General features: G+C 38.5%; 4 protein-coding genes across 5 annotated transcripts in view; 2 read left to right on the top strand and 2 right to left on the bottom strand.

Moving 5' to 3' along the window:
* The window catches only part of ITM2B (integral membrane protein 2B), a 27,297-nt gene extending 9,579 nt beyond the window's left edge, over positions 1–17,718 (top strand). Inside the window, exons 2-6 of one of the 2 annotated variants that reach the window (XM_059818702.1) lie at positions 7,265–7,393; positions 9,483–9,686; positions 11,704–11,814; positions 15,570–15,720; positions 17,003–17,718. In XM_059818702.1, coding sequence (XP_059674685.1) covers positions 7,265–7,393; positions 9,483–9,686; positions 11,704–11,814; positions 15,570–15,720; positions 17,003–17,091 — 684 coding nt within the window. In that variant the 3' untranslated portion in view covers positions 17,092–17,718. Of the gene's footprint in view, positions 1–7,264; positions 7,394–9,479; positions 9,687–11,703; positions 11,815–15,569; positions 15,721–17,002 lie in introns of both variants that reach the window. The other variant, XM_059818693.1, reaches the window with a different exon arrangement.
* A 7,228-nt stretch (positions 17,719–24,946) lies between these two features.
* Positions 24,947–104,960, top strand: RB1 (RB transcriptional corepressor 1). The gene is made up of 27 exons (XM_059836296.1): positions 24,947–25,041; positions 25,348–25,465; positions 34,753–34,865; positions 36,884–37,018; positions 38,888–38,926; positions 39,582–39,649; positions 41,156–41,266; positions 43,600–43,748; positions 44,479–44,556; positions 47,188–47,297; positions 48,325–48,402; positions 52,006–52,093; positions 52,725–52,841; positions 53,535–53,591; positions 53,680–53,711; positions 53,793–53,869; positions 54,080–54,282; positions 96,961–97,079; positions 97,507–97,652; positions 98,363–98,508; positions 99,267–99,371; positions 100,449–100,562; positions 100,654–100,820; positions 101,750–101,780; positions 102,136–102,278; positions 102,691–102,740; positions 103,990–104,960. The coding sequence occupies exons 1-27, from the start codon at positions 24,947–24,949 to the stop codon at positions 104,061–104,063; spliced, it is 2,763 nt and encodes a 920-aa protein (XP_059692279.1). The 3' UTR covers positions 104,064–104,960.
* On the bottom strand, positions 70,753–71,976 carry LPAR6 (lysophosphatidic acid receptor 6). Its single transcript, XM_009810027.2, has one exon. The coding sequence runs from the start codon at positions 71,945–71,947 to the stop codon at positions 70,925–70,927; it is 1,023 nt and encodes a 340-aa protein (XP_009808329.1). The 5' UTR covers positions 71,948–71,976; the 3' UTR covers positions 70,753–70,924.
* Positions 104,961–111,296: 6,336 nt separating the features above from the next.
* On the bottom strand, positions 111,297–135,901 carry RCBTB2 (RCC1 and BTB domain containing protein 2). The gene is made up of 12 exons (XM_059829404.1): positions 135,857–135,901; positions 132,895–133,053; positions 132,259–132,409; positions 129,847–130,013; positions 128,987–129,145; positions 127,316–127,423; positions 125,215–125,357; positions 123,269–123,459; positions 119,012–119,138; positions 115,812–115,948; positions 115,056–115,186; positions 111,297–111,471 (listed from the first exon to the last, which is right to left on the bottom strand). Exons 1-12 carry the CDS (start codon positions 135,896–135,898, stop codon positions 111,331–111,333), a joined length of 1,656 nt encoding a protein of 551 aa, XP_059685387.1. The 5' UTR covers positions 135,899–135,901; the 3' UTR covers positions 111,297–111,330.
* Positions 135,902–144,179: the final 8,278 nt, after the last annotated feature.

Here is a 144,179-nt window from a genome sequence, read left to right as displayed (position 1 = left end):
CCTTAATCCTCTCCTTGCATAGTGTTACTTAAAAACTGTAGATGTGTATCACAGAAGGGTTGAGGTTGGAAGGGACCTCTGGAGGTCATCTGGTCCAAACCCCCTGCTCGAGCAGGGCCACCTAGAGCCTGTTGCCAGGACTGTGTCCAGACGGCTTTTGAGTATCTCCAAGGATGGAGATGCTACAACCTCCCTGGACAACCTGTGCCAGTGCTCGATCACCCTCAGTAAAAAAGTATTTCCTGATGCTCAAAAGTAATATAAGATGGTATTAAGATCCTGTTGTGCTAATTGCTGTACAGAAAAAGAAAGGAGGGTAGTCCTTGGCTCTGAGTGTTTGTGAAAGTGCAGGACAAGAAGCACAGCAGTGCTGGTTGGTGGGGCAGGCTAAAGGTATAGCGCTTCTGTGGCCTTAGCCCAGCTCCTTTTCCCGAGCGTAGCACACTGATGCAGTGAATGGTTTATCTTGTAGCAGTAACGAAGGGAGGAAATGAAAATAAGGTGTGCCCGGTACTCTGCATGTGGCAGAGACTGGAAAACTCTGCTTTGGGATGGGGAAAGATACAGGTGGCATAGACACAGGATAAGAAGGAAATTATAGGAAGACTTGAAACCACGGGGTTGGTGATGAGAGATGAGAGTTGATGGGTCTTGGAACTGGACAGAGAAAAGAGGAACGATTTGGGGAACACAGTTTGAAGAAAACAGTAAAATATAGTGTGTGATTAGTTGTACAATTGCTGTAGACAGCCTGTAAAAGCTGTGCATGTGAATCACCTGAAGAAAGTCCTTGCGTGGTCTACAAAGACAGATCTTTTAGGCCATCTAAATAGGTGTGTTTGGTTTGGTGTCCCCCCCCCCACTTTCTAGTCCATGTAAGACCAAAGCTAGCAATAAAAATAATCACTCTTAACAATACTGCTCCCAAATTTAACCGAAGCAGCAGACTGAATAGTTAGAGGCTTCTTCCTTCTTTACCCATCCTCTTTAATTGTTGGCTGCTATCAAGTTTTGTAATCTCTTATCTCAGAAGTTGAAGGCAGTGTTTAGGTAAATCAGGATTACTCACATCAGTTAAGAGTTGCAGGATTACTTTTCCAAGACATGCTTTTTTTATTGTCCCTCAATCATGTAGCTGTGGGTGAACTGCTGATTCACATCCTTTACATTCACTTTACAGTTGTATTTTTCCTTGACTTCCTGCAGAGAGATTGAACTCTTCATGTTCCACCATGTTTCTCTCTAGTTTTATTTTCTGCCCCTCTTTTCTTGCCTGTTTTCTGATTTGTTTCTTTTCTCCCTTCACCTCCATCTTTCCCAATACATGCAGCTACCTTCCTACCCACCAGCACTGATTCCCTTTTTAAGACGATCTTGAGCTGGCTGCTTATATTAATGTTTTTATTCCATGATCTTTATGATGTTTGAACCATGAAATGAGTCATTTGGCAGACACCTCATTTTTTAGTAAAACACACCCATTATTTGGTGAAAGGTGGCATTCAACTAATGTCAAAATGACCTTGGACTTTGAACTTTGGAAAGCTCTTGGAATGTATTTTCTTCTTGCTGCTGGATTTTCTAGTGCTGTACAACATATTTTGTATTTACAATAGTATTTTATAGAATATATACAGATACTAGAAATACAGGAAGAGGTTAATAGTACCAACTGCCTAATAGATAATTGTAAGTAACTAATCTGCTTGGTTATCCAGGCTACATGACTACAGCAAGCAACACCAGAACTAAGGTTTGGTTTTCATGCTATTCTTTAGTCAGAGAGCCTTTGGACAGATGGACAACTCCCTGTCCATCTTGAAAGAAGAGGAACTGGCAGTGCTGCCACAGAAGGGTTGCAGTGTTCAGATATCAACTGCACATAAACAACCAAAGCTTGTTTTCAGGCTTCATCATCTGAGTAGAAAGAATGCAATGCTCCTTGTGGTAAGCAAGAGATCTCTGAAGCATCTATTGTATATAGAGTCTGTTTTTCCAACTAGCAAGTTAAAAGATCATCGTACTTAAAATGTAAATGAAATTTTATTAGGAAGCGTAAAATTGCTGCTTGAGAGGCAGATCGATATGATGGCCTTCCAGATTTGCAGCATCTGCCAAGTGAGGAGCCTTGCAAAAGCATGCCTTAATTTCCCATCTGCAACAAGTAATAAATAGAATACCAGGCTTGGAGCAGTTTTCAGGCAGGAATACCATGGGAGGAATGCAGAGGTCTTTCTAAATTAAGTTAATATTAAATTGGCTGTCTTTTGGGAGGACTTCTTACACGTGTCAGATTTACAAGTCAGAGCAGGCAAGCCTGACCAACAGAATTCAGTTTATACAGCTGTTGGTCAGTATTTTATTTAAAGACTTTTTAGCCACCCTCATTAAAAAACACTTTTAGGGAGTCATCATTAACTTCTCTTCTCCCCATTCCACTAATTAAAGCTGCAGTTGGTCGATATTTGCCTTTAGGAAGCTTAGTCTGCCCCACTGCATTCTGTCCACCCATGTGAGCTAACTGGCACGCAAAGGACCTCAGAAGAAAACTGTTCTGAACAGCTTCCAGCCAGTCCTACCCACATTAATTGTAAGCTTTTATGTGTGTAAATACATATATATTAGATGTTATTCCTAGATGCATAATTATGGACGGTTTGTATATTATGCTGCAGACATTTTTAGTAATATTTTTAATGCTCAGTAATACTCTGCATCTGTTTTCTCTGTGGATCAAAGACTGCGTGTTGATTCTGAAAGACATTTCCCCCTCCCAAAATTATTTTTATTGCTATCGTATCTGTTTTGAAATTTGGGCCATTATCTTTTGCATAGGTGCACAATGGTCATACGATATTCTGGACTCCCCACAGCATATCTATCGTATCTGGTTTAGGTGGATTCTTACCTAGTTGATTCATAGGAAATTTTTTTAATCATGTAATTGATGTGTCCTTAATTTCTGCAAAGGAACAAGGTCTGATAATCTTCTCACCCATTTCAATATGAACTAGACATACGCCTTGTAAGTTTTTAGACTGCTTTACTTTTATAATGTTAAAGCAATTATATTCCACTGTGTACAAAAAGCCACAAGGGGAAAATCTAAGTAATTACCAAGTCTAATTATACACATTTGTGGCTCAGTATTGGAGTTTCATAGAAGAATTTTGTGATGTTACCCTGAACATGAATTTGGTCCTTCTGAAATTAAGCATTTATTTAAAGAAAAAAAAGTAGCATTAAAATTGAACTGAAAAGAGCAAGACAATATATGGCCAGTAGCCATTAATAACTGCTAATGTTGGCAGGTTTAGGGGGTATTAACTTTTTTTTCTTTTAATCCACTCCAAAACAGTTAATGCTAATTGTCATAAATACGTTCTTGTAAAGACCTCTCTGTAGTTGAGAGGTGCTTTGGTAAATAATTTGTGGTATCATTTGTCCATCTCCAAAGTGTTTCATGGTTCCAGTAACAAGACATAGTGCAGCTTTACATTAGCTGTTGGGGTCACTGATGAAGGGATCTTTACTGAAAACTGCAGTCATCTTGTAACTTCTTTGTGAGGAGACGGCAGACTTGAGTCTTGCCAATCTCAAATAATGGAGAATTTAATACTTCTCGTTTTCTGTCTACAGGAAAATTGTTCCTGCAGTGCTTGAAGCTATTCAGGTTGGGAAGTTCTGAACCATTTAATTTTAACACTGTAGGATTTAGTGTACAAGTGGCAGAGAGGTGCTTCTGTTTCATGTCTTGTCCATGGGAAATAGGCTAATCAAATGTTTTCCAATTAGAACAATCAGCTCATCAAGGGAAACAAGCCAGTATTGGGCTTGCATCCAATTCCTCTTAAGGCATTTTGCATCAGAGAAGATGAGTTCTGTGGCATCATCTTAAGGTTGAGGATTCACCGGGGAATTGGAAGTACATGGGGCAGGGATGAAACAGAAGAGAGGAAAGAAAAGGACCGGAACAGCGATGATTAATTATTACTGCTCACAAAAGTAGAGAGGCATATTTTTAGAGGTCAATCTTCACCTCAAGTACATGATACTTTCTTTTGTCAGGTATCTCTGGCAGTGGAAAGCTGACCTAGAGAAAAATCAGTCAGTGACGCTGCAATCTCATGTTGTGCTCTGGCTTCAGAAGCTGGTGCTGCTATCTGGGAACAAAGTGCGGTCGTAACTGTGTGGGGAAAGGTGCCAATTCAGCACTGTCCCTCTTAGCGGGGATCCGCTTTCACTTAATGTTTTTTCCTTCCGAACATGAGTCACCTGGCAGGAGGGTGAGCATCCGTTGCACTTTCTTCTCTTGCAGTGCAGAGGGTCAGATTTATATAGCAAGGGATAAATTATTCTTTTGGGTCAATTCAGCCCAAACTAAGCTGTCAAGGCAACAATACAAAAGCTTAGCCAGCTTAGCCACAGGACAGCTACTAATATGAGTATAATTTAGCTTCAGTAGGTTATTTATAATATTTTAATTTAAGGTGGTTTTAAACTGCTTGACGATGTACTTAGTTTTCAAATTCAGAAGAGGAAATCAATTCTGTGTTCTCCTTCAACAGCATGAAATGTTTTCAGCGTTACTTAATGCTTGTGGTTCCTCTGTATTGAGATGCAGTACTTTCATGCACTCTCCTAAGCAAGAGGTTAAAGTGGGCTTGAACTCTTGCTCTAAATTTGGTGTGCTGTTTTCCGTAGGCTGTGGACAAATCAATGCAATAGGCAACTACAAATACAAAACAGCTTAGTGTGCCACCATTAGGGATGCCCTCAGAAATAATAATGATACAATTTAGCTGCTGGTAGAGGATAGGAGAGTTGTATTAAACCTGTTGTTTACATCTGTCATCTCATATATCAAAGCAAAATTATTTAGGGTGGAATACTGATAAACTTGTCCTTCAGGTTCCACCTAGCATGGTAAAAGTATAAAAGTTACTTTACTTTTTCTGATTATTTTTGTGGCCTATGCAAAATTAATTTGATATTAATCCCCATTTCCAGGTAGGTGTTCACACTGTGTATGCCTTCTGCAGCCTTTCCCAGATGCGTATTTTATTAGTCTTTCTGAACTTGCAAAATGATGTAAAAATGGAAGAGGCAGTTACTCCACTAATGGATAATTCTGCTTGGAGTTAAAAAAGGCAGGGGGGATAAAAGCAGCACTGGGAAAGAATAAAGATACTCTTTATATTCTTCACTAGGGAGTATTTTGGCATTGTATCCCAGAGCCAGTTTGCTATCCGTTTTTCTGACATTAACTTAGAACAGTTTAAATGACAACTATTTAAAGAAGTTTCAGTTGGGTGTCCTTTATGCTTTGAAATATCTAGGGAAATAGTTACCTAATGATATGGGGCAACATAAAAATAAAAATCCTTGTTTTACCTGGTTTAGATTTATAATTGAGATGATTTATAGAAGAATCCACAGTGAATCTTAACCTGACCTGAAAGTTAATTAGCTTTCCATGGGTATTATGTCCTATTCTCAGTCTTTGCAAACAGCCAGGTTAAAAACCACGCAGCTAGTAATTCTGTAATTCTTTATGCAGAATTCCTTAAATAATTAGTGATGTAAAAACTTTTAAAAGTTGTTACTTCATCTTTTCATTCTGCTTTTCCAGTCCACGGCAACTGTTTTCTAGCTGCTCTCACTTTGCCTTGTAAAGTATCCCAGAAATGTTGGTTGGAAGGGGCCTCTGGAAGTCATCTGGTCCAACCTCCCTTTAGAAACAGGATGGTTGCCAAAGCAAGATCAGCCATGGTTTTGTCTAGTTGAGTCTTGAAAACCTCCAAAGATGGAGATTTCACAATCTGATTTACTGCGGTAGTTTGCAAGGTAATGTAAAACAAAATCTGTGAAATATCTTCAGTTTGACTCTAAATATTTCTGAATCAGATTTTGGCAGCTGTTGCCTGGCAAAGAAGCTGCATTGCCACTTCTGTACGAAAGATAATTGCAGTGTACTGTAAAGGTGGGTTTCACATCACCTAATTTTAGCTACATATGAATTAGGTACCTAGTTTGTTAACCAAGGCATTTCCCTCTATAATCAGTGAAAAGAAGTCAGTCCCTCCAAAAGACTACTACTTCTCCCTCTCAGGGGTGGTTGGGCTGAGTCATTCTCAGGAAGCGCCTCTTTCTCCCCACCATTTACAGGGAGGGTTGCCTTTGCATTTGGTTCAGACCTGCTTAGATGGCTTCGGTCAGATGAGGGGAATTCCTTCCCAACTGGTTTGGGGTTTTTTGTTTATTTGGCTGTAATGATTTTGCCTGGTCATCATTCTACCCTGTTGGTTTTTTTGGTTGCAAAGGGGTAATGAATTGGTTTGTATTTATTTGAATTCTGTTTTTTTCACAGTATTATGATGGCTTGGAAGAGGGTTACTCAAAGATGGGGTTTTTTCTTTTTTCTTTTTTCTTTTTTTTTTTTTTTTTTGATGTGAGTTATGCAACACTTGGGGGAGGAAAGAGCATTGTGATGTGGCTGATAGAGGAAAGATTTTGCAAGCAGTAGTTTATTGCTTAGGATGCCTGTGGGGACTGCATGGTTATGCAAACTAGTGCCCCAAAGGGGAAACATCCTGTCATTCCTTTAGCATAACACAAACAGCAGATAGAGGCATGGCCAACACTGTCTTAGAGCAGAAAGCTTCCTTAACAACAACTTACAAAGCATGGTTTTTTTTTTTTCATTCCCACTCTTATTATTCTGCCAGCAAAAGAGGTGGTAAAGTCTCTTTCGTCCTGATGGAACAACATAGGAAAGGATCTATTTTGCTCTTCTTACTACCTTTGATCTTTTGTTGGTTCTTCAGGTTCACTTAAATTGCATATACCAAGATTAAAAAGAATCTGACCTTTCTGAATTTACTTCCTTGCTCTGCTGTTGTTGCATGGAGGTTGCCTAAGAATGGATATTTTTCTGTCTGCAATTTGTAAAGTTGCTCACTGTGTGTTATTAGGTATCTCAGGAGATTTTGTTCTATTTTTCTCTTCCTTAAGACTTCAGTCTGCTGATTTAGTCAGTGACAGTGGCATTAAAAGTAACTGTTACTACAGGTTTTCCTAAACCCCAACTTAAATGCATCTGTTTTAAACTTTACCAAATAAAATATGTTTCCAAACAATTGTGATCAAGTGCGTATAGCCTTTTCTGATGGGCGCAATGATTGCACTTGCTGGGCTTGAAGTATCTGCTATCATATGTGTCTTGGGAGCAGTGTGTTGAAGGTCTCTCTCTGATGCATTGCAGGACCCTGAGGATGCTGTGCCTGTTGGGCAGAGGAGGGCCTGGTGCTGGTGCATGTGCTTCGGATTGGCCTTTATGCTGGCTGGTGTGATCCTCGGTGGTGCCTATCTGTACAAATATTTTGCATTCCAGGTAAGTCAAATACATTTTGTTATGGGAGAGTTGTGTTTTTCTCTGTCATGCCTTACACTTAGAAGAGGGGAGAGGAGCAACAGACTAAACCAAATAGCTTTTCTACTTTTTTTTCTTTCCAAAACTTTGGAGCAGGCCATACACTTTGCCTTTAGAAAAGCTGAAGTTACCTATCAGGAGAGGAGGGCAGGAGCGAAGCTGGCAAGTGAAAGGGAGCAGCACTTCCGAAAACCGTACTTTGCAGAGAAAGGATTGTATCTAAATAGGACTTGGGTCCTATTGGGTCGCATCCCAGATTTTCACCTGTGCTCTCTCCTGTTTCGCAGTGCCGAATACTGGAGGTGGATTAACCCCTTGATAAGCCTTCTTGTTTGACCCCAGATTTCCTAGACGCGTGTGGTACTGCTCATGCCTAGGAAAGGGACTGCTTGTCAAAGCACTGCAGTGACTCTTCTCCTTCCTAGCCTCCACAGGGATAAGAAATACAGGCTCTGCAGGGAACCTGGGAGAAGCACGGTCAATGTGGTTAAACATGCTCTGTCAAGTTTAATCCACGCTGACAAGATTAGACCTCTGACAAAATGTATTTTCTGTCTTTAACAAATGGCACGGCTGCAAGAGGAGCCCTGTGAAGGCAGTGGTGCCAGGGAAGTGAGTGGAGCGTTTACCTGAAATATGGGAGATCTTCCTCGGGGGGAACTGTCACTGGGCAGCGCTGGATGTTCTGGGCTGTTGCTCAAGTGGTGTGAGCACACCCTCCCTCCTTCAGAAACTGCCGGGGTTGCAAGATTCACAGGGTCAGAAAGGGAGAGTATAAGCAAAAGATGAATTCCTCTAGCCCACTGGTTAGTGCACATAATTATAAGGTAGAAATTCCGTGTTCTTAGCCCTGCTACCAGGATTATTTTTTTTTGCCCCATTTTAGTAGCTGCTAATGTGGAAGGCACAGTGATTAAACATGAGAAATTCTAGCTGAACTTGCAGTTTATAGTCTCGTTGGCTATCACATTAACCTAATTTACAGGGGAGCAGTAGTGTTGCAAACGATGCTTAAACAGCATAGCATATCTTGGTGGATTAACAAGCTCAGAGTAGCTGAAGGCCTGCTGTGTTAATAACGCATGTTTCATCTGTGCTTAGCACCGCAGTGCTCCACCTTTCGCATGCCAGCTAGCTGGAATTGAAAGTGCCGTTTAATTCAAACCTGTGGTACTTGTTTATGAGTCAGATCTGGGTTGAAGGAAACATTCAGGAATTGAGCTAACATTGCACTGAAGACATGTTTTCAATGTAAAACTTCAAATTGATGGCATGTGCATATGCATAAGTTGTATGTTTCTAAAACTCTCTGGCCTATTAATTTGGTATATGACTTCCTCTGACTCAGGACTTTATTTTACACTTCACTTAGGTAACCTGCCTTGTGTACTGTGACAGAAGGACACGAATTGGTTGTTTTAAATTCTTTTAATTACCTTTTTGTCTTTTAAAATTGTTCAAAACAAAAAATAATTTATTTTAGAAACTGACTTTCAAAACTTCTCAAGCCTTGCAAAACTAAGCAACTTCAAGAATTTCCTTCCAACCTCAATTATTCTGTGAAGTCATCTGGTCCAACCCCCTGCTGCAAGCAGGACCAAATTCAGAGTTAGACTTGCTTTTTAAAGGTGATTTGAATGATCAATGTCTTAAATTGTAATTAGTGACTGAAGTTAAATAATAATTTAATAATAATATGCATGCATATAGATGTAGGAACTTCATTGTCTTTCTAAAAATAAGATGCAATATGCCACAGATAATGAATGCAAAATAGAAGACTGGATTTTAAGAACCTGCTTTTGGGATCCTGTTTTCCTTGAATTCAAGGGAAGGACTCCCTCTGGGTTCAGTACAATCAAGGTTTTACCCGTGGTTCTGTTGTAGACAGCATCTGGCTCCTACTTTGGTGTATGAATCAAATTAAAGGGAAAACATTTCATCTAGTCTGACAAGTTTTTCTTCTCCACAGTGCTTTGAGAATATTAGTTTTAAACTTCTAACAAGGCTACTGATGTGTTTGTTGCTGGGTTGTTTACTGTTTTAGCAGGGTGGTGTGTATTTCTGTGGAATAAAGTACATTGAAGATGGCTTAAGTTTACCTGAGCCTGGGGCAGAGGCTCAGAGTGCTCGCTACCACACAATTGAGCAAAATATTCAGATACTGGAGGAGGAAGATGTTGAGTTTATCAGTGTGCCAGTCCCTGAGTTTGCTGATAGCGATCCTGCTGATATCGTCCATGACTTCCACCGGGTAAGAAATATTTCTGACGAAGTTGAAAGCATTTAAAACTTGAAAAATGTTCCCCCTCAGTCATCCTGATAAATGTACTCCCTAATTATTGTGGTGGGGGTAAGTGGAGGGTGGAGGAGGCAGCAGAAACGTTTTGATCAGCAGCAGGCTGCAAGCAGTTATTAACCGGGCATACAAAGTACAGCGTTATACAGTCATCATAAGGTAGTTTGTAAACCACCATTTGCAAATACGGTTCTGTTTTTAGAAAGGGAAAAATCTTAGAACTATTTCTTTTCCTTAGTATGAGGAAGTAAAGAGAATATAGTTCTTGCCGCGCTAAGTCCACTGAGCCAGAATTTGACCAACTGCTGTGGTGCTGAGGGGAATTTAGAAAGGGCTGTCATAGCTTTGACCTCAGCTTGCAGGGGCTGTTTGTGTCTGATGTCACTAGGTATGTTCAAGCACCCCCAGAGGCTGCTGTTGTAGCATAGCTCAAAAACCCCAAAGCAGCAGCAGAAAGGGAAGGAAGTGACCAGTTGACCGGCCATGGAGGAGAGCTTGTTTTCCAGATGCTGAAGGAAGCCAAGCTGAAGCTTCCTTGTGCACCACAGGCTACTGTGATTCCTAAAGGCACTGAACCAGGGTATCACGGCATTTTTAGCTGTTTCTTCCTTTTTTTGTAGCAACAACTTTGATAGGAATCGTGGTAATAAATTTTTGGTAAGGCAGTTGACAGGCCTGCAGCTCTTGGTATTAACAACAGAGCTGTAAAACAATTAGAAGCCCTTCTTTTCCATATCAGCCTGATGGAAGCTGTCTGACAACACTGAAATGTTCTACAGCTGGTTTTCAGGAAGCTAAATTTCTGTGAACATTTGAAGACTTCGCTGAACAGCTTTTTTAAGCAAGGCCAACAAAGAAGAATAGGGAAGCGTCCTATTTTTTTATGCAAACTTCGAAGTTTCAAGTTTTCCAGGCAAAATGAGTGCTATCTATCAAATATTCATAACCAGATTTGGAGGAAAACATTGCTTGCTTGAGCTATGTAATTTAAAAATATTCCTGAATATATTTAGGGAGCTTCTGTTAAGAGTTAGAGCGAAGCCTCTAAAGAGGGAAAACCAGAAAAAAAAAGCGGTATGTAAGAAGTGAATAGGACAATATCACATTAGAGATATACTTTTTGATTTAATGGGTTAAAGGCTTTACTGTAAAGGTCAGTGCAAGGATCATTTGTCACAGGCACAGCACTTATTCCCATGTAATGAGATTAGTTGCACTGACGATTGCTGTCCTGGTACTATTTTGACTGTTAGACTCTTGGTGCTTGGTATTTTATATACGTTCATAGCCTAGGAGCTTTCAGCAGCTTGAGATAATGTCTTCCATAGCAAGAACAGATGCAGTAAAACACAGCTCAGTGAACAGAGCCATAGGATTCATCAGGATAATTCCCTGGGCTTTTATATCTCTGTTTATATCAAATAATGGCAAATACTGCAGTTCAGGTACTATAAAGATAATAATTCAGCTGTGAATAATCATTAACACTTAAAGTCAGTAGTATTTTTGAAAATAATTTTTGTTGCGTTATGTGTAACAGTATTTTTTTCCTTCTATATTTTGTTCTTACCAGCAGCTTTTCCCCTTTACACGGTAACAAAATATAAAAGTGTGGAGATTAGAGCAAGGTTTTTGCCCTGTTGTTTCAAAATGCAGGCACTAGGAATAAATGAATACTGTACTTGATTCCCTAACAGCTGAGATACACCTTTGTAATTTATTATTGTAGTCCATTTGAGCTACTTATCGCTTGCCGCCTTACACAAATCCCTGTCATAGATTTAAACTCTCATCAAGGCTGCCTTTTATTTCTGCATTTACCTACCCTCAAATTGGAGTTTGTTGGACAGACTTCATAGTGAACAATACATAATTTGAAGAACAGCACAAGGCAAGAGCAGTTTAGCAAAGTCGGTATGTGAATTTTCTGATGTTCTTGTTATTTTGATTAAAATAAATATTTCCTCAACAGAGACTCACTGCCTATCTTGACCTTAGCCTGGATAAGTGCTATGTGATTCCTCTGAACACTTCAGTTGTTATGCCGCCAAAAAATTTCCTGGAGCTGCTCATCAACATCAAGGTATGGTTAAATCATAAGTAATTTGTTCTTAAAATAGGGAAAAAGGAGATTTTTTGTTGTTGTTGTTGTTGTTGTTGTTGCCAGAACTCTGACTTTCATACAAGGCACATGTGTTGAAAGTTAACTGAACACTAGAGATCTTTGCAAAGAGAGAAGAAAGTCTATAACCTTCTTAGTTAATTAACTACAATCATGAAGGAATTATTAATTCAGAGGAAGGCAAACCTGATTTTATTCTTCGATGCTACAAATTTGGCTGACAAAATTGTGTATATGTGGTGTACCTGGATTCTTTGATAGTAGTCTGTGTGTTTTTTAATTTATAATCCATTGTGACTGAAGTTTCCATAAAGCATGTACATGCTGGAGTAAGACTGGTTAGCTGAGAGGCTTGAAGCAGGTATACTGGGAAATCCTTTTAACATGGGCGCTGTTTAAAGCATAGGTCTCTAGGGTTGGCCCCTGCTTTGAAGTGATCCAGTGGCTTGAGGGTGATGTACGTGAGGTGTATTGGACCCGCTATGCATGCTCAGGGGAATTAGGTGTGGCACTACGTGTGATGGACTAGCTCTGCATGCGAGTTCCTGAGGCTTCCAGCAGCCTTAAGATGGATCTTCCTGGTTCCAGGGAGGTTTTGTAGGAGTGATCAGGATCTGGATTGTATGTGTAGCAAAGCCCATTTAAGCAAGAGGGTTTTTAGTATAGCCAGATTCCTGGTTCTGCAAAGCACCAGACCTTCAGGACAAGATTCATTGTCCTTAAAAACAAGGACTGTGGAAAGGACTGAGATACCGCAACCGCTGAACAACCGAACATGAGTTTTCAGTATAATGTTGTGGGACCTCCTAATCGCTTCCTAGCAGGGTTTGATAATTGAACACTACTGCCGGGCTTGTGGTGCTGGCGCTGGCTGGCTTGTTGCCACCACAGGGACACGCTGTTCTGTTAGTAGTAGTAACTGGGTGAAACGTAATGGCCTGTGAAATTGAGGAGGCCAAAGTAGATAATCTAATGGTATCTCTTACTAATTTAATATGAATCATCTGTATATTTTTTTTTTAACTCTTACATATGTGTGCTTTTAATGCAGATTTAAGTAGCATTTACCTTGGTTTTCAGCCTTCTGGCTTATTTACAGAACAGCAAAACACTCTGGGTGGGGAAGAGTGTCTAAGATTTGTGGAGACTGTTTTAAATTTTATTTTCCTGGGCTTTTGTAACTTTAGAATTCTTAATATCATATTTGGGTTTGCATCTTTCAAACAAGGCTTTGGAATTAGGACTCCAGGAACCATTTTAGCCATTTCTGAGTGGTTCGTGTATATAAATAAATTCCATGTGAAAAATGACTTCAAAAGTCAGTCCTCTGCTGCTGTTTTGCTGCCTATTTTGAGACTGGCTATTTAACCACACTTCCATTTCCTGTACGTAAGGATGAGGTGGTGTCTGTAAAACTCGGTGACCCCATATTTTTTTATTTTGCGTATACTGTTTTGTTTCCATTTTTAGTTCACACAAATTCCACTATTAAAATCTGTTAATTTCCTAGTTTGTCATTAGTACTAAATCAAATATGCTTGGTTTACAAGTAAGAGGATAACCAGGCATCATGCATTTAATTGAAAATCTGTGCAAAAGCAAACTGTTTTGATCATTGTCCCCAACAGTGAGTGCCCTAATTTTATGAGACATCTGTTTAATTCTCATTGTATTAACAAAAAGCTCTGGGCATTTGATGTCTCAGAAAATCAGGCTCAATGTTTTGTAACTGAAATTTGGGAAACTATTCTACAGATGCACAAAGTGAGTAAATTTCTGTTCGCTGTCCTGCAGTCCCACTGGTTGCACAAGGAAAAAAATGGATGAAATTAAAGTGCTCATTTCATTAAAATGAGCTCTGAATACATGCAGAGAGCATTTTATGAAGATGGAGGTGCTCTGAGCTGGGTTTCGTTTTTTCTAAAAAAGCCGTAATTTTAGTCTAAAGAACCACATTTCTGTATATTGATACGGTTTGCTTGAATATGCAGACAGTGAAAGGCCTCCTTTCCTTGGGAAACAAGGCTGAAACCCAGGTATATTCGTTCATACACCTCGTTCCTGTTGTTGCACCAACTGGCCAATTTTAACCATATATGATGTGTAGGACATCTCAAAGATGACGATATTTGCAGCTGTGCTGGATCCCAGTGCTGGGTAATTGCTCCTGCAGCAGCTGGGCAGAGGAGATTCCTGCACTGAGCTCCCCGTCCTCTTGTGCCCCCCAGGAGGGCCGAGAAGGCTGGGTCCGGGGGGAGGTCCGGGGGGAGGTCCGGGAGGTCCTGCGGCTTGGAGGGCAGGAGCCCAGGAGTGTCCTCGTAGGCTGCCCCAAGTCCTCAGCACTGCTGCCCACCCTGCCGGTGCCCTGCACTGCTGCTTTGCTCTGGGGCTCCCTCAGGGCTCTCTCCCGAAATTCGAGAGACCAGGGGTTAAGATGCAGTAATTTACAGTGATTTAATTACCAAATAATGAGTGGGATAATTTGGGAGTGTGAAGTCTTCCAAGCTCTTATTTAAAGAAAAAAAAATTGCTGTTGTTTTCCTCATAGTACGTGCTGAAGAAAATTTTCATAATTTAAAGTGAATTTTATGCAGTCCGCTCTTTCTTTACTGAAAAGAATAGCATTTAATCAGCTTCTTCTCAACATGTCACTTGGGCTGAAAAGACAGTCTTGTTTTGCCATGGAAATTTCAAGTTGTTTATTGTCAATAAAAAATACAGTGATCTTTCCCCACAGAAGCTGAATTTGTTTCCATAAGTGATAATTTTATTTTTAGAAAGCAAGCAACACCTTCTTTACTGCCATAAATTAGAATCACACTAACAGGATTTCTTAAATGAAGTAGTATTTCAAAAAAGTTGATGATTATTTACCAGTGGCAGTATTAGGAACCTGGCTGATAGCTAAGGGCGTGTATCTTTAGCTGTGTACAGCAAGATGTGCACAGAGCCAGATTCCTCCATCATTTCAGCTGTGGCAAAATAACACTGAAGGGACTAGAAGAGGCTTGGGAAGCCTTTGCATGTCGTCATGGCTCTTCCCTTTTTCAGGGTTTTGCTTTAAAACACCTGATACACCACCATGGCTTTCTAATACCTTTCCATATAAACAATTGTGGGAGTCGCCATAATAACTTACGGGGCTAGATGGTCTTGTCTTGCATTTGGCTTGAGAGTTGTGACCCATGCTGTGAATATGTTCAAGGCTTCCCAAACCCCATAGACTGCAGCTGGAGCATACCACAGCTGGCGTGCTTCATCAGCAAGAGTATCTCTGTGTAGAACATGCTTCTGCCAACTCCTATTTGGGAGTAGTTCTCACTGAGGTCTGTTGAGCTGTTTTTAATTAAGTGAAGACTTTGGATGATAAGTGCAGGACTGATCTGTGACAGTGGGTGCTCCAGGAAGGGAAACATTTCTTCTCTGCTGAAGACTGATGTTACTGTAGCAGGAGGGTGGTAGATGTATGCATCAGTGGAAGTTTTGTGACCTTTTTGAATATAATTGTTACGTATTTCTGTAGTGCAGTACAGTCATGTTTGCATATTTAGAATAAAATTCTGTGGGTAATAGATATTTTGAAAGAATTCAAAGAGGATATGTCACAGCCGTGTTAAAGAAACACATTGCAAAGTGTTTCTTGTGAACCACAAAGTGTTTCTTGTGAACCACGAAGAGATGGCTTTTGACAGAGCTGTTATATTTTTGTTCAACAGGCTGGAACATACTTGCCTCAGTCCTATTTGATTCATGAACAGATGATTGTTACTGATCGCATTGAAAATGTGGATCAGCTGGGATTCTTTATTTACCGCCTCTGCCGTGGCAAGGAAACCTATAAACTACAGCGCAAAGAAGCCATGAAAGGTAAATGTTCCTCCTGCGATCTTTTGTGTTGGCAGAAAGTTCAATGCTGCTTGAGTTCAATAAATATGCTTGATTGTGTTGAAAGGAATGACTCTTATTAAAGCAAGGGTTGCTTATTGCAGTAACCGGCTCTGTGGGCTTAAGTACTCCTGGTATTTTCTGTGTAGGTATGGAAATAAGTCATTTTACTGTGCAAAAGTGCTCAAGGGCTCGGTGAGCTAGGAGCTGCTAAAATGTGTTTGTATACATGGGTATGTTTTCTGGGGTTCAGGCTTTCATTGATGCTTTTCTTTTAAGCTTGTTTCTTGACACACACACACCCTAACCCCAAAAAAAACTTTAATATATTAGAAGCCATAGCCTTGTAGTCCAAGTACAGAATTGCAGGTGGTTCTTGTCATTAAAGCCACCTATAAATTAGTCCATGACTCCGTATTTGCATCAGTGAAATATGAATAAGAGTTGTCTTCACAGGAGAACTGAGTGCTTGGTACTCCTTCATGGAAAATGTTTGAAAAACATCGTTTGCAAGAGTCTTGACAAGCTATTAAATACTGCTTTAAAATTTTCACTCAGATTTTACTCAGACTTGCTTCATTTTTTTTTTTTTAACTGTATGTGATGTGCAAGTGCACACTGAAGCAGTTTAATTGCTTTAGTTATAGTGTTGGACCTGACTGCTTGGGAAAACAAGGAAAAGGAATACATTTTATAAAAATAATTTAGAACAATGTTTAAAAATGAAAAGAACTTAATAGAAAAACCCAATTCAAAATTCAGTATGTTGATCCTGTGGTAATAAATGATGAGCTTAGGTTGGCAGTGAGCATTAGTTTGGCTAAAATCTGGCTAAATTCTGTCTTTCTCTGATTTCAAGATGATGTTGTTTAAATACTACTAGTCCACTCTTTTTTGCCTATAGCAGTTTATTCATTTGCTGTTCTGTCTGTCATGTCCTCACAAGTGTTTTTGCAGATGCACAGAGAGGGAGATTGGGAATTGATCTGGGTTAAAACTAGCCAGTGAGGGGTTTTGGCAGGTTGGTTTTAACTAAACCAGTACTGCGATTTTGTTCACCACACCTTCAGGGTCGTTGCCTGCTTACTGATTTTTCTAAGTATGAACGTGTGCCTATGTGTGTTTCTTCTGAGAGGGGGTTTGAAGAGGGGTAGTTCTGATTTCTGGTGACATCTTACTATAGCAAATGTGGAACTATTACGTCTTTGATGTACCTCATCCCCTCTTCTCCTTACCCTCCGTTGTTCTTTACTAATACAAACAGGAATTCAGAAGCGTGAAGCCGTCAACTGCCGAAAGATTCGACACTTTGAAAACAGGTTTGCTATGGAAACACTCATCTGTGAACAGTAATGAGGAATATTACTGTTACAGGAGACTTAAAAACTACAGTATGACCCCACCCTTGTATTGTGTGCAGTGATTATTTTTTAAAATCTTCTTTTATGTAAGTAGTGGACAGGGCTTTATTGCTGAACACCTTCCATATTTTTCATCTCATGATACATGTAAAATCAGTATGGTTTAGTTTTTTCCTTATTTTCAGGTGTGGTGTTCTTCTTATATTTGAATAGCAATTGTATAAAGACTTAGTTGCTAGTGCATTTCATGTGATGAATCTTGAATACTAGGAAGAAGAGAAGGTCTTCAAAATATCCACCAGTTTTTAATTAAGTAAAATTGAAAAGAATTATTAATGTACAAATGGACTGCAAGAGCTACTTCTAACTGTAATATTACCTGCTATATAGTTTGTTACAGCATATAGACAAACCTGTATTTGACTCTCCCTAACAAAGTGCAATTTGTTTAGTTTTTAAAATATTGTCATATTTACCTTTTTAGATTGATTTCTGACTTGATGTTTTAAAATGGCAAGTGTTTGCTGTAACGATCTTTTAGAAAATTAAGAAGTAACTTATGTTACTAACTTGTATATAATCCATGTATGTGCAATGGAAAATAAACCTTATAAACATGTTTGTCTAAAAGTCTTGTGTTTTCTTTTGCTATTAGAGGAGGGGACTACAGGTAAAGTGAAAATTAACGCCTTTTATTTGCAGTGCTACTTTTAAAAGTGAGAAGATAAAATGAAATAGGTAGTGGCTGAGAAATTAAATATGAACAAAGCAGCATGTTTTTCTGTTTCTTTTTCATTTAAAAGCAATACTGTGCCACTTGCTTAAATTCTGGGTTGGTATTTCCACAATACATACAATCAGAGTGGAGATCCAAAGCTAACATGTTGTTAATGTCTGAAATCCCTGTCCTGAGTATTTATCAAATGATGTACATAATCTACAGCGCACCATGAGTTAGGCTGACCCAGCGGAGAGCCAGGAGTGTTCACTGCATGCAGGACTTTGCATGTCCCTTTGTTCAACTTCATGGCATTCCTAGCAGCCTGTGCCATTGTGCTCTGCCAGTTAATCTGGAGCTAGCTCAAATATCGCTAATACTGTTCTGTATCGTGCCATTTACATTTAAGACTGCTATTCTTAAAGCAAGTTTGAATTTTTTTTATATGATTGGGATCTTTGTAATGGCAGCTCTTGTAGGGGAGAGTGCAGGATAAGATGTATCATAGTGCCCGCTGTTTTGAAGCTGGCTGCAAGAAAAATTATGGGAGAGGAAAAAAGGGATTAACACTCAAAAACAAGGCTGGAAAACGTCTCCCAAAATCCACTTCTAAGCTTCCATAATACAGGAACTGACTTGTCTTTCTGACCAAATTATGAGCATTGATTTATCAGGAAAGTAGGAATGTTTAATATAATATTTGCATATTTGTTTGCATAAAAATACTGCTTAAACTGATTTTTAAATAATATGCACCATAGGTGTCCAAATCTTTCGTTTTAGGTTAATTAAGTCAAGAGCCTTTGGACTAATCTTATTTTTCATCTTTTAAAGGATCTTTTCTTAATATAGTGGGAGGATGCTTTACTGATTTTGGAGCTATTACACAATTGTAAACAGCTATCATCCAGCTTCCTGCTATTGTGAATGTCTGGATCGAGATAAAATAATTTGTTTTAAAGGAAGTTACTTAAATACGCAATACATTATTTTTTTCTTTCATCTGCATTTGGCTTAATTTACAGTTTAGTCTTAGTGTAGGTGCATTCTATATAAAATGAAAAAGTATATTTGTTACTGGCCAAAAGCTGGACTTTTTGAATCTATTCTTGATGGTGCATGGCAGTCATGAACATCAAATAAAGCCTCATGTAGATAAAGGTTCAATGCTCGTGTATAAATTATATTGACATAGCTACACTTTGGTATAGATCTAAGCAAGCTGGAAAATCCGCTGGGAAAACTAGCTACAAACATTCAGGATGTTGCAATTGCATGCTTGCAATAAAGGTCAAATATATGTCAGGAAAGGGTTACTGGTGCATTCTTTGGAACCCTGTATGATGCGGGATTCATGCTGAAGTACTTGTAAGCACGTTTCCTACCTTTTCATGAGGTTCTTATTTTCCGTAAGTTAATAAGAAACTTGCTAATTTTTAAGTAAGCCTCGCATCATCTTTAACTTGTTTTCAAAATAAAACTCGGTAAGAAACTTTGTGATCCGTGGTGTGTCCTTTAATGGAGATACCAGCAAATGAGGCTGCTGAAGGGGTGGCGGAGGGGGGGAGAAATCGATTTGTTCTTACAGACAGGAGGTTTATATGATCATGATGCATGCCTGCATCCCTAATAACTTTTGAGCCCGTTGGATAGCAGAAGGAAATTTATTTGTATCAGTAGCATGAAAGTAAGCGTGGGGAAGGAGGGAGAAACTTGTGTGCGCTGAGGGAAAGCTCCCAGCACGTGCTTGCATCTTACTAAATGCCAGGCAGTTTGTATGGGAAAAGACCTATAACACCCTGAGTGCAGGAAAAGCTCCCCTAGGAACTTCTGCCTCTGATGTTCAGTAGGTCTTTGCACGTGTAACGCTATTGTCACCGCTCAATGTCTATGATCTGGACTTGCAAAGCGTGATAAAAGCTCCAAGTTTTCCCTCCTCTAATTGAAGTCTTGCAGCTTTAGTAAAGAGCCCCTCGGCAAGCTTTGGCATGAAGAAGATATTGAAGGCCTGCAAGACAGAAAATCCAAGAGTTTGGTTATCTGGCACAAGAAGAAGCTGTGGGGTTACCTGAAGCAACGCACACAGATGTGTTGCATTTGCAGAGACGGCGTAGGGGCTGGATTCATTTGTTTGAAGAAGATTGTTTGCAGCTGAACCAGTACTGTGGAAGCCAACAGAAGTTTATCAAAGCCATCAACTGAGAGTAGCGTTGTCCTCTGGAAAGGTGGGCACATGCTTTTGTTGGTGTGAGTTGGGTGGGAGGATGGAAGTCTGCGACAGCTGTGTTAGCAGCAGCCTGTGGTTTAGAAATACTAGCAGAGCTGTATTTTCTTACTGGCATTGTTCTAGTTGTAGGAGGATATTTTACTGTTACGGGGGAAGCAACAGAAGAGCCTATAGTGCTGTTGTCATGCTATGAGTTTTGCTAGGATACTATACGCAAATGTTTTCACCTACTTAGGGTATTTCACTGCTATGTCTTGGTAAAGAATGTCAGCATCTTAGGCTCTTAAAAAAAAAAAAAAGATCATGGGTTGGTTTAAATCGGAGAAATGCCTATGTCTGTTCACTATAGGCTACGGTCGCAAATTTTCAATTGGTTTTCAGCTTGCCCATTAAAATGAATTTGATTACTGGGAACTACTTCCAATAGAGCGTATTCTGCTTCTTGTGGGCTTAGGAAATCTTGGAAGAGGAGGCATGGAAAACATCCTCACTGGGGAGACCGCCAGCAGCAGGATGGGGTGTTGCCTGTGCCGAAGCACGCTTTCTCACATGGAGAGAGGAAGCAGAACCTGGGACTGAGCAGGACAGGAAGGGAGGGATCGCAACGGTGTCATTAATGTGGCCATATAATTGCAAGCAACAAGAGGGTTGTGGTTTGGTTGGTTGGTTGGTTGCTGACCTTTATTTCATGATCAGTTGGCAGTACCAACCAAAATGAACTGCCCTGCAGAGGGGGCGTAGGATGCCCTGCGCACCCCAGGGGCAGAATGTGTCTGGTGTTAGAAGCCCTTTGCCTGCTGGGGTCACACAGGATGGTACCTGCGTGACAAAGCAGATGGTGTGATGCAGCTGTGCCAGCAAAGGCATGCTTTATACTGATGTCTGGAAACCTTCCACAAGCAAGGAAAGCTGTACCAGGAATGATTAGTTTTTTCTGATGTAATTGCACTTGCACTAAGGCTGCCTTTGATAAATTGCATCAGTCAGGGATTTTCTTTTTTAGTACCCTGGTCCTCATTGCTAGCACAAATCTGGGGGCTTGCATGTAGGCATCTTATACACGCAGACATTTCTCCATCTAGCAACAATAGTCATAGGGTCCTTTCAGATCCCACTAGCAATTTGGTCGAACACTTTATTGATAGAGATTCCTGCCTTAAACTCATCGCTGCAGTATCTGAGATTCCAGCAGTGCGCTACGTAATGCTCTGAGAAGAACAAGTCTATAAATGTGGAGTGAAAATACCCTTTTTTTATTAATGTGTATATATAGAGAGAGAGGCTTTGAACTGTTAGAGGAGGCAACATCTAACAAATACCTCTCTGTTCAGAAAGAAATGGGTTGAGGTTTGTCATGGTCCCTATGGATTTTACATCACTGTAGAAATACTAACTTTTAGAAATGTTTTTTATCATTCATATTTTGAAGTGAGTCTTTATGTAGGATACCATGATATTAGGGGCCAGGCTCACCAACAAGGGGTACAACCAGCCAGTTTCACCCCATCACACCCGTAAACCATTTCCAGCTTCAAAGGCAGAGCTGATGCCAGTGCAATTACAAGGCAGCGTTACCAGGAAAGATCATGTTGGGGAGCAGAAAACGCCTGGTTCAAACCATGGCCTTAGTGTCCCTGAGGCATTCCAGAAGTATGACTGTCGCTTAAGTCCCTCTGTTGCTCCAATTGGTGCTCCAGAGAAGTCCTTCTTAAGGCCTGGAACCTGTAGGGCAGCAGCTGGAGAAGAGCTGGCCCACAGGGAGGCAGGGCAGGTGCATCACCTCCTTGCTCCTGTTAGCACTTGTGCTGGGGCTTTGAAAGGGACAGCTGGGCTCCAGGCAGACATTTTTATAATCCGTGAATTTTACAGCCAATGTGCTTTATTCAAGCAAAAATTCTGCTAATATTTAGTACTTGGACTAGTATCCAGAAGCTCCCAATTTAGTGGGTTTAGTACATACATTTCTGCCACGCATCTCCAGAAGAACTGATTTTAATTGTAACTTAAGTGGTAGAGGTCTGTCATAATGTAGAAATAAGCAGGTATACCATGAGGTGCACTTAAATCAAGTTTCCCCATCACAAATATTTCATTTTTATGAAAAAGTAGCAAGTTTCTACCATATCTGAGCAGTAAGAGTCAAAATAAAAAGGCTTGGTTTCATTTGCAATGAAAGCGTGACTTCTATTCTCACTGGCAATTACCATGAAACTATAGCAACAGTTTTAAGTGAAAAATTTAAGGTAATAAAATTACTTAAGATTGTTTAGCAGCTGGAAACGAGTAAGGACTGCCTGACTGGGCAATGTTTCACAGACTGCTATCTGTCTATGACCTACACTTTAAAAGTTGTTGTAGCAAGATGTTTAGAATAAAGGTATTGTCAGGCCAGATGAGAAATTATCATTAATACTTTATTTGATATTGCAGTGTTTCCTTTTCTTTTCTTTTGTTTTCTTCCCAGTAAGAGCTGCTTTTCTTCTTTCCTTTGTCATTTTATTCCAAAAGCCCAAAGGCTCCATTTAAAAGAAAACATTTTAAAATACAGGATTAAAACATTCATATCAATATATCTAACAATGGGGAAAAAAAGGCGCAGCAACTTACACATGGTTTTAAACATGCATGTGCCTTTCTTTGGAAGTACGTACATACACATTAAGTCGTCTTACTGCAGTTTAGATGTAGTTACTACATCTGAGGCTCTGCGATGGAGGATTAAAGGTTATTGTAGCTCAATTCATCTGCTGCCTCCCTTCTCCCTCCAGTTGTAACTTGAAGCATTTTGAGATTATTTTTTGGTTCTACCTGCTTATGGAGGGGAGATCTAAGTGCCTTGCTTGATGAAAATGTGCATAAAATTTGACTTGACAAGGTACTTGGCACACTTAACAATTTTAGAAAATTATTATTCACCCTGAAGCCGGTTGTCAACTCTTTAAAAGGATATGATGTTCCCTAAGCACTAATGCACAGGGCGTTAGGAAAGCAACACAAATTCTTTGCCTATCATTTGAATGATCTAGGGCCTGGCTCTAAAAGCATGTTAAAGCAGCTGTGAGGGAAGCTACCCAGGAGGGTGTGTTTCCTTCTTGCTGACAGCTGGGAAGGTCTCCATGGGATCTGAGCAAGTTTTCTGAGATGCTTTGCTCTCGTTTTAAATTATTCTGTGCTCTTACAGCCAGTTGTGAGGGAAGGGCAATGGACTCATCTGTGGCTTAGGGTCTTAGCTTACTTTTCCAAGCTGGTAGATCTGCCTAGTTGTCTGTGGTTCAACTGTAGGTGACGTGCAGTCCTAGACTCCGAACCTTCCACAGCATCTGGTATAATCTGATTAGAAGTATTATTTTAAATGTGCTTAGAAGCAGGGTAAAGTTACTGTTACAGTTTTACTAGAATCATAATGAGGAATGTCTAAATCCCACTACAGTCTACAACTCTAACATTTCATTTGGCATTTATGTACCTTGCTTTGCTTGAGAAATCCTATTTGTTTGGTATTCACTTTACTGTAATTGGTTTAATTCTAATTATGACCCAGAAAAATAGACTGTTCTGTTTTTAAGTAAGTTAATGAATATAAAGAAAGAGCTCGGACAAATTAGTGTGTGTGTGAATCTTAAAAATAGTGGTGAATTTTTATTATATACCACAGCTGTACTCATGTTTTTTTCTTTAAATCCAGAAGTTTGACAGCAATCTCGCTAAAACTAGTTGCTTTACAGATGAATGATAAATATTTGCATGTATTAAGAGTCCTTACGTACAAAGATTTTGCTTTTTCTAACAAGTTGTCATAAAAATCTGAAAGGAAATGTGCTGATTTGCAGCAGTGATCTGCCTTCTAAACGTGGATATACGATTGCAGGCAACAGAGATTTTTAAGATCTGTGAACTGGGACACTGGGAATTTGAGTCTCATTAATCCGGAAGATTAATCCAGAAGATCCCTGAAGACTGGAGAATTTCTTACATTAGGCGTAATCGTAATGCACAGTGTTAAAAGTAATACTTTAGCTAGGACTTGGACAAATGTCAGATCGCGAGACAGCCACAAAGGATTTGTAACTTCCACATCTGTATAGTTAGCTATTTTTGTATATAGGTCTACGGTTCTTCCCATGTCATAGAGAAGATCTATCAACTGCCTCCAGCTTGTTGGGTACCTGAAGTATCAGAAACAGCTGGGCAATAGTCTCCGGAGTGACCGAAGGACCCTGGAGGATCTCTAACGCCCAGGCCGCAAGCGCTCATTTCGTGAGGAAGTGGCGCTGACCCCCTCGCCAAGAGGTCCCTTCTCCCTCCGTCACCTGCCGTCTACGGCTGAGACGGTCGGACGCCATCGCTCCCTCCCTTGCTGCGTCCTCAGCTTTGGCTCACTTCAGCTGTAAAACCGAGCCTGGGACGGCGAGAGACGCCGCCGGGGACGGGGCGGCCCCCCCCGCTACCTGCCGGCGGCGAGGCCCTGCCGCCCTCCCGTCGCTACCTCAGGGAGCTGAGCCCCGCCCCGCCCGCGAACCACCGCCCTCGCGCCGCGGGGCTCGCCCTCGCCCCAGATGCCGGGACGCACGAAGCGGAGCCAGCTCCTATTGGCTACCGGGGAGAAAGGAGCGCGCTCATTGGCTGAGCGGCTGGCGCGGGCAGATTCTCCTTCCGGGTTCCGAAACGCGCCGAGCCGGTCTGGGTTTCAGGGGCGCGGTCGCCGCTGCTCGCCGGCGGGTGGGGTGGGGGAGCGGCAGCCGGCCCGGAAGTGACGGCAGAGCGGCTGGCGGTGACGCAGTTTTCCCGCGGTTTGGGCGGCAGGGCAGGGGAGGGGAGCTGTAGCCGGCGGCCCGTCGTTACTGCCGCCCGCGGCGGGCGCTTGAACGGCGGAGCCCAACGGCCGCCCGCGCGCGGGCCGCCATGCCGCCCAAGCCCCCCCGCAGGGCGGGCGCCGCCGCCGCCAGGAGCCAGCGCGCCAGCCCCGACAGCGGCTCCGCGCCGCCCGCCGCCCCCCGGTAAGCGCCGCCGGGACCGGGACCGGGACCGGGACCGTCCTGCGCGGGCCGGGAGCCGCCGCGGCGGGGCGGGCTGGGGAAGCGGTTGGGCTGCCCCGCGGCTGGAGGTGGCGGGCCCGGGGGGCTGCCGGGGCTCTCTGCGCCCGGGGGTCCGGGTTGTGCCGCTTCCCGGGCTCTTTTGCGGGGTGGGGCGGTGTTACCCGGGGCGCCCGGCGGCAGCTGGTGTGCCCTCCTAGCTCTGTGGTCTGGCGCGTAGCCGGTGTGCTGCGCGGAGCCTCCGCTAGCGATGTCTTTTGCTCTTCCTAGGCTCGAAATCGGCGAAGCTGACTTCGTTGTGCTCTGCGATGCTCTGAAAGTGTCGGAGAGCGTGAGGGAGAAAGCGTGGAAGACGTACGAGAGCTTATCATCTGTGGATGGAGCTCTAGTGAGTACCTGCTGCTTGTAACTCATCCATCTGTTGTGGTGTCTGTCCTGTGCCCGAGTTGAAATACTCAACTGTAACTTTGCTGGACGGGGGGGCAAGTGTCTTGCAACCATGGCTTGTGTGGTATGACTTTGTTTTTTCCAAGTGCGGTTAGACTGAAGTTGGATGTTGCCATGTGCATGTCTATATAAACTGGTTTCTATCTATCTCCCTTTTTTTGTTAATGTTTTCCAATAAAGGTACGGAGTCAAGGATTCTTTTAGATTACTAATAAATGACAGTAGAAAACAACACCATGTGATCAGCTAATTCTTCAAACCGCAAGTTCTTTCAAATATGATTTGAGTCAGCTTTATAAGGGTCATTTCATCGTGTGCCTCTGTGTATTTCTTTCTGCTGCATCCCTCTTCATGAGGCTGCAGAAAGGGTCTGAAGAATACTGTGGCAGAGAAAGGGATGTTTGTGTGTTAAACTTCTTTTCCACTGCAAAATGTTAATCTGTATGTACTTATCGTTGAGGTATTTCTGTTCAAAGTTAGTCACTGGGCATGTGTAAACAGATTAAAATGTTATGCCCTTTCCTGGTGGTTTTTTTTCCCTTCTTAGTCTATTACTGCTGTCTCAACAAGCTGACTCAGACAACAGCTACAATACAATTAAATCATGACCGAAGCTTTGTTATACAGACCTGAATTAGATTTAAAATACCTAGCTGGGGTATTGTTTCCACTGTGTGGGCTTGTATCCATGTATTCGTTGCAACTTCTGCTTATTCTTCTGAAGCTAGAGCTGACCTGCTGTAGCTATGCTGTCACTAGTAATACCTTGGCATCTGTGGTTTTTAAACCCCAGTATGGGTATACCAGCTCTTGATGCATGAGTTTCACAACACAATACAGTAACAGCATGGGAGGGAGACTGTGTACAGCTCTTTCAGTAACAGATACAATTTCTGGCCATGGATGTTCCCAGGGAACATTTACTTAAAAGCATAGTCGAGCTTCTCTATATGAACTGAAACAGAAGTCGTCAGTTCTATAGAGTGAAAAAAACAAGGGAGGGTTGAGTATAATTCTGCAAATTTCACTTACGGGTGAAATTTTCTTTTCACTGATCATTACGTAGCAGTGGCCAGATAAGACACAGGGAGTTTGCAACCCTTCTTTTCAGCATCTGAAGATGACCTCCTTTACCTGTTCAGAAGAGGGCAATGACTAGATCTTCATTATGACATATAGCTAATATTTATTGTCTTGCAATTAAAGCCTATGCTAAGAGCCTTTCAATGTGTAGGAAAAAGTCTACATTACATTGTGGTTCAATCCAAGGCCTTTTCCTCAAACTTTCTGATGTATCAGCAAGGTGCTGAAATGAGGAAGCTGGCAAGCATGTGCCTCCATGGGGACCTGGCAGGCACGGGAGTTGCTACTTCTAGCCGAGGCCACTGAGGGCTTCATTTGAGTGTGAAGTCAAGCACATTAACAGCCTGGCTAAATTGCTGCTTCTCTTTCTAAGTCAAGCTGTTATCAAGGGGAGCAGGGCTTCTCAGGGTGACTCTCTGGTTCAGGTTGCAGGGTCTCGGGAGGAGGCTGTATTTAAATGCCCACTCCTTTCTCCCCTGTGGAAAAGGTAATGTGTTGGAGAGGCTGTCCCAGGGTTTGTCCTGCAAGCACCAGTTGTGTCTGTTTTAATCAATGTGGTTCAGTGCTAACTGATTCAGTTGTGAACTGGAACAGAAGCTGCTTGTGTAGCAGGTTTCTGTTCTCAAGCAATAAAGGGAAATAGCATGACACCATTTGAGACAAAATACCTACCAGAACACTTCTGTTTAACCTTGTAGTTGGTTTCACTTGAGGAAGGTTAAATCATCAGACCACTGATGGAAATAGAATCTAATGATCCCACTCTCAAGCCATTTACAGAGCATAAAGACCTGAAACCTTACTTTCCTTGGCACACTGGCCTTGTTCTTTGTGGTTGATCTCGGAATTGTGCCTGCCAAGCCTCTGAGGATGTGGAGGGGAGTTGTGCTAACTAGGAAGCGGCGTGGCCCAGATGTAAGGTACTGTGGTAACTGGCAGAGATTCAGGGTGCAATTGTGGGCTTGGACCTAGTCTGAACACCTGTATCCTTGCTTGATGAATATTTAATGGCTTAAAGTTAAAACATCTATTAGTACTGTCCTTTTTGGCTCACTTAGGGTACGTGTAATCATGTGTAAAGAGACTCTGCAAACAAGGTATATGCAGCTTAAAAGTATAAAGCAATTATTTTCGGCATATGCACACAAAAGATTGCTAGGATGTAGTGACCTATCAGCCTAACTGTGCCTGCACTTCAGCCAGACACCTAAAGAGTCTTTGCTGGCCAGGCAGGCATCAGTCAGGAGGAGAAAGGTTTGTATTAGCTGTGCCCTGGAATGAATCCTCTGGGCCAGTACCAGCTGAAGCCACCGGTACCACCAAAACTGGCTCATTCGCTGCTTTTTTCCTTCAGGATGTCACACCTTTCCGCACTGATATTTTTTGTTTTGAATCTTTGAGCTACTAATGATCCTACTTTTCTCTGAAATTTCACCTTTCTTATCTTGCATAGCTCTGCACTGCAGCTTTTCTTACAGTGCTCTCAACTTGTTTCTGCAGCAATTTGAGTCAAGGATATACAGCTGCACCCTATCCCAGCTGGGCCTTGAATCCTTGAAACAGCTGAACCCTTGTGAGAGGTGTGGAGGAGGAGGAGGAAGGTGACAGGAGAGAGATGGTTACATGATTTTTCTGGAAAATTGAGGTGGACTTGCATTTAGAAAAACTAGGTCTGCGGAGACAGATTGTTCAAACCGCTAAAACAGTCTGTTAAATATGGTGGTAAAGTTTTCCTCTATGACAGCCAGAGTTTAATTACAGTCTTCTACAATAAAATAATAACTTGAAATCTCTGAAACAAAATCCCGGATGCTGGTTTCAGAAATGTCGTACGGAATCAGCACTGTTGGTATATGGTGTGAAGGAGGGTACCTGATGCATGACAAGAAAGATGTTTTATTTTTAAATTGCTTTTATATCCAGTGAACTCCCAGACAAGTTTGTGAACATGGAAGTGTATACATAAATAAGAGATTTTGCATTAGTGTCATACAAAGACTTTTGTTGTTTCTATAATTTCTCTTGTTTACCAAACCAAGCTACCTAGGTAAACAAAATATTTGTTTTAGAGCTGTAGTTTTTACTGTGTTAATTTCAAAACCCTTACACACTGACAGGTGTTGGCTTAAAAGTTGGCTGTGGTGCTTGCTTCTCTTGTACTCTTAATTTGTTGTAACTGTCCTGAAATCTATATTATGAATCAATAGTGCCTGTAAACTCTAGATGGAGCAAATAGTGGAATTACTAATGTACTTTGGTGAGCAGCATGTGATTGTTGGTGTAAGAAAAACTAGAAGAGGTCCAGGAAGCCATACTAATACTGCTAGGAAAAAGTTCAGGGTATCTGTTATGTTCTGCTACTGTTTCTTTTGGTAAAGAACAACAAAATGAAAATCTCAAGTAGAATATTGGGTGATGTCAGCAGGAAAAAGAAACTTGAGAGTGAATTGTTGTTTAATATATTGGAAAGAACCAGTGTGAGGAACAGATGACACGGTGACTAAATTGGAAACAAAATTCTGCAAAGAAAATTGAAATGGTTTAGGAAATTGATAGAAATTGGAGTCGGCCAAGGACCTTGAGGCATAGCATCTGGCATGCTTCAGCCTCATCAGCCCAGCTTGCTGTAGTATGTGGTGCGTGGATAGGAGCTTCATTTTTTTTGTTTGCTGTTCATAGCACTGTTTGGGAGATGTGGCCCACTGTTCTCCTGCTGCTGCTCAGCTGTTCAGACTCATGAATTCCCGAGTCACTTCTATCAAGTGTCTGTCTAACCCGCTATTAAAAAATTCTGATGATGAAAGATCTGCAGTCTGCATAGTTAGTCCTTCCTAGCTTAACTTTCTTTGCCCATGATTTTTTTCCCCAAGTACTATGCTAGTCTGTTTCTGTGTTACAATTCAAGCCAGCAGTGATTATTCTGTACCCCATGGATGTGAGAATTTATTATTGCTGCCTTAATTTTTCTTTTCCCCCAGAAAGTCTCTAGCATCTGAAGATGTTTCTGTCATCTTTCCTTGTTTCTAATTGCTCATTGTTCTGAAATTCTCTCCAACTGGTGACTTACACTGGTATGTAGATACTGCAGAGCACTTGATTCGCACAAGAGTTGAACTATGTTCTTAGTGAAGAAAACTTAAAAGATGAACTGTAGCTTAAGTGGAGGAATGAAATAATGAGTTGTTAAATATAGCAAGGTTGCTCTATATAGACCAAAAAGTTAGTGATCAGCAGGTCAAATCTTCCAAATCCATAAAATTTCACATTTAAATTAAATCACTTCCTTTTGGTTGTAGTTTCTTATGAAAAAGAAAACACGGTAGTTGGTAAACCACCTCATCCTCATGTTAAAAGACATGCAGAGGCTTCTTGCTTTTGGCAAAAGCACGAAACACATATGAGCTAATAAAGTCTTTTCTGTCTAGAGCTTTGTCTTTTATTTATAGAACTGCAGCTAAACTGAACCTGAATCCACTGAAGCTTTGGATGGATGAGCAAAATTACAGATATTTTAGGATCCTCTGTTATTAAACAAAAATCAAAGAGCTACTGAAAGTCCTGAAGCAAACATAAGTCATCACCGTGGCCTCTTGCTTGTGATATTCAGTATCTTAGTAGCAGATGCATTGCATGAATGTGTTGTGCCCTTGCACTTTAAAAGCATAGCTAACTGGCATAGTTTCTTTTTTTACTCATCTTCTACCCATCCTGGGGAAAGATTGATGTCCCCTCTAATCTTACTACATGCAAGAAAAGTGTAATGGGAAGTTCTCATATCAGAAGAACTATTTTCATCAGTTCAATATTTTCTATTGACTTCTGTTACTTTTAGCTAGTATTATATTTGATTTTGATTTAATCTGTTGAGAACTAATAGTAATCTTCCGTTCCAGACAATGTTCAAAAGAAAATGTAAAACCATTATTGCTGAAAAACAGAGGATCTAACTGTTTTTACACAGAACTTCTTATATGTAGACAGTGGGTACAGTATTCACTTTCAGAATTTTTTTCTAGGAAATTTCTCCTACAAGTTTTAATTCTGATCAGTTTTCTATTGTGAATGCTTCTTGATTCTTTTTCCCTGCCATCTTCCCTCCCTGTAATCATAAACATATCTGTGAATGTTTCTTGTACCGTCTAGCTAGTTCTCTGTATTGATTAGGGCATGGTGGCTGAGGTTTTAGTAAGCCAACAGGTTCCACATCTTCGCCTTTAAAAAATAGGGTTTTGGTATTTACAGTGTGACATCCTATGTCCCATTTGATTCAAATACCCATCTGCATTTGCATATTTCTCATGTACGTTTTTTTGACCTTTTTTTACACAACATCATTTGAAGTTTCTATTCCTGGATCACTTTCGTAGGCTGTCATCAAAACTGTTATCAGTGTTGGCAGAATAATAAACATCTATAACTGCAAACTAGAACTGAGATTTCCTGTGACTATCTCCTCCTTGTGACTGGTTTAGCACTGGAGAACCTCTTGAGGTAGAGAACAGAAGTTATTTCTGTTAGTGCCTTTAACACGTTGCAACAACATCTGGAAAGAAGAGAGGCAAGAATCCCATTTCACAATAGTTCATTTTAAGCATTTTAAGCCAGGTTGTTTTCACTAGATTTAGGCAAACTGATGATATGCTAAAAATAGATTAAATAGTAGTAAGTCCAGAATGAGAAATAAATATTTTGAAAGAGTTTGTAAGACTTTTAGAACTTTTCCTACGGAAAACTGTATTGTTCCAGTTCAATGGAACTGACCTACATTGCCCAAAGTTATAGCATTGGTTGCCCAGAATCCTAAATAAAATAAAAAAAAAAGAAATATGTGTAGACTACTAGGTGCTAAATAATATTTGAGTTAGTGATTGGTAAGCTTTGATTCATGATGAGTTGAAATAAGGTCACTGGAAATCATCTTATTGGAACTGACAGCCAAGGGCAAACGTTGAGTAGTTGTCCTCCCCGTTTTCTCTAGTGGTGCTGTATCAACAAAGATCTTGAGTCAGACTGTGGTCAAGAAGAAAACCCTCAGAAATTAATTTCTGGCTGTGAATTTGTCTTGCGTCCATTCCCATGCCCTCAAGTCCATCTGGGATGAATTGTCTGGCTTTGGCTGTAAACAAACCGTTAATTTCTGTCATAGGATTGGCTCCCCTGGAGTTACGACACTGGCAAAATAGTTGAGCGGAGTGATGCTGCCACATTTTTGTTCCGCAGTCAGCTTTAACTCATTTGTATAGGAAAGGACTTGAAAAATGTCTGTGAGCTTTGGGAGGGAAGGGGTATGAGGAGAATAGTCAGGAGTCTGACCTGCCAGGAAGACCTCTGCTTATCTCTTCTCCCCTTCCCCTATCCCATGATGTTTATATTTTATGTATTAAAATCACTAAAATATTCATGCATGGGTATGGGCAGATGGTCTTATTTTCTGATGAAACTGCAGTTTACCTGCACCTTTGGGTGTTCTAGCCAGCAGTAGCTGGTGGGATAGGCCCAGTCCGGTGTTCTTGCATGTTTTCCTCTTCTCCCTCACACAGGTGATGTTAAGAGGTGGGCACACTCAAGAGCTGCTCACCTTTTCTTTGCCACTATTAGTAATCTATTAGTTTATCTGGGTTCTGTGTAACATTTTTTGTTAGGCCAGTAGTCATCCAACATCTGTCTGTTTGAGGAGAAGGTGCCCAAAGCATCCTGTAATGCCAGGAGTGTATCTAGAGTTTGACTCACTGAAATGGTTTGGTTCTAGTGGATTGACAGGCTGCCTCTGAGGTTGCTGTCTTGTTTAATGGTAGAAATAAATGAGTTATTACCCCAAACCATATGGGATGAGGAGTTTAAAGATTGTTCTTGCAAAACCAGACCTTACTCTTGCCAAATAAAGCATTGCTATAGCCGTCAAGCATTCATCCTCCCAGGGTAGAGCTAAGCCACCTAGGAGAGCTAGGCTTGTTTGGATAGGCAGCAAACTAGGAACAATGTCACTGCTTCCTAGCACTCGGTCCTCCTGCCCTACGAGATGTTGTATTTACAGAACAATGTCATGGTCCAAATTTGCAGGAGCATGAAGTGAAGGGAACTTATTTATTAAACAAAGTCAACCGACTCCAGTGGCAGTCATGTCCTTGGTAAGTGAATAGTCATCCTTCTTCTTTGTAGGTCACTAGCTAGCCTTAACCTCCAAAATTTTTTACAATGCATCACAGACATATTAATGCAGGAAAATAGACATCCCCATCCTACAGGACATTTTTTGTTCTTATGTGCCTGGTAGCTTGTTGTCAGCAAAGGATTGTTGAGACTGGCTGAGGCGGTGGGAGCGCACCTCTTAGCAAAGCCTTTCTTCTGTGCAAAACCCCTTCGAGAGCAATTTTTTTGCCTCATCTTTAGGTTGCTGGTTGTATACAATGGTACATAGAATATCAAAAAAGTAGTGTTTCCAATAAACAAAGAGACAGTTACTATTTCATATTAATATCTGTTCTTTTATGTATCATCAAATGCATTTCAGTCTGTTATAATAGCTTCTTTCAAAATAATTTTCTGTTGTACAGGGTATCATTATTCATAGAAATGCTCAAATAGGAATGCAGGAAGAAAGTAGTAACTTAAATAATGGACAGTTACCACATTGTTGAAGGTGGCTGGTTACTTTAGCATTCAACTATAACTGTACTATAACTCTTACCACTTGCACAAACCAATGAAACTTTCCATTCTTTGGAGGAGGCCCCAGCCAGTCTTCATGGATGTATAAACACTGGTCCCAAGAAAGAAGCAGAGCAAAAAAAAAAAAAATAAAAAAAATTGTTGGTAGTATTATTACACTGCTGAGTAAGTGAGGACATGAGCGGGTGCTGAGGATGCAGAGCCTTTCGGGGTAGTTTTGGAAGACCATGTAAGATGGAGGGAGCCAGGTCTGGTGCAGTCTTTTTCCTCTTGCCTTTTGGGAGTATTTTCTAGAGTGAACTTGCCCCTGTGGCTCACAGTGGTGTTGTCTGGGAGGCAGCTAGGTGGAGAGATCGGGGAAAGGATAAAAAAGTGGGCCAGGGAGTGGGCTAAAACTAAGCAGCGGAGAAGAGCAGGAGTTTGGTATTTCAGCTCACTCGCTCCCGGGGGTCTGTTCCACCTCTGTCCTCTAACAGGTGTCACATCCCACCTAGAGCTGCTGAGGGACACGCTCAAACTCTGCTCCTTTGCTGAAGTGGCTGTGGGCCTGTGTGGTGTCGGAGATTTATTTACGAGGATGCCAAATATCTGAAGGGTATTTTATGAGTTTGCTGTTTTAGGAGTCTTGCAGGGCTGTACCCACACCTAGTTCTGTCTTCAAAACAGCTTTGTTTCCAAAACCTGTGGTATACCTGCTTGGGTTCATTCTTCCATGCTTCTACGAAATGTCCCTCTTTAGAGGTTTTCCATTGAGATGCTGTTTTGGTGGAAGGGTACTGGAATCCTAACTGATGCCTGGCTGGCTCCAAGTGACTAGATCATGAACCACCAAGAGTGAACTCCATGTGAATGGCACGTCTGTCATTGCAGGATGGCTTTTCTTTGGTGAAGGGTGATCAGTTACAGCTTGTACCTTACTTCTAAGCAGCAGAAGACAGACCTTAAGTAGATGTATGGTAGGAAAATGCCTGAAGGTGCTCATTACTATCACACTTAACTAAACAAAGAGATGGTTTTTGGTTCAGCTGTGATAAGTGGTTGAGACCTAGATGGAGAATGAAGTTCATGAGTATTTATTGCCTGTCCTTTTAATGATTTTGTATTTCTTTCCTATGGTTTCCCTCCTGATTCCTTAACCTTCAGTGTCTTGTTATGGTCAAATACAGTAACTTAAAAAAAAATAATAATCATGGTTTCTGCTTTGCGTAAACGTTCCATGGAACCAAAGCTTCCATTTTAAAGCTTTGCTGAATTGTAAGGGTAAAATTGATCTTGTACTCTAGGAATAAGAGTTGAAATGCTTGGTCTTTCATCTGTAATGTAAAACTTGTAACGGTTTTCAGTTAAAATAATTGGCTATCATAGTCATATGTTTGCTTGAGGGTGTTTGGTTGTTTGGACAAGTTAATGTTTTCTGTATATTACCGATTTTTATTGCATAATAAAAATAAAAACTGTTTTCTCTTTTTCTAAAAGGCTTGTAACAAAAAGAAAAAGGAAACGTGGGGATTCTGTATCTTTATTGTAGCAATTGATCTGGATGAAATGACATTCACTTTCACAGAGCTTCTGAAAAGTATAAGCATAAGGTAAGGGAATTTAAGTGTGTGAATTAGATTTCAACAATTAACTAGTGAACATTTTTATAAAGAGGATGTTTTTAAAGCATTGTGAGTCTTTGTGCATATCAGGCTTGTCGATTTTAAAGTGAAGGTTACTTACGGGAATTCTGAATATTTCAGTAAACTAGGAGTCTTGCTATCATATTTTAGTTGAGGGAGCAGTGATACTTGTTTGATTCAACTGTCATTGGCTTTGATTGTATCACACAGCTGATTCTTGTTCTTGCTCGACCTAAAGTCTTCATCAATTTAACTTGGTGTAAATTACACTTAAAATATTTTCCTCTCTTTCCCTGTACCAAGATTTTCTATAAAACCTTTTTTCCAACATTAGGCTCAGGCTAAATCAAGAAGTGGAAAAAAATGTTACTCTTCGAATAGTTTGCCAGCATGCTGGTCTTTTTCAAACATTTTAATGCCAGTCTGAATTTTGTGCTTATGTAATTTTGTACATGCTTTTAGTTAGGGGATTGCTACTGTTATATTGTATATTCACTAAGTTCATAATACAGAAATGAAGATTATAGGACAAAATCTGCTTTTAAAGTAAATTTAGGTGGCAACAGCAATATGCATACCCTTGTGTTAGATTCATCTAAGGAAAGGATTCCAGTGTTGTCTGCCTAATAACTGTGCTGTGCATCGAAAGCATGTGCAGGAGCAGAGCTTTTGGATGCTCTAAGGCAGGAGGCTAAGGCAGAACACCAGGCACGTGGCGGTAACCCCAGGCTTGGGGTTAAATATCCTTTTCTTGGAAGTCATCAGTTATGATTAGACTTCTCCATGCCATTCCTGCCTCGCATCATCTCCCAGAGCAGCGGTCAGGTCCTGTGTTTCGACTTAATATCTTCAGTTTTTACCGAATTGGAACCGCGTGGATGAAATCTAATTGCATTTGTGCAGCGATGTTCAGCATGTTCCACCTGAGTACAGGCCAGCTTGTGCTGCAAACTGTAAGAGACTTTTTCCCTTGGGGTTTCAGAGAGTAAGCTATTACTCTGCCGATTTTTATTTTAGCAATACTCAATTGCTTGTTAGCCTTGGGCTTTTTGTCAGCTATAAGGTCAGTCTGGTAGAGATTTCTACCAGTCATCTTATCCTCTAGATAAGATTATACAGATATATTGGAAAGATTTTTCATTCCATGGTAAAATAATTCCCAAATGAACTTCTGACTGTTTTTATATTCTGTTTTTTAATCTGATAAAGATGAAAAAATCTCTCAGAATCCTATATTCTGATGAAGGATCAAAATATATTTTATATAGTTGAAATAGTTGAATGTATTTGATAGCTTTCTGCTTCTTAATTTTTAGTAATCTGCTCATTTTGGTTATGAACAAAACAACAAAATGCTTTCTTGATGGTCCTATTACATGGATAAGTAGGGAAAACTTTGGTCCCCTGTGTAATAGTATTTCCAAAGGGTGGGGCTGTCCTTGCCCCCACTGCCTGTTGAAAGACTTGGAATACCATATAATTCAATGCATTCATCTCCATTTTCATTCCTAGGTCTCTCTTTAGCACGTATGGAGCCAAGGTTCATGTTCTTAGAGTAGTAAGAACATTTCTGAAGTAGAACTTTTAGCTAGAACAGAAGAGTTGAGATGTCTGTGCTGGATATTTGTGGTTTTACTGGCAGAGCAAGCAAGAAAGATGCGTCTAGTTAGCAAATTCTGTCTTCCAAAGATAATATCTGTGCTAGCCAAGAAAATTCTCTTTCTGTAGTAGAGCCCATGTCGCGAGAGGCCTGTGCTACCTAGTTGAACAGTTTTCCTGCATCTGGAAAATGTAAAGGTGGTATATGGGGCTCAAGGTAAGCAAGTAGTGTTTTCCAAAGCAAGGTTCTCAGTCACTACTAGTTGTAGTAAGAATATGCTGGAGTCTAGTGAAGTAAGGCAGTGGGTTTTGGTGAGTTTTTTAAAGATCTGTTGCATAATGGTCATTCTCAGTTATAATCTGGCATCTTTTTCCCTTTTTTTCAGTGTATGCGCATTTTTTCAGTTTCTGAAAGAGGTGGATGTTAACATGGATACTGTAAGCACTAAAGTTGATAGCACTGTATCAAGGCTGAAAAAGAAATATGATGTATTACTTGCACTATACCACAAGTTTGAAAGGTAGTATACGTTTTTAATTTTGAAATTATGAATTCTTTATGGCTGTCAACATTTAAGTATTTAGATTTTTCAAACTGTGTATTAGAAGAGCCGGTTTAAACTGTGCGCTAATATTTACAGAACAGTGAAATGGAACTGTTTACATGCATTGAATAAACACATCTTACATTTTACTCCATAACTATTACAGTGCTTTGTTAAACAAACCCCTTGTTGCAGTACAAACAACAGTAAGAGTAGCATGTCAAGTGTTTGCTAGTCCCTTTGTTAAGCTTTTTACAGATACAAAGAAAATTGTTTCACTATCTAATATTTTTTTTAATGGACTTTCCATTTCTACCTGCCCACCCCTCCCCAAATCCTTATCCAAGAGTTTCTTTCTAAGGAGCTCTGGAAAGAAAAAAGCACAAATAAGATAGTTTCTGTCTCCCAGATCTGGAACTGAAGGCTGTTTGTTCCAGCATCTAGGGGCATTGCAGAGCCTGCTCTAGTAGCAGTTCTCACTTGTAATCAAGGTAAACCTTCCCAAGTGGTTTAGCTGACCATACAATGAAAATCGAGGGGCATTATCTTTGTACAGAATAAATTGAATGTGCTTATGGCAGAGTGCTAAGAGCTTTCTGTGTATAACTTGAAAATCAGGAGATTCTCAAATGGATGCTTTTTTGAGTTGCTGTTACTCCAAGGTAGTAAGTTGCTGCACTCTGTGCTTTAATGTGAAGACAGAGATGACAAAGGCTTAGATCCTTTTACAGGCTAATGTGTGCTAGCATAGATGCATATTGGCAAGATCTGATATCCTCTGAGGCAATTTTTAATTAGTCTGTGAAATTCTCTATAGCATATACAAGTAGAAAACTGTTTCGTGTTGTTAAACATTGAAGCATCATTCCATGATGCTCCTATTACTTGATCGTGTTGCCTCAGAGCACTGTGGTATTTTTTACCTACAGGAATTTGAGTCGCTGTAACATTTTGCTTCCCAAACCACAAAAGGCTCTTAAATATCCCTTAAATGACCCTTGAAAGGGGTAGCAGGTCACCCCTTGGTAGTTTATAGAATCAAGGCACAAATGTGATATACGTTTTATTTGTCTTTTCAAAGTCCAGTCAATCACATTTACCACTAGCTTGGATAATGTGTGTATCACATTTTTGTGAAGTTTATAGTTGCCTTAAAGCTATAAAGTTCTATGAAAGTTGTAAATAATTTGTTTTTACCCATTGCAAGTCTTTTCTGGGCTATAAAAGTGTCATTGCAGATTTACACAGGCAAGTTTTGGTATTGCCCCTCCTCTAACTCTTCTTCACTTGCTTACTTTTTCAAAACTTGAATTGCAGTAACAATTTTTTCAAACAGAAGGATTTGAAATTTGTGGGTTTCCCCTGTTTTCTTTTTGAATAAACTGAATTTATTTCTTGGAATGACACGTACCTAGAATAGTTAGGAATAAATAGTGCACCGCAAGGCTTGCAGTGACACTGCAGAAAGAGTAAGGTTTAAACTGCCCTTTCAGAGAGTGTTCTGCGCAGCTGTAGCATATACTTTGCTGTGTTTTACAAGCCACTGAGTAACAGTGTACATACAAATCCTGTCTTTCTGGAAGAAAACAATAACAAGTTTTATTATACCAAATTAAAATTGTTTTGCTATGTAAGCTTTGACATAACCATGCAAGCAACAGCATTATTTCAGCTCTGGCAGGGCTTTAGTTGGTCTGTTGTTAATCTGTTCTCCAAGAGTCAGCATTTTTTTTAAGTTAGAATAATGTTTTGTGAACTGGTGTATTTTTTACTACAATGAAGTCAAAGCTATTACACAGTTTGCTTTCAGAAGAGTGTTTAAAAATAAGTATTTTTATTTTCTAGGACTTGTGGCCTTATTTATCTGGAACAACCTAGTAGTGAGTAAGTTTGACTTTCCTAAATTGTGTTGTCAAGATAAGATGTAAAATGTGTCAGCATTTTATTTTTTAATCCATTAAGATTGACCTAAGTCATAGTATGTCATGTGTTTAATTTAGATTTAGTGGGCACTTTGAATTTCAGTGAGAGATGATGAGAACTGCAGAAGTGATATATATATTTGATCACTTCCTCCATGAAGGATCGCCACCCAATGGCGGGTGTCTCGGCATGGTGGAAACGAACATTTGGAGAGTGAGCTTCCTAATCATAGCAACAAATGAATGGATGAAAAGATGCCTTAGCAACTCCCAAATGAGCTTGCGTTCATGCTGTGACTGGAGAATAGGGCATTAGTCAAAGGCACAAGAGAGAAAACAGCTCGTAACAGTTAAGTGAATTATCCACATTCACTTTCTTTTCCAAGGATGATACAGATATTTCGTGGTTCTTGAATGGCTTTGCAGAGACTTAATTTTTTCAAATGTGTAGTGATAATTACGTAGGGAATGGAATGAGATAATTAATAAACTTAACTATATGGGAAATGTTGCATGTTGTCTTAAATTGTTCCATAGACTGAAGCATGTTTTTCAGAAACTATAGTTTAAATTCTTAGAGCTGTTAATGCAAAGACTTTATTTTTGTGTCTCTACAGGATTTCTGCTGAACTCAGTTCTGTATTAGTCCTAAAAAATTACTGGATTACTTTTTTGCTGGCAAAAGGTGAGTTTTGATTAAAAACCAGGGTTTTTTAATGAATATCGTTGAAGTGAGTTTATGGGTTTGTTTTACGTGTCCAGTATGAGACTGGCATCCTTATTACAAATGTCCATAGTACAGGCCCAGAATGTTTTGATTGTGTGGCTTTTGTAACTACTCAGTAATATTTCTTTCTATACAATTTGGCTTTGCTATTAACTTCTATTACTTCCTGTGTATGTAAATACATTTATTTAAGCTTTATAAGATTTTTTTTTTTTTTTTTTTTAGTTTGAAGGTTGGTATTCTGTATTTGAGTCTATTCTGACGTGCTTTATAATCTGCCAATATTTTAATAATGGATGATTACCTGAAAAGACTGGCAGAATTTTTTAATAGACTTACATATTTATTATAAATATATTAATATGTAAATAAGTAAAATTTAGTAATAATAAGCTATTATTATAAGATAAGTCTCTAAAATTATGTATACTACAATTCTACCTTGAAAAGGCCAAACTTCCAGTTAAAGCTGAGTGATGAAGCAATTAGAGTAGTCCATGGAGTCCCACCTCATTGTGCTATTCCTACAAAAAGGAATGAATTATGTATCTTAATTACTCCAAGTCTGTGTTACGAGCAAAGTGTACACATCTCTGCCGTGGAGATTGGTCTTGGATCAGCTGAGCTTCCTGGAGCTTTTTCTCTAGAATTCTCCAAGCATAAAGCAAAACCCATAAAGTTTTTCTAGCCTGCCTTTTCATTGAGAATAGGGAAAGCTAAAATTTACCAGCAAATAGTTGAAGTTACAGGAGAGCCTGGGTGATGCTCGCTAGTTTCAATAGAAAATAAATACAAAAATTGCCCAGGTAAATAGAGTACAAGTAGTGGTCTGTAGCTGTTCTAAATTACTATCGGCTTTCCAAATCTTTCGTGGCGATACATGCCATCTTGGAATGGCCCTGTAGATCTTCTCTGTCATATGAATCATAATTTGGAAACAGCTGGAATAGTGTAGTTTTAAAAGTGCTCTTCATGCTAGTATTTGTGTGGCTTTTAAGTAATTTCATATAAATTTGACAAGCTGAGCATACAGTGTGATAGCATGTTAAGGATTTCTCTTCACGATATACTAGCAGCTTTCACAAAGCTTGCATAAGACCACAGAAAAGAAAGTGAGGAAGAATTGCATGGAAATAAGAGGTACGTATAGGTAAAATAGTCTACACAGCTATTCCACTATACTAAAATGAAAAAGAAATCAGGAAGGAGCACTGAGGTAGGAGTTTTGTGCACAGTAAATTTATTTATATGTATGCTATCTCTAAAGCAACAAACCTCTTAAGAATCATGAGTTTTAAAATTAATAGCCTTTAAAGAACGCTGGCATCCTCTATGATGCTTTCTGAATTCTAATTGTAGTGTTTTATTAAATGAACTTCCAAATCTTTATTTTTTCAAAATTACTTCTAAAATTAAGTTAAACATCTCACAAAGGTTTTTCTTTACCTTTTTAAATGTCTGCAGGTAAAATGTTGCAAGTGGAAGATGACCTGGTGATTTCTTTCCAGTTGTTGCTGTGTGTCTTAGATTATTTTATCAAACTGTCACCTCCTGCTATGCTCAAGGAACCATACAGTAAGGATTTTAGTTTTTTGTTCACTAAAGTAGAAAGTAAATTGATTAAATTTCTATTAGAGTCATGCTACATTCATAATTAACATAATAAAACTTCTTAAGCTTATTAAAATGGATTTTTGGATGTTTTAGTTCAATTTAGATGATAGTGAACTTGAATTAAATTATGTGAATGTGACAGTGTATTTAGTAAAATTTTTTTTTTTCTATTCCTACCATTCATTTGCTGTGTCCTCTGCCCATGAAAGTTGTTCAGGGGTTTGTTAAAACACCAGTTTTACTTTGGTAAAAGAATTCAGGTTCTGGGTAGATGATGACTGAGAACTATTATTTAGGTTTGCTTTGAGTTACAAAAGGAAAAGATGGTGCTATGACTTTGTTATTTCATGGGCATATAACAGTATGATGACAACAGAAACGTACAAGAAACTGGACTATACAGACATGTAAAAGAAATATACGGTGGATAGAAAATCTAATTGCAGTGGTAGCTCAAAGTAAAATGGTAGAGGTAAAATGTAGATAGCTTTGCTTTTATTACATCCCCTTTGTTATTAGCAAGTGGCTCTTCTTTATTTTAAGTAAAAATATAATGGGTCTTCCCTATAGAAACTTCTGTTTGGCAGTAACTTCTTGTATGTTCAGTTCTTATACCTAAAACCTGGAAAACCTTGCTAAAAACACAGAGAAAGTAAGCATTTATGGTAACTTTCAAAGATAGAATTCTATTTTTGTTGAATATTTTCTTCTGCAAGCTATGGAATTGATATATTGAAGTATTTGGAGCCACAGTATGTAGAAAACAATTTTTTGATACTAATGAGTTTATCCTCTGCTGGGTTTGGATGCGACACTAGTATTTATAGCCTAAATCTACTTGCTTTATTTCTTCGTTTCACAACTAAATATCCACTTGGGTTATAATGTCACAGAATAGATGATGTATTCACTGCTACATTTTTTTAAATTCCATGTTTTGGAGGATATTTATTTGACCTAGTAATTACTTGTTGCAGGTAAGAACAAATAACCTCACTTTTATTCCAATGCCAATACAAATAAAGGGTGGGAAAGGATGGACTTGTGGCAAGCAAATCCCTGCCCTCCTCCAGTACTATTTTGAATTTAAATTTGTCCTTCATACTAGGACAGACATATGCTACTGCTTATTTATTTCAGATGTTATAAAGCAGATCTTTTTCAAAGAACACTGCATTGAAACTACCTGTTTTTGAACTCTGTGTACACACTGTTTTATTTCTTTTAGTGAAACTATGGAGACTAGGAGCTCATTATTAGAAACAGTTTGGTTCTGTGCATTGTATCTTGAAAAAAAACGCTGCCACTTCAGACAAAATTGCAATTATGGGTGTCACTGTCATAAGTGTAAAGCATTAGATTTCTAACTTGAGCTGTGCGATATGTGCAGGTGCTGTGTAAACTGTCAAACAGCACTTCATTCATTTAGCAAATAACACAATGTATTGTTCAAGTCCTCGTGACCAAGAGGCTTCACATTGTGCTACGTGATGTCAAGCTTTGTGATCTGACTAAGGCTGAGGGGATTAAGATGCAACCACCCAAGCAGCATAGTTTGTCAGATTTTCTCAGAACAGTTATCAAACACAAATGAAGTTACAGATAAGAGCAGCATGCTGATTAGAGTGTCAGTTCTAAACCAACAGTATTTAGTGATATTAACGTATGTTATTAATTCACATATTTCAAGTTGACAATATTGAAGCCATCTACTTTGAGCTTAACAAAATGAAATATTTTTATCTCACTATACTAAGGTTTTTGATACCTTCTTCAAGGTGAACTTGTTCCTACTTGTTTGCCTGGAGGTATTTGAGGAAAGGAGGAATTCCCTGCAGAACCATATTCTAGGTTCCCACCAGCACTTAAGACCTGCATTGACTTTATTAACCTTCAGACACGTAGAGTGAAGTTACCTATTCAGCTCCTTGTTTTACACTTTTGTAGAAATAGAAAAAATAGTTACTTGTCTGTGGAAAGATTAGACTTTTCTAGCTTTGCGAAACAGATGCTTATTTAAAGCTACTTACAAAAAGTGCTATTACATTGTGTTGAATAGCTTTTTAAAAACAAAAAGTCCAAATACTGATACAGGAATTTAAAAATTAGTTTTCTTTTTGTATAGGTTTTCTGTAATGAAGGTTTCTTACCCAGCTGAACAGATGAAAAGGGAAATATTTAAGAGGAGGACCTGAAAAATCATACAACATTTAAAATCTCTTAGGTTTAAAAATGTAAATCTCGTCTTTCTTAAGAGGATTCTAACCTTGTGATGGTTCTGACTGTCTTTCCAGAGTCTGCTGTGACTGCAGTGACTGTTAATGGTTCAGCTCGAACTCCAAGAAGAGGTCAGAACAGGAGTACCCGTACTTCAAAGCAAATTGATACCGATACAAAAGTTATTGAAGTCCTTTGTAAAGAGCATGATTGTAATTTAGATGAGGTAATGCCTGTGTTTTAAAGTCTGTTAGATCTTGCTGCTAAACCCCATCTGGAATATGCATTTTTTTAAATAGTCTTTTAAAATCTCAATAGTTGTGCTTGCTTAACTATTCCCTCAAGTTCAGTAATGAAGGTATTCTACCATTCTATAGTTTCTCTAGTAGATAGTTTAAAACAAACAAACCCCACAAAAACCAAACCCTTTGGTATGAATGATAACTTCGCCAGGGAAACTGAACTGTGAAGAATGCAGTTCGAAGTTACACACTGATCACAGCGTGTAGTGTGTGGATGCAGGGCTGTTCTCATGGGGTTTCACAGCTGCATCCCACGATGAGAAAATGTGCACAACAAGCACATTGCTTCTGCATGAGATTGTAAAGACCCCATTCCCCTTTTCCTTTACTGATAAATCTATTCCTATGTGAAAAGGACTGATTTTTTTTTTTTTAATATTCAAGCAGATGATGGAAGTAGAAATACAAGAGGGCTGGGAAGAGTGCAATTCTTTCCCAGTTTAGTCATTTAATGTTCCAGCAGTGGATTATGTGTTGCATGCTTACATATCGCTACATTTTGGATATGTAGGCAATTTCATTTTTGCTTTATTGAAAACAAAACACAGTGTATTACAGAAGTGTCTCATTTAGTTTCTTGATTTAAAGACGTGAAAGCAATGTATGCATGGCTGCCTCTGTACATTGCTAATGTTATGTTTTTTCTTTTTTTAGGTCAAAAATGTGTATTTCACAAGCTTTATTCCTTTCTTGAATTCTATTGGTATTGTAGCTTCAAATGGACTACCAGAGGTAATTGGAGGAATTTCAGACAGTTCAACAACAGTGCTTCACTTCATGCCAAATTGCTTAAGATTCCCTTTACACATTGATGGAGTTCTAATAGGTTCTTCTAAAATGATCTAGCAAAATGCATTGTTTTTCAGAAATGTGGCTTAGCAGGGATTCCAGTATTCATGGAGTATATTTAGCCTTTACATTTGAATTTAATAAATGAATTTCCTGATGCTGAACCAGTGCTTTTGCTCAAAGCAAAATATGACATAAGAGTTGCATATCCATGATCTTGGTGAGGCCATTAATCTAAACTACAACTATTACAATATCAGGTCTCTGAAGTCAGTCTATAAATGCATACAGTCTTAAATTACACACCTTAATTTAAATATAATTGAGACATGTTACTGTAGTCATGTTGGAGAGATACACAAAAGATTAGGCTCAGTTTCACAACTGACAGAGTTTGGACTGCTGTATCCATGCGGAATTACTTTTGTCTTACTGAGTTGTAGCCTGGGTGCAGCAGACTGCCTCTATGCAATCACATGCAAGAGTGCACCTTAGCAGGTAATTTCTTGCAATGTATTTACATCCATCATTCTTAAAAGAGTAGGTTTAGCTGTCTATTACCAATAGATGTGGTAACGTGAAAATAAGCAGCTCTGAAGCTTGTCAGACTCAAGGTCTGCAAGATTCAGCCAAGTATATGTTCTGTTCAGTTTTATAGTGTGTTGGGTGAGGGACAAAATACAAGCCCCACTAAAGATCTTAATGTCTACCAAAATGAATTTCAGGGTATCGGCAGTCTGTTTAGACTTTTTAATTTATGGGTATGTATAGTTGGGAAGATCTATATGAACTTCCAGGCAAAGGTCATTCATTATACAGCTTATCCTCGAATGAATGAGGGTTCTCATCCAAGGCTGCTCAATTTAAGCATAGTATCAAAATTACCAGTCTAAGACTCTGCTGGTGAAAATTCTATAAAATGATGCATTTGAAGAAAAATCCAGTCACATGATCCTTGGTCCTGAAACTTGAGTGCCCGGGGGGATGTTCTGAAACAAAGCAGAAAGTTATAGCTATATTTCAGAGGTAGTCAGTTCATATATGTAATCCAACTAACCATCAATCATAGCTGAGATAATCAGTACAATAGCTAGTAATATGGGACATTTAAATTGGCTTTCATTTTCATAAAAAAATCACTGAGCTTTTGATAAATTTTTATGTTGTTTCCAAAACAAGAAGAGCTTTTGAGGCTCAGTGTTGGTATTTCATTTGTCTTCACTGTGTGTTTGATGGTCAGGCTTTGTGAACTAATGAATAGATTGATTCAGAACTCTTATTTTTGGCTGAAGGTTTCCTCCCAGTTAGTCCAGTGCAGCCATTTTGTCTGAGCTGCTGTTTTTTGCAGTGAGAATCTGAGTTTTCTAGAAGTTTGTGAAATACTGAAATGTTTTAGACAGAAAGAACACATAAGCCATTAGGAAGATAATAAAAAATGAAAAGATAATGAACTTTTTTAATGAAAAAAAAATTAAAGTGGTAAGAGGAATTGAAAGATAATCTTTGATTTAATAGTCCTAATCTCAGAGTTTTAACCATGAGATCAGTTTGGAGCAAATTAATTTGGCAAAGGTAAAAGGAGAGGATGAGGAGCAAAGCTGTGTGGGAGGTATTTTTAGCTTGCTTTTTCTTGGGACTGGGAGGGGACTAATTTGGGTGAATATGCACTGTTGCCTGTTTTTCTAGCAGGAATTTGCCAGAGCACAGCATCATTTAGTATGTGTAAGGGCTCAGGGAACAGATAATCAAGCTGACTATCTACTTCTGCAGGAGCACAGCAGCAGATTGGAAGTGGAGGCTAGTATCTGGCCCTGATAAAAAAATTCCAGACTTCCAGTTAATGTTAGTCACTCAAAACAAACAAACAAACAACCAAAAAAAACACCCAAAACAAACCAAACTTTTCCATGCAAAATGAAGTCATATCAATACGGGATCTAATCAACTAAGAAACTTTTAACAGTAATCTAAAAAACAGCAATGTGGATATGAAATTAATGGTCTGTGTTTTTGTAGAAATAGGCATGTCTCTTAAAAACTACACCAGTACAAATACTAGTACGGAATGGGGAAACTCTTCTTACACTCAGAAGGAGAAAGTTTGAATGTGGGTCTTGGCCTTCATCTCCAAACCAGCAGAGACAGGGACTGAGCATATTGTCCGTCAGCTGTTCTAAGGACAATCATTTTACATTTCCTGCTCCTGGAGACACCTTTTTTTTTCTGGAAGAAAAGATTTAAAAGCCTGGAAATACTAGTTTGATGTTCAGGTCTATGTCTCCCACTGTAGCTATTTTTAGCTCTTTTACAGTGTCAAGACCTACATTTCTTAAAGAAAGTCTCATGATCTTGGATTGTTTTCTCTTATGAATGATTATCTTTGTTTGAACGTGGGAACGATAGTTTTCTTCTGGGTACGTTTCAGCTGTTTGTGTAAGAAGTGACTTTGTGAGCTCCAAGGTCATTCTCTTAGCATTTCAGCGTTGTATTCATGGGGTAGGACTAGCTTATATTATTCAGCAAATTGTCAAACTTGTTCCTATAAAATAAAGGGTTTTTTCAATGTTTTTTGAGGTTGAGGTTCTCTCGAAACAGTATGATGAGCTCTATCTCAAAAACAAAGATATAGACGCAAGATTATTTCTGGATCATGACGAAACTCTACAGCCTGATGTCATAGCATGGTAATATTTCCATTTACTGCTTTCATTTTATAATAGAAAATATGAACTTGTGTTGATTCCTCCTCCCCCCCGCCCTGTGTTATAAATGGAGATCTTTGTATCCTGTTGCCCTCTTAGGTTTGTAGTTCAGCTAAGATATTTCTGGCATCACCAGCCTTGTTTTATGTTATCACTTAAATAATCAGAAAACATATGGCTGTGACTCTACCTAAAATGATTTGGAAGCTCTACTCTAATTCTTACTCCGTGCAAGCCCCTGTCGTCCAGGGAAGGATGAGGAATCATGAGGAGGAGGAGACGACATCATGCTAGTTGATTAGATATGCCCAAGGCAGTGTTACAGCTCTGGGGCCAGCAGGCATGAAATGGCCTGCGTCCTCAATGTCCAGCTTCTTCCTAAAACCGACTGGTGGCATTTGGAAGCTGCCTGTTGGGGAGTGGTCCTCAGCCCCTTCTGACTTCCGACCTGTACCCAGAAATTGTTTGGGGAATGGTAGTTTGTATGGGACAGAAATACGCCATGGATGGTTTAAGAGAATGAACAGTTGAGTACTAGTGCCCAGGCATGTTCCCTGGTGCTGTTCAGTAATACAGATGTATTTGAATATTTTTAGTTATACTCTCAAATTCCAGTGGTTCCTGACAATTCAACATTTTCATAACTTGATATGAGCTCACAATGTGAGTCTGTGACTTTATCTGTGGTAGAAAAACACATTAATTTAAAATTTGATTAAAATGGAGCTAATACGAGCTGTACCTATAAATTAAGTTGTTATAAATAGAATTCTAGGAAAAAAAAAAAGAAGTTGGAAGGGAACTTTTGAGGTCATCTAGTCCAACATCCTGCTTAAATCAGATCTACTTGGGAACTTAAATTATATTGTTCTAACAACTGGAGTGGCTGGATGTCTAGATCGTCTGAAAATCTGTTCCACAGTTTTTTCTGCAATTAATAAATATTTATAGAAAACATTCTTTTTTGATTTACATTAGTACTTCATAAGTTTGTTTTCCATTTCTGTAGCTCACAGTTGGAGAGGACACCACTAAAAACCAGTCCAGATGAGGAACTTAATTTCGTACTTCCACAGACTCCTGTTCGGTATGAGTTTTTCTCTTAAGCCGTGTTCTTTTATTTAATATCCTAACTGGAAATGTTCATCTTTAGAGTAGTTGTTTTAATTTTAAAGGAACTGTTTTCTTTTTCATAAAACAGATGTAGTTCTGGTCACTAATGAGCAGTGAGCATGTATTGAGGGATGCTGAGCACGCTCAGTTCCTGGTGAAGTTGTTGGAAAACAGGGACAGCTTTCTACTGAGTTGTCTAAGAAGTGCAAGATGTCTGTAAAATAGGTTACTGTATTTGTTCTTGTGAGAATGCAACTTTACACTTCCATGGTAGTACTTTTGTCTGCTATACTGCCATCTTTCTTTCCCGTCTTTACTCTAGCTCTGTATCTTCTGACTTTCTTCCTTGATACCAAATTGTATATGCACACACATTTCTTCTCCCATCATCTTTTTCTTAGTATTTTTTTCTTTCTGTATTGGAAAGATGAACATTTCAGACTGCCAACATACTTTGGTCTATCAGGAAAATGGACAGATAAGGTAGCAAGGTGGTATTAATTGGAGATTGTTTGATCTACCATCAAATGCAGAAAAACTGCAAGCTTGAATTCAGTTAACCAAAGGAAAGATTTGCATGTACCATTTTTCCCTTGTGTAACATAGTTTTTGTGACAAAATCAGTGTGGTTTTACCTGATGGTGCTTGGAAATTCCTGGACACTCAAGAACCAACCAGCTGTGTCACTGCAATGCCATGTGGACAGACAGAAGTGTTCTGAAAAGCTGCTTCGTAAAAATAATAAAAAGAGACGTGCAGCTGAGATGGATATTGATCAGTATATGAAAGAACTTTTAATCGCCTGTGCCTGCGAAAGGCTTTATTTGATTGCCTTAGTGGTCCCTTTTAGTCTTACGCTTCTAATCTTTAACTGCCAGTGATACTCTTTTAGCCATAAAGGCATCAGCTGGCCTGTCAGTTCCCAGAGTGAATGTATGGTATCGGGAACTAGACCATCTATAACGTGCGGTGCATTTAACAAGAATGTCATTGACAACAAATTCAATTTTTGACAAATATAGTTAGCTAGTTATTGACAGTTTTCACTTATACTAGCATTTTAAAAAGCCCTCTTAACGCTGTGAAAGATGCTTCATTAAAATTCTTGATACGCAAGTCTTATTAAGAAAGTCCAGGAGTACCAAGTTTCTGCATTGCCAAAGGTTTGAAATGTGCTAAACCAGCTTTGATCTGGAGAGGAGGTCTAGCGAGATATTTAGATTCTCTCCATCCACACTTGGGCTTTTCTCTGAGTTTTCCAAAAGTGACACCATTTAAGACAGTTGAAGAGAGGGCAGTGATTTGGGCTGTAGTAACTGTTTTTCACAAAGCCACAGAACTGTCACTAGATGGCAGTAAACCTTTGAGCACCAGCACAGAGTAGAAAGTCTATCGTTAACTCTTCCTGAATTAAGTGGAACCCCTTACAGGTTATATTGAAAGCACCGTACTTACTGCTTTGAACCTTCTTATAATGTCTTCTTTCTGGACTTAGACACTTAGGATCTGCTCTAAAGGCCCCTGAAATTGGTGAGAATCTGGTCGTTTATATTGAAAGCAGTAGATAAAATGGATGTAAGTACTAGTTCAGAACATAATGAGAATGGATTGTATGTTTTCATTTTAGTTTTTTCCACTGTCCTTATGCTTTTCCTTATCACTAGTAGAGTTTTGGTAGAAGCGATTTTACCAAGACCTTCTAAAAAGTAGATTAAAGAAAAATGCATCTTTGCACTACTACAGTTGTAATGATTAAACATTTTTCTTTCTTCTCCACTTATTTTCTGAGTGATAAGAGCCAAATTGAGGTTAAATAGCACAGAAATTTAAAATAAACAAAAAACACACCAAAAACCACAATGAAAAATTCAGAAAATAACAATACCACTGGAAAAATCAAACTGTTTCTTAGATGTTAGGAGAGAAATTAATACACTAACCTTTCTAAAAGAATAAAAACTTATTGCTAATGCTTAATACACAACTTGAAAAAAACCCCAACTTTTAAAAAAAAGCCAGGCCACATTAGTACTTATTGACGTACTGGCTATATCACTAGTTCTGTATGTAAGTGCAAATAATAAAAGCAGGACAATACATGATATCCCCAAAAGTTGGATACGTGGGCAGGCTAGCTCATGCACTTATCTTCTTGTCCTGTATGACAAGATCATTATTGTTCTTATTTTCCCACCTAGAGGTATTTCAGTCACCTCCTGGATAACACATGCTATTTGAGAAGAGGCCGTGTTCTGTTATCTTAAAATAATGATCTTTCTGAAAGTCATGAAGAATGTTTGTCATCAGGATTTCAGTTCTAGAAGAGAAACTGAAAAATGCTTTCATCAGAGAGATACATGCTCACTCTAACCAAGGCAGTTAACTTTGTCCTGTGGAATAAACAACAGGATCCTATGCACTTGTCTTCAAAGTATTCTTAAATCTGAATTTCTGAAATACTGCTGTTACTTGTGTTAGCTTTAGTAGTTTTCAACATTAAGACATAGAATATGAATCAATGGATATTACTTGTGGTTTTGGCAAAAAAATTCTAGGCATTAAGTAGAAATACAAATAGTTTTGATATCGGTGTTTTTTGCGTTTTGTTTTTGGTTTTTTTTTTTTACTCTATACGTATAAAATAATGCCAATAAGATAGTATATGGAGGCGTATTTCAATACTTCAGTATCTCCAAGTTAATCAGATGTTATTTGTATTTTTTTATCTACTTTTCATCTAGACAATAAAGAGTTTTTGTTCTACTTTTTAAGAAGATATTTTTTGTATTTCTTGGCAACACTGAAAAATTTCTTTAATGTCCGCATTTCCCCACCCGTAATACTTCAAAAGTTAAGAAGATTTTTTATTTAAGATCCTTCTAACCTAGCTACAGATACAGCAGGTAGAATAAAGATTACAGAAATTGTAGCTTTTCTATTGGAAATAGAAGGAATTGGAGTTAAAGTAAGAATTTAAATTTTAATGTGACTTTTGGGTTCACATCCAGGGAGAAGACTCTGTATTCTCATGCCGTTGCCAATAGGAATGTTGACAGCTCTGCCTCTGAAAAATGTGGGTTTTTCAAAGCATCTAGGTTAAAAAGGCTGTGTTTTCCTGTGACTGACATATTTTAATACATCTTACTTAATACATTTGTGAACAGGTGACTTGAAACATAAAAGCTGTCTTAATTCACCAGTCTTGTGTTATTTTTGTACAAAAGCCAAAGTTTTTTTTTTGTTAGGGAGTTGCCTGAGTTAACTGAATATTTTCACATACAAGGATTGCAATTCCACCATTTTATTGCTTTTAAAATTGCTTGTTAGTGTTTATTAATTTATGTTCTTTTGATTATTTACTTATGTGATTGTGATCATTCTGATGATTAGATAAATTAGATTATTAGAATTCACAATGTTTAACACAGTGCAACAGTTTTTCCCAGCAGGTTGTTTGATAACTGGGGTGAAAACTAAAATCATAATTTTTTTGCTTGTTTGTAGAATTGCTGTTCAGTTTCTGGAAACTGACAAGCCAACCTTAATGTTTATTATGCATTTTACTGTATTTTTCCAGAGCTGCAATGAATAACATTCAGCAACTGATTATGATTTTAAACTCAGCAACTGATAAACCATCAGATACTCTCAACGTATATTTCAATGTAAGTGACTAGAAGGAAGATTTGTGTAAGATTCTTGGAATTATCACTTAAGTAAAATACACACCTGTAGATCTGATGCACATGTTTTGGTAAACTCCTTTATTAACAACCGTTTTTTGAAGAAGTACATTTTAATTGGGATGGTTTAAATGTAATTACTCGTTTTAGAAAGCACTTCTAACTGGTGTGTGTTGGAATCTTACAAGTTCTTAAATCTTTTTGTTACTGCACTAAACATTAAGATTTATTTATGTGTGTATCAGATGCAAAAAGGAGGGGATATAAAAGGGAGACAAAGAAGAGAAGGAGGATGTACTCAGGATCTCATGTCCACATTCAGCCACTTAAGCATATTTCTAACTTTAAAGACATTAACGTTGATGGTGCTACTCACATATTAGTTGAGTTAGTTGCAGCTAGTTGCATGTGAGGCATGAAGTTGTAGTTACTGGGAATTGTTGAACATATACAATGATTCTGTCTTTTTTTAAATACTCCACTTTTATTTATGCTAATGAGCTGACTGAGAAGTGAAGCAGGACTAATGTAATTAAATCATTAAAATGTTTTTGAAGTAAAAAGTCCTTTCTTTGCCTTTTCTTCCCCTGCCCTCCTTCCTGTACTTTATTAGAATTGCACAGTGAACCCTAAGGATAGTATCTTGAAAAGAGTGGAAAGTCTTGACCACATCTTCAAAAAGAAATTTGCTGAAGCAGTTGGACAGGGATATGCTGAAATTGGCTCACAGGTAACTGGCATCTTGGTTGAGTATTGCTCATTTGAACTCTCTCGGTACTAGCTAATGTGAGACCTGACTAACTGACTGTCCTCCTTCAGTGCAGATCAATAATGGTAAAAAGTAACAATATTCTTTTCAACTTGAGGAATGGACAGATATTTTTTTCTAAAGTGCTGTGAAGATAGTATTCAACAAATTATTCTTAATATGTAAGAAGCAATATGAACTGGGTGGAAATATATTGGAAATACTTTAATGAAGAATGGGAAGATTGCTGGGCAAAATACATTTAGTGAAACGTATATTTGCGTTCATTAAGATAACTTAGCCTGAAACTGCAGAAGTTGACTCACTTACTTATAAAATCAGTAGGCCAGCTGTGCTTTCAACAGGGATTTTGGAAAACAAATCCAGTCAAGTTTGTACTTGACAGTCTCCTGTCTGTCAACCCTGCTTTTTATCGTGTTAGCTGTGAATCAAGATAAACGCTTTCTTAAGTCTTCGTGTGGTTGGGGTAGTCACAAACCTTAGTAGCCTTTGAGACCTCTCCAGTGCTATTGGCAAATGGAATTGTGGACTATGACTTCTTTATAGTGTCTCTTCCAAAAAACAAATGTTCTGAATTGTTGAAACACAAGAGTCTGCCTGTTGTAGTCTGTTAAAACTTCTTGTAATACTCTTGAATTTCTTCTTTTTTAACAGAGATACAAGCTTGGAGTACGTCTCTATTACAGAGTAATGGAGTCTATGCTAAAGTCGGTAAGTTTGGTACTGGTAGCTTAGTACTGGCATTGCATTTATGAATACTAAGAACATTCACAGATTTGGTTTGATTTCTATATTTCAGGAGGAGGAGCGCCTCTCAGTGCAGAATTTCAGGTGTGTGCCCGCCCGTAACTTGTTATTGAAGTCTGTGATTTTAGTGTCAGTACAAGTATTAATAACTTTCTTTCTCCTTAGCAAACTTCTGAATGATAACATCTTCCACACATCTCTTCTGGCGTGTGCTGTTGAGGTTGTCATGGCTACATACGGCAGTAAGTTGAACCTAAAGTCCTAAATAGCATTGTTATTTATTGATAATTATTGCCATTTGTTCTTATACGTAAAATACAGTAAGTAGCAAAAAAAAAAAAGTGCTCACTGAAATTTCTGAACTAGCAATAATTCAACAAATACAAAAGGAAAAAACATCAGAAGTGAAAGAATGTAGTACTCTTGATAATTTTAGTCCATTTTCCCTGCAGGAAATGCTTCACAAAGTGACAGTACCAATGCTGAAACAGACTTGTCTTTTCCATGGATTCTCAATGTATTTGATTTAAAAGCGTTTGACTTCTACAAGGTGATTGAAAGCTTTATTAAAGCAGAGCCCAGCCTAACAAGGGAAATGATAAAGCATCTAGAACGCTGTGAACATCGAATTATGGAGTCTCTTGCTTGGCAATCTGTAAGTAATGCTTTAAAGTAGTATTTGTCCGTGTATAACATGTATATCTAGAAAAAGGAAATCACATCCAACTCTATAAAATAAGTTGTGGTCTTGCTGAGATTTATTTGTAGCAAAATAAATTATAAGAGCAAAACAAGATTAGTTTTGGCATGTCTTCAGGTTTTGAAAGAGAAGAGTATATCAGAGGAAGAAGTCAACGTAGCTCTGCTGACTTTTGTGATTGTAAGCCAACATCATCTTACTTGTCTGGCATGAATCTTAAGGGTAATACCCTTAAACGGTATTTTGGTGCCAAAGACAAGGCAGTAAATTCTATGCTTTTATTTGTAAGTTAATTTTTATCCAGTTGCTATTCCCACTTGGCAATAGGGCCTTAGTTCTGTGCATCTGGTATGTTTGTTAATAGGACTTAAAATACTGATTCGCATTGTCCTTTGCGCTTCAGTCACTTCAGTATTTTTGAATGCCATTAAAATAAAATGCTGGGAAGTTGGGTTGTTTTTTTAGGCTGGATCTCAGCAAATCAAACATTGTTTCTTTATACTGTATGTTACTTATAAACCAAAAATATGCTATTAATGCCAGAAAGCAGGAGACTGCTAATTTTGACCAGAGAGACATAAAGCGACCATATAAGAACCCATGCCATATCTTACAGTTCGGGAAATTTGAAAAACACAAGATACCATAGTTAATGGGATAGTTTAATCATGAAGCAAGTTTTCTTTTTAGGGTAATCTGCGTTTGGTTTGTGTATGAATATGCCCTGTTATATGGTGACCTTTCCATTGGGGGAGCCAAAACTTGTGTATCCAGCTCCACGCTGATCACCATGGCACTCTGTGTGCCCCTGGATTTCTGGTGCAGTGCTATAGCTGCTGTATCGAGTGTAAATTTTTCCCTCTGTAATGCTTTTGCACGTTTGTTTGGTGTCTTGGGAAATGCACACGGCTTTCCCATTGCTGTATGAATTTCTTCATGGTTTTGCTGTTCTTTGAATAAGACTGCCTGAAAGTACTTGAGACTGAGAGCCTTTTACCAGAGCCTACAGAAATGGGGAAAATGAGGCAGTATTTCAAGAGGCAGGCAGTATTTTAAGAAGCTTGCAGGCATATAAAAAGTGCTTATTTGAGAATTGTGACATTCAGAGGACAAAAGGCAGAGGTACAGATACTGAAGTTTGACTCTCTACAAGCCAAACGTGGCTCCTGCTACCTTCTGCAAATCAGTTTGAAGTCAGCTTACTGGTCAGAAATAAGCCATATCTACCAGTTTCTACCCAGTAATTCAAGTACCGCATGCAGATAATCTGATTTGGACTTGGGCTTTCAGACTGCAAAATGCAAAGTGTTGTGTTTTCAAAAGTACGAGTGAAGTTGCAGGCTTTTGTGAAATAAACTGCAATGTCAACAACAGGATTATTTCAAGTTTTCAGAGTGCTCTGTTTGAATGTATTTTAATTTATTGAATCTATCTTCTTGAGTTGCCAGAGGTATGTGTTTGGTACTGTTTTGGGGTGGCTTATAGACCTGATTTGAGTGTTAATAGAATAGTTCAGTTGGAAGGGACATAGAGTGATCATCAGTAAGATATGTGGAGTGGAGCACAGTGGAGGGGGTAAAAAGAAATGTGCGGTACACGTATCCAAGGGCCCTTCTGCTTCATTGACCTGTGTGTCATGTCTCACCTGGATCACCCAAGCACAGGGCAACCTGCAGTCTCCTGTTGCCGGAGGTTTGTCATTAGAGGGTACAGCAGGGTTCCCTCCAAAGCTGAGGGAAGCTGTGGCAGCCAGCTGTGGGCAGCTGGAGCCAACGTGCAGGCACCCTGTGATTCTGCACTGGCCTCCATTGCCTCCTCCAGCTGCCCGTAAGGGAAAGGCTGCAGGTTGTAAGCAGCAGAGTGCATGGTGGTGGCTCAGGAGACCAGAAGTAGTGAAACGTTATCGATGCTAAAATGTCTTGCTGAGTCTCTGGGTCACTGCAGTGAAGGACCTGAGGCCCGTACATCGTAGGGCTGCACGTAGAAACGTAAAACCACGAGTCCTCTAGTGCAGAAAATCCACCCGTGCCTCACATCTAAATACTGGCTGGTTTAGTCTGAAAAGCATAACGTGTTAGCAACAGGAAAAAATGCTTCCGTGGCTGACTTGCAAGGCTGTTGAGGTCAGGTGTCCCAGGAAGGTTCAGCTGGTGAACGAAGGAGTGGTTTACCATATTCTTCTGCAGTTCCTTACATGGATATTGTCTCACTACCTGGATATTGTCAGTGCATAATGGTGTACAAGATTTACAAAATGTGTGCTTAATGAGTAGTTCCCTCAAGAAAGGGTAGGTAATTGGAGAAGTGTAGTTCATACCAGTAAATGTCTCTTACCTCCAAACACTCTACAAGGGAGGAGAGAAAAGCCAGGTGACTGTTTCTTAATCATAAAGAATATCACGCCATAAGTGATTGCTTTTGGTTAGTTTTAAACAAATTACCTGGTAATCCAAAAAAAGATAGCATCTCAAGAAGATTCAAGTTTCCTAATATGGTTAGAGAATGCTATTGGGTTTTTTTTCCCAAAAAAATGTTAAAATGAAGAAAAATGAAGAAAAGCATGGAATGAGTAAAGTTTATGCAAAAAATTCTAGCTTGATAAACAAGAATAGAAACATTTATAATACAATTATTTACAAATATTTGCATAAACCAACTCTGATTCCCCCAATTATTTGTCATATATTTTTGTTTAATTGTTACCTTCCCCCACAGGTAGTACCTTTCACTACAAGGCTTGTCTGCTCTTTTGAAAGTCAGGTCTGTATTTATCCAGTCTTTCCTCATTCTCCTGACTGCTTTGGGAAGCAGGACTTCAATATGAGATTTAAAGGGACTGAGCAATTGAATACAGAATAGCTTGAATTTATGGTAGTTTTACTTGTCACAGAGCTTTTGTGAGGAAAAACGCCTTGCATAATTTCTCTGAAGAAGAAAATCTTGAGCGCATCTGACCTTTATCTGACTTGGGAAGCTGTATCGAATTAATGTGAAGGATTCTGTTTCTTACTGGTATTTGAAGATAATATATCACTCCTTTGCAAGTCATTGTGAATATGTTTATTGCTTTTGCATAGCTAGCTGATTAAGTCATCTGTACTTTAGAAAGGAGATGAAACTTTTCTAGGTCGTCCTTTCTTTTAACAAAAAAAACATAGCCAGACAAAATAAAGGGTGGAAAAAAGTTGGTTTCTTCCCAATAATTCTTAATTTTGAAAAGGGGCAAGTGTCCATACTTACTAAATCATGTGGAAAATACTTCCTTTTCCTTAAATTTTTATTGAACCCGGAAGGAAGAAACTCCTTTTATCCACTCAAATATTATCCACCACTGAGGTTTTGATGCTTCCAGGTGCAGATTGTGTGGAGGTCAGTTTACAATATGGTAATAATGCTGCATAACTTTTATTGGCAAAATAGAAATATACTGTACAATATTCTTTCTTTACTGTAGAACATTTGTGCTTCATCTCACTGCATCATTTTGGGCACTATTTTAATTTCCTAACTTTTTATTTAAAGGAAACTGAAATTACTTTAGACTCAAAAATAAAGGTGCCTTTAGCCTTTGATTCATTTTATCATATTTATATAAATATAATTTAAACCCGGGCATAGTTAAAATCTGTTTCCTATGAAATGGGGATAACTTGTTACCTGCCAGCCTGGGTGTTCATGTTCTGTCATAGTTCTGTCAAATTGATCTCTCTTGTGGCCAGTCAAAAAAGTAATTGTTTTGAATATCTCCGATTAAGGTTGTGTGAACAAATTCCTGAATCTCTGAATTTCCCTTAGAGAAAGCCCTGTCAGCTGCCGTGTCGCATATTTGACTCAAGTGTCACTTCTTGCTACAGTGCACTGGGAAGAAGCAGGAAAAAACAGGTTTTCAGTGCAAGTAAATCGAATACAAAGTCTATAAATTTTTATGATCAATTTTAAGAGCAAAACATCTATAATACCTGAAATGCATTTGTTTCTGGGGACAGCATGACTTCAGGTTTGGGTTTGTTTTTTGTTTTGTTTTGGGTTGGTTTTTTTTCGGTGTCTTTCAAGAAAGTAAACGCCTATGGAGTATCCATCTTTGTTATCTGTGTCTGCAAAGCAATCCAGTTGTATTTCCCTGCCTCTCAGCTTACACTCTGTTCGTAAGCTGTGAACAGGGAAGAACAGGCTGGTGGTATTAGATTTCTTTCATACTGCTGCTTAGGGAATGCACTTCCTGCAAATGCCTTTTCACACGTACAGTGGGTGAAGAGTGGAGCGTATGCATGTTCTAAATCATCACATTTGGCATACTTAAAATAGTTTGGGCCATGCCACAAAATACTTCTTCTGCAAGCCAGCCTTTGATGGGCCAGAGATGAGATGTGTGAAGCCCTTCTGCTCAGTCAAGCTTCAGCTGCCCAGTACCGGGGTAGTGAAAGGGTCTTGCTCTTCTGCAGTGGTGTTGCAGACCAACTGCAACCTTGTCCAAAGGTAAGGTAATTCATGCCGGCCCAGTAAGGCAAGGTAGAGAAAGAAGCACAGCCGCACTTTCCTGGTTAGCGCTACAGATGGCAAAATGTTCTGTTGTTAACTTGTTAACTCATCCACGTGAGCACGAGGGAGTCCAAAGGGTATTCCGCGTAGGACTGCAGTTTTAAAAGGTTACCTGGTAGCTTTTGCTCTTAACAGGGCTGAGAGGTAGCTGTGTTGCCTTCTACAACCCCACAACAGCCCAGAACAGAATGGGAAGGTGCATTGTGGCAGGCTAAAGGGAGTTCATTCGCAGTCTGTTTTGGTCTGCTGGCTTCAACTGGTTTTTTGGTGTTTGTTTATGTGTGAGGGACAAACAGATGTTGAACTGAAGCAGTGCATTGCACTGCAGCTGTTGACACTGTAGCCTCCTTTGGCTGTGGTGTTCTTTAACACTTGCTATCCTGATTGGTGTTTGTATTTTTCAAAGGAAGAAGGAACAACAGTATTGATACATGTTGTTATTTAGAGTGTTAATGTGTTTTAGAGTTTTAGTGGCCAATGCAAGATAAAGATGGCTCTACAAGGTTAATTCTCTTAATGGTTAAAATATGATCAGAAGTAGGCAAGTGTACTTTGCTGTGTCTGTAACTCCTTCCATGTAGCATTGCCTAAACTGTGCTCTGTAACGCTTCTCCTTTATCAGCTCCTTCTTCTCTGTGGTTTCTATTGTCAATTAAACATTTGCAATGAAATCTACAGTACTGTTTTATCATGTATCATCGATTTAACATAACTCAATGTTTGCAGTAAGTAATTGTCAACTAACTATGTAGTTAATGTTTATACTCGGATATCTCATCCCACACCAAAGACTTCTGCTGGTTTTAAATTATGCAGCTCATTGTGCCAGAGATGCGTTCCTGAGGAAAACTGTCGGAAGGTGGTGTCGGAAGGTGGTCGGATTTTCTTAGGCGCAGATTGGAAAGTGCGTTCCGGAGTAATGACACCCTTTCAATGTGAATATGGTCATTCTCTTTTATTAGTGACAAGCATCAAACTTATATAGTTTATAATGTGTTCACGCGAATTACAGTGTTTAGTGATTGGTTAACTAGCATTGTCCACGCGACGATTATGCTTTGCTGATTGGTTCGCGTTCCGCAAAACTTTAACTTAGTTTCACTTTTTCTGCTTGCACAGCTGCTTGTAGTTGCCTTTCTTCCTGCTTGCTCAGCAGCTTGTAGCAGGAGTTGCTCAGTTCCAAAGCACTATGGGTAGCATGGTTTGCTCAGCTCCAAGGCACTATGGCCTTGTTCAGCTAACCATTCTTCCACAGAAAACCATGAATTCCCAAAGAATATATTTTATTGCATTAATATGGCAAACTTACTGAGCTGGAATAACAGCAGACCTACTTTGCTCATGCAGTAAGGAGAAAAATATTAAATATGTAGATTTAAGATTAGCTTAAAAAGTGTCAGACAAATCCAGGTCAGGGTAAAGCTGTAACAAGTTACAGGTTAGCAAGTACTCCTTAGTATTTGGTATAGTAGAAGCTTAACTATGCAGCCTCCTAGTCAGTCTTCCTAGGACACGGTTACTGTGGAGCTCGCCATACTCGAGTTCTTAGGAGGAATTGAGCATATAGGAATGGGAGTTAGTATACTTTCTTGTGATATACGTATACTTGTCAGTAGTGTTTCCTATTAGGTTTATGTCTGAAGTCCTACACCTCTTCTGGAGATAGGTGTCTACATGCAGTTTGAAATCCTTTCTTTGATTTTGATGTCTTAAGTCATTCCTTTTAAAACTGGAAGAAGTAGGAATGGTCATACGGTCAACATTTTATGCAGTTGGTTACTGGATAAATCGTTTACTGTTGTATTAGAAGAATAACTCTAAAACCTTGTTGATAGGCAGCCAGGTAAGGCCAGGCAGCGAGGACTGGGTATTGGGGCTGCATCTGTACTTCTAGCCTCAAAGGGACAATAGTTTGGGCTTGAGTAATGCCCCTCAGTCATCGGTGGTGTTTTGTCAGTAACGTGTTCCCTGGCATGTTTTGGCAATTGTCAGCACTCCTCTGGGCAATGCCTAGGCAAGATTTGGGGCATGATGCAGCTCAGGGACTACTTTCAGCTGCTGGTATGAATTAGAAGTGGATAAAGTTTAGCTGTGTGGGTGCAAGCTGTGCTTTGCCACTTACCCTCAAGGCCTTAGGACAGGCTGTAGCTCGTTCTGTTACTGACTACGTAGTCGTGGGTTCAACCACATGAGTGACTTCAGCTCTGGCAAATGAGTAACGCATTCTCTTACTGTCTCTCCTCTAGGCCCCCGGAGTTGTACGTGTTTCTGCACAGGAGCCGGTTTCTCTTAGAAAAGCTAGTGTATGTCAGACATACTCCTTTCATGCCTACTAAATTTTGCCTTTCCTTAAGTATAGGAATAACTAATTTGCAAATGAGGGACAGCCTCAGGTACAAAAAAATGCTTGGCTTATCCAGAATTACAACGTTTGCAAGCGTGCTCACTGGCAGGATATGAACCACCTAGGGAACTTCACCAGTGTAAAGACAGGCACCTCAGGTATTGCAGGCATCAGATTGCTCTTGCAGGCATCACCCATCTCCTGTAATCTTTTGGATTTTAAGCACCTAGTATCCTGCCTGAGCGTGGAGGTTGCTATGGACAATGATTTCTAATGTGCAATTTTGTAGGGATTTTCTTACAGGGGAAAAATTGTGCTAAGGGTCATCAAACTATGCCGTTTCATGTGCTCACCATGCTCCTTTCAAAAAAGTTACGTTAGGAGGGTGCAGCTTGAACCTTAAAGAAGGAACTGAGAACTGATTTGAGGTTTTCTGTCTGTACATACTAAATATATTTTTGCTTGCATCATGAGTGTGTTCCAGAAGCGTGTGTGATGAGAGAGAGGTCACTGCCACCACTGCTGCTTGGCGTGATAGCACTAAAGGATCATACTGGTTCTGCTGCATATGCTTTTTTTTTTTTAAGGTCATGAATTAGCTCTGACACTTTGGGTTGGCTGGAAAGCTGCCTATGATTTTGCCTTTATGATACAAGGTACTTTTGTAGAAGTCTCTAAAATGGTTGCTTTTTGGGTATTTGTGGATATTCCATATAGTATCATATAAATATATATATGTTTATATGCTTTTTAGTTTGAGCATATATGTATATACACACACACATAAATGCATAAATAAAATATGTAAGAGTGTTTCTCCCGTGCCTTTCTAGTACTCCTGAGGAGTTTCCATTTATAGAAATTGTGCTGTGCTTTTTGAGGCTTGAAACTTTTATCTGCCTTAACAGCTGAAGGCAAATTGAAAAACCGGGAAAAACACCGAATGATAGTGTTCACTGTCTGCACCATCACTTTGAAAATTTTCCCTGCCGCTCCTGTTTATCACAAAGATGACTCAAGCTGTTATTCATGCTTGGGTGTTACCATCCGAGCAAATCCTCTAGGCTACTGGAAGAGAAACCAGAACAGTTAAAGCCGAGGTCCTGCGTTTCCTGCTTTTGTCTGTGTTGGCAATGTGTTCACTTCTTGGTAGGCACTCACAAAGTGCACAAAACACTCCTTAGGGTTGTAAGATACTGGTTATGTTAGCACAGTATTAATGGATTTATCTGTTGCAGGTATACCAAGTCAGCCCAACCCTTAAGATGCTATTTTGATTCAAGTTGAAACACGACCAAAGGGATTACCTAAGACACAGCAACTATGCCGAGTTTTCATTCTGTGAAATTTGGATGCCATTCTTGATTAAGGATTTAAGTTTTTCTCTACTTCATCTACTGCTTTAAAGTATAGAGTTTCACTATGTTGTTAGACTTCTATAACTTAGGTATTTAGGCTCCCTCTGTACTTGAGACAGAGCGGCACTACCACAAAGCAAATTGTTCTATTTATCTTAAACAGGTATTTTACAATGGGATTATTCACTTTTTGAAGGTACCTCTCTCCACTGACTGTAGAGAGCTTCTGTCTCCATGACAAACCTAAACTAGATGTATAATGTTTGTCTGTTAAGGTTAGTAGAAGTGAATCATATGATTAATATTAGTCTTCATAACTGCGTTTCCCCCTTCCTTTCAGCATTAAGGGGATATTAACAAGAGGTAGTTATTTAATTATGCCTAGTTTTGCTTTAGGTGACTACTTGTGTTACAGATCTTGCCTATAGTCACTGTTGTGGTTTCTGGTCATGCAGAGGTCATGTACTGTTACCAGTGTGGCTACAGAAACAGACAATGTGCCACGATCTCTCTGGCTATAGATTTACAGCTGTAATAGGGAGCTGGATTTTATAACCTGTGCTCAGTGGAGCTTGCAGCTCTTTTAGTGCAGTATTACATATATCTTACCTGTGTCTGCACTGGTCCCAAGTACAGAGTTAGCCACAGAAATAAGACTTGGTTAACATGATATACTTTTAGTCTTTTTTTCCTTAAGGTTGCCCTGATTATTAGAATCATAGAATCATTTAGGTTGGAGAAGACCTTTAAGATCATCAAGTCCAACTGTAAACCTAACCCTGCCAAGTCCACCACTAAACCATGTCCCTAAGCGCCTCATCCACACGTCTTTTAAATACCTCCAGGGATGGTCACTCAACCACCTCTTTGGGCAGCCTATTCCAATGTCTGACAAGCCTTTCAGTGAAGAAATTTTCCCTAATATCTAGTCTAAATTTCCCCTGGCACAACTTGCAGCCATTTCCTCTTGTCCTATCACTTGTCACCCTGGGAGAAGAGACCAACACCCACCTCTCTGCAACCCCCTTTCAGGTAATTGTAGAGAGCGATGAGGTCTCCCCTCAGCCTCCTCTTCTCCAGATGGAACAACCCCAGTTCCCTCAGCCGCTCCTCATAAGACTTGAGCTCCAGACCCCTCACCAGCTTAGTAACACTTTAACAAAAAATAGTGAAATCATTTTCTGGGAATACTTGGTTTTCAATGTTTTTTTTTAATATCGTCCAGTGTTTTGGTGGTCATATCATGGCTGTAGGACTTTCATTTTAGTCCTGCTCTGGTTCTAGATAGTTTGAACTTCAGCTTTTCATCCTGCAGCGTTGCAGTATCTGCATCGCAAATACTTCGTAGGAATTTTTAAAGGTTGCCCATGAGGAAAAAATGTATTAGAATTCAGGGAGGTATACTTGCCGTTCTTTAATTTTGGAAAATCTTGCTGAATTGGGGCACATTTGTTGTGGCTGTTGCCTTAAATACAAAAGTAAATAATGCTTGGGTTAAATTCTGCACCTGTATCCCTGCTGCTTCTTCCTTGGATGGGATTATGCTCTCTAATTTTGTAGTTTTGTAAATCTTTGTAGTGAAACAAAACTGGGAATAGGGGTAGCATGAAGTTTTGTTTTGTTTTGTTTTTTGTCTTGCTTATTTTATCTGAGCCACAGTCCTGAATAACTGTCATAAGCTTTTATTGCTCCGTCTATCCTTATTGCTGTGTTATTTGAGCCATTTTGTAGTTAACTTTTCTATGGGAGATAGAATTAGCTTCTGTTAGGAAGCAAAGTAAGTGCCAAACAAACATTGTCATGTGGGTTGGTTTTTTTCGGCTACAAGCTCAATTTTCAAGCTCTTAAGGGGATAACAGTATCTTGTTGAACTCAAACTGCCAAATTACATGTCATTGGGAGTGGGTTATTGCATGCATAAATACATGGTCTTTGTTTTGTTTGTTTGGTTTGTAGGCCAAATAAGTGCTTTTCTGCCTGCTTTTCTACTGTATAAATGTATGGTATTTCAGTTATATGTTTGTATCACTGAGTGCTTGTCTTACAGTAACTTTCCAGTAATAAAAAGTCCTTATCAGGAATGAGGATCCCCCTGTTTACAACTGTTGAGTGGGAATAGTGTTCACTGTCCTCCAGAAAGGTAATGCCTCTAGGTTTTGTTGAAGCTCTTCATTCTGACAAGCAAACCCAACCCAAATGGGTTAGGCACAGGCTGGTAAGTGCCTATGGTACAATTGAGTGCTGTGCCACTAACATCTGGACCTGTGTGCGTGGTGTTCTCCTGAACTCCTGAGCAGAGACTTCAGGCTTACCCAGTTAGATTGTACCTAGTCTGAACTTGGCTTGGGTAAGTACCCGAACTGTCATCACCCTGTCCTTCCCATTGGGGAGTTAGCCTGCCCAGAACAGAACCGGTGCTTGCCATGCTCTGTCTGTGCCTGTTGCACCTTCCAGCAGCTCAGAGGAACTCGTAGATCTTATCTGGATAGAAATAGCTGCTGACTTTTTTTTTTTTGCACTTACCCACCCACAGGAGCATGTGAAACACAATATGAGCATGCAGTATAAATGGTAAAGTTTCTTTCACACATAAAAAGTGTTAAATAACTTAAGTAAACAAGTAGACCAAGAGTTTTTGATTTGGTTTCATTAATGAAAGATATTTTTGTTTGGACTGAAAAGGCAGATATTTTGGTACTTGCTTTCACCATCTGTATTCTCAGGTTTTTGCCATGTTTTGCTATATACTTAAGAAATTTCTTCATTAAGAAATATCTGCAATGCTGTGGGAACTTTTTTCATTACTTCATAAAAGCATCAAAGTTTTACTATAGATGCTTCCAACTTTAATCATGTGTAGTTCTTGATGCTGTCATGAATGGTAAATTTTTTGTAATCCAGTATCATTCCTTTAGTGACCAGAAGTTTTTATTACATTAATAGTTGCTTTTAGAAGGTGCTTCCCAGGACAAACTTCCAAAAATTAGTAGATCTAAAGTTGCATAATTTTACAGAAAGGTGAAGACTTCCAACTAATGTGTACAATTTACTTCCTTTCATAAAGCAGCAATTTTTGTAGAATTCATCTGAAAAGCAGAAGAGTTAACATAGCCACAGTTGTTTTCATGTGAGATAGACTTAATATTATTCCCCAGATAACAGCATTAATTTCGGGTGCTTCCTGTTACTAGCATTGTTATTTAAGAATTTTTTTTCTTTAAGGCAGCAACTCACTGTTTAAAAAAGGTGGAGTTAGGGCAAATCTTAAAGCTATGTGTGTGGAAAAGTATTCTTTTATCTCTTCATAATAAGATAGGAACTTCTTATTAGACGCCTTCCTTTTTTGTTGCTTGTGGTTTGATTCTCACATTTAAACTGTAGAAAATTTACCACTTCTTAGTGCAGGACAGCTTTTAGTTTTGTTATAACTAGAGTGGACAGGCTGCTTGTTAAATAGAAAAAATAATTTTAAATCTGAAATCTCAGTTCTGGAATTTTTAGTTTTCCAACAGAATGGTAGGTTTTATAGAAGACCAGATGATGTGTGCAGGATTCTTTTTGTTTGTTTTAATTTTGTGATAAGTTCAGTTTTCTTACGGGGAAAAACTGGGCTTGTTTTATAAGCAGTTGTATAACAGGAACTGGATGGGGGGGAGGTGATAAATGTGAAAGACTACAGATTGCTTCAGTGTCAAAGCAGAATTAGAGGATTAGAACAAACTTCTCCATCCAACTTCTTGCAGAAGTATTAGACTGCGCAAGTGTGGCTTTCTGAATTTGCATTCATCTTAAATGAGCTCTGTTGAGTACATTCTGAAAACACGCTAATTCAGTGATTGTCAGTTGTATTTATAAAATTTTTTCAGCACACTGATAATTGGATAACAAATGCAGTCCAGGCATTTACAACTTCTAGATTTAGAATCATTCTGATTTACATTTTGCCTTAGCTTTTGAAATGTATCCTCTTTCATTTTGTCACTGATGCTGAAATGCCAGTAACCCTGAGGTGTAAATGATAATAGTCTAGCAAAAAAGGGAACCTGTCAGGATTTACAGGTCTGCCCAAGCGCAGAAACCTTATAATATTACATTTACTGCTGGAGAAGTATGAACAAATTGCTCTTAATTGATAAAATTCCTAGAAAATAACTTGGAAGAGTAAATAATGCTAGGGCATAATACGCTCAAGCGGGCTTTTCAAAATCATCAGTCTCAGTGAACCTCACCGGGTTCACTGTAATTGTAGTGGAGTTCTTTACGTAATTCTGAAAAATCTCTGGCGATGATGCTGGTTGAAATTAAAAATGAAAATCACTTTCTCATTTCCTAGAGATGACGGAAGACTGTATAATCAGGAGTGATATGGAAAGGCTGAATGGCAATCAAGTGCTCCTTGCCTCTTCCAAAAGAAATTAGGAGGCAGTAATGAAACTAGTGGATTTGAAACAAAAGGAGGTTTGGTTTTTTTAGTTTTGTTCCCTCTCCACACACACACAAAATGTGAACATTTTACTGCAGAACGTTGTGGGTGTTAAAAAGTTTACGCGAGTTCAAAGGGAGACAGGACAAGCTCACAGAAGAAGAAAATTTAGTGTTGCTGAACACACAAACACATCTGACCCAGAAAGTCCTGAGATACAACTGGTGAAGTGGGACAGCACTTGGAGGAGAGAAAGCCTTGTATGCCTCTCCTACTGTTATCTTCTTCCCCAGGCATCCAGCCTTGGCCGCTGTTGGAGGCAGGATTGTAGATTAGCTGAGTGTTTGGGGTCTGATACAGTACAGCCGTTTGTATCTTCTACTTGATCTCATGAGCTCCTTTTCAATCTTTGCATTTCTATGACTGAGGTTACTTTCTTAAGAAATAAAAGTTTGAAGGTTGATTCCAGTTAAGGATTTCTTACCTGCCGGAAGCATCATCTATGGGTTTTTTTAAGCACTTCTAGATGAAAAATATAAAGAAGTATTTGACTTGGCATTGGTACTTCTTTAAATGTCAAAGACATGTATACTGAGTGAAACAAATTTTTACTATATTCTGTTCCTGAGAAAGCTGGAAATTAAAATTTGAAGCTGAATATAAAAAGTATAAAATGGGAAATCTTTTGCTTTTGAAGTAATGGTATGTTGAGGTAAATCAGAGGTGTTGATAGAAAGTTTGTTTCTTTTTCCTTGTCTTTTGAAACTGCTGGTTTAATTATCTAGTTATCAATGGTTGCCTACCTTGGTTTAGATTAAAAAAAAATGCTTAGAATCAACTAAATTTTCACCGCTTTTATTTTTATGGTAGGTGTGCAGTATCTGCACGCTGTAGATGAAGAAACCAGGATACAAAGAACAAATTTGTAAGTTTTGATCCTAAAGCTCAACTCCTAACCCCCCTTGCATAGCATATGAGTAAAAATAATGTACTTTTAGGAAGTATTGCATGCAACACATTCAGATGCTCAGGAGCTCTGACAATATAAGCCATTTTTATTTAAGATGCCTAGGCATGATTTAAGAGCATAACTCCTCATCTAGATTTAAATTTTGGCATAAGCTCTTACCAGAGAGACAGAAGAGTTGATATCAAAGGCAGGAGCAGAGGGAAGGAGTGAGGCTGTTCAGGAATGTACCAGTGAAAACATTGCTCCATCCACAGCTCTCCAGGATAATCTTGTTGCAGAACCAGAAAAGGTGGAGGAAACCTTGTCCAGTCCTGAATAGCTGGTAGCTTGACTTTATATCAGCTTCTTCTGGGAGGTACAGGTTCACTCCCCGTCTTCTGAATCAGTCAGATCAGGAATTTCTCAAGTAATGGTCAGATTCTTTAAATTACAGATGTTGCTTTTTTGACTCTGTTCTTTTTTTGGTTTTTTGTTGGTTGGTTGGGCTTTTTTCCCCTGTGGAAAGAGTGAAGTATGTTTAATAATGAAAAATATAAAGCTTCCTCAAACAATTTTGAGGTAGCAAGCTGGTAAAACTGCTCAGAAAGCTATTGTACTGTGTTGCACTATGCTATCGCAAAAAGCAGAAGCTACTACCCTGGAGAGTGAGTGCAAGGCAGAACTTCTTCATGCTTCCCCAGGCTCTTGGAGCTAATACACCAAGGAAAGTCTGGTTTAAAGAGGAGTACTCATATATGCGGCTTTATCTGCTTGTTCTGCTTTTAAGTCAGTATTTTTTTTTTTTTTTCCAGTTTCGTAATCTCAGAAAGAGCAGCTTCTCTTTACCAGGGTGAGGCTCCAGGGTGTTTGCTGCTGTAATGCAGAGGTGTTGCTGAACAAGTTGTCACTCAACCAAGTAACAGCTTTGCCAAACTCAGGGAGAATAGTAGCCTAGAAACATAGCCCAGCAGTGACATTAAGGGCTTTAGTCCCAAAGTCTTTGGAGGGAGTCTAATATTAAACAGGCTCTTCAGAGAGAGGTGTATTGAGACATTAGAGATGCATATCTGGCTTTTGAACTTTGGATTTGTCAGTGACTTTGGATTTGTTAGTGGCGTATGGAATATGTATGGAATTTCTACTCATGCTGGGGGTTTTGTGCATTTTTCTGAAGTCAAATATGAATCCGAAGAGTTTAGGATTCCCAACTAAGATAGCTGCCTATTTTCAGATGTTATGCAGACATTTATATCTATGCTATCTTTGTAGCTTAAACTCATACTACTTGAGTTTTCCTTTCGTAAGATGTGTGGATAAAGATTTAAAATGCTGTTAAATTTAAAATTCAATTGGGATTAGCTTCTAGCAGTCTTTGAGTAACTCAGTTTTCCAGTAGTAGTGGCAATGTACAGTTGATTTACAACAATTAAGCAAAAGCTTTGCAAACTAAAGTAAGTAAACTCAACCAGATAACATATCATATACTCTGACAGCTCAATGTGCATTTTCTCCAACACTGATTTGCGCTTCCATATACTGCCCTGAAGTAAAAATGTCACTATGCTATATCTATGTTGCAACTGACTACCCTAAATCTAAAGTGCAAATTAATTTTAATTCAGTTCTTATTCTTGACTCCATTGTTTTGGGGTAGGAGAAACAAACACTTACTACGTACTTCTAAATATTTATTTAATTTTACAGCAATGTTAAATTAATTTTGAGGAAAATGTACACAATGTTCTAATAGCTGGGAAACATACATAGAATGTTTTAAAGCACTCTTGTCTATGTATTCCTGTTTGTAACAGTAATATTTGTAGAGTTCTACTTTTACATGGCTTTGACTTTTCAAAGTGTCTCGATTAATTTTGCCAGCACGTAGCCTGAAGTAATTTATTTTTATACTTTATAAAGTTTGCAAGAAAATAGCATTTGAAATTTTAAATGCTCATTTTAAAAATGTTTCTAGGACACAAAAGATTGAGAGGAAGTTTCACTCTAAAAATTACTGAGTCTTGAATTTCTTTATGGGACACCAAATAGTTTCCTAGAAGAAATATTTAGGTTGACGCACATGCTCATTTCTAGTTAGCAAAGGTCATGTTTTTCTGAGAAACTACTACTTTGAGATTGAATTACCTTATTTGGAGGATGTTATTTTGCTCAAACTTCATGTTGAGTTGAAGAACTTCTCACAAAAGAGTTTATTAAAGTGATACTGTACCTAAAGCACTAACTTCAGTCATCAGAGGTTATTTTCTTATAATTACACAGACATCTGAGACAGAGATGAGAAGAAAAACCAGTTTGTCTGAGTTGTTTCCAGATGCCCTAAACTACCAGAAGATTTAATTGCTTTATGGGGGCCAGGCTTGTGGAGAGAGCATATATTTTATCAGATAAACGTGGGAGAAACGAAGTTCTTGTAGCCCATTGATTGAAACCTCCTATGAACGTAATGGTCCCTAAGAAGGAAGGTGCAGGGAGAAAGACAGGAGGGAGGATTCAGATAGAGAAGAGGAAACAACAGAGCAGGCACAGTAGCTGAAGTGATGTGATCAATATGGTGCTGTTTTCCTCAGCAACTGGATCCTGCCGTGTAAACCAGGTATTTTCACCCCCATGCTCAGTAACTTGGAAACTGATACCATTATTAAAAATGAGCAATTGCTTTAATTTCAGAAAAAAACCTACCTACTCTTTCATTTGTATTTGACTTGACAGACAGTCTTTGGACTTTGGTCAACCTAATCAGAAACCAAAAGTTAATTTCTAACATACAACCTGTCAGAACAGACATTTGACATAAATTCTTAAAATACTTTTTCTGTGTACTATTATGCTAAACACTTTTACAGCCTTATCATAAACTTTCTGATGTGAAGGAAGCATAACATTTACATATCAGAATATATTTCCACAGCTGAGTAAATGTGCAGGCTTCTAATTCCAGTTTAGTCCCAGTAGTCTTTTAATACAGTTTATATTGTCGAGTCACTGTCAAATATTTTCATTTTTATGGTCTGAAGGCTGTGTTGAATGAAGTTTTCTGAAACTGGCCTTTCGGAGAATCTGAAGTCCCGTGGTCTAGTGGACCGGTTCTTTTTTATCGAATTTTGAATTGTATCCGATGTAAAGTAATAGACTATAGGGTCAAAACAGCAGTTTGAAACGGCGATGCACAGAGTGACGGGGTACATAGTCCTCACTGCGGTTACCACTGAACAATTAATCCATGTCTGTGTTCTCATAAGAGAGTAAAGTATTAAGGTAACATTATAAGGCACAAAGCAGAAGCAGAATATCACCAAATGGACAAAAATCATTTTGAGTACCTTTTCCTTGCTTAATTTATTCCGACTTAATGTAAGCGGTTTATTCAAAGTCCGTAAGACCATAGTAGAGCAGGTCACGTTCAAGATGAGTGGAATGAAAAACCCAACTATTTCGATGAAGATAACAATCCGGGATAGGTAGGTTTTCCATGTGTCCTCGGAAAAGTTTTCAAAACACGTTCTTTGTTCAGTGTTATTACGGAGGTTTGTAGACTGGAAAAAGCTTGCCGGTGTGCTGCCGGCTAACACGGTTATCCATACTGCAGCGCAGACAATTTTTGCATTCCTTTTGGTTCGGAGAGTCTTAGATCGAAAGGGGTGTACTATAGCTAAAAAGCGATCTACGCTTATGCAAGTCAGAAATAAAATGCTCCCATACATATTTGTGTAAAAAAGGGTGACAGAAATCTTGCAAAGAATGTCTCCAAACAGCCAGTTTCTCGCTACAAAGTAATAAATCCTGAAGGGTAATGTAAACACAAAAAGCAGATCCGATATTGCTAAATTCAGCATGTAAGTTGTAGTCTCGTTTCGCACTTTTAATGTGCAAATAAAAATGTAGATAGCAACGCAGTTTGCTATGAGGCCCAGAACAAACACCATACTAAAGATACACCCGTATAAGGTATATTTAAAGGAGTCCTCAGTGGAGCAGTTAGAGCTTACCATTATAATGGTATCTTTAGAATTCCTGTGATTTGGAGGTTTCTCTGGTATTTTTTATCGCAACTTTTTGAATTTCAGAAAGACTTGCAGAGGTACTTGAAGTGGGTGCCTTGGTAAGTTTGTTGCATGGTAAAGCTTCAGAGAAGAAACACAAGCTCTGTAGCAGGGGAGTACATCTCCAGCAGTAATCACCAGGAGGTCACTCTTCTCTTCCAAGTGCTATTTGCAATCACATAGCCAGTCTTTAACAGGCAAAAAGCATATCATTTGTGGCAGATGAGGTCATCCCGATGCTTCCTTAGTTCCATTTTCCCCCTCGATTGGATGAAGCCGTCGTAGAACTTTCTGCCTTATTCGTGGCTGCAGATCGTGATGGCGAAGTCTCGTCCATCTGAACTGACCGGGGACGTGTGCTTTAGAAAACCGTTCCCTGGACGCCGCGAAGTGTCGGCACTTGCATTTCTCTCCCAGCTTCCTTTCTGTAAAACGAGCTTCTCGGCTCCTCGGAGCGCTCGCTCGCTCGCCCCACTGGGTGGGAAGCAAGCTGCTTGCGAGGGCAGAAACGAAATTCCAGAGCGTGTTTGTTCCTGCAGAGCGCAGCCCTCCGTGTCCTGCGCACCGGCAGCCTCTCGACGGCCCGGCTTCTTCTGGAGAGGAGAGAAGAGAGCTCAGGCAATTTGTAGCATGACATCACAGGAAGAAGAGGTCGGGACTCGCTGAAGAATGGTTTCAATTCAGTTTGTTTGCCTTCCCCTAATCTGATAATGTGTCTGCTGGGACTGTACCTTGCAGGCGTGCAAATGGTCACCAGCAGAGAGCTGCAGCTGCAGCCTCCTGTTAACTCTTTCCGTACTCCCTGAAGGTGTTTTGTCAGTGTTGCTGGAGTCCGAAAGCCTCATCGCAAAATCTTTTTCTTCAGTTATGAGGAGACTTTTCAGTGTCTGAATAACTCTTGCGCCTTAAAATTCCCATTTTTCTTTGGCGATAGTAGTAATTGTGGGATCTTGTATGTTATGTAGGATTGAACTAATGTTACATTTTTTAATAGATATCTTTGCTTGTGATAGATAATGCATCAATCACCAGAAATCAGCTGAGTAGTTCTATCTTAATTCCCTCAATACACCAGTACAAACCTCAAGAGGGACAAAGTAACATGGATAGGTGATTAAATGATTTCACCAAATAATTACTGAAAGAGAGAGGCATAAAGATTATGAACCTGTGGGTTGCTCTTGGATGTTCCCAGGACTGAGATGTGTTGCAGTGGGAGGAGAAATTTTTAACTGGTTCCGTATTCAAAAGCATATCCCAAGCTCTAGTTCTAATCAGAAAGGTGGTTCTTCTTGCAAAAAAATGCTTCAATTTTTTTTTAAATTTTGTGGTACAAAAAGCATTTTCTTCAATATGTAAGCACAGAATTAATATACCAAAATAAATACTGCGCTATGCAATTGTTTCTGATAATTTAAAGGGGGCCAGTTATCGCACATGCACAAAGTAGTCCCATTAGTCACTGATTAATGAAACGAAAACATGTTGTAACTAATTAAATCGTTAAGTAAATACAAAAAAAGCAGCTCTTACTGCCTTTAGGGGAAGATATGAGATAAATCTCAGTTTAGACAGACTCATTTATTTAACAACAGCTTGGATAGACTCACTTCTGGCATCAAAACCAGTCTATTTCTAAGTCTTAGAATAACAAATCTCTTCATATCTGGCTGGGTGGCATGGTTCTTTTGAACTAGATTTTAATCAGTTGTACCTAAGCAAGGCTCTGGGCAAAAACTTTCTAGTCTGGTGTAAAAGAGAATAAGTAATAGCACTTCACAGGGTTTTGGAGTAGTTTCTTAGTGTAAGGTATGTCAGACAAAATTCGGAAACATGCAAAACTGGCTCTTGCTTATTTCAAGTTTTCTTGATAAGTTTCTTCTGTGAAACTCTTTCACCTTGATTTCGAGGTAAAATCAAGCAGTTTCATTTCAGTAGGCTAAAACCACAAGAAACCTTTCTGACTATTTTTGAAATTCATACTTAACCGTAAAGCGTAGCTCATTTTCTACTTCTAAGTCAGCAAGAAATGAAAATGTGAGCCTGGCAGAGTGTCTTGTGTGTCCAACTTAACTTGTACCTTAGCATAAAGTTGCCTTACCTGGCTTTCCTCACCGAAGCAGTTGTCACATGTGCTTAAATTTTGTTTCTATTCCCAACAGCCTTGACCGGTGAAAGGGGAGTTTTCCTGCAAGAGTCCCCGAGTTCTGCACTGGGCCTTGGGAGCTCTGAGCTCAGTTTTCCTGCTCTGGCTTTGTTTGCACAGGAAAACTGTGTGGGGCAAGCTCAGTTACTGGAATGAAAATCCCTGACGTACAGAAATTTGACATCACATGTCAAAACCTCAAGCAATATTTCATGTTTAGAGAGAGAAATTAATGGAAGTGAGTAGGGGTCTTTTACTCATGAGTACTTGATTTTCTATTTGGGTAAAGGTGTGGGTACACAGAGAAAGGGTGTGCATGTCTGACCAGGAGCACTGTCCGTTTTACCATGGTAAATGTGTTTCATAGCAATCATGAAAGTGCATCCTCAGCCTTCCATTTGTCCGTCAGAGCCCCTGCCTTGCTGCGGCCCATGTTATTGCTCCTGTTGCGAATGTGGGCACTAGTCAGAGCTGTGTTTTAGGGGCTTGGGTATATGCTTCTGCTGTCTTTGGGACTTTCTCTTCCTCCTGCACCTTTCTGGGCAGAACAGTATGTGCACCTTACAGTAACTGAAGAACTAAGTGATATTTGTACGCTTCCAGAAATAGCGTTCAGCTGCAGAGTTTCTCCACCTGCAGAAGAAAATTTGAAAACCTTAAGTAGACAGGCTTTTACTTCGTATCGCTTTTCAGTGAGGAGGTGTATTACTGAGCAGGCAGTCCGAATCATTTTAGTGTTAAAAGTCTGAATGGCAAAGGTGAATTGCATACCCCTTTTCTTAAATTAGATGTAGCTGCTTGTTATCAAGCAGTGTTTTCATTTGTGTGAGCTTCTCCGAGCTGAAGAACCTGCGTTAGTGCACCGCGAGCCGCGGGAGTCAAGAGCAGCCTCCCTTCTGGCCGGGTTCCAGTGTGAGCTGGGAGGAAGCTTCATCGTGCACTTTCCTTTTGTTGGATAACATTTCAAGATGTTGGGCTCTGTGCTGTCACATTTGAAAAAGCCTTCAGTAAGGCCCAATGCTTTAAAAAATAATAAAAAAAAAAAGTTTATCAGTTATTATGGAGGAAGAATTGACATGGTAATGACCTTGCTTATGCTCCTTCACCACAGGCAAATTTTCCTTTGGGATGGGGAGGCAGGAGGAAGCAGCTGCAGGGAGGGCCCTGTATGCTGGGGTTTTTGTTTTTCCTCCAAAGGAAACGATGCTGCCACTGCGGGGAGATGCGTATGTAAGTCTGTCTGCATCAGAAACGGGAATGAGTTAGGACCTGTCATTTGTTGCTGGTGCGAGATGAGCGAAGGCTGCATTTCCATCAACAGGCTTCCTGTGGCTCTTGAAGAGGCACCGAAGGTAGACTGAGTGTGGGCTCCTTAAAGCTAAGAGCTGATGAGATGGTTGAGTTTAGATATCTAGGACTCTTTACAGCCTTGAGTGATCTTGGATTTGTGTGGCAAACCTATTCCAGCATTGAACAGAGGGGCAGAAGGAGAAGTCCTTATAACCCTAGCAGTGTGCTAGTAGAGTGGCTGTAGGACACTACCACCACCAACTGCTGCTTCCTCCTACCCCTGGATGTCATAGAGTTGGAGACTTGCTCTCATTTAGGACAATGAGATCCCTTAAATTCAGAAGTCCAAGCTGAGTGGTAAAGAAATATTTCATTGAAAATAAACAAGCATTGGGAGGCTTTCCAAGCTTTCGGAGTTGTTTTGGCCACTGTTGCGTGTTCCTCTGGTGTTAGTCTAGTTTTCAGTGCTGGAATCAAACAGCAGTTGCAGTCAAAGGTGAAATGAATTTTGAATTTGTCTTGTGAACCGTATTTAGTCTGATGCTGATGCTACTACTAAAAGCTCTTACTCTAGATAAAAACAACTTCAACATTAATAGGGTTACAATAAATTCTTACAGTGCTTCCAAAGCCAGAGTATGCGCTGTTAAATGAAGGTTGTCAGAGATGCACAAAACGCTGTATGTAACTCCATTATTCTATAACTAATGTTACTGCTTTTAGAGGCGTGACTGTATCATGGTACAGGTGTTTGTTCTCACTTTGGTTAAGCAAACTTATGCAAAAGGACTTGTGCTATCTGTTGCAGTGAAGACAACCCCTGGCAGGACAGTATGTTCTTTGCCCTAAGTGTTGTTATTTATCCAATCATTTTCATGGGTTTTAGCACTTTTAGTCTATTTACTGGAGTTTCTCTTTGAGTGTGTGTATGTCCAGGAAGGAATTTATTATGGTTGAGATATAGGGTGGGAGCCAGGAAGTCTGTTTCTGGCTGTGCCGCAGATTTTCTGTTCCAGGCCTGGTGGAGTTTTCTATGACTTTGTGCTTTAGCTTTTCTCCGTGTAAGAGCTCGTTCACTTCCTCACTGGGATGTGAGGCCATCTTAATTGTAAATATAGTTTGGAGTCCTTGGATGGAGAATCCATTATTAAATACAGTATTGAGATAATTACAGTGGCTAGTGAATGCGATAAAAATGTAGGAAGATTAAAGTTTTGTATTTTTAGATTAGATTCCTGCCAAGCAAAAGGATCTATTAAAAGACTTCACTTGATCCAACTCCATAAATCTATGGGGAGGTAGGTACAGAGAAAGCAGGGCTGGGAAATTTGATCTTCTCAGCTACCTTCCAGGAGCTGCCTGCTCAGGCACTCATAAGCTGCTGTAAGACTGCTTCTGGTAAGTGGCTTACTGCCTTCTTAAAATGCAATGGTGGTGTCCACCTATGGAGACAGAGTGAAGTAGTTAGCGCACTGAAAATTCCCCTTTTTTTCCCCCCCTTAAAAATTTTCCAGTGTAGTAGGTAAGTCTTCAAATGAGCATTATAAGACTGACAGTGAACAGACTAATCCTGCATGACTATTGCATAGCCAGTTAAAGACTCCTCCATATCAGGAAACTTGTTAGCTTAATGCAAATGAAACTACACATACAAATTACAAATAAAAGTTAAAAGAAAACTGTAGATGTTTTCCACTGAAAGTTTGACTGACCTTCTAGAACCAGTTTTCCTGATTAGTCTTTGTTTTACTAGCTATGTTCTAGTACATAGCTGCCAAAAATCTTTCAAATATTTAAAAAAAAAAAGGCAAGAGAAGCTAAAGTATTTGGGCTGTGGGTCTATTAGTTTCTCTAAGTTAAAATAATTTCTCTATGTGCGTAATTGCTTAAAAAGGGAAAAGGAAGCTCAGAATAAAATGAGAGTTCTTCGTTCCTGTGCATTTGAAACACTTCTCCTTTTCTTTTTAGAATTGTTTCGATTTCCTTTATAAGGAATACAACTGCTCCTCTCCTGCTTGCAGAAAGAGGAAACGATTTCTCTCCTTTTGTATAAATTCAGGCTGCTAGACTCCTTTTTTTCCCCTCCACTCTTGGATTCACGGAGAGGAAGGCTTTTCAAACCCAAATATAGGTATAGCAAAGGTATTGTGTTGTTGCAATCTCTCTAAATAACTTGAGAACAACGGATTGCTTTGGTTCTTTGTTCTTAAAAATATGTGCAGTGAATATGACAATCATACTTTAAGAAATGCCACTTGTAGTCAAATTCTAGTTCTGAAACACTTCTTCACAGTATTTGTTGTATGTCCATGTGTGAGTAAGCAGTTTCTTTGAGCCACTTCCATTAGTTATATGAAGTCCCTTCCTTGCTGTTTCCTATACTGTCCTTTATATACCTAGTATTATAAAGAGAAGTGGACTACAGAGAACATGTTTTTACTTAAGGAATACTATGTCAAAGCAGATACAGGCAGAAAGGAAAACCAACATGTGTTGATTAATAATTTTTAAGCAACTAAGAGGCAAATAAGTATCTTCTGTTGCTTTCCTAGCTGGAACCCTCTCCTTTGAAGTGGAATTTGGATCTAAAGTGCTACTGTTGGGACTGTGTTCAGTCATTGCAGTATCCCTTAGCATAACATAATCCTTCAGAATACTTACAAGTCTACTTGAGGTTTTCTAAATAACTTATGGGGGAACTTCTTAAGAGAATGAGAAAATGGGAGAATCTTTAAAAATACTACTAATTTGACATTCTTTTCCTTGTTCCATATTGATTTTGCATAAAAGTTTTTTGGAGGAAGGTTTTGGGAAAAGTTTCTCAAATGGAGAAAAGTGCAGAACTATGTCCTGGAGTTTGCCATACAAGTTCTGAAGGTACTTGTAGAATACTTCATTTCAGAAAATATTGTATGTACCCTCTGCTTACATTTTAGAGCTTGTTCTTGACATTATTTGGTTTATTGACCACAATAGTTGAGACAGAGATTGAAAATTTTTTAAAGCACAATACTGCAAGTTTGAAAGTGATTTTTGTGATAGCGCTAATAGAAATGTGCAGTGTCTAATGGTAAAAGAAGCTTTGCTATCTCAAAGGTCCAGTTAATGCTGATGAACGTGTTAGGCTTACCTGGAATTACGTGAATGGTATCATGGAATATGCAGATTGGTTGTTTGCATTGTAAATACACCTGAGCAGTTACAGCAGTGTTTTAGGCCACTAACGGATGACTGATAAATACTTGCATGAAGGTTCTTGAGTTGCATTTTTGTGTAACTCATGGAAAGTCCCAGCAGCAGTTTTTGCTTACATTCTCACATATTTTGATGTGCAAAGTAAATTTCTCTGAGGACGCGATTACAAAGATATCCAGAGGGAGCAAGCAATAACTGGATAAGATATTATCAGCATGTCCATTTGTTATCCGATACATTTAAAATGGTGGCCCCCACCTCCCTCTAATATATGCAGCAAGAGCAGGTAAGAAATGCCACACCTACTTACCCCTCCCTGCAGCTTCAACTTTAAATTCTTCATTTTCTGTAGTTAGGAACAGTGTGTGTGTGTATGTGTGTTAGGGGTTGCTGATTTAAATCTCTGACCCTTTATATAGTCTCACTTTAAGGGAGAAATTACTTTGCATGAAGAGCAAAATCACCATTTCCAATCCGTCTCTGGAGTAATTTAATGAGCCCACTTGGCAAGATAAGAAACTCTTAGAAGTCGATTGAAAATGGTTCCGCTGCTGTGTAGCGCAGTATTTCTCAGAGGCTCTACAGTATATGTAGTAGACATTGTACAGATGTTTGTTAGGGACAGTGATATGGAGAGTTGGCAGTTTCTAACAGGTATCCAGGTACGTCCTGAGGTGATGTTCAGAGTTGCGCTTTACAGATTAATTCAGGAAAACTTCTTTGCATATACTGTAGTGTATTCCCTGGAAGAGAGGCAGCATGGCATCGTGCATTAGAAGTGTATGTTAGACATCTGATTATGACATATAAGTAAGTCTAGTTGACCTTACAGTAGGCTAGTAGAGGTTAGATAACATGAAATCTTTTTCAGCTTTCATCTATGGATTGAGTGGTTTAAAAGGGATGGGTTAAAAAGCAAAGTAAAGGATGATAAAGATAAAAAGCTTGAAAAATGGACATTGACATTGTTCAGAGGGAAGGAAAATGGAAAAGGGATTAGTAAACAGTCTTAGGAACATGATTTTCAATGGATAGAAACAGGATGAAAGGACTTTGTAAAATGTCAGGTAGGAAGAGAAATGCCTTAATTATGACAAAATACCTGCATTCCTGAACTCTAATTTGCATTTTTTTTGAACTTTAAAAAAAATATGTGTTTATTCAATCACTCTGCAAACATGATTGAAATAATGTCAGTATCCGAAATTTCTCTCCCCCTTATATGCAGGAAATAAGTTAAATGGCTTTCCCTAACAGTGTGGCAAGTTCTGGCTCTACTCGAGCTTGTACTTTCTAAATTGTAGGATTAGAAATTTGAAGTTTAACTGGAGTTGGCAGAAATTTGCCAAATGTTCCATGACGAAAAATTCTTATTCAAAATACTTTGCAAGTGCAAAACATTACTGTTTTATGAAAGAAAAAAAAGAGCAGCTGCTGTAGTGAGCGAATACTAGGAGTGATAGGAAGGAAATGGAAGAAGCTTCATGAATTATTTTGGAAGCTATTCCAAACATACCTGATGAAATGGGTCAGAACGGAACTGTAGAAAGACGTTTGTAATCTGTTCAGTTCTAAGGCAATTACATTTTATTTTTCAGATCTTTAGTTTAAGTTTTTGCCCAACGTGTATTCTCTGGCCAGGATTGAGGTAGGCCAGTTCCATGTCAAACTGGTGTTCATCCGCATAGCTCTTGAGGATGTATTTCACTTTCATGCCAAATTACTTGCAACCACTGCATCAAGTGCTTGCAGCCTCTTGCAGTTTTGGCCGAATGGAGGCCTCTGACTTTGTACGAGAGGATTTTAACCTCTACTTGTCAGAGACAGCACAAAGCCCACAGTCATGTTCCTATTCTCTTTTTTGTAAAGGGTAACATTATGAAGCTATTGAAAGAATTTACCGTAGTCGTTCAGTAAGATTTATGTGAATTCATGTAGTTTAAAGAAAAACCTATGATATTAATTTGGTTTCCTTCACAAAACTGGAATGTAAGAAGTTAGGGGGACAAAAAAAAATGTTTCATAAGAGTTGTTCAAGCTGGTAAGCTAATTAGTATAGATAAATGCTGACATGAAAATGCTTGTCAGGGGAGAACTACTGCCAAAAAGCAGAACTTGGACTTGATTAATGTGAAGAACTATTACTTTCTAAATGTGTAAGTCAGCAAATAACCTCTTTAAATTCTGCATCCTAAGATCACTTAAATGATTATTTAGCATATCATTGGTAAACAGCAATTACAAGTACTTCAGGTGACTTCGCCCCCACAACTGCTCTTTCCTTCCAGCCCATACCCTGAAGTGTTATGAAACAAATTCAGGACTTCATGAACGTCTTTATTACCTTGTCGACCACGTTTAGCAGTTGTATTTCTAGTGTGACAATCAGCTAATACCTAGAAGGTAAGAAAGGAAATGTCAAAACTTTGGAGGAGGGACAATGGACATGCTTCTCATGTGGTATTTTAAAATTTTCTGCTGAAATCTTGGAAGGAATCAAGTGAGTCTCTCAAATGCAAAAGACACAGTGTACATTAGAAAAGGAAAAGCCATTTTTCTGTCAGCTAAGCTTCTACAGAGGTCTGAAGGTTGGTTGAAGGAACATTTGTCACAAACGTACCGTTTCCACTTGGATCTGTGTTAATAATCTTCCTGGAAGGGGCAAGGTATTTGTCTGGGAGATGTCGGTTTGACCCTGGCAGGAGAGGGGAGGCTGGAACCCACGTCTCACGCTCTGAGCAAGTGCTCTCCTTATGACAGATTTCTCATCCTTTTGCTATATGAGAGTGAGTCCTCTGAAACAGGGTGCTTAGCCTCAGAAAAAGGCACTACATGGAGAACAGAAGCTTTCTCCTGCACTTCTGAGTGAGCTGTCCATGCAATTGGGGTTTGGCTCCTCCAGGTTCTTCCAGCGGTGGTGTTAGTGAGATCCGGGTAGTGGCATGCAGCATACACTGTCCTGCGCACCCCTCACTCAAGTTTCTGGGTTTCATCAAACTTTCTCAGCTGCTGTCTGTGGCGGTTTAGTGGCTCACTGGTATAGGTGGAAAAAGTTAACGTACGGCTACACAAATCCTTCAGATCTGAGGTGGAAGCAGTAGTATTGAAAGTCGTTAGCTCTAAGTTTCAGTAGTTATCAGTTACATCATCTTTGAAAGAAAAAAAGAAAATTTTGGTTGGTATGGGGGCAGGGGATAAGAGTGAGCGGATTAGGTACCTGTTATTTAGGAAAGACCACGAAGGTTCTACTTCTGCTTACAAATATTACCTTAACTCACTCTGTACTTCTTGAATTCATTGGGTTCTGATACGGTTTTTATGATTGACTTAAACAGTTTAAATGTGGGCTGTTGCTTGAAGCAATCCTACTGCCGTCCCTCCAGGTCCCTGTCTCTGCTTCTTCCCTTGTGCTGTGTGTATGTATGCACTGAGCTGAATAAGGAGAACTATTTGGCTTAAAACTAATCCTAACAAATACATAATTTCCACAGTCATAGCTGTACTAATGTTAAAGCAAGGAGTGAAGCAGGAAGTGCAGATAAATAATTTCGAGAAGCACCAGCTCACTTAAACTGATTTAAGCCAATTGTGAAACTGTGCTGTAAGTGTTGTGGCAGAATGTTTAACTTTGAGGCTTTCAAATCTTTATTGTTTTGACTCTTGGCCATACATTAACTTAGTGTTGGCTGTGTGAGGTTTAAAAGCCTCTGCTAAGCTCAAGAGTGAGAGCTATGCTTCTGGTCTGCTATCCTATAATTTCTTTTCATGGAAATGGATTGAAATAGTGGTATTTATGACATAACTAAAAAGAGCCATGTATGCCTGATGTTTTTTTTTTCCACAAAGGAGGATAAAAATGAGCAGTAATACATACAGACCTACTGTGTATAGTCATGCTTTCCTATTTGAGATGAATAGGGGTGATAAAGGATGACAGTTTTGTAAGGCAAATATCCCATCTGGATTCCATTGAAGATGCTGTAGGTTTTCTTACTGACTTCAGGGTGGTGGATGCTTGGGGCAAACTGTCTTCAGTATTGGTATTGGTTTCCAATTTTCCCTGTCATGTTACAGTCTAAAGACTCATGTCAACCAATCTTGAGAGTTAGAAAATCGCAAACAAATACGCTACAGGTACCTCCTGTCACCTACAGTTAGAACAGACAGAATAGAGTCAGGTGGCAGAGAGGTATGTTCAGGTTCTTTGAGATTGTCATTTGTGGGTCTAACTTCAGAAATGCCGTAATTTGCAGCCTCTTATTTCATTGGAAGTGAATGGTAAAACCTGTCTTGTTTTTGCTATGGCTTCGTGATGGGTTTCTGTGCTTCAGAATAGCTATAGAAAATGCCCACTGAAGGACAAATGAGGAATTTGTTAGATACCTTAAAAAAAAAAAAATAAGAGAAGTCTACATAGCAGAACTCCTGCTGATGGATTTTTGCCTCTGAGTTGAGGTGCCTTGTATGAGCTTTTCTTAAACAGGGACGTTTATATGTAAGGTTTTTGTCTGCTGTTTTGCTGTACTTGTGGGCACTCATTGGACTGTAATACTTTGCATATTTGCTTTGGTTTCTATGCGAGTTTTATATCAGTATATTTGTAGTGAAGTCAGTGGAGCTGCCCATAACAAATACCACACTAACCAAAAGCAGAAACGGGCATTTTCTCTACAGTGACAGTGAAGATAGCAGAGTAAAATTGCATTCAAAACAAAGTAACTCCTTAAATTTGACAGCTATTTCCATGCGTTCTTTGTGTATCTTCCTCTGAGATAGCAAAACACTGGAATGTATAGATGCAGAGAAGAACTTCCATGTATATACCTAAGTCAGTGTGGAAATGGTCTGTTCCCTTACCAGAAGCAATGTGTTGAAATTTCAAGGTCAACTTTTTTTAAGTCCTCTTTTTATTCTCTAAATTTTTGGAGGCAGGCAGGTTTTCCTTATTAAAATATAACAGAAATCTATGGTAGCTATGACTTTTTAATTTCATAGGAGTTCTACTTTTAAGATAATCCTTTCAGAGCTCACCTCTATAGTAGAGTTGATAAAATTGTTTTTTTTTTTTTTTTAAATGAACCCTTTGTTCCTGACGCTCAGCCTTTCTTAAAAGTGGTTTTCAGTTTCTGGTGGGAGGGAGAAAGGTGTTAGGAGATCTATACAACTGGGGTTGGAAACTGTTTATTTAATCCATCTGACCATGCTGTGCATCTGCACTGTTCTTCCTGCACAGACCTGTCAATCAAAATGCACTTTTAGTTGTTTTTGCCATAGCTGTGCTAGCTGTGCTCAAGGCCGTAGGTGTAGCTGAAGTCTTCGTGCCTGCGAGAGGTAGGTTTTACTCCACGTTTATACAGTTCGAGCGTGCTAAGCTCCAGTATTGTGCTGTGTGCTGATGGCAGGAAATGATCAAAGTAGAAAGTATGTGAAAGGTAGGTTCAGGAGAAATAGCTAAGCTGCAGTTCAGGTTTGTTTTTCTAGTGCAAATTACAGGAGAAGCTGTAAAATTCAACAGACTTCAAATTGCATCATTCTCTATGTAATGTGCAACCTTTATACACTCTGGAGTTTTGAGAGTAAAGGGAAATGTTTTGGGGGGCTTCTATAAGCCTGGCAGTTTAAAATTCCTTCTAGGGAGAGGAAAGCTTCCAAGTCATGCCAACATTCCCGCATTTGCTTAAGCTATAGAAAGTAAACAGTACCAAGTTTGACACGGTTGTATGCAACTTCAGTAAAACAGAGTTCAAATATTTCAATTAAATCATGCACAATGGTAGTTCACGGCGTGATCAAGTTTTAAAATTAGAGTGATGCCTTTTAAAACACTGATCAGTGAGCTTCTGTTTTGTTAAAAGAGATACCACAACCTGATTGTAGTACTAACAGAAAGAGTTTGAAATGCTTTTTGTTGGGAAACATATTGGAGAAATGTAAGGTTTCTGTGGGAATATGTTTCAGTGAAATTTCTTCCAAAAAGACCAACTGAATTAAAAAAAAAAATCTTTAGAAGCTAATTTAGCTTTTCCTAAATTTCAGGGAGTAAAACTAGGAGCAAAAGACTTTTCATTTTCTCAAAATAGGATGTAGAACATAGTGGTTTAATCAGAAACGTTGAAACTTTGTTTTTACTTTGTTTACAAATGACCGAGAGTTTCTCACAATAAAAATTCAGAGAGCCTGAATAGAGAAGTGCTTTGTTACTGAAGGATTTCACATTTTTCTTGTGGAAACAGCAGGATATTTGTAATTTAATGAGATCAAGGGAAACATAGGTTTTGATCATTTGGTAATTTTATGTACCTTGTCAACTAAGTCAGTTTTACTGCTTTGTTGATAGGTGCTCTTCATGTATTGCCTAATGTCACTGATTTATTACTCCAGGGAGAGTCACATACATTCTTTTGTGTATGTGTTGCAGTTTTTAATTATATGCCAGTAGAAATACAACTGAAAGATAAGTGGTCAAGGAGCAAATGCTGCACAGAGGAAGGAGAGAGCAGAGGCCATGCAAATTTCTTGATTTCCATAAACACATCTACTCCCTACACACAGGACTATCTAAGCACCAAAAAACCCCCAAACCATCAAAAGTGTTCTCAAAATTTTGACATTCTTTTAGGATATGTTACTTTTTTAATTTTGTCATTTTAAAAGGAGGGTTGGCTTCCTCATTATGCTATGAAGACCCAAGACCCGCACACCCGTGTCTCAGCTGGGCAGCCTTGCTTTTGAGTCCCTGACTGGGTCCGTGCTTCTTGGCCAGCATGGCTTTTGCAAGGCCCTTCTTCTGAGGCAGCTGATTGCCCTCATGGGTCTTGCAAGGAGCCTCCAAACTCAGTTCTGGCTTCAGGTTCCAGAATGGGGTGGGCAAAGGGGCTGCGGATGGGAAGACTGGATGCTGAGTATGGATCCTTCACTGCATGTATGTGTAGCACAAGGCTCTCCCATAGGAAGAGACGTTTTTGCATCAGTGCTACTCAAATGTGGAGTGGGGGATCTGGTATGTGGTATTTCAGAAGAAAACCCCATGATCTTTGTCTTTTTATAACTGTTGATTTTAAAACTTGAAGAAGATTAAGATTGCTTTCCTAGATCCCTGTGAAGTCATCCAAATAGAAGTGCGCTGAGTTTTAAACGCAAATTTGTGTCATTTTCCTGGGCATCAGCAGGATGTAGCTTGCTTTTGTACTTCAGCGCTCAGGCGTTTTTGTCCACAAACACGTTTTCTCTAAAGTCACTTATCTTTACTTTCTACTCTGGTAGTTTACATAATTCAGACATCTAAGAAAAAGAAAATAGCTCAGTCCAATTTTTGACAAACTTGAAGGAAGCTAAAAATGAGAAGGTTAAGTTGCCAACAGAAATTTTATGGTGCTGTCACCTGGCTATATTGCATCTCTCTAAGTATCTGTTATTTGTTAGTCAAATAATTCAGAATGACAGCGTGCCATTATTTCCAACCATTCTTTCTACTATCCCCCAAACTGGCGAGGTGAATTAAAGTAGCTCGTTTTATATTAAGTAATGACCACCCGTTGTCCTCGACATTCAGTAATCAGACATTGTATATTAGGCTGTTGTATTTACATAGAAAAGCATTTAGGCTTGACCTTATGGTGTAAACTGGAAACAAAGTGTTTTAAAGCACTATAAATCAGTAATTTCCTGCATCCTTTTGCTCTAAATATCTAAGGGGGAAGTGTTCTGCCTTCTGGCTTGTTTTTCCAGAGCCTGAGCTAGCTGCCGCTGATCAGTCTTCAAAAAAGATTTTTGTGTGTGCCCATGAGAAAAGGCATTGAATATCATGACTTACATTATTTTCTGAAAACTATTACTGGCCTAATTTGGGGAAATGTTAGCTCAAGCTTGAAGATGTTGCTCAGGTCCAAGGGACCATAGCTGTAGCTATAGTTTACCACACAGACATACTCACTTACATCTTACATAAATTGTTTAGGGTTTTTTGCCCCTTTTTAGTGTTTTTGCCCTTCTTTGCTAGCTCAGCTACATCTTTTGGTGTTAGAAAAAAATTAAAGCAGATATATTGCATTGTATTAAGGTTTCTTTAGTCTATTTTAAGGATCCTAGAGTAACTCCATGGATACTCCATATGTTTTAGTGTAAGATACTTCTGACTCCTATCATTTACTAAGGAATACTCATATGTTTGATAATATTAGTTATATTTTTTTCCGTCTCAGATCTATGAAAAGCTAATGCTGACATACCAATTTTAGAATTGTTTCTGGTATGGTTATACAAATTTACAGTTTGTAGTTAAGGAAGCCAGTTAATGCTGTAGATCAGTGAAATTCCCCTCAAGAGGAGTGGGGGGGAGTGAAGTGATAACCAGAAAAAAGCCAGGGCGGTAAGGAGATCAGCCCATTTTTTTAGTAGAGAGCACTGTAATATCTGCCTCAGAACTAGCTGCCATACTTTGAGAGAAAACAGTAGGAAAAACACTTAGTAAATGTTAAAATACTAGATTTGTAAAATTACTAAAAAGTAAGTATGAAACGGGTATAACATAAAAAAATATAGATACCAGTGTCTTCCAAGTTTTTGTTTCAGATCTGTTCAGACAAGTTATTGAAAAGTTTGGGGTGTTTTGAGTGATTTTTATACTGTTCTGTATCACACTGTCAAAATTCAATTATTTATTTTCAGATTGGGAAGAATGTATTTTTAATGAAGACTAAATAATAGCCCAATACTTTAATCTTCTCTTGTTAACCTGATTTCCAGTATACTACTCCTCACCTCTCTTATACTGTATTTTGTCTGATTCTTAAATAACCGCTTGTAAGGCAGAAACGTTTAATTTGAGACATCTTGTCAAGTTCTGTCAACTGAGTGCTCAGAAGCTCTGCATATGCTTCTGCTTTGAAAGCTAAGCACAACACGATGACTGCCAGCTTTTGTCTGCCTTGAGCAAATACTAGGTATAGACTGAGGTAACTGAGCTTGAGATATTCCGTAATGGTAGTCACAGAAGTATTGGTTCAAATGAAGATCAAAACTCTTCTTAAGGGATGGGTTTATGCCCAAAATGCTGTTGCACTGACAGTTTTGTAACAACTTTTTCTTTCTTTTTTTCTTTCTTCTCTTTGTCATGTGTAATTTTCTTCAGGTTAAAATATTTCCTAAAAGCGGTCGATAAATCGATGGCATAAAAGAGTTTTCATGCTCGTGTTGCCATATTTTGTTATGAAATATGGCATATTGGTTTTGGAACTCTTATTTCTTTGTCCTATTTTTCTCTCTTAGGTTATATGAAGCACATTGCAAGATATTTATAGTCCTTTTTGCTTTTAAATAACATAGAGCAGTCTGCTCTTAGTGGTTTCAGGACATGTACCATCCCCTAGCTAATATTACTTTTTCTAGAGAATTGGTCTTTATGTGCAGCTCGTCCACATCCTCTGCAGATTATCTGTGGTATCCTTTTTTCTTCAGTTCCTAACTCATTGACTCCTTGGTTATATTGGTAAGAGATACTGTCCTGCTCTTTCAAAAACTGCTGCTTACAGAGTTTCCTGGCACACTTACCACTTTTAGCTGGATTAAGAGAATTGTTGATCGTACGTTGTACCTAAATTTGTCCAGCTAATGAGAGACTGAAAGAACATGACACTTGGAACTGAATTACTGGCTATAACCGAAAATCTCAGAGGCACTTCGTTGTCATGTCTCCACTTGTACTTGGAAAAATAATTCCTGAAACTGCTCTTAATTGTTATTCTGGGAACCAGGACTGTGTAAGTCAATTAAAAACGAAACTGCTATAAAGTGTGATGTGATACCGTGGCAATCTGTTTGATTGTTACCACAGTAATTACATAAGTTCGTTCTCTTTACTGAGAGAGGCATTTTTTGACCCAAAAGTTCTTCTGAAGAAAGTAAGTGCTTGAGTGCTGTTTTGCTGCTGAGTGTAATAATTTTTCATATATGGAAATAACTATAGAAGTGTTGTTCTTAGTACTGTGTGATGTCAGTTAATGTAGTGGTCCTTTAAAGCCCTTTAAAGCCTTCTCTACTTCCTGTACTGAAAAAGTTTTCACACTCTGTAGTGTTGTCACAGTTTAAGGTTGTTGATACAGTTCTCAACCTCAAGATTTTTGGCAGGACATTTTGTTGCTGACTGATACGTTATCGTTTCCGACAGTCAAATGGTTCACATCGGGTGGGTTTTAGTTTATGCATTGTACACGATTTCTTGCGCGGAGCGGAAGAAACTGGTATCAGTTCAGTTTGTCTTTGACCTTTGGTTTTCACCTAAAAATCCTGAGAAGTAAGATTTGTCCAAGAATTAGTCATATTGAAGCCTGGTTACACTGGGGAGCTAGGTAATAAACATGCTAATTACTTCAGGTATAGATTGTTTCTGTAGCACCACTGCCAGTGCAGACCACAGATCCATCTGGCAGAGGCTCATAGCAATTGCTTTGGGGAAAAAAAAAAAATACGTGGAGGATGAGCCTACAATGCTATTTCTTGGATAATGTTCAGCAAAAAATACATAGTAAGGATTACTGTATTCTGTGGTGCTTTGTGGGCCTACGTATGCAGTTGTCTTTTGAAGCAAAGTGGATTGTCCACATTCATGTTTCGTAGCAGTTACTTCCACAGCTGAACACTCAGGCTGTACGATAAAGTAGTTGGTTTTGGCTTTCAGTCCTATTGCCTGATAATTTAGTTTGGTGCTCTGATAATCCATGGGCAACTATACTGGCATAACATCTCTGTTTTATTATTTTGCTAATAATTCTTTAAGCTTTGACATTTGAGTGTCGAGTTGGTGTTTTCAGAATTACCCACACTAACTCTAAATATCTGTCTTTTTTTTTTTTAAATAATGGTATAGTTAGAGCCCTTTTTTAAAATGTAAAGTTAAGGCCATTTTCCCCTATTGATTATTTTTCTTTTATCATCATTGACTATTATAGCTATTTTATCCTCCAGTCATTGAAAGTCATGAGATCTTTTTGCAATGAGTTTATTTTTCCTAAAACGCAATAATTTTGTGCTTCTAGCAGCCTTCTCTTCCCTGCCCCTGCCACATTTCCCTGTCATTTGTGAACATTAAAGCAGTCCCAGCAGAGAGCGTGAGACTTCACTGATAACCTCTCTCCACTGTGAAAATCGACCATTTATTCATACTTTCAATATCTGTGGTTTACGCAGTAACTGCATCTGCCCTACGGCAGCACTTTCTTTAGAAAGAGCCTTACCTGAAGGAGCCTGTCAGAGCCTCTGATCTGAAGATCTGGAGATCTTCCGCAGGATCATCCCATTCAAAGATGTGTTGACCCCTTTAGAGGAAAAACCTGGGAATTTGTGAGGCATGACTTCCCTTTCTCTGCCCTGGTACTGCCACTGAACGATGGCGCCTCATGTCACCCTCCTGCCCCTTGTTTCTGTCTCTTCATTTGACAAAATGCGAACGCGTGCATGGCCGTAAGGTCAACTGGATGGCGAAGCTGCTCTGAATGTGAAACTAAGGCCTCCCCTGCCAAATGTGTTCACATAAACCAACATAAAAACCCTCCAACAAAATAAAACCAACAACAAAACCTCAGTTCCTTGGACCAGATCTCCAACTCTGCTGACACAAGAGGGATTGGGGATGGTGGGGAGGAGGGAGGGAGGGCACAAGTAGATGGTGAAGTTTGGGACTCTGTCTTTTGGTGGAATACTGCCTTGTACTAACTTAGAGTATTTGTGTAGTTAAGGCTTTAATGTGCTGAATATTAACTCCGTAGTTACTCAGCGAGCCTTTCTTGTTCTTTATAAAAAGCGCTGTAAGTTGTGTGAGTCTTGAGCCAAAAAACTGCTGAAGGAAGTGGTGCAAGAGCCTCCTGCAAGCTGTGTAGTAGCAGTCTTCCCAGGGCCATCCTGAGTAGTTTAAACAAAAGAGTTGAATAAAAATGTAGTTCTGCTTGTAGACTGTCTTTCAAAACTCCTTTCAAAGTGATTTTTAAAAAGTTAGTCTCGCAGGCTTGGCAAATAGGAGCAGTCCTTGTGACATGCTTCATTTTTCTCTTCAATATTCAACTGGTGATTGGTTTGCAGAGCTACAAAGCAATAACTATGTCAGTCATTTCCCTATTTGCAGAGCATTATCATCAGTCTGTGTAGTATTTTTGAACATACCAATAGTATTAGTCGCTATCTTACACAGAAGGTCTATCATCTTTATGGTTAAAATTTAAAAACTGGAGTAAAAACCTGGAGTTGCTGGAATCCCTGAGTTGTCTTCAAATTTGTTTCACTTTTTAATTTAACTTGACTTTGTTGCTGCTGTTTTTAAAAGCAGCTATCACCCCAAATACCTCATTGTGCCTATCAACTGTTTGTCTTGCTGTGATATGCTTCTTGAGGGTTTTTTTTTTTCCATCAGTCCCCACGCCTTCCCATAATTTCTGGGAGGACGCATGTGTGGTGGGCCCCTGAGAAGTTTGATGGCTGTTTTCACATGCATCCTGCTTCATTGCTAGGAAGCCTATTTTGATGCTGCCCTGGCATCCTGCAGTGAGGTGGCCCAATGGACCTTTGCTGAGAGACCCTGTAAATCATAGATAATTGGTTAATATAAAACCATCTGGTGAAGAGCAGTTTTGGGAGTAGAGGGGTGGAAAATTGTGGTATTGATTGCTCTGAAATAATTTTTGAATTCTACCAAGATTTGCCAGGTCTCTCCAGAGGCTTTTGAGGAAGACCAGATTACTGCAAAACTGCAAGGAGAATGGCTTTGCAGCATTATTTAGAGCAACACAAGTTTAAGATGCATATCCACGCTGTGGTGACCTGGCTTGCTTTCTCTGACTGAAGAGATTTGAACTCCGTTTTTGCTAGGAATTCAAATACCTTTTGATAGGAAATCTCCATCTCTCCCATTAGAGATGCTTGATTTCCTATTAATACGTGTGTATATACAGTAGAGACTGCCTAAATCAGTTCCACATTTCCACAGTGGGTCCTACGTGCCAGAGCAGAGAGCAGTTACTCTTTTTTTTGGTGCAATAGCTATTTTATTTTCTAAGAAACTGGAACATGAGAGAACTGAACTTGAAAACTCCAAACAGGCTTGAGGCTAGGACACCCGCTTTCAGGTCAGCTGCTCACGTGCTTTGTGTCAAGGACTTCAAATAATCAGAGTTTTCATGATTTGTATGTGTATCAGTATGTGCTTGTCACTTCCTCGGTAGTTTATGACTTTCTAAGCTGCTTGTGTGAGGAGGAAAAACCTGTCAAAATATCGCTCTCAAATGACCAGAACTAATTAACAGTCACTGTTTCTCTTCTGCTTTTTTTTTTTCCCCCCTCTGCATACTACGCATTTAGATAAAAGGAGATCCTCACAAAGCTTGATTGACAGTATTACTTGATTTTAAATGCTGGAGATCAGTCAGGTAGGAATAGGACTTGTTTTAAACATATGTTTGCTCTAAGGAGTTAAAAGCAGATCTGACAGTATTCTTGTATGAATTAAACCATTAACACTGCAGTTGTTAATGTTTTTCTTTATAAATTTTTTAAGAACAAGCCCTAATAGGATCATAATTTGTATAACACAGCTCATATGTTTGAAATGAAAACATGGTCCTTAATCTTACTGTTTTTTCATGGTAAATACTGTTTAAATTTAGACTGTGAAGTATATTTTGTTTTGGCAGGCCTGAATTATTTCAGAAATCTGAATACTAATTTTCATGTGAAGCTTCTGAAAATACAACTGCAAGCAGAAGTCAACCATCTGGGCGTGCAATTCTGTCATGGGAAAGAAAAGTGGAAATAGCTCACGCCAATCCAGTCATTGCACTTCCATTCCAAAGCTGTCAATTCTAAATCAGCTTTGTTTTGCCTTGCAGAATCACAGCCACCTTTTAGCATATTATGAAGAACAACATTTCTTAATGTTATGTATTGTATTGACTGATTTAATAATTTGAGGTGGTGTTGGTTATTAAAAAAAACAAACAACAACAAAAATAAACACCAAAAAACCCCCCAAGGGAGCTTGGCATTGAGATAGACACATAGTTTAGTGATAAACACTGCAGTAAAATTTATTGTTGACAAAGAACTAAAACCTGCAAATTGATTAGGAAATTATGGTAAAGAATAAAACCATAAAGCAATAGAAAACAAAAACAAGAGCATGTTTTAAAATACTGCGAACTGCTAATTAGCACTGCTGAGAGTAAAGCTGCTCAGGGACTTCCTCTGTAGTCAGTGGACTACACCCAAACCCTGTCCTCCGTATTTAAGGATTTAGGTCTTTCGTTTAATCTTTTCATGGAATCCAAAGTCCAGTTAAACATGTTGTTGGAACAGAGCTGATGTAAAGATCAGGAAGCTGGGAAGCACCTGTGTGTCCTGTAGTTTCACCATAGCCAAATAAAGATTAGCCAAGAAGAAATTCTGCCTGTTGTGTCCACACAAGGAGCTTTCAGACTGGGGAAGAATCACCACAGATGCTTGCGATGCAGGTGTTGCTGCCGGGAAGCATCCTGTAGAGCCTCGCTTAACGAAGTCCCGCTTAATTCACAGAGTTTAGCTCTGCAGTTGTAGTTAGCCCTGGGTAGAGTGTGAGGGAACTGAGTCCAGTTTCAGTCTTACTCTTCATTCTGATGCCAGCGGCCGTTTGACCCTGAATTTTAGGCCTTAATTGCTTTCTCCCTTTTCGCACTAATAAAAGGGGGCTTCTCTAGCCATCGCAAGGAAGTCTCAAATGAAAAGCAGCATTTCACTTAATTAGTAGAATTTATTCTGTGGCTGCATCTAGTAAAATTAATCACTTACTGAGCATTAAATTAAAGTAAAAGCTGTGCAAAACTCCTTTCATGTGAAAGGAATGCATCTGAGGTGACCTCTTGTCCTGAAATGCTGCTTAAAAGCTTTGAAAAGCAATATAAAATTTGTAAAAGATAGTGTGAATAATGTTGCCTTAAAAACAAGTTACTGATAAACATTCTTGTTTGATAAAGCTGGACTCGGGGGTTAAAGTTCTTCCGTGACTATTACCTAGAGGACTGGTAATTGTCTGGTTAATGACATTATATTTCGCTCATTCGAGCAAGAGGTAGATTGTTTGTACCAAGTAGTGGGACTGAAGCCGAACAGAGTTTGCTCTGATAAGCTTGACGACTCCTGCAAGCTGCAGAATGCGCGTCAGATTGACTAAGTAGAAATCTTTTTCATGTTTAAATAGGAAGAAAGGAGGCAAGGTTGTAATTAAACCCACGACTTTTGCAGGGCGGAGGGTAGATGCATTTGAGAAAACTTGCCTCTGCGTATTTCTACATTATGGCATACTCTGGGTTTTTTTGTGAAGCACCAGTCTTGTCAGTGTAGCAACTTCTCTTCTCCAGCTACGTGGCTGTGCATTTGGAAAGCTACCAGTGAGAGTGGGTAGGGGTCCCTAGGGAAAGGGTACAGAGGGCTTCCTCTAAAGTCCTCTCATCTGTAAAGTGGAAATTGTGATCGGCAGAACGCCTGCCTTAAATTTCACCAGGTTTGAAAACTAAATAATCTCTTCCTGCTCCTGCAAGTGCAGTGCTAACAAAGTTTCTGCAGTCACGGTAAGCGAGTTGACCATGGTTTGCCCAAGGACACGTGCTGAGTCGGTGATTTCTCACATCCCACCGTTGCTGATGCTGGTTGGTCTGCACTGCTGGGGGCCACCTGGGTGCAACACCCCATTTATGTTGACACATTTTTAACCACAGTGTCAATTAATATTTGAGGGAGCCAAAAAGATGTATTTGGACTCGCTGCGTGTTGCTGCTCGGTCTCTGTAAGTAGGTGTTTCTACACAAAGAATATCCTCTTGCTAACTGTAGTTCATGTAACGGATGGAAAGCGGCAGGAGGTTTCATAAATTCCTGTAGGGTAAAGTTTTGTATGCCAGTCAGCTGATGGAACAGGTTGTTGTCAGTAAATGCAGGGCACCTCATAATCCCAGTTTCCTGCTCTTTCCTGCTCTTTCCTGCTCTTTCCTGCTCTTTCCTGCTCTTTCCTGCTCTTTCCTGCTCTGCTCCCAACCTTCATGGCGTGGCTGCCCTGTCTTTTCTTAATGCCTATTCTGGTTTTGCTTGTGATTCTCTGCAGAGCTGGCTTAAATCTGGCTTTGCTTTTTCTGTTAACTTTCTGCTGGTTTAGTGCATTGAATTGACTTATGTGGAGGTTGACTGATTGTCAAGGCTGGCAGGTAGAAGAGGAGGAGTGGAAATGATGCAAAAGTAGGCAGGTCCCTTCCATAGGCAGTAAGCTGCTGTGCCCCCTCACTTTATCTAATGAAATCACACTTTGTATAGTGAAAATTGGAGTAGCATTGAGAGAGGACCTGGAGCTGCTGGTCTCGAGTGCTAGCTTCAAAAATAGTAACTTTTGCTTCTGTTTCTTGAACTCTCGTTCCCCTTTATCAACCCCTTTCCTCCTACTGATGCTTCATTGAAAACAATATTTTCTTAGTCATTAATAGCTAAAATGTCAAATGAAGTGGGATTCACTCTTACTCAAGGAATCAAGAAGTGTTTCAGCAATGGATTAGCGGTTGCTCTGGGAAGAAATTTGGATTCTTCAGAGCATGGTGAAACGCTGATGGAAATAATAAAAAGGAAGAGGCCAAGTGGCTGGAAGAACAAGAAATGGAGGAGGTCATGTTTCTGCATTTCCAGCAAGGGCAGCGCTGAAAGAAACAAGTAGGAAGTGTGTGCACTCCTCAGCCCAGGGAAAGATGATGCAAACAGCCCAAGAGCTGATCTAGTTGAGAAATGATGGAGAAATAACTATGTGGTTATGAGTCAGTGACCGATGTTTTTCTGTTATGGATGAAACAGCTCCAGTATTGCCAGAATCATAATTTTAAAATTACACAATGTGAAAAATTGTAAATCTCAAGTCATTCTTGTCTTGTTGCTCTGAATTTTTAGTTGATGCACTTCAGAAGAGAAGTGTTCTTTTTTAGAAATAAGGCTAAACGAGGAAAGTCTTAATGCTAGTTTTAATTCTAGTGAAACTGGTCTGGTTTTACTAGGCCTTTTCTTATTGCCTTAGCCAGGTGATACAGCTTGCTTTGCATGCATGCTGTGCTCCTGCCTGTTATTGTAGCTACAGATTTTTTGTCCGTGCCATCATATTTTAGTATTAATAACATGCATTTGTAGGATCAAATAGATCTTGGACAATCAGAAGATGCATTATGTACAAAGTGTTGAGCTGATTGATTTTACTGCTGTCCTTTGGGGGATCATTTGGAGGAAAATGCTGTATGTCTGTTTTTGCCCACTTCATTCCCAGTCTTATGGACACTGCTTTCCGCTGGAGAAGGCAGATATTTGCTAATCAGATGTTCTTCTATTGCTTCTGGAGTTCTGATGCTGCACTCTTGGAAGGCAACATTGTGCTCAAGGATGAGTCTCCTGTTTAAAGAAAATAAAAAACCAGAAGCCAGCAACCCTGTGTTTTCAAAATTAATTATAAATACAGTACCAAAATATTTTCCCATGCAGTCTTGCTGTTTCAGCATAATTCTACTCTGTACATGACATACAAGCAGCAAAAGCCTGAGAGTTTGTTTCTGCAAGACTGCTCTTCATTACTAATGTCAGCAGTAGTGCCAGTGTTGCTTCAGCCAGAACCTTCTCCATTCCACTTACATCCTCTCTGCATCGCCTTCTACCTCAAGCTGCCTTGCCTAAAGTACTGATAATTGACATAAAATCAAAATGTTTTTTGGTTTTGGGCTTGAGGGCAGAGGCTTAATGTGAGTGACTATAACTCTTGCCAGAGGTAGCTCTGGAACGTGGTACTGTAGAGATCTGAATAGTCCCCAGTGCAGTTAAATGAGTTATGACCGTATTTTGTATATTATCACGTGTAAAATACTGGGTAGATGTTGTAGCAGAAATGGATTGACACTGGATACAGCAGTAAATTTTAGTTACCGAAGAGGGTTTTTTTTCTGGAAATGTGACCTTTTATGTATTTTCTTGTATTGTTTGCTCTTCTTTTCAGGAATGGCTATTTAATAGGAAGTAATAAGAGACTCTAGAATACAACTATGTCTCAGCTCTGCAGTTAGCCTTTATCTAATGGACTGCTATTGAAACAGGAAAAGTGTTTGGTGTATTTAATCATTAAAATTTGTCAGTTTTAAATAGTTAAAATTTATCTGGCAAAATATGAGTGTTCTGAAGTATTCAAAGCATTAATCTTCTGTTTAGGATCATATTTTGGGGGCTCTTTTTAGAGAAGGAGGAACAAAATCCATCCAGTCTGGTTTGTCTATTCTAAGTATTATGTACTGTTACTGTCATTTTTCTAGGGGTCACCTCTGTTCGATCTTATCAAGCAGTCAAAAGAACGAGAAGGCCAAACTGATCAGCCTGAGCCCACTTCCACTCTCAATCTGCCTCTCCAACATAATCACACGGCAGCAGACCTGTAAGTGACATGTGTGCTTAAGGTCTAGCAAAATGTGAAGTTAATATTGCCCTTAATATTTAAATCCAGTTGCGTTCTGTTTTCCTACTTGTTAGGCCTGGTACTTGGGTTGTGTTGAACTGTTATATTTGCTGCTGCTTACACATGTAAATTTAGCTAAATGAAATTCTGAAATATTTTTTTCCAAGCCCTATCAAACTTGCAATTGCAAACTGTTTTCTTACTTGTCTAGGAGTAAGTAAGTCCCTTTATCAGGTATTTAATCAATAACTTGAATTTTTAATTCCTGATATGGGAAAAACAGGTTACAGTAGCAATTAATTTCCTCTAGTAGGGGAAGAAGGAAGAGTTCCTGCAAGTATTATTCATATGAAATTGTTCCTTTATCCTGTGACATTGAAGTGCTTAATATATGTTGAATCTTCAGCTATCTTTCTCCTGTGAGATCTCCTAAGAAGAAAGCATCTGGACCTCCTCCAAGTGCTACTTCCACGCCAGATGCTCAGCCAGCTGTGACCCCCCAAACACAGAAACCACAGAAATCTACCTCCCTCTCTCTCTTCTACAAAAAAGGTTTGTTGCTTCTGTACATGCTGAAATTGCAAAGTTATCGCTTGTTATTTATCCTTTTTGGGTTTTGGAACTCAACATTTCTTAAAAGATTATAATAGAATCTGTAGTAAACACCGTGTAAACCCTCAGATGCCGTTGGAAGAAATAGTAAAACGATGTCAGCAGGTTAATGCATGCACTCTACACACTGCAAGTTCGAACTGAAAACTTACCTACTGATTGTAAGAATGGCCATATGGGCTCAGATGGAGGGTTCTTCTATCAAAATATCCTTTTTTCAGCAGTGACCATAAATAGATGTCACAGGAAGCTTAAGAACTGGGCAAGCATATAAGGAGCTTCCCCTGAATGCTTTGCCAAGCTTTGACTTTCTCCAGCTCAGGGGGTTTTCTTGAGCCTTTTGCAGTGTGTCTGCTTAGTAACTCCTAGTAGATTTGTGTTCCAAATGCTTGTTCAGACTCTTTTTGAGTCAACATAGACATACGTGTGCAGCATTGTTTGGTGTGGACTTCATGTGTCTACTACCTGTTGTATGAAGAATCTTCCATTTATTTTGAACCTGGCTTCTGCTGCCGTCATTTGATGGGTCGTAGTTCTTGTAGTGGGAGATGGTGAATGTTCAATTGCTGTCCATCCTCCATCATGCTCCTTTTATTTTGTATACCCCTATTATTACCATTTCAGTTTATTTTTCTTCTCTTTTTCTCAAGTGTATCTACTGGCCTATCTTCGACTGCGTACCCTGTTCTTTCGGCTTCTCTCTGAACATCCTGACCTGGAACCCTTGATCTGGACCCTCTTCCAGCACACACTGCAAAATGAGTATGAACTTATGAGAGACAGGCACTTGGACCAGGTAACATTAACAAAGAAGTTTTAAAAAGTTTTAGAAAACTCTCCTGAACAAAAGGTTCTTTATACATTCTTTAACCATTAGAAATTCTAATCTGAGATTTTTGTTTCTCTATTGATCGCTCAAAGGAGAAATTAATTTAGAGTGAAGTCTGTCATCTCTGGGGTTTTTTTAAGTACTGGCAGTTACTTATATGGGATCTTCAAATACTATTTACAGCTATTTTCAAAATAATGAAGACACACCGAATTTTCTAATAACTTGCATAAGAAAATACTGATTTTCTTTGGGAAGACAAAGTGTGTGGCTGATAAATGTTTTGTTACTCTACCCTAAAACTGCAGCATGTGAAATGAGTTTGAGGAGATACTCCAATTAGTTGATTGTCATACAGAAATGGAGGGAACAGTAGTTGACTTTGAGGGTGGCAGGGCACTGGAACAGGCTGCCCAGAGGAGTTGTGGAGTCTCCTTCTCTGGAGATATTCAAAACTCGCCTGGACGCGTTCCTGTGCAATCTGCTCAAGGTGAACCTGCTCTGGCAGGGGGGTTGGATTAGATGATCTCCAGAGGTCCCTTCAACCCCTATCATTCTGTGATTCTGTGACTTATATTCTGGAAGTTCTTATGAAGTTGAGTTGCATGCTAGTTTACAGAGCACAAGCAGTAACAGAAAGCTCACCAATTAATTTCTTAACTTGAAATGAAGAAGCTGAATTAATTTTCTGCATTTCCAGTTGTCTTGTCTTGTTTCTTTAATAGATCATGATGTGTTCCATGTATGGCATATGCAAAGTAAAGAATGTAGATCTTAGATTTAAAATAATAGTTTCGGCATACAAGGAGCTTCCCAACACAAATCAAGAGGTATGGAAATTCTTTAATGTTATCCCTCCATATAAATGTTATAAACTAATTGTTTCTCTGTCTAAAACAAAAAACCTCCGAACTACACTTGCACATACAAAAGAAAACTACTGCTTCGCTGTACCTCCATTTTGTGGAGGAGAAAACTGTCTCTAAAACAAAATGTCCCTTTAAACATCTCGCACAAATAGTTTGGTAACTCTCCTCAGAAAGCAAACTTCATTCCACTTTTTTACTTAAAGATACTAAATAGTGGGTTATGAATCTATGTGGAGACTGGATGAAAGATTCAGGTCTAGTGCTAACAGGATTTTCAAAGACAACCCAGGTTCTCTTAAGAGTTACCTAACAGCGTTAAGAGGAGATAAGCAGATACCTTATTTCTAGTAAATGCTTCTACAGAAAGTTATCAAATAGATAGGTAAGGTTATATATCAAACAGGTACGTATGTATTACAATTGCAGGCTTAATTCTGACACTAAGAAGTTCCTTTCTTTGTAAGGGCTTTACTGTACTTAAATCTTTGCACAAAATGATAATTAAATCAATAGAAAAATTAAACAAACAATCAAACAGTTAATTGAACTGTAGGCATCCTTTTAGTAGCAGAATTTCTCATAGTGTATTTGTGCACCTCGGCCAAACTCCACACTTCTGTCTCCAAGCCTAAAGAACTATTCTGTCCACATCAGGTCGGTAATGGTTTTTTTAGCCTTGCAAGGTGTGCACAGTAGCGAAGCCTTTTTTTGACAGTTGTATGTGCAAAAGTAAATGGAGCTTAAATTTGGAAAATGTTGAAGTACTGATGAACTGTGTTTGCACTAAGGGGCTGTGCCAGTTTATTCAGTAGGTGCCTCTACTGATGTTCATACATGTTTGGAAAAAAGAAACAATTTAAAACAGTTCTAAATAGTAGTTACAATGGCTTGCATACAATACACATGCCATCTTAGCTTTTATCTAACACAGATTTTTTTGAATGGCTTTATGAGTTTATCAGATGTAAAAAAAATTGTCATCCTTTGGGGGTTTTTTTGGTTTTTTTTTACTGTGCATGATTTTCTCACCCTATGTAGACTTTCAAACGTGTTCTTATCAGGGAAGAGCAGTATGACTCCATTATAGTCTTCTACAACTTAGTGTTTATGCAGAAGCTGAAAACGAACATTTTGCAGTATGCCTCCAACAGGGTAAGCTGCTAGTTGTGTTTAGTATTAATTATTGAATAGAATAGGAATATATGGGCAATAAAACCTTATGAATATTTTATTATTTTTATAGCCTCCTACTCTGTCACCTATCCCACACATTCCTCGCAGCCCTTACCAGTTTTCCAACTCTCCTCGGCGTGTCCCTGCTGGCAATAACATCTACATCTCACCCTTGAAGAGTCCATACAAATTCTCTGATGGGTTTCAGTCACCCACAAAGATGACTCCAAGGTCTAGGTAGGTTGTTGACAAGCATTTCTTCGACTAAATTAAAGGTATTTTTTGGATTTTAGTGGAAGGAAATCAGAAAGTCGCCCAGTCTAGTTTGTCAATAGTCTGTGGTTATTATATCTTTCCTGGTTAACAGTTTGTGTCCTATATTTGGCATCTTTATTTATCTTTGAGCACTTTTCTGTTTCAGTTGAGTCAGTGTGCTTAAGGAGTCTGGGGTTTTTTCTTCTTTTTTTTTTTTTTTTTAGAATAGTCACATCCAAGAGGGGTTTTCTGACCTAGTTGCGTAAATGTTGTTGGCTTTGACTCTGGATCACACTTCTGAAAAACATAGATGAGCTTTGTACATGTATTTAAAGAGAAAATACTTTTTTGAAACAAAATGGTTCAGAGTATTTAGTTGACTGAGCAGAACATTTCAAACTGTTGGTCACTAGTTCTTTAGCAGATGAGGATGACAGCAAATGTGCAAGTCTCCAATGGGTTTTTCAGACTAGGATCAAGTGAGTCCTATTGCAGCTGGCCCACTGTGGACAAAAGTTAAAATATTATTGTATATTTTAGGTTGAAGTCCTGCATGGTTTTGATTAGCAAACACCTAAAGGTAATGATGAAAGGATGATTATCTGGCTAGCCAGCACTGAAGTGTCTCCCTGCTGTTAAGAGATGGACTGTGGGGCCCTCTGATTCTTTCAAGCCACGGTTTCTTTTCTGTCTGTATGGTACGGTTGATTTGGCGATTCAGCGTTCACTGGCCCGAATGGAAACGTGAACAGTCTCAACACAGTGAAATACAGTCTGGTTTTGCACTGTTAATGCAGGGAGAGAGGAAGACACTTTGTTAATGTCTTATGCTAAGCTGTGCAAATTAGTGGATGCATCTATCGTTGTTAAATGTAGCTTAATCTTAAACACTTCTCTTCTTCATTTGGCAGAATTTTGGTGTCAATTGGTGAATCATTTGGGGTGAGTTTTAAAATTTTTAATTCCTGGTCTTGAATGCATGTAACTTTTGGAGGAATGTGGGATAGCCTGCTGACACCTACCTGTAGAACTGGCCAGTGAGTGTCTCTAATTTAACATAGTGCTTCATGGAATCTCTAAGCACAAAGGTTACCGGGGTGTCCTCTTAACTCCTTTTAAATATCCTGAATTCACTTTTAAAATGTTTTGCATTTTGTTTTAGCTGCTTTGTAAGAAGATAGAGTTCTTAAACTGCAGAGTTTTAGAACTCCTAATTTTTTTTTTAGTGGATAATCTGGAAAGTTTGAGTAGTTCAGGATTTATTGGCAGTTCTTTCCTTATTTTCTTGTAATTTCAGACTTCTGAAAAGTTTCAAAAAATAAACCAGATGGTGTGCAACAGTGACTGCCAGCTAAAACGCAGCGCAGAAGTAAGTGCTGCTCCTAAGCCACTGAAGAGGCTGCGCTTTGATATAGAAGGGCAAGACGAAGCAGATGGAAGGTGAGAGATTGTTCGCAGCTTTTCAGTAAACTTACATGTATTTGGTTTTTGGGGCCTTTCATCCTAACTTCTTCCTGACATCCTAACTTCTGTTAATTTGTGAACTTTAGTAAATATATTAAACGAGAGATGGTAGCATATTACTTCTCAGTTAGATGCTTCCCAGTGTTACTGCTGAGTGCTAAACCATGCTGTCGTCTTTAGTCAGTCTTCTAAAAAACAAACCCCAAATTTTTTAGACATATGAGAAATCAAGCAACTCTTCAGTTTAGTGTGGAGGAAAAAGGAGTTTGCATCTTTGTAAGAGAAGGCAATAGCACTGAAATGAACTAACCTTGATTTAAAGTTAGGTTATGAGGATAAAAAGTTCTTTTTTTCAACTTCCGCTTAATCACATGCTTTCTGTCTGCAGCAAACACCTACCCCAGGAGTCCAAGTTCCAACAAAAGCTTGCAGAAATGAGTGAGTATTATTTTTTCATTAACTGCACAGCAGTGAGTGCCTTGGATAAAACAGTTCATGCCCACTCAGATAAAAACATTGCTTACCGTTCATGTCATTTCAGTAACTTGCTTAGTTTTTTGTACTTGTATTTAATCTTGAAAATGCAGATTATAAAATGGAAATCCTCAGAAGCCTTTTTGAGGATATTAAATGACACAGCAGCATAGAGGATGCTATATTACACGTGAATAAGAAAGTAAGCATGACACATTCTTCCTAAACACTAGAATTCTTGAAATGGAATTAAAAGCTTGTCAAGGCTTTCCCATTTGTTCCAGCGAAAGACCCTTAGCTGACAGCTTGCAGGTAGAAATCAGTAGTAATTGCAGCAGCATTTAGTTGACCAGAACACCTTTTTAGGCGATTACAGTATATTAAAGGAAAATTATATATACAGGAAAATCTTATGTAATTTTGTATGTTGCTTTTCTGTCTTTTATACTAAAATGCCTGACACTGCTTTTTCTTCTATTGTGGATCAGCATTTCTTTCAGATTTTATGGGATCACTTTTCTGTTTTTCAAATGAAACTCAGATCTAGCTCATGAAAAGCAAAATGGCCCCATCCCCACATCTGAGTTGTTCCTTCTTGGGAGTGGAAAATACATACTTGGTCTGACCAGGCATTCTCACTCTCTGGTGGAATCTGAGCTCTGTAACTGAGCAGATTTGCCCATTAAAAATTCTTACCTAGCAAGTGTTTGCTCGTCAGGATATGTATGACTACCGACCTCAGCACCTCTCCTTTATTTCAGGGTAGGGGAAATGTTCCAGTGTTTACTTGTGGCAGAGGTTAAGAGGGGATGATCTGTCTCATGTCCAATTGTGTTGGTGTGTGTCGCTGTGGGGGGGAAAGGGCATTTCCTGGGCAGGCTGGCAGTGGGATGCGGGGATTGCTCATCCCATAGCATCTGCCTGGCAACAAGACAAGATCCCTACATGAGGCAGTCCATCTGCCTGCCTTAAGGATGAAAACGGACAAAAGTGAGGGTACAGAAGCAATGAGAACTTCAGTGAATGGGTGGAATGAATTTAAGAGGTGCAAGAATTGCTGAAGCAGCTCAGAATTACGTGTTTACTTTTAAAATGTGGGATTTGTTTTATTTAGAATAGTGTGATTCAATTCCTTGTGTCATTACCAATTTTTACAATAAACAATCATGTCTGAAGTAATTCTGAAGAAAGTATTTAATTTTTTTTTTTTTAGCATCTACTCGAACAAGAATGCAAAAGCAGAAACTGAATGATGGAAATGATACCTCAGCCAGTGAAGAAAAGTGAGATTCTTCTCAGGACCAGGGGCTGCACTGCAGGCCCTCTTAGCTTGTTTTTGTTTTACAGCCTTCATTAATTGAGTTGCTTTTTTAGTTGCTTTTTATTCCGAACTGCTAGTTGAAAGCATTTGGATTTTTTAATTTTTTAAATGTTTTTCATGATACTTTGCCTTATGATGTAGCATATATACAATGTAAGCCACTGAATTTAATTTATATATATTTTTTGAGGATTTTAAAAACAGACTTGGAACGTGTCTTAGTTTCCTATTGCAACATTACTGATTTAAGCCAATTCAGTCTACTTGGATTGGATTTTTCTGTCTAAAGACAAAACGTTAGCTAGAATGATTTGAAATGCACTAATTTTGTTTCTTAGATTTCATTTTTAGATTTTCATTACTTGCAAGTTTTGAAAATGAGGGGCCAGATACTGCAAAGATTTCTGTCTTTGTATATAATTAGCACATCAAATTCCCATTAACTTAAACTGCACAGCAGTCATAGACCTTGCAGAGTCAGGGCCTCACATTAGAAATACAACCTGAATTCAAAGTGAACTCATGTAGCCGTACTACTGAAACCAATACTTAGCATTTTGTAGTTTTTCCTTCCCCAGCTCTTGCCCCAGTGTAATTTCAGAGGGCAGTTACACTGTCCATCAGTTTGAATTTCATGGAATAGGAATCCCACAGAGATTCATCCCAGAAGCTGAAGCTTCTTCTCAAATGCAGAGTACTTGATGTGCACTTTCTTATCTTGGAAAATTCTCAATTACTAAAAAAAAAGAAAAAAGAACCCCAAACCTAAATCCCACCTGGTACACATAAGATTTAAAAATTCTAATGATGTAGAATTTTCTTTATTTCTTCAAATTTTCACCCAACTGTAGCCAAGCCAAATAGCTTGAGAAACAGGCTCCAAATCTGTTTCCTATAGCTGAAAGTTGAGTGTCTGCAGCTGGGTTCCAGGTAAGAGTAGCCTGGTCTCCAAAAAGCACAGGGCATCTCCCGTTGGCCTTACTGCAGCATCTGCACAAAAGCCAAACTTGACGAGCCCGTGTTGGGAAAATCAGTCTGCCTTATTTTACTGAAAAGGCAGAGTTTAATAGGCAACTTACGAACTGTTACAACTAGCGAAAAAACACCAAACCCAAACCTTTTTTCATCTTACGTGTTTGTAAGTTACTAATTCAGATACTGGAATTTTTCTTGCAACGATAAAAGGTTTGCAAAATAGCCAGTTAAGGAAAGCACATGTTTTACTTCCAGTGGATTCAAATATAAGTAAATAAATTAAGTCCTGCTTTAAAATTACCCATTTTTATAAAATTTAGCTTTTGCAGCTACTTAAATTAAAACAGTTACAGTAGAAAAGCATGCTATTCATTACAGAAACATTTTAAAACAACATCTTCTCTGGGTAGCTTACTTAGAAATTGTTTAGCTGAACCTAGAATACTTACCCTGGTACATTTTAAAGATCAGTTCTTGTGTTGAACGGAAGCTAATCCTAGAGCTACTAAAAATTCTACAAACAGCACACTGATTTGTCAATGAATTTTAAAACTCAGTTATTTTTTTAGTCTCGATATGGCTTCAACTTTCTTCCTGAAAAATGTACAAAAGTGTTAGAGTACCTTATGTTTATTTTCTCACTTTTTGCAGAGTTTTACAGACAGAATATATGTTAACAATGGGGTGCATTGACTGTAAGCTCTGTTACAACCGCTCAAGTTCTTCCGTGACCCTTTGGCTAAGGGGGTAACATTACAGAGTCCAGTACCTAAGCAGATTTATTATTTCTTTACTGTGACAATGTATTTTTTTGTTCAAACAGATTGAAGGCTTTACATCAAATGTATGATAATATTTTATACAACTAATCAGTTTCTCTCCTTTCAAGATAAATAAAAAAGCTTTTAAAAGATTTATAGTTGGTAATTTTCTTTTATTACATGAGAAGGTGACTTTATATGGTAATGATGTCCTGCTGTATCACACTTCCACCATGATGCTGCAGCTGGTACAAGCTGAGGTCACTCCATCTCCAATAATTCCCTACTGGTGCAGAAGTCCAAATAGTTGCGCCATTGGGCTTGGAGTTACCTTCAGACGTTTCCACTGGACATTCTGGAAATGTTGTTCTCACCAGACGTTTTGTTCCAGGGTCACCATTGGTAATGCTTCTGGCAGACACAGGCCCATGTCGTGGTCTGGGTGACCGTCACGGCCCTTGCAGAGGTGCTTGAGGCAGTCCTTCAGAGAAGGTGGCGTCTGCATTTAGAAGCGTCCTCATCATTTCACCACCCTGCTTTTCATAATCCATTCTTTTGCTTTCGGAGCTGCTGAAAACAGCCCAGGATGTCAAAACTCCAGTGTAAACTGCCATGGCGTTCTGGGCCGGGTGTCTGGCTGTAGGCATGTCAGCCTTGCAGGCTCCCTGTCGTGGCTTTATTAGAGTCCGTAGGTGCCTTGTGACTCATAACTCTGCTGAACTTGCAGTGCTATTTATAGCATCAGCGTTCATGACAATGCATAGAGCACAAAGTGCACTGGCTGACTTGCCAGTCCGTGCCCCCTCTGAAAACACATTTTCAGAGTCTTATTTTTAAGCAGATACGTATGCAAATAAATGTGTATTGAAACTGATGGCTTTTTATCAGATTTGGAAATCTCACTATGTATGTTTGAGAGTACCTTTCTTACAGCGAGACCTTGTTGTATTCCAGATGGGCTAGAATATTGAAACTTTCAGGAAAAAAGAAAATTAGAATTCAGAGAAGAGTTGGACAGAAAATGGGACGGGTATTTCAGGTGCCTAATGGTAATGATTGCACCACTGATCAAACTGTTCTAACTACAGTGGAGAAACGTACATTTGCGGAGCAAACTTGTCTCTGTCTAAGCTGTATCTGTAAAATGAGGTCATGTGAAATGCATCTGAGAGGCCTGTTTCTCTCCATTGATGCTAAGGGGAATTTAATCTATTGGCTTGGCTGTGTAGCCATCTCGAGATGGATGAGCTGACTCCAAGCCTCTTTATTTGCAGTTTTATACCTTCATCTCTTGCTGCTGTCCCCTGTTTCCAAACGCTGGTTTTTCTTACATGTTACAGAATGTGTAATCTGCATGGTTTCAGGTACAGGAGTGGCTGCAGGAAGATAGCTGTGTCAAATGTGAAACAGCTGGAGAAGATTATGGCTGTGTGAAGTACGAGGTAAAAGATTTTAAAATGTAACAAACAAGCTGGTCATAATGTACATTTGCTTGCAGAAACAATTCTTGGTGTTTTGAGGACAGTATTATTAATCATTAAGTCACTGGGGCATTAATTTCTTTGAAAGGTGGAAATACACTTACGCAAATTCTCCAGCTCTTTCTTTGCAGACTCAGTTTTCGTTCTGCTTACAAGTTCTTTATCTGGTGGCAGTTATTTCCTGAAGAACGCAAATAGTCTAAAATGCCTCTCTGAAATATTATCTCTGTTTTATTTCTTTTTTTCCCACACTACTAACTACATAGTCAACTCAGTTTACAATTATCAGACTTTCTTCAGTTTTACTGAAAAGAAAGGAAAAAATCCCACTTACAGTTTTAAAATATTATAGTACTTTTATTAATGGTCTATTAAAACCAGGCAAGTTTATAAAGAAACAAGACATCAAAACATAATTTTATGTTCAGGCTGTAAACTTTCTATGTCATTAGGTGCTGGTCAATGAGTCCTGCCTCTATGGGGTAATTAAATGCTTTGCTTTACAAGGAAAGCCCGTGGTAATTGTTCAGATCATATAAAAACAGCAGTTTACATAGTTACCAGGCATTGTAATAAAACTCTAGAGGTGGGTACTAGATGACAATGCAATGCTGGCTCTTAGCTTCAGTAACTTAAGAGAACTTAAGAGAACCCTGTCCCTGTCATTTCTTTTTCTTTCAAATTCCATTTGATTCACAAAGTTACCCACCTGCTTCCCTTTCTGCACAGTGGAACATGCCTCTTTATTTAAACCCCAGACACAGTTTATGCTTGACCTTGTTTTCACTTTTTAGCAAATACCTTTTTGTCTGTGGTGTCCTAAATCAGAACAATACTTACATTTGTAATAAGGTATTTAACCTGCAAGATCCACAAACATAAGTTTGTTGCAGACCAACTCACAATGGTAAAATGCATCTCTAATTTCTTCTAAAATATCCCATGACTGGGTTTCAAGCACATATTTATATACATGCATCAACATTTAACCACCTAAGCCAGCATGTTTTTTAAAACATTGACCTTTAAGTGCCAAGGAAAGTGCATGCAAATGAAAGTTTAAAAAAAATAAATAAATACATGTCTCTATGAATGTAATGCTATCACATCCAGGTCAGATGATACATATTGTGTGAACAAAAGCCAACACTGACACATTGGATCTTTAGAATCACCCTCATTCAGTCCAGAGATGCTTTTTCTCAAAATTACAGGCTTTGTCAATTACTCTGAAATTGCAACTAGCCTTTAATGTGTACAGTAGGTTGGAAATAATGAGCAGGAAGGAAATAAATTGAAAAAAACATGGCACTATTGGTTATATTAAGCCAAAAATGCCTTGCTAAGAACGCATACCATTTTGACTACAGTAGTTGTTGAACTACTGTGTTACGAACTTGAGCCAGCTTAGGAGCATGGTTATCATATCCTGGTGCTATCACTCCATGGAGTGGAGTCTCCAGGGAACCAGGCTCTTCGTTGAACAGAGAATGTTTTTGATCAGACCTTGAGTTAAAACCAATCATTTCACATTTACAGTTTTGGTTTGGTTCTTTAAGTAAAACAACAGAAACATTTGGAGACACCTTTTATAGTACGTTTCTTGGGAAGGCCGGAGTGACCGAAAGGCTGTTACAAGTGGCATAGGTGCCCAGCTGGTTCCATTTCCTAGTGAGGCTGGCTGTGTGGCAGCACAATGCTGCATATGTGGGACAGGATCCAGTACAAGCTGCTACCCAAAGGTTGGGCTGTGGTGGTACACCCTCTTTCTATGTGCTGCTACGGCTAAGAAAATGCTGGCAGGTGAATCTGTCAGTTCTTGATCCCAGGACTGAAAGGGGCAGACTTCACTCCAGCCATCCCTGGCTTAACCAAAACATCTGGAATTACCCAGCCTTGCCTTACATAGAATTGCCTTGTGTCTGTGTTTTGGTATGATTAGTACTGAGCTATATCATACAAGGTTTGCAGTAAAGTTGTGCCCTACTATGATCCTGTTGTACTGTCTGCATTAACCTCTATCTGTGTGCCCGAGTCAAGTGCCTTTCAACACAAACTTAACAAAACTAATCTCGTCCCCCAGGGAAGTTGTGGTTTTGATGAAACTGCATTACGTACTGGAAAGTTTTTGACCAGTTCTGTTTGAATACAAAATACTGACACAGCTGCTGAATTACAGACTTAAGGCTGCTGGAGGAAGTTGTACTAATCACTGAGAGGGTGGCAGAACATGCTTGTTAGGCAGTAGATGATCCAATATATTTCTAGTGAGTCTGTGGCAAATGTGTCAAACACAAGTAATTTTTTTACCACAATATTTTCCAAAATAATTTGCTTATGGCCCTCTTCCTAGGTAAATTCTGCTGTCCGCATGCCTCACCCTTCCAATCATACCCACAGGGACTGATGTGAAGAGAGGCACTACTCACTACTTCTCATCTTCTTCTCTGAGGATCTGCTTCTCCTCCTCCTCAAGGAACAGGGTTGTTTGAGAAATGATCCTCCAATATAATAAAGAACAGTTATTTCTACTTAAGAAATGAGGAAATGAGGCTGCAATCATTTAAGGGAATTAGGTTCTTAGAAACCACATCTGAGGATCAGGAAAAGTCATCGAAGGATTCTGTGGCATAGCAAGGATCTGAGGGAAGGTCGCAGGCCTAATTATATCGGTGTACTGGGCCTGGTCATCCAGCTTCTTGCCTTCTCTGTTTGTAAAATACTACAAAAGGCACTTAAAGCCATTTCACCCAGTCAAAATTTTAAAAGAAATAATTTTTCAGGGTTAATTCACAGTTGCCTATTAGAAAATTCAAGTAAATGCTTCATGAGCTCAGCATCTTCTGTAATGGGGCAAATCTCCCTCCATGCAACATGGGTCAGTTAGTTAGAAATTAAGCATCTACCTTAGCCGTCTGGTCCCCTTGATGATCAGTGATGAGAGACAGGCATGTCCAGAGGGCAACTCCTCTCACCTAAAACAGGCACGTAAGGTAAGTGGTATGGTTACCTCGCGGCACTGACCAAAGGAGAACCTGAAACAACGTATTTGGACTAGGTGTCCTTATTGCCATGTGGCAAATAATGTGAGTTTCACTCTTACAATTCAATTGTAAGACCCATTTTATCACTTCAAAACTATCTTTTTCTCCATTTTTCTTAAGATGATCTATCTGGGGATAGATAGTAAGACAGGAATAAACAAACCTCAAGTGGAACTTCACTTTCCTTGAGATTTTCTTTGGGTTTCTTTTTCTTGGTAATGAGCAACCAGATGGTTTTCTCAGTACCAAAACACACAGGACAATAATTCCCATCCAGACAAATACTGTGAATGCTTTCTGGCCCATTGGGGTGCGAGGGATGTGCTTGGTGTAATGGAAAGGAAGATTCTTTTCATTCTTCAGCTGAAGCTCTTCATGGCATACGTATTTACACTCCAAATAAACACCAAGTAAGACATATCCTCTTACAAATCAGAAAGCCTCTCATCCTAAAGAATTTATAGTACTTCATCATATGTTCAGAAAAACACGTTTTTCTGATAAACCAGGATGATAAACCAGGCAAAAAGCAGCCCACTATGGCATATTAACTTAGTTTGGTGATAGAAGTATACTATGGAAGCTTTAGCAGCAAACAAGTCACTGTCCCATAAAATCCAAATGCAGGTTGTTTAAAAAAAAAAAGAAAAAGAAAAAACTCAAAACAGATGGACAAGATAATGATAGTTTAGTTTGCTTGACTTTAAGTTGGAAAGGGTAGTTACCACGTTAGATTTTGGTTGTTAAATTCTGACTGTTGGCAATGAACTCTCACCATACAGCTACGCTGCAGCCATCTTTACAAAACCTACATGTTAGTGGACACATTTCCTAAGCTGACGGACACTGAGTCTTTCTTTCCAAACCTTTGCACATTCTGACCATGGGTAAGTTCTCCAAAGGAGAAGTATTTCCAGGAGGGAAGAGGACGGGCTCTTCAGCTTGGTGGTAGTCCTCAATTAGTAGTAGACCTCAGTTTCGGAATGCTCCCACTCTGCTTGCTTTGCTAATGAAGTTTTTCAGGAGGTCGTGGTCCATTTCTGCAAAGCCTTGAGTTTGTGTAACAACAGTTAAATGGTTTATGCAAAATCTGAAGCAAAATTCTTCCAAGTCCTAGGAACAAATTGAGTTAATTTGTAATATGAATGACTGATAGCAAAATTATTATTTTACTGTTTCAAATCTGTCATTTAATTAGCAGAGAATACGCCAGGTTGTTCATATTACCAATCCCTTTTCTGATCAGCTTGACTAGATCACAAATGATAGGATGAAATTTTTTCATAAAAACCATTCCATAAACTCCCTCTGAGAAAACAGCATTAGCCACCTAAATTGACTCTAGAACTCCATCACATTTACTGAGCTCATTAGAAAAGTTTTAATAAGTGAAACCATCAACTTTCCCCACATACAAATACTAGAGCATCAGTAACTCCTTTCTTTTCCTCCCTGCACTGAATTCAGTACTGGTCTGATGAAAAACAGCAGAAATCCTAGTCTTGCTGAAAATAAAACCACAATATGATGTAACATTTGATGATGCTCACTGAACACAAACTGGATGTTAGGATACATGTATCTTTCGTGGCAAACCTAGGAATTGTGTGTCCCTATCTAGGAACTGGGATTCCTAGATAGCAAAAATGGTTCTCTCTTGTTCTGGTCTTGCTGTAACAGGATGTTCAGCACAGGATAGGTACAAGCCATTGGGCCATAAAACCATGATTTCACACAGCAACTTTTGCACACTCAAACTCCTCACAACAGTAGCAATCCTTCTCTCCATGCACTGGGTCAATCTCCTTTAGTTGGTTCCTATGCAACAACTTGCTGTTGAAGGAAAATTAATTACCTTCTGCAGCAAGCAGAGCTGGAGACAGCAGCAAGGCAAGTCTAAATTGGCAGTATGATTCATGATCTATAAACATTTCAAGGGTTACAGCAAAAAGAGGTCTCTTAATCCATGCCAGTTTTATGCTATGTTAACTACACAAACATCGCAGCCAGGGCTAAATAGCAGAAAGAAGCTTAGCAGAATACCTCTGCATTTCTCTTTGAAACCTTTTCCTTAGATTGAATGTTTCAAGTGTATTGCCCTGGTCAAGATGTACTTCAACAGAGGCCAAACAGCATAAAATATCCTTTAAAAGGAAATAAGGTAGCAACAATGCACAGAATTAAATTGTATCTCTCATCAAGAAGTGCTGGAAAAGCAAGAAAAGGAATGAGAATAGAAGAAGAAATAAAAAATGTAGAAGGAATAAGAAATGTAGAAGAAAAATATAGATCAAAGACACTGACAGCTTAAGTTTCAGCAGACCTCTGAAATGTTACTGCCAGAACCTGGGTTGTTTTACAATCAACGTGCAAACTTTTGCATTAAATAAATTGAACAGCAGCTGCCTTTTTTGGTACTGATCTGTGAAGAGGACCATAGATATCATAGAATTCTGATCACTGATTTTGCAGTTTCAAGAAATACTGGCTTTTAATTCTCTTATATAAAAGATAATTAATCTAAAAATTGCTTTAAAATAATTTGTAGCAGCAACTCTTTGTACTTTCTGAGGATAGGACAAAATATTTTCAAGCATTTTCAATCCTAACAGATCTATACAGTAGCCAAGTCAGTCTTCAGTTAATTTGATATGTTAATGGCAGATAACACAGCACTATAATCTTTCACCTGCAGTGTTCACATTTAATGACAAAAAATTGAATTAATCCTATCTTTTCAAACTTCCAAAATATCAGACCTCTTTAGACAGTTTTCTACTGAAGTGCTGATACACTACACATGGTTCTCAAACCAATTTTTACTATATTAATGTAGTATGCTAAAAGATCCTGGCTTACTTCACAATTCCTTGGACAGAGACTTTCCCACATCTTTGATAAAGAAGTCTTTGCTGCGCTTCTCTGAAGCAGTTCTACTATATCCCTTTCTGAGCTGTGGATGTAGGGAGGAGGACAACAATGCACTCCTGAGTTTGGCACATGCTGCACCTGGAGCAGGTGAACCAATTCATCATCTGATGATTGTGTTAAAATATTAATGTTTTTAAAGAATACTAGGTATACAGAATAAATCACTGAATCATAGAAAGAAGAGGAGGATAACATATATTTAGTCATCTAGCCAATCCCTTTTATTATGTTTCAGCCATTATAAACTAGTGCTTTGTCCAGGCTAGTTTTGCTACTTCACAATACACCTAAATGTATGTTTAACTACTCTTTAACTACTTCACCTGACACAGGTCAACTAAAGGTACTTCTGCTTTGGAGACATTCAAAACTGTTGAGAACCTTGTAAGAGGAGAAACTCCAGAGTAAACTTCTAATGAAAACTTCTGCTGTTAGGAGAACCAAATCATTTGGTCCTCCCACCCTGTCCACTCTTCCCTGATCTGCTGGGCTTTTACCACCACAACACATTGAAAGTAAAATTCCTCTTTGTCTCAGCTGTTCATGCCTTTCCTTACTGATACCTTGGTTACAACCACCTTGTAAATGGCATCTGATAATCTTATTATCTACTAATCTGATGTTATCCCCTCTTTCAATTTACAAAACTCACGGACTTCCAGCCTCCTCTTCCAATTCCTACACAAATTCATCTCATCTAGTACGCTGCCTCCATACAGCACAGACTACTGCAACATTTTTAACTCAGTTTTTGTTTCAGTCCCTTCTTTCTACTTGCTTCCTATATCTGGAACTGTTTATCAGTCCATTGTATTACACTTCTAACCTCTCCTGCTACATCATCCTACATTTCACAGCCAGGCAAAAGCAAAAACCAAGTATTTTTAAAAAAAACATTGTCACCAGCTACATATTTTGGCTCTTCTAACAGGTAATCTTCTCTGTTTGGCTATATTAATTTCATTCTTATAAAGCAGAAGAAATCTTGAACAGAAAGATGAGGACTTCTCAACTAAGATGCTCAGTTATAACAATGGCTACTAAGTCTAAAATACATACAGAATTCTTGAATAATAAAAACCACCGCATCATTATTTCCACAATCAACATAGCACTAAGAACTTGAGAAAAGCAAAAACATCTTTGAAAGTATTTGTCTGTTTACAAAAAAAGCACTTGCAGTACTGCTGATAACAGGTTGAGTGCTAGTGAAACATTCCAGAGCCAAGAGCAGACCAGATGACAGGATATGGGGAGAGGAATAACAATAGGTAATTCATTGCATGTCAGCACGATTCACTGTAAACAACATGGCAAAAGTGGAGTTTTGATATAAGCACAAGTGTTAATAGGGAGGGACTTCATAGGTAAATTTTCCCACTGCCTGTTAAGACAGTACCAGAATGACTGTACCAGACACTGGCAAACAAAATGATCAGGTGGAGAGCTCAGGAAGTGAACAGGCAAAGCAAAATCAAAGGTGGGGAAGTAAATGGCAGTGAGAAATCTGCATGCCATGCCATGCCAGATGACAAGGCAGGAAGCAGATTAAGAACCCTGACTCACAGGTGCAAGCCAAAAGGCCAGGAAGTAGTACACTAGTAGCTGCTTTTTTTTATAGCTTAAAAAGGGGAAAACAAATGTTTGGGAAGACAGAAAGGAAAATTGCAGTAATCATGCCTCATCAGTTAAATGCAGTTATGTTTACATCAAACAGTTTCATTTCTCAGAAAACAACTGTTTGCCTGAAGAGACCTTCTCCTTACCTGAGCTTCATACTTGACAGCAGCGGAAAGAAGAGCAATGGCATTCTCTTCACAAATGCCTTGTTTGATCGTTTGCTGGCAAAGCTTTTTCAATCTGTTTTCTCTATACAGTGTTGCCAAATCTAGCAGTCCTGTGAAAATTCATACAGCTTCAACTATCTTGCTGCTAAACATATGTATTTCTTTTCAAATTCATCAATTGCCCTATCGTTTTAGGCTGAATTAATCAAAGACTTGTTCTATTTTTTTCCCCTAGATGATGTGTGCATTTTTGAAGATCCTCAAAAGACATATCAAAAAGGGTCCCTTTTATTATTATGCAAGTGTTCTGTCTTCTTGTTCACTGTATTGTATCTCATTCAAGGCATCAATTAGTGACTTACATCCTCTTAAATTCATGTGGGGAACAGCTTCCTTTTCACTCATGATCAAATTGCCACAGCTACTCAAACAGAAAAGTTCTAGTATGGCATTAGTGCCTTTTTAAGGAAAAAAAAAAGTTCTTAATATGAGAAACAAACAATGAGTTCTTTTTGAACATTTTGCATCTTTGATCTTATTGCATCCCCACCACTCATTCTCCTTGGGCATGGTTTCCTGCTACTGCATCCCTTCTTCCCGACACCTGCCAAACTCAAGATTTAAGTGCTAATAAAACTAAAATTAACAAGCTCTGCTTTCCTCACCCTATTATGACACACAAATCCAACTTTTCAGAAACAGCAACCTAGAGTTATTTCCATTTATGGCAAATACCTATTGCGTCTTCAGGAGGGAGCCTAATGTTGTCTGTATACAGGTATTCCAGGAAGGCTCGGTAAACAGGATAAGAAAATTCACTCATTTCTATAATTTCATCATCATTATTCAGTATGGAACGAAAATGTTCACACCTACAAAACATGAACAAAGACTGTATACTGTAATGAGTTAAGCATGAAAGACGAGCTGCAGCAAGAAATCGGTAAAAAAAAAAAAAAAATCCATCATAACAGACTAAATACACAACCATAAATTCTAGCTACGATTTCTTGGTTTGAACACAATAATTTCTTTAAGCCTTATAAGCCTTATAAATATAATTCAGAATTTTCCTTTATTTCTGTTATTAATATTGTATAGTAGGCTCCATTTCTGCTTACAATAGCTTTAAGCATGGTCCATGTGTTTTTAATGTAATTTTCTTAAATGCGTTATACGTTAACTATGAATTTTATTACCTGGCTTATAACAGATAAAGTTTACAATTAAGTTAGACAATTCTCACATTTCAAACTGCTTTCTCCAACATGATCTAGCGAGGAGGGAAATTACTAGTGTTTTAGATAAAATTTATTCCAGCGTCAGAGTCCATACACAATTTAGCATTAGATTTAATCATTATACTCAGGGATTAAAATTTTTAAAGTGAAGGCACTTTCACCCCACCCAGATCTTTCATCAGCTTTTTCTTATAAGTCTGAATACTTTTGTGACGGACAAGATGATAAATACAAATGAGGAAAAAGCACTGCCTTTGATAGCTGTACTCTGCAACTTACAGTTCACAGTAACTTACAACTCACTGTAACTTACTGCTTCCTAAAAAACGTGCTGTAACATTTTACTTGTTTTCAAAATTTTTGCTAATGGAAATGAACATCACCACCTCAGGTAACTTTTCCTATAACAGCCACAATTTAATTGGACTCTTTTCTACTACACTGCTTACTTTCTAACTCTCCCACACCAGAATTTGCTTTTCTTTTAGTAAAACTTTTATGTAAAAGGTAGGTTGGTTTCCTTTTAATGACACTGGGACAAGTCTACATCATAAAGACAGCATAAATTAGATACACATTAAAAACAATTATTTATTTTAATAACTTAATTTACCTTTTTCACATTTGATTTTACTGGTTATTTAAAGAATTTTTTCTTAGTTTTTTTTTTAATAAATAAATATCAAGTCAAATTAATAAAGAATTAAAAAGTAATTATCTAGCTTCTGCCACATCTTGTACCACATTCTGGCATTGGAAGAGGCAGACCAAACCCTATTGCTTTGTTTCCCTGAGCCTCATGTTAAGTGGTGGTGACCACGCTATCCATCCAGCTTTGGAACAGACCTTGGGAATGGTCTGTTGCCCCAATGGCACCACACAAAAGTAAAAAGTCAGAGAGAAGGTGGTGCACATTGCTCCCTTAAAAATAAATAAGTAAATAAATGAAAATCATCCTTCAGTCTCCAAAGTACCTTGGAGTGACTCATCCTTTGGAGTGCCTCTCTCCCTCTCTCTTTCCTTCAGTAAAGACAGACCAGACACCTAATTTTGGCTGGCTAAATGCAGAGCAGATGAATACCACCCACATACACATATGAATCTGTTTCTACAGGCAGTATGTTGCTTGGCCAGCATCTCACTGAGCTGGATGTTGCCCTGCCATTTCACCACTGTCACAAGCTAATAACCGCCAACAATATCATCTCATTCAACAGTAGGCATAGAACAAAATGGAAAAAAGTCTTCATAAGTGGTAAAGAAATGACTGGATAATGAAAAGGAACTTCTACCAGCACTGCATTCATGACAACGCTCTGGAACAGGCTGAATGCTGCAAAATACCATGTTAAATACACTATTCTCTGATCCAGTTGCATCATGAGACTGTAAGGCTTAAAGAAAATATTAATTCTACAGACTGTGCCTGATGCTTTATTATTCCTGCATATTATTTTGTTAATGCCATACATTTAAACCCATTCTAGAATTAGACACATTTCCTTCTTAGAATGCCATATAATCTGAGAAAAGTAGAGCAAGAAAAAAGAAATAAGGAAAAATTACATATAGTCTGATTATCAGGAAAAAGAACCTCAGAAACATTTTGGGGATACACAAGATTTGAAGTGGTATCTGATGAAGGACACATGGCATTCCAAACAAAGAGAGTGGACTATAGACACGAGTGTAATGTACAAGTAATGAAATGAGTAAAGGGAAGAAAATAATAATACAGGTAATTGGAGTAGTAAGAGGAGAGCAGAAGACACCAAAACAAGGGTAGGCAAGAATTAACAAGGAACTTTAATTTTTTGCAGTAATATAGAAGAAATCACTAACGGGACTCAGGAGCAAAAGTAGGAAGACAAAAGTGGTGACAAGCAGGATGAGACAGGCAAGTATTTTGAGAAAGAAAATAGCAAAGAGAAAAAACTATTGTAACAATGAGAAAGATGGAGCAGAAGCAGTTATCAAGACAGAAGAGATCTAAAGCAGTGTCTCTAGAATATCCTAGTAGAAACTGCGTCAGCAGTTTCAAACTAATCTATGCATGTTAATAACAATGTGATTACTATATAGATCTGCGTATGTCAAATATCACTGTAAAGTGGTGTTAACTTGCAAAAAACTGTAAAAACAGAAAGAGAAGCCAGCTTAAAATTCAAATTCACTGGTAAGGTGGTTTAAAACAAGTAGAATAAGAAATCTGACAAAAAAGGAAAAAAAAGATAATATGAAGAGCATCTACAGAAGTTGCTGAAATAACTGAAGGGTCCTGTGGGAGGAAAGGAAGAAAGGCAAGAATAAACACAAAACCCTCAAATCATCCCAGTGGAGGAAGCCAAACACATAAAGGAGAAAAAACTGATTCAAACTACTGGGAAGGCAGCAGAAAGACATGAGCCTTTTCCTCAGCAGGAAAAGGTTATTAGAAATCAGGGTCAAGACCATTTAGGTGGCATGAAGGGGGATACAGGTCAGATGGAGGAAAGTGATGAAAAGGCTGGTTATAATCCCAAGCAGCAAGGAAATTAGGAAAAGAATAACAATGAAGAATAGCATGTGAATCCTATGGCTGAGGGAAAAGGGAGTTTGTAAGAATAAGTCAAGAATTTTGAGCAGTAATTGCTCAGCACAGTGGACTACACTATACTGTTTAGTTTATATTAAACTATACAGTTTGTGCCTTACCTAATTTTGAGAAGAACTTTATGAACATGAATGTATTTTCCATCCACGAGAAACTTCAGGTCTGCAGTTTCAGGGTTGTCAAATTCCTTCTTTAGTGACTGGGCTACTGTTAGATGGTCATCAGGCTCTAGAATAAAAAGGGGAATTAATAGTAAGTAGTAAGTAATACAAGTATCTCTCATGATAACATCCTGGTTATCTCAGCGATTAACACTCTTAGTAGATACATCTCTTTAAGGCTAGTAAAAAAACCCAGCAGACTATGTGTTCAGTATGAATCCCCAGAAAAGCAAATAAAGGACAGCTTTCTTCAGCCCTTACTAGTTTCCTACTCCATACAAATATCCCTATTAAAACAAAAAAATAAGTCCCATTCCTCTAACTTATCTATATAAGGCCAGAAAAAAAAATTAACATAGTCTCAGAAGTTTAATATTGTATCTGACAGCAAATGCTATCAGTCATTACTGGGTAAATTATTCTAAATGGAAAGTGTTAGTAATTATAAGATAACCAAAAGGTCAATACAAATCACAAGATTTTCTAGAATACTCCCACAAGAAGACATTATCTCACAGCAGAAATAAAGCTATTACATAACCAACATACTGGTTGCAGTGAAACAGCCCAGTACAATATCCCTAAAGGTGAACACAAACAGTTACAAGTCTATTCAAAAAGTGTTTTCCCTAGACTTGTGGTGTTAGAAGCACTCTTAGTCTGAATGTCTGCATGTTCCTGTTTGTGTCATATGTATGTACATTCCACTGTGCACTGACACTTGCATTATAAAGTTACCAGACAGCCTTGAGAAGTCATCCATTGTCTGCAAACAAATCTTTATCTCCTGAACTGTTTCCAAATCTCCATCGTATTTGGTAGCCCCAGAGAACTACCTTCTTTAATACTACTAAAAAAGTAAACCCCCAAAACTTCGTTCTTAACCCAGAATACATTTTGTCTTCTTACCATATAAATACAAATTATTGGTTTATACAAATTTTGTGGGTCAGTAATAAGCTGCTCTCTACAGAAAATTATATAAATGCTAGGTCCTGTATCCTACCAAGCTAGAAATAAGAATAGTATTCTGCTGGAAATGGAAAGAACTTCACCACAAGCTCTAGAAAAAACACACACACAGTTTGATACTGTTACACCTTGTTTAGCACAATTATTTTCCAGTTCATTTAGAGGATGTCACTTATGTTCAGGTATACCCAATTAGGAAAATAATAATAATCAAAATGCATTGGATTACAGGTAAACGGATTGGGGGGGGTGGGGAGCCAATGTAATGATAATAAAAATAATTCTGAAATAATGATACTCTAAAATACTTTGTTAGTTCTTATTTTGTACAATGTGGTTTATTTATTCAGACCTCTGCTATCCAAATCAGTATAGTGATTTTAGCAACTAATGCAAAGCTGAAGCTCCACTGTAATAGTTCAAAGGATCCCTCACCATCTTGTTGTGAAGCCTATCTTCAAAGTTAACTGGCAATTCAGATGTCCGTCAATATGCATCTCCAGATGACTTCTACAGCCAGCAGAGGTAAGCTGAATATTGTGGAGTTCAGTTATGAGATTTTTAGAGAGAAAATAGGTGTTTTTATTTGTTACAGCTGTGAAGGGGCAACCAGAGGAAGGAAATGAAGAGGCAGTTCACACTGACAAGGCACAAAGCCAAGAAAACTCCCTAGCAGTCAGTGCTAAGAACTGTGATAGAAATGTTACAACTGCCACGAACGGGGAATGCAGGGGATGCCTGGGTGTGGAAGCACCAGAGTACAACAGAAGGAAAAGGGCTGTAAGCATGTCAGCTGTCCATGACACCTAGTTCAGCAGATGTTAAGATACTAGGACACAGCTGCCTGATGATTCTCACCACACTTAGATCAGGAGACCAACAACAAGGAGTCAGTCTGACAACTCACCAAGGTGGGACACGATGGAGAGACTAGTCACCCTCAGCTCCTAGAGCGTGCAAAAAGGCACATTTAAAAACAGCACATGGTCACCTAACTAAAAGGAATTCAGGAGACATGATGAGAGCCTGATAGCCAGCATCCTTTATCCTGTATCATCACAAGGAACCCTGCTCAGACCACCTGAATACACATTTTAGTGCCCGGATGCTGGACAGACCGCTTGGCGCATACGCGAATGTGGGTTTGAAAGTGCATCTGAAATTAGTTCTGTTTAAAAATAAAATAACCTTTTCCTCCCATAAGGTTTCACCTTGTGCTTTGGTACAATGTTGCAATGCTGTAGCAACATTATTTCCAAAGGGACCAAGAAGTCAAGGTCAAAAAATAAAAATAAAAGGAGCTGCTACAGTCAAAAATGACTCCCAAGGTGTGAAGCAGTGCAAGGAGGCTGGCTGTATTGTTCATGGTGACAATGAAGGTGGTGATAAAAGATGTGTGGGGAAATAGTTATGAATGTAGTCTTGACAATGCTGTGTTAAAGAGAGTGAATATCTGTGAGTATTAAAGAGCAATATGTTTATTAATAAATGGGTTACTTGGAAGTCTTCAGCATAAAGGTGATAATTACATGAATGATCATACATAATCCCACTCAGGACTCTTTTAGCTGATGTAAAACAGCATTTCTGACCTAAAACAGCATTCGTAAAAGAAGGCAAGAAAAGGTGAATTTGCAGAAAGGTGCACTGAAGAACTGTAACAGACAGTTTCAGTCTCACTCAAGCAGTTGTCTTCTCCATGAGGAGTAAAATAACGAAAGAGGCAGTTTTTGCTTCTTGCCTTCCTCCACCCTCTGAGAAATTCCTCAACACTTTGCACTAAACTGAGAAAAAAAGGCAAGAGAAAAAGTGGAGGGGAAATTCTGATAGCATGAAATAGTATTTTAACCGGGCAAGAAGAAATGGAAGCTGAAGAGCCCCAGAATCCTGCTAATGTACATTAAAAGATACATATAACTGAATTTATGATTAAGCTACATATACTAATAATGTCCCATTTCCTTCATAAAATAACTGATGCTTATGGAAGAAAAATTTGAACATACAAATACTTTTATGTAGAACTTTCAACTGACAAACGCGTATTTACATGGAATGAACAACCCCATCGCCAGGGATTTTAGTGCAGTAACACAATTCACATTTAATTAGTAGTAGGCAAATATTAAGAATATTAATAATTTTCACAGCAATTAAGCATATATTTACAGTTCCGAACAACCCACCCTAGAAAGCACAATTGCTTCAACCTAGAGCAAATGGAGTTTTTTGGACTGTACCCTAAGACACGAATTTTGGCAAATCAGTTTCCTGAAAACAGGATTCTCCATTTAATCCCCTAGTCTCTCAAAGCTGAAATATGAGTACTATTAACATAGTTTCCTTACCTTGGCATGCAGAAGGCACCAAGGGAGCAAAGAGTGTTTTACAATTGTCAGCCAAAAGCATACAGCAACACAAAAGCAATTACAAAGGCAGTACAGAAGTGGAATGGAAGCATGATGGACTCAATACAGTTCAAAGTACAAATTAACCAGTTGCTGCATTCTAGCTTTTAGCTTAAGCTCCCAGATGACACCTACAGACAAGCCCAAGAGTCTCATCTTTGATTAGATCAGCAAAGCCAGTAACTTTATTAGCAACCAACATGGGATTGAATTTGTAGCTGAAGAATGAACTCTCCGTTAAACAATGCCATATGCTTAACTCTTTCTAGTCAAGGTCAGCAAGACAGACCTTAATGTTAATCAAGTACCTGAGATCCAGCAACTTGTCTGTTCACAAGTGATCGTGACCTGAGCTTCTGATGAGACTCAGAATGTGCCTGTGGCCAATTCTGAGCATGGGAATTCGGATCCCTCATTCTTAGTAGTCTACTTAAGGACATCAAAGAAAGCTTCAGGGTTCCTAAATGTTCTGGATGGCTCCCCCAAGTCTCCAAATTCAAACAGCTTCTCCACCCGTGGCTATTGTACAGTAACATTCAGTGTTTACACAGAAAAAGCCCTCCCCAAACCCAAGGCTCTTCCCCACAGAAATAAACCATGTCAATAAAACAGGCAATTGTTTAGCACTTCCATCAGGCCTTAGCAATTTTTTACAATTCCATATAACCATTTACGGATATGTAATATATGATTATGATTATGCTTCCCCGTATAAATTTTTGCAAGAAACTAAATTTAGGCTTCAAATACATACAACTGTTTTATGCATTAATGATTCTATTTAGAAGATGTCAAAACAAAAAATATTTAAGCTCACCTACTGATAGAAGACGCCACATAACGGCAGGGGTAGCAAAGCAAGCAAACACATCGTCAGTGCAGGCAAAGTGAGTGAGGTGGGGAAAGATCACTGACTGCCCACGGCATTGGCCCCACATGTACACCTGGCCGCTCTGGGTCTTGGCAGCCGACGTGTGAGCAGAGTGGCAGGCTGCGATCTCTATAACTCTGAATTTAGAAGCAAACAAAATAAAAAAGCAAGTCACTCTCATAAGAACAAAATGCAGTGAAGCAGCTCACTACCTCCTCTCTTTGTCTGGTGCAAAACATATCTGTAAACATGCATGCACTTCCAATTGCAAGAATGTTTTCCTATCATACATAGCAAAATTAAAAGGGCTATCAATGTTTCTTCAAATAGCATGCACTCAGAAAGTTTCTCAGTGAAAAAGCATCTTGGGAGTGAGGAGACACTGTTGCAGCAAAGCAGTGTATCTGCTGCAGTACATGCTCTACTGATCCCCTCAGCTCCCTCAAACAAAGCTATGATGAGTTTCAAGTCTCTGAATGTCCTTGGTGGTGCTAGGCAGTGAGGTGAGTGCTGCATTAAGCTGTAGAGAAGGGGTACTTGGAGAAGATGAAGAAAGAAATGAGAAGGCGTTTAAAGAAAACCTAAAAAAACCCAAACAAATCAAAACAAAAAGTTTTTCTTGTTTGCTTATTGGTAACAGTTATAAACCAACAATTTAAACATACTTCTTTGAATTAAAATAATGAATTGTCACTACTCACTACTTATTACTTATGTTTAACAGATTTTCATTTTGAAAATTAAAAATTAGAACCAAACAGCACTAAAAGCTGTTTCTAAGTGTATTTTAGCTATGTTAGGCTATCTCACTAATCCTAAAGTTGATTTAGGATTTCAAAACTCCCACTGTATACCACATCACACAATCCACTGTTTCACAGTCTGAACTACTGCTTGTTTACTTGTTTTCCCAGCTGTCTCGGTAAAATAGCTGGGAAACAACCTGTTTAAAGCTGTATGTACAAATCTTGCAGGCTTTAGTGAGGTAATATTCTCACTGACACCAGGAATACATATTCTGGCCAACAAAAGGGAAAGGCAGCATACAGCATTAAAATTTGTATTAAAGTGTGGTAACATTTTAACTGCAGCCAAAGTCTCTGGAAAAAATTCAGTTGCATTTTAAGCAAAACCACAAACACTCATGAAGAAATAGCAACATTCAAAAACAGGCCATGTCTCATCACCAGAGAGGAGTTGTCTCTTCCTTGCAATAATGTACACAAACACAAGTTTAAGAGGGACATCGCACTCTTCTTATTTTTCACAATAGGAGGCCAAAATCAAGACCTCAGCAGTAAGAAATAGATTCAAGTTTCTGGCCACATGCATACATGGCTTTACATTAGCAGTAGAAATAACTGCCCCATTACCCATCAAGGACTTACAGGGAAATATTTAACTTGTAAAAATCTAAGCTTAATTTTCAGGCTACATTACCAAGAAATAACTCCTCCCTTTCTCTCTCTCCTGGGTTATGAACCAGATTTAATAGCAGAAATAACACAAATTGCAGATGTCCACTCTTCACTTTTTCTGTGTGTATTTCTTGTCAAAAGTAGCATATTAAAATACAATTTATATTCAGAGACAATAAAGCTTTTATCATTGACTTCAAACAATGAAACTACACCACTGAAGAGAAACTGCAATTAAGGTCTATAAAGTACAGTGCGAGCCAAAGCAGAAAACAGCACATTTGGGCTACTCAGAACGTTCAGTTTCTCTTTCACAAGGATGGTTATGGGGCAGATTCAAGCACTTTCAGTGAAAAGTCTGTTCACATTTAGCAGAAGAACCATTGCAAAAAATAGATTAAAAATGCCGTAATTCTCTGTAGCTCTTCTGAGAGTATGCCAACTAATGTCTGACTGCTAGACTGTAAGTATTACCTGTCCTTATCCACAATAACTGTTGTAGGGTAAGGCTGGTTACTTTTATTCCCAGTACCTAACTGGCCATATGAATTGGCTCCCCAGGCATAAATCTGACCTTCATCTGTTAGCACTAGTGTATGTGCATAACCACAGGCAACCTATAAGGAATAATAAAAAGAAAAATCTCATTTTTATGTAACAGTAAGTTAATACAGACAGATACATGTTATGCTATACATTAATGTTATTGATTCCATAACAGTGTAAAAATTACAAAAATTACAAATACAGGTAAGTTTATTAAAAAGGGAAGCAAAGTAGATGAGGTGACTTTGAAGAAAAAGTGTATCAGTGAGGAACCCTGCCAATAAAAGTACAGAAACTGAGAAAGAAGGAAAGCTATATGACAAATATGAACAGTATGCAGAAAAAATGCAGAAAAGGCAGAGCATCTTGCACTGCCCTTGCTCTACGGGCAACTGCTCCAATGTGAATAGCTTACCACTGTAAAAACAGGTGAGGTCTCCCTATCTGCTAGTCTCCTCCCCTACTGCCAGCCACACAAAACTGCCCCCTCCCTGTGCCAGTTCTAGTGCTCACCGGACCTTCTGCTGAGATAACTTACACCATTGGAAGGAAACTCTTCACAGCTGGGCCTGAGGACCACCAGTGCCCACACAAGGTAAGCAACAGGAGCAGCCAGTCAGGAAAGAGACAAAACTCTCCAACTTCATGGCAGCACAAAACTGCACCAGCTCATACCCTCTTGTGGAAACCCACTTGGTCCTGCTGAGCTGCCTCCTCAGGTACCCTGCTTGAATATCCACTTCACAATCTATATATGCAGCACATGCCCCACGTACAGACACACAGTGGCAAAATTACCAGCAACAGTCTTGCTCTGCATGAGTTAATGATGTAACCTATTATAGCTAGATGGCTATCAATAACCAATTTACGTTGTTCAAAACTAGCTCACGTATCTTTTATATAAATCTGCAAAGCAGACATACCATAAGTACATATAGTCCACTGACATCCATGAAGCATGTGATATGCTTTAAATTAAATAAGTCCTTAAGTTATTTACTGTTTGGAGGTCTACAACTTGGTATTGATTGATATCAAGCAAATGAAGTAGATAGAAATAGGATCTAAGCGAAACTTACTGGAGCACTAATACTCTCTAAACAGGAGAATAAATACAGGGGAAAATAATATTCACTTTGTTACGTTATTCTCCAACAGCAATTGTTAACCAGCAAAGCTACTTTCTGCATCCTAGGAACTGAATGTAAAACTATGTAATTAAATGAGTTTATTGTAAAAGATTTTAAAAAATCCATAACTTCCCAGAGTAAATGTAATAAATAGGATCCAAAGTTCAAAACGCCTTTGTAAATTTTCACTAGGTTACAAAACCAATGTTTTCTAACAGAATGTGTCATTTTCCTGACAGTATCCTCTATCATGGATAAATCAATTAAAAACTTTCAGTATCAGTTCTGCAGTTACTTTAAATACTTCTTATCAGTCAAAAGAAGTTACAGTGATGGTAGCCCAGTTATTTCGTAAAGTGTAAACACCCAAGATCAAGACCAGCCATGGAATCATATCAACTGTTGACCAAAAGCAGTTGGAGACAATTTGTTCAGACTCCAAATACCGGTTAGTCACTGTGGCTGGACTGCAATTCTAAAAGGGATATTCAGTCTGCCAGAAAGACAAAATGCTAAACTGCAGCATTTTCCCAAAGAAGACAGGGGTTAATGAAAAATGGGGTAGCCTAAGAAGAATTTCTTATTTACTAAAATAACAGGAATTTTTTTTCTTTTTATTAAGTTTCACAGGAAAAAAAAGACCAAACATTTCTAGTGCCCTAGTCCTCTTTAAGTGCAATCCTGACCTCACGGAAGTCAATGGCAAAATTCCCACTGAACTCCACAGGGTCACAGTTTCTCCCCTACTGAGAGAGGTCCATTTTAAGATACATGGTTTTATTCTGATAAATGGCACTTTAAACAAAAAGATAAAGGATATCTTATAAATGCAGAATATGCCTTAGCATATTTTCAGTCGTTTATAAAGGGTTTGACATGGAGCATCATACACATACCCGCTGTACACGAATGCCTTGCAAAGCTGCTATTCGGCATGGTGTTGGCTGATTGCCGCTGCTGCCCAGTCCAAGCTGGCCATTACCATTGTAACCCCAGACATAGACCTTAAAGACAGAGACAGGAATTTTAACTGTTTGCTCTATCTACTTCTTCTGAAAGCAATATGACTACTTCAGAGTTACAATAATAATTTCTTCAGTATTTCCTGTCCCCACATCTCAGGATCTGTACTTTATATGTAGATACACACAAACACACACACACACATACCTACCTATATAAATGTACACATATACATAAATATACATGTGTATATGTTTTTCTGTACCAGAAATTTTGGATGCTGCTTCTGTTTAAAATACCAACTGCATGCTCATCTAAAATTCTTAACCTCCATAGTCATGTTGCTCTTTAAGAGTTAGATTATGTAAGACTACAATATTTTAATATGAAGAGTAGAAAATAAGTGATTCATAGGACTGTTTCCCAGCACAGAGCAAATTCAGCATGAATAATTCCCTTTTTCAGAGAGCTAATTTCTCATTCAAAAAACCTCTAACAGAAAACAAAACACACTAAAAGAAGTACAACCTGGAAGCTATGCACAACAGTCTGAGTAGGCTGTTAACAGCTTTATGCTGAACATAAGAAAAAAGGGAAAATACTGAGCTTTGATAATTTCAGTGACATATGTTCTGCCGCAAACAGCAAATAGCTACTTAGGTCTAAACTGAAATGCTTGGAGCAATGGAGCTAGAGGACGTAGGCTGCCCAAAATCTTCAGCTCATATGAACCAAAACAAGAACACTACCTTTTTGTATCTTTGCAATGAGGATAAGAAAACACAAGAGGGATTCAAGGGGTACTGCAGTAGAACGAATATATGCAATGTACTTTCATTTTCTCTGTTTTCTCTTGAGATAAAGTGTGCATACATGACCACTGAAAATTAAAATAGCGTTAACTGATCATTATCACATTCTTGATACTTAAGACTCTAGTATAGACAGTAATTTATTTTTCTATCAATGCCAAAGACAGTAGTGGGACAACGTATTAATCGGCACTTTCATTTTTGGTAGAATATAGTACCAGCTTTAAAAATCAGTAAATCAGCAATTCAAACTTAGTTATTTTACACAGAGAAAATGAAGCTAGCATGAAATTCTAAGTATACATATATAGATTCGATATAATTTAATTGCAAAATTTGTAAAAATCTCCTGACCTTCACAATGCTATTTTTACTTCAGAACTGTATTTTCAAGTAAATTTGAAATTTGATACTTGAATCCCTTCAATTCAAAGCCAACTTCAATGACTGATACAAAGTAATAGCTGCTAAATTTTATGAGCAATCTCATAAATCAAAAAGCCATAAACCAAATGTTAGTGAACAATTTTCGTTGTTTCACTCTGCCTCCTTTCTAAAGAAGAAACCATCATCAGCATAGATAGGAAGATGTGCCTAAGTATGTCAGAATGTGCAGGACAATTTATGACAAAGGTTTTTATAAGCAGTATAAGCAGGTAGATTTGAGGAAGTCTGGAAAGTTATACTTGTTTTCTGAGTCGTAGCTCATTACTGACAGGTTTGAAATTATCTACATCCCATGATATTACATAAAATAAAATTCAGTCAGAAAACTGACTTAAAGTTCCTTACCTCTCCATTTTCCACTACAGCCATAGAGCACATCTGTCCACAAGCTATATTAACTACTATTTTATTTTGTAGGCAGCTGGTAACTCTTCGAGGAATTGGTTGATTAGCTGTTGAACCAGATCCAACTTGGCCTGAGTTATTATAACCCCACGTGTATACCTGTTATAAGAGAATTGTCATAAAAGAAGTCTATATAACATACAGTTCAAAGTACATATTCAAGAAAGAAAAAAGTTATATGCATAAAAAATTACATTTTGAGGTCAAGTGGACGTATTCTTTTAAAGATCTAGGCAGATACACAGGTTTACAATTTAATTGTTTCTATCAAAAATATTCACTCATAATATTTATATATTCCATTCTTCTATGTTCCTCCAATCAAAGGTAAGAGGCAACATGACAGTTGCATTAATGCTGGAAGAATTCATTGCTAGTTTTCCAGAACCCAAAGTAGAATGGCTAACTGGACACAAATGGCACCTCAAAGTAAATGACAGAAAATGTTTTACTTTGGTGGGTAGAACTCCTTACATGAACATGATTTACATTAATGTCAGCTTTAACACCATTAAGCATTTACAGTAGAGTATAGCATAGGAAGGAACTGGCTGCCCTCTACAAAGAAATTATGATTTATTATTACAAGCAGACGTGGCACAAAACTCTACGTTCTGCATGCACGCCAAATCAGCTAGACCCTAACAGGTTTTCCATTTTTCTCAAATATCTGTGTTGCATCAGCACTGTGAGGATAGCAAGAAGCAAGGTCTAATGCTCTAGGTGCAGAATGTTTTCCTGTTTCTCACATACATGAATTTCATTAAGAGAAAAGAGAGATTTATTCTAGCTATTCTCACCTCTCCATCAGATGTCAACACCATAGAATGATGGGAGCCACAGGCAACTTCAATGACTTTCTTGTTCACCAGGTTAGTAGAGACTTGACAGGGAACGAGACTGTGATTTGTTGTACCATTGCCCAACTGACTATAAGCATTATGACCCCATGTATACACTTCTCCTTCTATAATAAAAACGTAAAAAGCTGGTTTAAAAATCTCTATTTTTCCAATGAGTACAAAACATCATAAGATTACGAACTGAAAAGTCAAATTCAATAACAATATACATATTTAAGAGTGTGTGTGTGTGTGTGTGTGTGTGTATGCACCCTTTGGGGCGCTTAAGCCCATGGACATACCAGTGCTACTTTCACATAGTGCAGACCACAAATCCAAAAGGACGAAATGACAGTCAGGAGTCCCCATTTCAATTTCTGTTACTGACAATCAATCAAAATTTCTTGTCTATGTCCTGTTTCCCACTTCATAAAATTCAAATAACAAGCTTTCATTCCTTTACAATATCCATGAAGATGCTTATTATTATTTATTAATGAACATACTGTTATTTACTTACTATTTAAACATACTATTCATGTCCTGTACTTTGAGAAACATGCTATTAAAATTAAGAATGCAAGAAATGTCTGACTGGGTTAGACTGATGGTCCACCTAGTGCAAAATTCTGTCTCCCACTGGCAATAGAAAAAAGCTGCTGTTCAAGGGAAACATGAGCCTGGTCACTTTTTGCAGTTCCCAAGCATTTACAATCACTAGAGTACAGATATTACCAGGTACTTCTGATTCTCTCTAATGTACATATATTGGCCCATTATCCATGAAGCTAACAACTTTTCATACTCACTTTCTTTCATCTGTTTTAAATCAAGTGTCCTCTAGTTATAGAAGTGCAGGACTTGAAGAATAGCTGTCCTACATTTCTCTTGCCTATCATCATCATCATTTTCTAAACCTAAATTACACCGTTATTGCAGGAGAGCTAGGTTTGACATACAACTCCATCAGATTTCTAAAGAGATCACCGAACTCCTTATCCCTAAGAAGGGTTCCCTCAGAACTACAAAGGCAAAATGTGCTACACTAAACCAATATTTATCACAGAATCATAGAATCATTAAGGTTGGAAAAGACCTGTGAGATCATCAAGTCCAACCATCAACCAGCACCACCATGCCCACTAAACCATGTCCCACAATGCCACATCCACAGGTTCCTTGAACACCTCCAGGGATGGTGACTCCACCACCTCCCTGGGCAGCCTGTTCCAATGTTTCACCACTCTCTCAACAGAGAGATACTGTGATACAGGTATCTACAATAACAGATTAAATCTAATGACTATCCTGCCAAAAGCAAACAACCTTCTCTTCGTTTCACCAACACATTTCAGTAAACAGGTGAAACAGCGACATAGAAGCATACAACATAAACTGGAAATGATAGTAATTAACACAAGAATTGTGAAATATTTATGGGCTATCTGAAAGATAGGTTAAAAGAGGCTGTGCTGAATGGAAGTTATTCACGCGAATGGAGTTACGAGTAAAAATCATCAAGGATCAGTTCTGGACCTGTTCTTCTGCAATGCTTCAGTTCATCATCTGGGTAAGGAGCATGAGCATATCAGTGGGATATGCTAGCAACAAAGCTCAGGAGAATACAGATACGTATATAAAAAGCATCCAGAATGGTTTACCCTGAAGACTGGAGAAAATGGTGGAATGTAATTGTATATAAAGAACAAGTCACACATTTACAACACAGTTCCCCTTACCTACCTTTAGTCAGCTAATCTAGACTACTCAAAAAGATTTCTTCTCATTAATGGAAAAAGAGAGACAAATTTTAACATCATCAGTCAGGCTCTAACAGAACCTCACTGGGAACACAATATTAGTCATTTGTCTTCAAGAATAATGTGCTTGATTATGAACAGAAGGGCCACTAGCATGATGTGGATAATAGAGTGTCAATGAGTCAACAGAAAACAAAAGGCTGAGAGGCAATATAACTGGTCTTTAAAGCACATCGAACAGTACGTACAGGAGGGAAAAGATGCATTTTAGCTAAAGGACAATGTCGGCACAAGAACATATGGGCATAACGCAGCCACTAATGCATTTCAGAAGCAATCAGAAGTTCCAATCTTAACTGCAAAGTAAAAAAAAAAACAACTTCCAAAAGTAGTAACAAGATCAAAGCAGAGCTTGAAATACTTTTGAAAATAACTAGCTATGAGCAGAGCTAGCTGACATGTCATGTTCACCAATGAAAATATGCTGGACTTGATAGCCCAGAATGTCTAATCCAATTCCTCTCTTACATTACCAGCACAGACCTTTCACACCTGCTGGACTAATTAAAGTGGACATATCTGAAAAAGCAATATTAAGATCATACTTTACCTTCTGTAGCAAGAACAACATGAGGGCCACTTCCATAACTTAGACAGGCTATCTTTTTGCCACAAAGAGAATCTAATCTCCTTGGTTCAATAGTGCTCTGCATGTCACCTGTTCCCAAACACCCACTGCAGTTCATGCCAAGCACAAAAACCTGTTATAAAAAAAAATCACAGAATCATAATTTAGGTTGAAATGGAGGACCTCCAAAGGACAACTAGGCGAACTCCCTGCTCAACAAAGGTCTAAATAGATCAGTTGACTCAAGACCATGTCCAGTCAAGTCTTGAACACCTCCAAGGAAAAGAACTCACAACCCCTCCAGGATTTAACCACTCTCATCGTAATTTTTTTTTCCTAATACTGAATCAGAATTTTCAATCTTCCAGCTTGTGTCCATTGCCTCTCACCATGTCACTATGCTCCTCCAAGAAATGTCTAACTCCATCTTCTCTTTATCCTCTGATTGTGGTAGGAAGCCATTAATTTGAATTAAAAATGTTTTATTAGCAATCAAAATGATCAGGCATTTTTGCATGCAACTTCTTCCAGGTATACTATCATAGTACTGGCTTTCAGAATAACTTGATACATAAGTGACTAAATACGTCATGTTCATACACACTCTTGGACAATTACCTCATCGTTTTCAGTTGCATACAACACTTCATTACCAGCACTGCCAAATACACAGGCTTGACGAATTAACTTGAGCTCTTCTTGGGAACAGAGAGAAAAAATTGGCCATTTCCCAACATCCAGCATCTTCAGGGCTGACAGTAATGTTGCCTCCAAGACCTGATATTATAAAAAATTGTATCAAATACCTAGACATGTATACCTTTGCACAGTAAAAAGGAAAAATTTAGAGAAACACCACCATCTCCTTTTTCAACCATAAACTAGTATTTAATTCTAGAACAATACTCGGAGGGAAGTTATTAAAGTAAACAAATAAAATATATCATGATCCAGAAAGCATGGAGAAAAGTACTATATAAGAAGTTAAATGGTGAGGTTGTATTTTCACTATATTTACACAACATAACTGCTAGCTTATAGAATTCAGTGTACAGGATTCTAATACAAAGTGTAAAGTATACATTAAAAACTTGACAATAATTTGTGTCTTTTCCTCTTGTGCTAAAATCACTGTTAAAAGAAGAAATTATACAAAAATCTGCCCAAGAATATACTTATCTTTGAAAAATACACACATTTGTTTTCACGCATTGAAAATGGAAACTTGAGAAACTTTTTCCTTTCTCCTTTACTTCTGAAATTTACTTCTATGTTTCAACAATTGTTGAATCTTTGGGAACTTCCTAAAAATATTTGCATTTTATGTAAGTAGACATATAATAAAAGAAAAAAGATAATTGAACATTTTCCAGCTTATCCAAGGAAAAATGACAAGTTTATAGTTAAAGGAAATGAAAAACAGATCTCTCCAGACATTATAACTAATCAAGGTAATGTCTGAATCTCACACAACATTTCTACTGCTTTATTATAGCATAAATCAGAAAAATGTTGCATTATCAAAATTTAATAGCAAATTTTGCATGGAGCATGCATCAAATTTTCTTGACTGAAATTAAAACAGGCTCTGGACGTGAAAGAAAAGCAGCATTACTTGCCAGATCAGAAGGTAAGTAAGAATAGATTTTGCCTATCACAGGCATTATGTAGTTCACCACGTAACAGTGAGGATTGCATCATCAGTTTATTTCTAGCAAGTAGCAGACTTACAAAATGATCTGTTATAGAACACAATTTTTTCTACCTCTGACTGAAACAAAGACGTGAATAAATTCTAGCTTGTAGTCTGAAGCACATTATGTCAGTCATAAGGACATTGATTTTTTGATTAGTATAGCTTAGTATGAAAAAATGTACACAGAAACATAGATAATGTTTGAAACTAAAGAAATAAACCCTAAATTAATCCTGAATTAAAATCTTTAAACAAATAACAGTTAATCACACATTTCTTTATAATATACTTCTGAGGAAGGAAAAGGAGGGTTGGTCATCTTCCCTAAAGAAAAGGCGTGGTTTTGATCACACCAGTTCTTTCCCCATCTCCTCACACCAAATAACTAGCCAATTTCAGCCAAATTTGTAAGTGAAAGGGAAGTAAGATTCTGCTAACACAATCCATTTGGCAGTAGGCAGCTGGGCAATCAGACATGTATGTTACGAAATAAGTCAGCAAGCAAGTAGGTCCAAGCTAGTCCTAGCAAATGCTGTCCTCCGTGACACATAGCAGGGTTATAAGAGACGAAGGACATGAATCCATATAGAATCAGGTTTCATTCATCTGCTGTTCGCAAAACAATTTTTTATGTCAAGAGGTTAGTATTAATTCTATGGATGATTTGAGGCACTTTTAAAATATAACAATGAATAGTGAAAGCGTCACAGACTAGTCTTCCAGTTGCATCAGCAAAACTGCATCCCACTTTTGCTCAAGACTGATGAAACCTGAGGTTCAAAAGGACAGTCAGGGTGTCCTTCAATTGTACAGATTCCCTTACCAGAATAACATATTGGTTTCTTTAAAATGCGGGCTCTAAATTCCAATGCACAGTGGGTCAGAAAGCATTCATCTTAAATAGAAAAGTTCTTTTCTGTAACATCCTTCTACAAAGCACTCATGTTCTACCCTCATAATCAACATGTTAAAAAGCCCAAACTGTAGCATTTCTTAACATTAAAATAATACATTGAAGGAAAACAACCCTACTATTATAAAAAGCACCCAAGGAAACACTTATGATGCTGATTTTTTTTTTTTTTTTTACAAAAGAAGTAACAACAAACTTTATCAGACTAAAAAATATCCATAATCTAAATCCTGTCTCTGGAATTATTACATTCAACTCAGTAAGAGATATTCTCTCACCTTTCGATATTTTCTCCCCTCCCACATTTTTCCATTATATTTGGTCCCAAAAATACAAAAAACAGCTTGAACTATCAGCCTGCTAATATTTGTGCCCCCATCAGTTCCCTCTTTATATTGCACAAAGTCATGAGTTAGACCAGAATTTGAGACTTCTCAAATTCAGTTATGCCTCAAGAATTCCTAAAACTTCTACACTTCATTTGACCTCAGCAATCAGTTTGAAAGCTGGTTATTCAGTTTTATTTCTCATACAGATCACCTGAAAAGGCATCATCATTAAGCTCAAAATTTGAATGGTGTTTCATTAAGTTTTACCTGCAGTGCGTTCAAGGAAAATAAGATAAAAATGAGAAGTTTTTGCATCAAATTATGCTACAAAAGTTAATGCTAACAAGTTTATGTTGTTGAAACATTAGGCTGGAACATGTAAATTTAGAACTTAATACTAAATTAAACCAGCTTCGTAAGCCAAATGAGTAATTCAACCTAACTAAACTGAATATATTGTTCTTCTAATATTTTGTGGATCCCATAAGCAACATTTATTTCACTAGTATCATTTTCCTACCTGTAGCTTTGGTTTTCTGTTTGTCTCGAAAGCTACTAGCATGTACTAAGCTACTGCTAAATGGAACCAAGATCCTTCCTTTTGAGCAATACAGTATTCTCAATACAAATTCACGCTCTAACCTTGACACTGACTCCTTGAGAAGGAGGAGACTCATCCTCCATATGGATTTGTGCTTGTGTTCCCCTGCAGAGAGAGAACTGTGGTTAAAATCACCATACCATACTACTACAACAATACTTTATGGAACTATACACACATAATATTAAGCCAGAACTATTTGCTTCAGTGGGGTGAGAAAACAAGAAACATGAAGGTCAGTCAATTTCAGTTTTATATTGAACTGTACAGTGATCAGTTAGACAGACTCTGCTCTTCTGTATAATTACAAAAAAAAAATTCTTGGACAAAACATTTTTTTAAAACAAATAGTAAAATTAATCAGACTGTGATTGGAAAGAAAGAAATTTTATTAAACACAATGCCCCAATGTCTTTTTATTGCAGTAAAAATAACTTTAGAATCTTGCTGACATAATTTTTCAAGACATTTCTTTCAGCAAAGAAGAAGCACACTGGTTGGAGTTTTCCATTTCTGGCTTAAGCCTTCAAATGCTCTTATTCCAGTTCCATTCTGAAAACTAATGTTAGAAAAACAATTGGGTCTCTTCAGGTTTACTGAGAATTGTTAAAATATCCACTCTGTTTCAGAAAATATTGCCAGCTTTGTAAAATACTTCTATAATTTCTATGACATGCATCATCAATAGAAACAGATTTTCAGATCAGATGTTTCTTCCTAAATAAATATGCACAATTCTACTATCCTTAATTTATTTCCTAACATAAAGCCATGCAACTCCATTTTCAGTAAAACTGCAAAAATGAGTAAGCAGCCTTGAAGCTGTGCAAGCTTCTTTTACTCAATAAGTGAGAAAGTTGTACACATCATTTTCTTTGACATACATTGGTTCCGTTTACTTTTCACTGAACATTACATGTCTGTAAAATTCTGGCTACAGGCAGAATCACATCCAACAAACAAGAAGCTACCATTTTACTTAGTTACTTTTCAGAGGAATACCACACTAAAAGAAGTATCAAATGTAGCTTTATAAAACTACCTAACTTACTAGTAAACATGCCTCTTACGTAAGACTTCATGCTGTAAGACCTAGGCCAAGGACAGAATACATGAAATTCATATGATTTAAATATTATAAATGTTAATGATTTAACAAATTTAATTTAATGAATAAACAAAAATTTTTACTTAAAATGAATAAAAAACTGAACAGTTGCTGCAGCTCAACTATACTGAATATGCACACTGTTAAGCTTATGCTTTAACAAAACCCACAAATCTACATACACATAGTGTATTTTATACACCTAGTTTGAGACATTAGATGATAAATTCAGCTCATGTGAAAGTCCAGCTACTCTCTTGTCCATGTTGGCTTTGACCTTAAGGCTCAAACACACAAGCAAACTGAAATAACTTGAAGATAAGTTATATTCCCTTTCAACTAGGAAAGACTGAAGGCCTGATTCAGTTGCCCACACATTAGCACCTACTGCTATTTGAGATGACCTCAGGGATCCAAAGCATGTCCAAAAAAGAGCAACGAAGCTAGTGAAGGGTCTAGAGCACAAGTCTTAAGAGGAGCAGCTGAGGGAACTGGAGTTGTTTAGTCTGGAGAAAAGGAGGCTGAGGGGAGACCTTATTGCTCTCTACAACTATCTGAAAGGGGGTTGTGGAAAGGTGGATGTTGGTCTCTCTTCCCAGGTAATAAGCAATAGGACAAGAGGAAACGGCCTCAAGTTGCACCAGGGGAGGTTGAGCTTGGATATTAGGAAAAATTTCTTCACCAAAAGGGTTGTCAAGCATTGGAACAGGCTGCCCAGGGAAGTGGTTGAGTCACCATCCCTGGAGGTATGTAAAAGACGTGTAGATGGGGCACTTAGGGACATGGTTTAGTGGTGGTCTTGGCAGTGTTAGGTTAATGGTTGGACTTGATGATCTTAAAGGTCTTTTCCAACTGAAATGATTCTATGAGTCTATCCTCGATACCAAATGGTGCTGGCAGATATATTACAGGACCTATAGGGCATCCATGCCATGCTGGAGCAGCAGCTAAGAACTAAATGGCACTAGACAGTTATGCATATGCAACTGAAAAGAGTCCTGAATAGGCACACATGGCCATTTACCAAGCTTTACAACTTAATGGATACAGGGTAACTTGTGAAGCTCTTCCTGTTACGCAATTTGTTATTTTCTTCAACATACTTACTTGTTCAAAAAACAAGAATGCAACCAGTTGATTTTGTGTATGTTATCTCTATTTAAACTAGAAACAACTCACCTATTTAAGGCCTTTGGCATGACCACAGCCTGAGCAGGACTGTATTGCTGAACCGCAATTCTGAAACATTTAATTTCAAGTATACAAGTAGTCCTACTGTGAAACCGAATATCAAGGCTACCCAACATTTTGCAGTGTCGATTTCCAGCACTTCCTAGCAATGGTGATATATGTTACCCACTTCTTGGCCATCCTTAGCCTACACTCAGCCCACAAGGCTGACATGTTCCCCAAGAGAATAACTATTAACTATCAAGTTTCTAATTCAAATAAATGCAGAATTCTGTATTTCCCTCCTCGAGCCCTTTGATACATAACTGATATTCATGATTCTTGAAGTTCTAATATTTCAATTTAATTGCTTCTGATTAGACAAAAGCAGTTTGACTTTAAAAGCAGTTTATTTGTTAGTATAAAGAAAGATGCGTTAGAATCTAACCATCTCAGTTACCTAATGAAAGGTTCTCCAGCCCACTACTTTTTCAGAGTCTCCCAAACATGCTGACAGTTTTGCACTAAGTTTTCAAGAACAAAGATCACTTACATGTCCTCACAAGTCAAGTTATAACATGTTTTATCTCATATATGTAACTAAGAGAAAACTACCCTGCAACTCCATTCTTCAGGCTGTTCTGCACAGACACCTTGTTTCTGAGCAGCCCTATAGGAGTACATGGGATGGCTCAAATTACACCAGTTTATTCTTTTATTCAAATTCATGTATTCTAATAAAAGTACATACTGATCGCAACATGTCTGCATCTGCAAAGGTGTTTTTTGTAAAAACCTGTAATTGATTTAAGAGTACATATCCACCCTGGGATCCTGAAAATAAAGACAAAAAAATATTACTAAGCCTGTCTAAGAATTATTAAGCCTGTCTAAGAAACATTCTTATCTGTATACCTTTAAAATACTAGTGCTGATTCATATCTGCCTACTTGTAGGAATTTTCCCTCCAGGAAAATAACCACTGTATGTACGGAGTGAGGCAAAGAAAAAAAAGTATTTTCATTAAAAAAAAAAAAAGATAAAAAACTGTATATTTGAGTACTGCAGGTACAGAAGAAAAACATACCCTAGCTATTTCAGACAAGTTATTGGTTTTTTTAATCTACTAAATCTTATAATATGCACGTAATTGCTAAGAAACCTTACTTTAAAATAGCTACCCACTACATCTTTTTTTAAAAATGCAATACTTACTTTAGAAAGTAAAAAGGTAAGCAAGAAATATTTCTCATGTATTAAAACTTTATATACATTTTCACCAGCTGTGTTTCCAAAAAAAATTCTAAGGTGCGGATCTGGAGGAGAAAACCTCATTGTTGTAAACAGCCATTTCTTCAGGAAGGGCACAGCATTTTAATACAAAAATGTTTATATCAAACTTTCACAAATCTCTTATCTGGAATCCAAGAACAATTTAAGAATCTGGACAGCATACTCTGGCAGTCTGAGTTTAGGTCTTGGAATTTGAAAGTTCTGACCCTGGTTTCAGTCCAACCATGATAGGTCTTTGGGTAAGGCACATATGCTTCTGCGGTACAGATAACATTGAGTTAAGGAACACAAATACTAGTTCTAATAGCCAAGTTCTATTAGCAGTCTAAGACCACTTAATCCTAAATATTTAAACAGGTTCATTTACTCATTTGACTGTAAACATTCTTGTAGATTCTCTCTCTAGGAACTTGGCAAGCAAACAAAAGTTTTCAGAACTCCACTTAGCATTTCCTCCCACTTAATTCGAACATTTATTAATTCCATCTGGTGAATCAAAGGTCTGCCTGGAGCTTCTTCCCCAGGGACTCTAACCACAGCCTCAGGAAAGATTAGGAGGAAAAAGTCACAGAAAAAAGGGACTTCCTGGCACCTTTAGGAAAGGAACCTAACCTTCTCTGATATTCTTGATTTCTCAGTAGTTGCCTACTGGACCAGCCATAAAATGATGCTAACTTGTCCAAGCGGTCTTGCAGGAGAGGACAGACCAGTAATGCTAACAATTACTCCTATTGAACTGGTCATATTCCCTTTCTAGGAAGACATGAGTCTATTTTCAAAATCATCTTCCTTCCTCACATACAGTGAAATGTCACTACTCTGTCCAATGCTGTCAATAAACTGACAGAACTCAGCTTGTCATTTATTCTTCCATTGATGCAGCATTTTTTGTTACCAAGACATTGCAGACCTTGAGAAACAGTAACTGGTTGTTTGAAAAACTGCTATCTCCAACTAAAACATAGTCTTCTCTCTTTCCCTTCTTTCCTCTTGACACCAGACTGTGACTTCTCAGCTCCTGATGCAGCCTCCACTGGCTGCCTACTAATTGCAAGAGCAAATCTACATGCAGTTTAGAGGCTAGATCCAAGACACGCTGATAAAGCTGGAGTACTTACTACAGTCTGAAAGACTGACATCCTTGTCCTTGCAAGGTAGATAACTGCTACAGAAATTTCTATTTGAAATGACCTGAGATAAGACAGCTTTATTGTCTCACTCTTCAGAGACAAAACTTTAGCCAAAAACATCTTGTCAGATGCCACCTCTCTTTTGGCATGACATCCAGTTCCACCTGTTGCCTCCAGGGATGGACTTACAGCACCACCCCACTGAAGTGATCAGAGGTTCACCTACACGCAGCATGCGGTATTGAAGCTAGATGCTTGAAACCTATTCGCAAAAGCCTTTTTTTCAGTAACATCGTCACCCCCAAAAAGAAATTGGTTGCCAAGAACAAAAGCAGTGAAGGATAAGATACAAACAACACACAAAAGAAAACATGGGCACATGAAAAGCAAGGAAGATAGTGGGAATACTCTTCTGTTACCCATGCTCGGCACTATCCTTCAATACAGGTTCAGTATCGCTGCAATACAGAGCAAATACATCAGGTAAAAACATTTTGAAAAAAGTGAGAAGACAGGAAAGAAAACAAAGGGCATTATTTTTCAACTCTCCAATGGTTTAAAAAGTTAGGGTCTGGTGCAAAATTTCTGCCCTAAGTGACAAAATCGCTTTGAAAAATTGTGTGTAGATTCCTGGGACACCTTGGGGTTTTGGGCTAGCAAGACAATTTGACTAATTTGATTTTTATAAAATCATCTAGGACTTTTAAAACTTAAGACATACTGCTCATATTAAGTTTCTTTATTTCTCCCGTTCCTATTCCGATTACTTTTTTTCCCCTTAGAACTGCTGTCTGTCATCATCATTGACGTAGAATGGTGTATTGTTTACCAGCGAGCAACAAGAGTGGAAGTGATTGAAAAAATGCATCATCATCCACCAGAGGGAAAATGTTTAAAGCAGAAGAAAAAAAATCTCAAATTCTTTTCTCATTCCACAAACCCTATAGCCACCCTGAAAAAATAATTCCAAAGCTTTGGCTATCCATCTACTTGACTGAAAAATAATGAAGATTTTAATAAAGCTACTAACAAATAATAAGAAAGATAAACTCTATAACAAACGAATGAAAGTCAGAAATACAAAGACTAGAAAATAGTAATGAAGTTTACACTAAAATTATGCCTCTAATAGAATTACTGAAAGGTCAAGGTCGGCAGCTAAAAAAGCTCGATAAGGTGTCAACCAAAAAATATTTACACTTAAAAATATTTACACTTCTTTCTACAAGTGCAAAAATACCTTTTGAAGGCAATCAAGTGTTTCAGATCATAGAAACAATGCAAGAACTACCTTCAATGGTGAAAAGCATTAAAGGAGGATGCTGGAGTCATTTTCACAGAATTAGTGGTTTACTTCTGCAGTACAAGAAAAAAAAATATAATGATGAGCATTATCTCCAGACCTTGAAGTGTATTAAAATAATGAAACATTTTGTTTCGACAGTCTCTTTGAAACAGGATGTCATCTAACCTAAGGTAATCTAGCGTAACCTAAATCTAACCTGAGATGCTGAAGAAAAACATTTGTTCATATTTTTTAATGTGGCTGATGCAAGATTTTCAGAAAATTAACTTGAAAAGCTTTCGCTTTGCTGAATTGTTAGCCAAACTCTAAACACACTTCAGTTCCTGTAATCCATACATACACACAAACATAATAAAATATAACTGATGCAATTATTAGCTCTTGTCTATTTTAAACACTACATAAAATTTAAGTTACCATATAACTGATTTGGTAGAATTGAAACTTGTACTGATTATTAATTTTGACCTTTCGACATGAGAGTTCAAGGAACCAGCTTTGAGGAAACAAAAGTATTCCAAAGATTTGGTTTTAAAAGAACTTTATTAAAAATATTAACTATGTAACACAGCAAAATAATTCAAAACAATGCAATAAATATGTGATAGAAAGAGCTATTATATTTTTATAGACTTCAAGAATCTTAGTACAGAAAACGTTAAAGCTTTAAGAATTCAAGTAACACTAACAGGTCATCAAGTTGTTCAGGATAAACCATGTACAAGCTTCAAATGTTAAGTGGCATTGCAGCTGCATGTGGGAGCCTGACTGGACACCAGTTCAATGCCATAGGAACAGCATGGCAGGGAAGAACCCTTCTGTTATTACGTAGTAATAAATACTATATTGCATTCATAGAAAACCAGCATGCAAATGCATGCATTTTGTTATGGCCCCTCTAAGTAGATCTGACCTAGCCTAAATTGTTAGCTGTCTGCAGTACCTGATCCAGCCAAATGTTGAGCTATATATCAGGTCTAGCTGTTGGATCTTTGACCTCACAGTCCGCTCTAGCTGTTAAAGAAGAAATATTCACAGCTTCTACTGTTCTAATGTTTAATCACTTCCTTAGATGTCCAAGGAAGGTCCTTCTAGCCTCACTTAGGCTAAAAGCTTTAATTTGTAAAATGTATCTTCTAAAACATTCTAAGCCTTAATAAAAAAACCTAAACAAGCCCATAAGCACTACTAAGCCACACCTGGCTTTCTTTTCTACATTCCTTGCCTACTTCAGTTTAGCACAGTCTTTCTGCACATCGGAGCCTTCGTCCATGACAAGGGCTCCTGCCTACAGCTAAGAGGTCTACATGTTGGGTCACCAAGAGGTTTTTTCAAGACCATGTCTAGCAGGGTTCCAGCATGAATCTGTCTGTAGCTAGGCTTCCCTGTAACACTGGGCACTAGCTGGAGCAATTCCCATGAACCCAGCATGCAAGGCCTGGGCAGGTGGGAGGATGGTGTATTCTTTCCCTTACATAAAGTCAGAATTTGCTTAGGTATATACATCAAACACATATATATAAATGCATATATACACACACGCGCGCGCGCGCACACACATAACGGGTATTATATACCTGGAGCTGAGAATTCTAATAGTTTAAACTTTTATAGTTATAGCTGCCTGCATAAAAAGAGACAGTCTCTTATAGAAGAGAGAGACACAATAGTAAATGGAACATGTATATGAAAGAAAAGTTAGCCCACTTCCTCTACGAGTAAATGACTCTGTCCATTTGGGTATTTCTTTATCAGTCTTCTTATACTGGAACTGACCAACGTTAAGTGGCAGGTGCATTGGATTAGACATAACAGATAGAGGTTTCCCAACTCTTAAAAAATAATTAAGAGACAAAATGTTATTCTTTGCAGTATAAGTTTAAGCATCTAATGTTAAATCTATCCACTGCAGTAGTCTCCTCCAAACTGCAACAGATGCATGCATCACAATGCCAAAGTTATTTTACCTCAACTTTATCACTCAGTGGTCTTACTTCTATTCTTGTTTTTACTTACATGATTAAAGAAGCTTTAAAAAACAATTGCCTGTAACTAACTCAGAATTACTTTTGTCAATTCTCACACTAGAACTGCATTTTATCTCCTATTTTTTTTTTTTTTTGCTTATCCGTCCTTTTTCTAGTCCTTATTCCTAAAATCCCTTTTGAGATGGGTAAGTTCTTTTCAGCTGACCTTTTCTCATTTTTTGGATATAAATTCCAAATAGATTCTACCTTTGGCATAAAACAGCTTCATACCTTCTTTGCTTCTAGGGCCCTCGGGACTCCAGTACAACTAACATCACTAATAAATCCTCTTGATTTTTCAAAGTTTGCCCTTCTAAAATTGAGAATTTC

Source organism: Gavia stellata, chromosome 1 (assembly GCF_030936135.1).
Source record: "Gavia stellata isolate bGavSte3 chromosome 1, bGavSte3.hap2, whole genome shotgun sequence".
NCBI classification, from domain to species: Eukaryota; Metazoa; Chordata; class Aves; order Gaviiformes; family Gaviidae; genus Gavia; species Gavia stellata.
The sequence above is the reverse complement of the archived record's forward strand: the minus strand, read 5'-3'. Positions and strand labels throughout refer to the sequence as shown.

Coding starts and splice junctions, on each gene's coding strand:
- RB1 (XM_059836296.1), top strand. CDS start 24,947: ATGCCGCCCAAGCCCCCCCGCAGGGCGGGCGCCGCCGCCGCCAGGAGC. Junction 97,080..97,506: donor AATCACACGGCAGCAGACCT/GTAAGTGACATG, acceptor TTGAATCTTCAG/CTATCTTTCTCCTGTGAGAT. Junction 98,509..99,266: donor GAGACAGGCACTTGGACCAG/GTAACATTAACA, acceptor TTTCTTTAATAG/ATCATGATGTGTTCCATGTA.
- LPAR6 (XM_009810027.2), bottom strand. CDS start 71,947: ATGGTAAGCTCTAACTGCTCCACTGAGGACTCCTTTAAATATACCTTA.
- RCBTB2 (XM_059829404.1), bottom strand. CDS start 135,898: ATGGAGGATGAGTCTCCTCCTTCTCAAGGAGTCAGTGTCAAG. Junction 127,424..128,986: donor CTGTAGTGGAAAATGGAGAG/GTAAGGAACTTT, acceptor TCTGTCTTTAAG/GTCTATGTCTGGGGTTACAA. Junction 125,358..127,315: donor AAGGCATTCGTGTACAGCGG/GTATGTGTATGA, acceptor TATTCCTTATAG/GTTGCCTGTGGTTATGCACA.